General features: G+C 49.6%; 37 protein-coding genes across 37 annotated transcripts; 17 read left to right on the top strand and 20 right to left on the bottom strand.

Annotated features, from left to right (window-relative positions):
• Positions 1-10,384: 10,384 nt before the first annotated feature.
• Positions 10,385-11,120, top strand: CH63R_09698 (putative Class V chitinase; the record flags this gene model as incomplete). The annotated part of the gene is made up of 2 exons (XM_018304672.1): positions 10,385-10,540; positions 10,623-11,120. 2 exons carry the CDS (start codon positions 10,385-10,387, stop codon positions 11,118-11,120), a joined length of 654 nt encoding a protein of 217 aa, XP_018156695.1.
• Positions 11,121-12,378: 1,258 nt separating this feature from the next.
• On the bottom strand, positions 12,379-13,354 carry CH63R_09697 (Class II Aldolase and Adducin domain-containing protein; the record flags this gene model as incomplete). Its single annotated transcript, XM_018304671.1, has 3 exons — positions 12,379-12,459; positions 12,510-13,026; positions 13,074-13,354. 3 exons carry the CDS (start codon positions 13,352-13,354, stop codon positions 12,379-12,381), a joined length of 879 nt encoding a protein of 292 aa, XP_018156694.1.
• Positions 13,355-13,922: 568 nt separating this feature from the next.
• On the top strand, positions 13,923-16,146 carry CH63R_09696 (Component of the argr regulatory complex; the record flags this gene model as incomplete). The annotated part of the gene is made up of 3 exons (XM_018304670.1): positions 13,923-14,196; positions 14,252-15,150; positions 15,214-16,146. The coding sequence occupies 3 exons, from the start codon at positions 13,923-13,925 to the stop codon at positions 16,144-16,146; spliced, it is 2,106 nt and encodes a 701-aa protein (XP_018156693.1).
• A 170-nt stretch (positions 16,147-16,316) lies between these two features.
• On the bottom strand, positions 16,317-18,248 carry CH63R_09695 (Flavin containing amine oxidoreductase; the record flags this gene model as incomplete). Its single annotated transcript, XM_018304669.1, has 2 exons — positions 16,317-17,384; positions 17,457-18,248. 2 exons carry the CDS (start codon positions 18,246-18,248, stop codon positions 16,317-16,319), a joined length of 1,860 nt encoding a protein of 619 aa, XP_018156692.1.
• A 962-nt stretch (positions 18,249-19,210) lies between these two features.
• Positions 19,211-21,234, bottom strand: CH63R_09694 (Amidase; the record flags this gene model as incomplete). The annotated part of the gene is made up of 7 exons (XM_018304668.1): positions 19,211-19,326; positions 19,408-19,810; positions 19,891-20,014; positions 20,124-20,491; positions 20,556-20,705; positions 20,762-20,884; positions 21,019-21,234. The coding sequence occupies 7 exons, from the start codon at positions 21,232-21,234 to the stop codon at positions 19,211-19,213; spliced, it is 1,500 nt and encodes a 499-aa protein (XP_018156691.1).
• Positions 21,235-22,156: 922 nt separating this feature from the next.
• Positions 22,157-24,232, top strand: CH63R_09693 (Major facilitator superfamily transporter; the record flags this gene model as incomplete). Its single annotated transcript, XM_018304667.1, has 7 exons — positions 22,157-22,480; positions 22,551-22,646; positions 22,715-22,834; positions 22,892-23,014; positions 23,081-23,442; positions 23,507-23,647; positions 23,719-24,232. 7 exons carry the CDS (start codon positions 22,157-22,159, stop codon positions 24,230-24,232), a joined length of 1,680 nt encoding a protein of 559 aa, XP_018156690.1.
• A 1,952-nt stretch (positions 24,233-26,184) lies between these two features.
• CH63R_09692 (Extracellular metalloprotease) lies at positions 26,185-27,280 on the top strand (the record flags this gene model as incomplete). Its single annotated transcript, XM_018304666.1, has 3 exons — positions 26,185-26,559; positions 26,617-27,134; positions 27,211-27,280. 3 exons carry the CDS (start codon positions 26,185-26,187, stop codon positions 27,278-27,280), a joined length of 963 nt encoding a protein of 320 aa, XP_018156689.1.
• An 894-nt stretch (positions 27,281-28,174) lies between these two features.
• CH63R_09691 (uncharacterized protein) lies at positions 28,175-29,161 on the bottom strand (the record flags this gene model as incomplete). The annotated part of the gene is made up of 1 exon (XM_018304665.1): positions 28,175-29,161. One exon carries the CDS (start codon positions 29,159-29,161, stop codon positions 28,175-28,177), a length of 987 nt encoding a protein of 328 aa, XP_018156688.1.
• A 205-nt stretch (positions 29,162-29,366) lies between these two features.
• CH63R_09690 (uncharacterized protein) lies at positions 29,367-29,576 on the top strand (the record flags this gene model as incomplete). Its single annotated transcript, XM_018304664.1, has 1 exon — positions 29,367-29,576. One exon carries the CDS (start codon positions 29,367-29,369, stop codon positions 29,574-29,576), a length of 210 nt encoding a protein of 69 aa, XP_018156687.1.
• Positions 29,577-34,006: 4,430 nt separating this feature from the next.
• Positions 34,007-35,065, bottom strand: CH63R_09689 (Aurora kinase 2 splicing; the record flags this gene model as incomplete). Its single annotated transcript, XM_018304663.1, has 1 exon — positions 34,007-35,065. One exon carries the CDS (start codon positions 35,063-35,065, stop codon positions 34,007-34,009), a length of 1,059 nt encoding a protein of 352 aa, XP_018156686.1.
• A 1,832-nt stretch (positions 35,066-36,897) lies between these two features.
• CH63R_09688 (Glycosyl transferase) lies at positions 36,898-39,280 on the bottom strand (the record flags this gene model as incomplete). The annotated part of the gene is made up of 2 exons (XM_018304662.1): positions 36,898-36,906; positions 36,932-39,280. 2 exons carry the CDS (start codon positions 39,278-39,280, stop codon positions 36,898-36,900), a joined length of 2,358 nt encoding a protein of 785 aa, XP_018156685.1.
• A 2,187-nt stretch (positions 39,281-41,467) lies between these two features.
• CH63R_09687 (Polyketide synthase/peptide synthetase) lies at positions 41,468-49,802 on the bottom strand (the record flags this gene model as incomplete). Its single annotated transcript, XM_018304661.1, has 5 exons — positions 41,468-41,811; positions 41,893-42,635; positions 42,752-48,338; positions 48,419-49,157; positions 49,248-49,802. 5 exons carry the CDS (start codon positions 49,800-49,802, stop codon positions 41,468-41,470), a joined length of 7,968 nt encoding a protein of 2,655 aa, XP_018156684.1.
• Positions 49,803-51,175: 1,373 nt separating this feature from the next.
• On the top strand, positions 51,176-53,364 carry CH63R_09686 (Efflux pump; the record flags this gene model as incomplete). Its single annotated transcript, XM_018304660.1, has 8 exons — positions 51,176-51,325; positions 51,405-51,481; positions 51,562-51,613; positions 51,688-51,862; positions 52,022-52,093; positions 52,136-52,666; positions 52,729-52,889; positions 52,951-53,364. The coding sequence occupies 8 exons, from the start codon at positions 51,176-51,178 to the stop codon at positions 53,362-53,364; spliced, it is 1,632 nt and encodes a 543-aa protein (XP_018156683.1).
• A 446-nt stretch (positions 53,365-53,810) lies between these two features.
• Positions 53,811-55,011, bottom strand: CH63R_09685 (Alpha-ketoglutarate-dependent-dichlorophenoxyacetate; the record flags this gene model as incomplete). The annotated part of the gene is made up of 3 exons (XM_018304659.1): positions 53,811-54,527; positions 54,595-54,804; positions 54,883-55,011. The coding sequence occupies 3 exons, from the start codon at positions 55,009-55,011 to the stop codon at positions 53,811-53,813; spliced, it is 1,056 nt and encodes a 351-aa protein (XP_018156682.1).
• A 536-nt stretch (positions 55,012-55,547) lies between these two features.
• Positions 55,548-56,325, top strand: CH63R_09684 (Citrinin biosynthesis oxydoreductase CtnB; the record flags this gene model as incomplete). The annotated part of the gene is made up of 2 exons (XM_018304658.1): positions 55,548-56,022; positions 56,099-56,325. The coding sequence occupies 2 exons, from the start codon at positions 55,548-55,550 to the stop codon at positions 56,323-56,325; spliced, it is 702 nt and encodes a 233-aa protein (XP_018156681.1).
• Positions 56,326-56,517: 192 nt separating this feature from the next.
• On the bottom strand, positions 56,518-57,939 carry CH63R_09683 (Integral membrane protein; the record flags this gene model as incomplete). Its single annotated transcript, XM_018304657.1, has 1 exon — positions 56,518-57,939. One exon carries the CDS (start codon positions 57,937-57,939, stop codon positions 56,518-56,520), a length of 1,422 nt encoding a protein of 473 aa, XP_018156680.1.
• A 352-nt stretch (positions 57,940-58,291) lies between these two features.
• Positions 58,292-58,822, bottom strand: CH63R_09682 (Hemoglobin; the record flags this gene model as incomplete). Its single annotated transcript, XM_018304656.1, has 1 exon — positions 58,292-58,822. The coding sequence occupies one exon, from the start codon at positions 58,820-58,822 to the stop codon at positions 58,292-58,294; it is 531 nt and encodes a 176-aa protein (XP_018156679.1).
• A 581-nt stretch (positions 58,823-59,403) lies between these two features.
• Positions 59,404-60,583, top strand: CH63R_09681 (Zinc-binding dehydrogenase family; the record flags this gene model as incomplete). The annotated part of the gene is made up of 2 exons (XM_018304655.1): positions 59,404-59,975; positions 60,061-60,583. The coding sequence occupies 2 exons, from the start codon at positions 59,404-59,406 to the stop codon at positions 60,581-60,583; spliced, it is 1,095 nt and encodes a 364-aa protein (XP_018156678.1).
• Positions 60,584-64,773: 4,190 nt separating this feature from the next.
• Positions 64,774-65,989, top strand: CH63R_09680 (Pro-kumamolisin; the record flags this gene model as incomplete). Its single annotated transcript, XM_018304654.1, has 3 exons — positions 64,774-65,263; positions 65,365-65,813; positions 65,909-65,989. 3 exons carry the CDS (start codon positions 64,774-64,776, stop codon positions 65,987-65,989), a joined length of 1,020 nt encoding a protein of 339 aa, XP_018156677.1.
• Positions 65,990-67,005: 1,016 nt separating this feature from the next.
• CH63R_09679 (Tat pathway signal sequence) lies at positions 67,006-68,289 on the bottom strand (the record flags this gene model as incomplete). The annotated part of the gene is made up of 6 exons (XM_018304653.1): positions 67,006-67,043; positions 67,117-67,320; positions 67,422-67,506; positions 67,591-67,719; positions 67,817-67,908; positions 67,992-68,289. 6 exons carry the CDS (start codon positions 68,287-68,289, stop codon positions 67,006-67,008), a joined length of 846 nt encoding a protein of 281 aa, XP_018156676.1.
• A 796-nt stretch (positions 68,290-69,085) lies between these two features.
• On the top strand, positions 69,086-70,972 carry CH63R_09678 (Pro-kumamolisin; the record flags this gene model as incomplete). Its single annotated transcript, XM_018304652.1, has 1 exon — positions 69,086-70,972. The coding sequence occupies one exon, from the start codon at positions 69,086-69,088 to the stop codon at positions 70,970-70,972; it is 1,887 nt and encodes a 628-aa protein (XP_018156675.1).
• A 489-nt stretch (positions 70,973-71,461) lies between these two features.
• Positions 71,462-74,422, bottom strand: CH63R_09677 (Oligopeptide transporter; the record flags this gene model as incomplete). Its single annotated transcript, XM_018304651.1, has 8 exons — positions 71,462-72,084; positions 72,180-72,326; positions 72,470-72,826; positions 72,912-73,105; positions 73,226-73,395; positions 73,541-73,746; positions 73,841-74,084; positions 74,171-74,422. The coding sequence occupies 8 exons, from the start codon at positions 74,420-74,422 to the stop codon at positions 71,462-71,464; spliced, it is 2,193 nt and encodes a 730-aa protein (XP_018156674.1).
• Positions 74,423-75,014: 592 nt separating this feature from the next.
• On the top strand, positions 75,015-76,256 carry CH63R_09676 (Tat pathway signal sequence; the record flags this gene model as incomplete). The annotated part of the gene is made up of 4 exons (XM_018304650.1): positions 75,015-75,327; positions 75,398-75,808; positions 75,910-76,113; positions 76,174-76,256. 4 exons carry the CDS (start codon positions 75,015-75,017, stop codon positions 76,254-76,256), a joined length of 1,011 nt encoding a protein of 336 aa, XP_018156673.1.
• A 491-nt stretch (positions 76,257-76,747) lies between these two features.
• On the bottom strand, positions 76,748-77,552 carry CH63R_09675 (Pro-kumamolisin; the record flags this gene model as incomplete). Its single annotated transcript, XM_018304649.1, has 3 exons — positions 76,748-76,762; positions 76,820-76,959; positions 77,129-77,552. The coding sequence occupies 3 exons, from the start codon at positions 77,550-77,552 to the stop codon at positions 76,748-76,750; spliced, it is 579 nt and encodes a 192-aa protein (XP_018156672.1).
• Positions 77,553-79,128: 1,576 nt separating this feature from the next.
• On the bottom strand, positions 79,129-80,937 carry CH63R_09674 (uncharacterized protein; the record flags this gene model as incomplete). Its single annotated transcript, XM_018304648.1, has 4 exons — positions 79,129-79,305; positions 79,443-79,833; positions 80,001-80,314; positions 80,374-80,937. 4 exons carry the CDS (start codon positions 80,935-80,937, stop codon positions 79,129-79,131), a joined length of 1,446 nt encoding a protein of 481 aa, XP_018156671.1.
• A 2,440-nt stretch (positions 80,938-83,377) lies between these two features.
• On the top strand, positions 83,378-85,659 carry CH63R_09673 (HET domain-containing protein; the record flags this gene model as incomplete). The annotated part of the gene is made up of 2 exons (XM_018304647.1): positions 83,378-83,664; positions 83,991-85,659. 2 exons carry the CDS (start codon positions 83,378-83,380, stop codon positions 85,657-85,659), a joined length of 1,956 nt encoding a protein of 651 aa, XP_018156670.1.
• Positions 85,660-86,208: 549 nt separating this feature from the next.
• On the top strand, positions 86,209-86,631 carry CH63R_09672 (uncharacterized protein; the record flags this gene model as incomplete). Its single annotated transcript, XM_018304646.1, has 1 exon — positions 86,209-86,631. The coding sequence occupies one exon, from the start codon at positions 86,209-86,211 to the stop codon at positions 86,629-86,631; it is 423 nt and encodes a 140-aa protein (XP_018156669.1).
• Positions 86,632-86,709: 78 nt separating this feature from the next.
• On the top strand, positions 86,710-87,936 carry CH63R_09671 (uncharacterized protein; the record flags this gene model as incomplete). The annotated part of the gene is made up of 1 exon (XM_018304645.1): positions 86,710-87,936. One exon carries the CDS (start codon positions 86,710-86,712, stop codon positions 87,934-87,936), a length of 1,227 nt encoding a protein of 408 aa, XP_018156668.1.
• Positions 87,937-90,059: 2,123 nt separating this feature from the next.
• On the bottom strand, positions 90,060-93,358 carry CH63R_09670 (Heterokaryon incompatibility protein; the record flags this gene model as incomplete). Its single annotated transcript, XM_018304644.1, has 4 exons — positions 90,060-91,861; positions 92,525-92,633; positions 92,686-92,825; positions 93,145-93,358. The coding sequence occupies 4 exons, from the start codon at positions 93,356-93,358 to the stop codon at positions 90,060-90,062; spliced, it is 2,265 nt and encodes a 754-aa protein (XP_018156667.1).
• A 647-nt stretch (positions 93,359-94,005) lies between these two features.
• On the bottom strand, positions 94,006-95,925 carry CH63R_09669 (Thiamine pyrophosphate enzyme; the record flags this gene model as incomplete). Its single annotated transcript, XM_018304643.1, has 1 exon — positions 94,006-95,925. The coding sequence occupies one exon, from the start codon at positions 95,923-95,925 to the stop codon at positions 94,006-94,008; it is 1,920 nt and encodes a 639-aa protein (XP_018156666.1).
• A 1,847-nt stretch (positions 95,926-97,772) lies between these two features.
• Positions 97,773-100,288, top strand: CH63R_09668 (amine oxidase; the record flags this gene model as incomplete). The annotated part of the gene is made up of 5 exons (XM_018304642.1): positions 97,773-98,236; positions 98,294-98,545; positions 98,632-98,787; positions 98,840-98,959; positions 99,019-100,288. 5 exons carry the CDS (start codon positions 97,773-97,775, stop codon positions 100,286-100,288), a joined length of 2,262 nt encoding a protein of 753 aa, XP_018156665.1.
• Positions 100,289-105,234: 4,946 nt separating this feature from the next.
• On the top strand, positions 105,235-105,884 carry CH63R_09667 (uncharacterized protein; the record flags this gene model as incomplete). The annotated part of the gene is made up of 2 exons (XM_018304641.1): positions 105,235-105,354; positions 105,663-105,884. The coding sequence occupies 2 exons, from the start codon at positions 105,235-105,237 to the stop codon at positions 105,882-105,884; spliced, it is 342 nt and encodes a 113-aa protein (XP_018156664.1).
• Positions 105,885-109,811: 3,927 nt separating this feature from the next.
• Positions 109,812-111,070, top strand: CH63R_09666 (ankyrin repeat domain-containing protein; the record flags this gene model as incomplete). Its single annotated transcript, XM_018304640.1, has 3 exons — positions 109,812-109,992; positions 110,339-110,580; positions 110,660-111,070. The coding sequence occupies 3 exons, from the start codon at positions 109,812-109,814 to the stop codon at positions 111,068-111,070; spliced, it is 834 nt and encodes a 277-aa protein (XP_018156663.1).
• Positions 111,071-112,714: 1,644 nt separating this feature from the next.
• On the bottom strand, positions 112,715-114,118 carry CH63R_09665 (Alternative oxidase; the record flags this gene model as incomplete). The annotated part of the gene is made up of 1 exon (XM_018304639.1): positions 112,715-114,118. The coding sequence occupies one exon, from the start codon at positions 114,116-114,118 to the stop codon at positions 112,715-112,717; it is 1,404 nt and encodes a 467-aa protein (XP_018156662.1).
• A 1,136-nt stretch (positions 114,119-115,254) lies between these two features.
• CH63R_09664 (Thiol-disulfide exchange intermediate) lies at positions 115,255-116,151 on the bottom strand (the record flags this gene model as incomplete). Its single annotated transcript, XM_018304638.1, has 1 exon — positions 115,255-116,151. One exon carries the CDS (start codon positions 116,149-116,151, stop codon positions 115,255-115,257), a length of 897 nt encoding a protein of 298 aa, XP_018156661.1.
• A 383-nt stretch (positions 116,152-116,534) lies between these two features.
• On the bottom strand, positions 116,535-119,371 carry CH63R_09663 (FAD binding domain-containing protein; the record flags this gene model as incomplete). Its single annotated transcript, XM_018304637.1, has 6 exons — positions 116,535-116,762; positions 116,814-116,904; positions 117,128-117,293; positions 117,508-117,584; positions 118,058-118,564; positions 118,620-119,371. 6 exons carry the CDS (start codon positions 119,369-119,371, stop codon positions 116,535-116,537), a joined length of 1,821 nt encoding a protein of 606 aa, XP_018156660.1.
• A 2,617-nt stretch (positions 119,372-121,988) lies between these two features.
• Positions 121,989-122,768, bottom strand: CH63R_09662 (uncharacterized protein; the record flags this gene model as incomplete). The annotated part of the gene is made up of 1 exon (XM_018304636.1): positions 121,989-122,768. The coding sequence occupies one exon, from the start codon at positions 122,766-122,768 to the stop codon at positions 121,989-121,991; it is 780 nt and encodes a 259-aa protein (XP_018156659.1).
• Between the last annotated feature and the right edge of the window lie 14,529 nt (positions 122,769-137,297).

The raw sequence follows: 137,297 nt of genomic DNA, 5'->3' as shown, positions 1-137,297 counted from the left end.
ATTAATAAGACAATACTTAATTAACTTTACCTTCTTAGGAAGACTTTCTAGGCTTACTACATTAATTGCTAATATAATAGAAAAAAGATAAAGAAAAATTAAATACACCCTACAATAGGAACCTACTTACCTATATAGGTCTAAGGGACTAGACCTTTAGAGGAGGGACCTAATATTACAACCTAAAAAGCATTAGTTAATATAACTACCTAGAATAGCCCCTCGCAAGGAAAATAGGGGACAGTATACTTCATATACATACTAATAGTACTTACAGACTAGAATAGAAGAATAATAGAAGGTTACATAATAATAAGGAAAGTAATTAAAAGATAAAGTAATTACTTAAGGTAATTACTAAGTGAGCAGCTCACTTTAAACCTACTACACTTAATTACTCTACTAAGATACTAATAGGACCTTAAGGATACTAATAAGAAGAATAAAATATAAGGACATTTATTCTATATAGAAAGATTACCTTCTATAGCTCTTTAGCAATTAACTTTATAATTATCCTCTTAAATACTCTTAGCACCCTTTACTAGTAACTAATATTACAAGCCCCTTATTAAGTATACAACTAATTACTGTATCCTCTAAAGACCTAATCCTTTCAGTACAACTTATAGTACTATTCCCCAGCTTTATTGCCTCAGCTTCTACTAATAGACACTACTACAGAAAGCCGACTGTAATACTTTAGTCTCTCTAATACTAAATTAAGTAAAATAAAAGCTCCTTACTAAATAATGTAGACTTTATTAATTAGAATACAATATACACTATATAGAGTAAACTATATATAAGGGATAATATTAACCTAAAAGAGGAGGACTATTACTATATTAGAAATTTAATCTTTTAGAAGATATTTAATAGTAATATTACTACTTAACTATATTAGCTTCTTATTAAGTAGAATAATGCAGTAGATATACTAATAAGAGATACTCTACAAAAGGTTAATAGCCTTATTTGCAAACTTATAGAGTAAAATAGTTATTAACTAGCTAACTTTACTAAATTATAGGGTAAAGTTATAGAGAATTCTATTAGTACTAAAATAGTATGCATACAAATGCATATATACACTTAGTAATACAATCTTTAGAAGTAGTAGAATATTATTAAGGAGTTATATTAATAAGGGAGTAAAGATTTTGCAAGCCTAAAGAGCTTTCTAGAAGCCTAAGGAATAAAAATAAAAAAGGGAAAAAGTCTTAATAATTACCTTATAGACTATTTTACTACTAAACTTAGTCTAATAGAGAGTTAAACTTTTAAGAATACTATTTACTAATATACTCCTCTTAGAGTATTAGTAAATACTTTTAGCCTTAGAATTCTTATATTCTTACTTAAGAATTTAAATTCTTAGTATAAGTAGCTTAAGAGTAAATAAGAGACTTTAAAGCTTAAGTCTTCTAAAAGAGATAAGCTAGAGATAATTTGCAATTTACTTATTTATAAAATACTACAATTGTATAGAGTATATCTTATAGTAAAAGATAGTATTATAAATAGAGTATTAAATAGGGAACTACTTAAGTTTATAAAAGTATTAGCCTTAGTATAGGAAGGGAGGAAGAAGGTAGAAATAGTAAAATTATTAATTATAGAGTTTATAGAAGAAGTATAAGAGGCTACTATTAAAGAGGTCTAACTTTAATTTTAAGGCTAAGTAGTCTTAAATTCTAGTAGAGTAGAGAATAATTTAAGTTAGTAGTAGTAATTAAAATAAATTTAGTAGAGTAGAGAATAATTTAAGTTAGTAGTAGTAATTAAAATAAATTTAGTAGAGTAGAGAATAATTTAAATTAGTAGTAGTAATTAAAATAAATTTAGTAGGGTAGAGAATAATTTAAGTTAGTAGTAGTAATTAAAATAAATTTAGAAAAAGAATCTTTTATATTTTTAAGTAAAAATTAGTAATTAGCTTAAATACTTTTAATATTTAAGTATTAAAAAGAAAAATAGAAATAAGTTAAAATTTATTTATTTTTCTTTTATAAGCTTAAAAATTAAAATACCTAAGCTAGTTACTAACTTTTACTTTAAGAGAAGGTTAATAAGAAATTTATTTAAAATATTTATCCTAATCCTAAACCTAACTATCTTAATTAATAAGTCCTATTATAGTCTTCCTTAGTAGCTATAATTAGTTCTAGTTAGTAGTAAGTACTTATTATTAAGAATAAGTACTTACTACTAAGAGGCAGTACTTATGTATAATTTTATCTCTATATAACTTATACTATAGTTCTTCTATTACTAGAGGGGCCGCTCTATTTCCTATATCTAGTTGTATATAACTTATCTATAACTACTAAGTGCCCTATAGAGCGTCCCCTAGTCCTATTATATTTAATAGATTGTAATACCTCCTAAGTAAATTTTATCCCTAGTAGTATATTTTATACAGCTAGTTGCTAATTTTAGATAATTAATTCTTAACTTATTTATATATTATATAAGTACTTAATTAAGTCTATTGCTAGTTTAGCTGCAGTCTAAAGAATAATTAATTTAAAATTTTAAATAAGTGTATTTATAGTTATTAAAATTTATTCTAGAGTAATTATTGTATAAAGAGTAAGTTACTTATCCTAAGTAGTAAACTCCTAAGTAATTGCCTAAATTAAGTCTATAATTTATTATATTAAACTCTGTATAGAATTAAAATAGAATTCTTTTAATTTAAGAATTTATATAAATTCTACTCTAAAGGGTTAACTAATATAGTCCTATTAGGTTAATATCTAATAGTAAAAGTCTTTATATAGAGTTGTCTTTAATAGATCTCTTTTACTATTAATATAAAGAATCTCTATAATAATATATCTAATGTATATTATTAACTCCTCTTAATTTAGTTCCTTATTAATATTAATTAAATTGCCCTAATACTTTAAATTTATTATCTTCCTCTATATAATAAGTAGAATTTAGCTTTTAGTATCTATCTCTTTATATATAAGTAGGTAAGGTTCTTTCTCTTAGAGTTAATTCTATTAGTCTGCCTCTAATTCTTCTAAAGTAGCTATAGTAGTAATTATATTGTATTATACAGTATTAAGTTATTATTATTATCTTTTATACTTTAGTATATACTATATACTCTAAATATTATATAATAGAGGTCTCTATTTAGTTCTTACTAGAAGGCAATAATAGAGATTCTTTTTCTACAATACTATAGTAGTAATTGTCTTATTCTTAGTACTTAATTCTTACTAGAAGGCAATAGTAAGTAGGAATAAGGAATTAGTATAAAATGTCTTACTCTATTTATCTAGTTCTTACTAGAAGGCAATAATAAGTAGAATTTAAGTATATTAATATACAATATTTAGTATATTAATTCTTATCTCTTTACTCTTACTAATCTGTAATTATATAAAGTAATCTTATATAATTACTAAGTAATTACTAATTAGTATTAAATAGGCTTTATACATACATATAGGTACTTAAAAATGTAGGGTAAACTAAAGAATAATATCTATAACTGTCCTTTCTAACTATAAGATAAGTATTATACAAGATAGATATACTATCTTATTTAGGCTTAAGTTATTTAGGCTAAGTAAAGAGGTAATTCCCTTGCGCATAAGTAAATACTGCACTATCCAATCTGTATACCCCCCCTCTAAGTTGTAGGTATTATACAGTTATATAATTGTATTATTCTAATATCTATATTATTATATATTATTATAGGTTATTACGTATAAAAATATACTTATAGTATAGTGTATTTATCTAGTATAAAGGGTTAAAGTCCTTAGTATAAAGGGCTAGTCTAGAATACTTTACTAATCTATATATAGACTAGTATATTTGTAAATCCTTATATACAAGGTATGAAGATAAATAATACGCTAATCTATAGCTAAAATTATAAGGATTCTAAATATAAAAACTATTTACTTATATCTCTTTTAATTATAGAGATATATACAATTAAGTATATATATATTTTTATTAATAAGCTCCTTTATTCTTAGTTATAGTACTATACTAGTTAGCCTAATAAGCTCTTAAGTAGTAATACTACTACTACCTAGTAGGCTAACTTTACTCTAAAGTACACTTATAAGGAGGTAGTAATCTAATACTATAATTAGAATACTACTACTAATAGTAAGTATAGTACTTACTAGTATATTATTAATAACTATTTAATACTACAGTAGAGAGAGGTATACTATAGGGACTATATATATAAATTTATTACTAGCTCTTAAGTTTACTTAATTTACTATTAATAAAATTAGAGTACTACTTTAGACTATACTAAAGTATAAGCTACTAAGGGGGGGAGTAGTAATTTAGAGTAATAGGGGCTAATACTTATATTAGTAGAAGGAGTAAGTATATAACGTAGTTCACAAGTGAATGAATCACACAAGTGAGTGAATCACTTTTCTAGCACCCGTACGACAAAGTGTAAGAGAAATTAACCATAACACCTTAAATTAATTCAAACTATTTAGAATCCTCTTCTTCAGAGGTAGATTCAACTTTCTGACATGTGCGAGCATTATGTCCAGTCTCTCCGCAGATGCCACATCGTCGCGCGCGCGTTTCTGTCCTCCTCGCACGACCACTACTTTGACCTGTTTCTACCTGTAACTGCTCTGTTACATCAATTTGAGACTTTATATCTTTTGCCTGATTGATTGTAAGTGTTCCACCTTTCTGAAGCTGTTTTTTTTTTCGTACGGCGACGGCGGCTCATACGCTCATTTGCCTCTTGATACTCAGTCATTTGTGCCTGCATCAAAACCTGGTTATGGGCTACCACCATAATTCCTTTCTTCAGCTGCTGCATATACCCAATAATTGACGTTGGGGAGCTATTCTGATGTCGTACGATGCGATTCGTAATAAAATCAGAATGTGAATCAAACTCAATTGGGTTGTTTGGCGTCTTTGGGACCCAAGCTGCTGGTAAGCCAGCAGAAGAACCTGGAGGTGATGGCGTACGAAGCTTCACATCTAGCTGTGAAATCACATATTCCGGATCGTACGGGACAAGGCCAGTTGCTCTAAAGCCTGCTTGAATGTTTGATGTTGTCATTGCCTTGTCGTACGCCTTATAAAAGGCTGGGAGGAAGTCTTCCTTTGCAATATGCGTAATGTGCACCCGCATAAGGACCTCGATTTCTTGGCTGTACGCCCGTTTTAAGGGACTAAAGCACCCAACATCAAGAGGCTGGAGCTTGTGCGATGAATGAGGGGGCATACAGAGCGTAATAATGTTCTGCTCCTTGCAGTATAGCTCAAAATCGACAGAATGGTGGCTTTCGTGGCCATCAAGGATGAGGAGGCGGTAAGCACCCTTCGTACGACTCCTTGTATGGAAATCAAAGTGCTGTACCCATTCTAGGCCTTTCTCATTTGTCGTCCAACCATTTTCTGTAAGTGTAATTACCCAGTCGGGTGGGAGGGGGCTGTCGCACGTCCAGGAGTCAAGATGGACCTTGCCTGCAAAGATGATGTACGGCGGGATAGAATAGCCGCACGACCCAATGCCCTGGATTACTGTAACCCATTCCTGATTCCCTTGTTGTGCTCCTCTTGGCTTGCCACGTCGTTCAGAGGCTGTAACAACCATTTCAGAGGACATCTTGCCCATCGCAAACCCAGTCTCATCGAAGTTATAGATATCGGTATCGTCTATCCCGTACTTCGCAATTGTGTTTTGTACGAGGGAAAACCACGCGCGATACGCGTCCGGATCTTCGCAGAGGACTCTCTGATAGTCGATTCTTCGATTAAAACGCGTCTGGAGCTCAGGTCGTCGTCGTACGAAGTTTGAGGCCCAGTTTGTTCCGACGCGTCGCGCGCCGCGGTCGCGAAGCAGTCGATCGGCCATTTCTCGAACAGCACTAAGGCGTGGCGAAAATGCTCGCGAATCCAGGTCAATAATGTATTGCACAATAGTCTCCTCTTCGTACGAGGTTAAATTCTGGCAGGGTGGTCGGATGTCGCGTCTGGCAGGTTGGCCGTGTTTTCGTCGCTGGAGGGTAGAGAATGACACATTATAGTGAGATGCAGCCTTTCGCACGCTTAATTTTGGGTTTGATTTGAGCGCATTAAGCGCTAGGACTAAATCGCTTTCGTTTGAATGTCGTACCATAGTTGTAGGTGGAGAAAATTAAAGGGAAAGGTAGGTCGTACAAAGTCTAGAAAAGTGATTCACTCACTTGTGTGATTCATTCACTTGTGAACTACGTTATACTATAAGTATAGAGTAGTTAACGTGGCTGATAAGCGAGTCGATCAGACAAGCGAGTCGATCACCCAACCGCGATCATACCATCTTCCCGCTTTCAACACACGTCCATCGACCATAAAGAATGTCGTCATCAAACAAAGAAGCGCAATTGATCCTAGCGGTTCAAGCGATTAAAAACACTCCAAATCTTAGTATTCGAGCTGCAGCACGGATCTATTCAGTACCCTTCACAACATTACGCGACCGACTTAATGGAAAACCTTCGCGACGCGACATCATGCCGAAATTACGGAATTTGACGCTGCTTGAAGAAGAGAAGCTAGTTAAGTACATTCTTGACCTAGATGCCCGATCGTTTCCTCCCCGGATCAGTGGTGTTGAAGAAATGGCCAATCACCTGCTTGCCGACCGTGGCGCGCGACCGGTTGGGAAGCGCTGGGCGTCGAACTTCATCAAACGACAACCACAGCTTCGGACGCGTTTTTTTCGCAAGTATGACTACAAGAGAGCCCAATGCGAAGATCCACAGGCTATTTGCAGCTGGTTTGCCCTTGTGAAGAACACAATCGTAAAGTACGGTATCCAAGAGTCTGATATCTACAACTTTGATGAGACTGGTTTCATGATGGGCCAGATCGCAGCTGGCATGGTTGTAACGAGTGCTGAAAGGCGATCAAACACGAAAATGGTGCAGCCTGGTAATCGGGAATGGGTTACAGTTATCCAAGCCATAAGTTCGTCAGGCTACAGCGTCCCGCCATACATCATCGTTGCAGGCCATTATCACCTCTCAACCTGGTACACTGAAACAGATCTCCCACACGACTGGGTTATCGCAACATCTGAAAACGGATGGACAACAAACGAGATAGGCCTAAATTGGGTCAAACACTTCGATTGTCATTCAAAGCCACGTGCAAGAGGTCCTCATCGCCTCCTCATCGTCGATGGGCATGAAAGCCACCACTCCGCAGGTTTTGAGCTATATTGTCAGGAGAGTAACATCGTCACACTCTGTATGCCGGCTCATTCATCTCATCTACTTCAGCCCTTAGATGTAGGATGCTTTGGGCCTCTCAAAACGGCGTACGGTCGACAAATTGAGGATAAGATGCGGCGAGGTGTAACCCATATTACGAAGGAAGACTTCTTTCCAGCGTTTCGTGAGGCCTTTACACAAGCACTTACGGGAAAGAATATCCAGGGAGGTTTCAGAGGCTCCGGGCTTGTCCCTCTGAGTGCAGAAAGTGTATTATCAAAGCTGGACGTCAAGTTACGCACTCCAACGCCTCCAGGATCACTTCCAACAACACCGCTCCCTTGGGTTTCCAGGACACCAAACAACCCAACAGAAGCAACTTCTCAGTCAACACTGATCAAGGATCGAATTGCCCGTCATCAAAATAGCTCCCCAACACCTATCAATAACGACGTTGACTATATTCTTAAAGGAACACTAGGAATAATGCATGAGAATGCATTCCTGAGGGCGGAGAACAAAACTCTTCGAGAGGAAAACAGCACACTAAGCCGACGTCGGAGAGCTAAGAAAATGCGTCTCCAGCAAGGAGGAAGTCTTACTGTAGCTGATGCAGAGGATATACAGTCGCAGAGGGACGCAACAGCACAGGTTTATGAGGAAACGCGTCGGAGGAGTGGTCGTAAGCCAAGGACTGAATCGGGTCAACGACGGTGTGGCGTGTGCGGAAACACAGGACACAATGCGCGAACGTGTCAGTTTGATGTAGAAACGACTGAGGAAGAGAATTCTTAGTAGCGTTAATTGATCTAGTGGTGTTGATATTGATGTCTTCTTGGGTTTGTAATGTAGTCGTGGTTGGGTGATCGACTCGCTTGTCTGATCGACTCGCTTATCAGCCACGTTATTCTCTTTAGAATTTTATATTTTACTTTCTCTCTAAAGAGTACTATAGTAAGTACTAATTAGGTACTATAGGCTGCCTATAATGCAACTAATTAGGGGCTTAAATACTACTTATTATATAATTAACTAAGTACTATATACTACTTATTATATAATTAGCTAAGTACTATATATAGCCTATTATATAATTAGCTAGGAGCTATATACTACTTAGTGTATAACTAATTAGGGGCTTAAGTACTACTTATTATATAACTAGCTACTCTATACTACCTATTATACTACCTATTGTATAATTAGCTACCCTATACTACCTATTGTACTACCTATTGCATAACTAGCTGCCTAAGGGGTGCCTGTGCGCTGCCTATTGTATTACTAGCCTGCAGGGGGCTGAGTGCACTAGGGAAAAAAAAGCCTGCAGGGGTGTAGTATAGGCCTAACCCTGCGCTATACTGAACCCCCCAGGACCCACTGCTGCTAGCGACCTACCGCTGCGCGCATTAGGCTAAAGCCCTAGCCCTAGGGTAGACTTAGTAGTCTTAATGCACATTGCATTAAAGCTACTTGTCTCTAGTTCCTATTCTACTCTCTATTCTTAATTATAATTGCCTAAATTTAATAGGCATGCAGGAAGGTCGCACAAGTTTCTATTCTAGGGATGCTATTTTCAGTAGCTATAGGGTACTAATAAGCCCAACTGGACCTATTACTATACTAAGGCAGCTTTATTCCTACTTAAGTTCAGACTAAATACTGAATCCTAGTTTACACCTACTCACAATAGACATACTGTACTCTAGAGTACCTAAGTAAATAGCCTATACAGTCTAGAGGCTATACAGCCTTATCTTTACTAGGCTCTAATGTACCTCGCACTACTGTCAGTTGCTAAGTCGTCATAATCAACAGAAGTTGTATGTATTATCCAGCTCAGTAATAAGGGGGGCAGTATAGTAAGTAGGTAGTTAACAGTTTAGTATTTATTATAGCTAGCTACTCAACTATAGTCGCCTGCAGCAGGACAGAGTAAAGAAAGAGCCTAGTACGCGCACTAATTTCTTCCCTCTAATTCTACTGCCAGTTGTCTCCTTAATCAGCTAGGGGTAATTATAACGCTCAAGAACATTGGCGTAACCAAACAGCAATCAGTCTAAATGAAAATGTTCGCCGCGTGGCTGCATCCAGTATATCAATGGGCTGCAGTCTGAGTGACGGATAGTCGCTATGGCGTTTGTTAGCTTCCCCAGAAGACATCGAAACGCTCGACGCCTCATAGTTTGACGTATTAATTTGGCACCAGTGTAGGTGATATTGCGATCTAATTGTCCGCCGGCAGAGAATTGAGCAAGCCGCGCGGCTGGATACAGTTGGTATCAGGAACTCAGGAGCCGAGAATAGTCACAGCCCAAACACCCCATATCGGACAGTCGAGCGTGCCGCACCAGTAAAACCCCGCTCTCACGATGGGTTCAGTCTGGGCATGTTGCCCGGACTGTTAGTCGAACCCAGAATTTCTGCAGCCTGGCCCCACCGACGTTGCGGGCTAGACCCCGTAATGGACCGGGCCGTTCGGCCGTGCTGGCCGGCCGGCCACGCTCCAGGGACCAGGCCTCAAGGTCCACACAAATCCTCCGGCAGCGTGCAGGGGGGGATAGCGGCACAGAACGGACGACCTAACTGCATGTAGCACTCCTCCCAACGTTGCTTGCCGACGTTACAATACTGTCCAAAAAAACCACACTAGTCCCTGCGGCCAAGGCACTTGCTAGTCTCTGCAAGGCCGCTGTTCCCAGCCACGTGCATAGCCGACATGAGCGACAAGCCTCAACTCTGGTTGCCTAAACAATGAGCGAGCGTGATTTCGTATCTTCGGTCCATCTTTGGTATGGATCATTCTATTCATCGTCTGGCGGTAGGCGGGTAGATACACACTCATCATAGTAGCCGGGCGATTTGGTGTGGATGTTGGGCTTGATGTTACTTAATATCGTCAACCTGGGTAGGTAGACGCTCAACTTGCCTGGGTCCTGCGGCAAAGTTGACTTCTCTCTGTCACTTCCTTCGCAAATGGCCGAGCCGGAGGTGATGCTCTCACGCGACGGTCTTGCCGAGCCAAGGCCATGTTCTTTTTCCTACCTATATATACTCGACACGTTCGGCTTCTGCTTCGGAATTTCTTCTTTGCTCTCGACACCAGGCACAGCTTCAACCTTGTCAACCATCGCTCTCCCGGGGACCCTGATACCAAGATGCTTCTCTCAACCCTTCTCTTGCCTCTGCTTCTCCAGGCCGTCGCTGCCGCCCCGACGCAGGATGCAACGACAGCCCTCGATGCCTCCTCCTCCGACAGCGACCACGTGAGGACGGAGCAATTTACAACATCCGATGGAGAGACGTACGAGATTGTGAGTTGTTGCAAGCCACCTTTGCCCTTGGTTTCTTGGAAAGCCAGTCAGCTAATTACCACCCCGTTCTGCGTCGTTTCAGTTGATCAACGGAGCCTTGGTGGATGACACTGCCCCCGGCACCACTCCGGCAATGCACGAGAGACAGACCACCGTCATGGAGCCCCTTTGGTTCCCGGACGGCCGCGCCAAGGACGAGTGTGGGTCCAGCAGCTTCATCAAAGACACGGGTCCTAATGCGCCGACCACTGGGCGCTGCAGGGTGTTGATGGAGTGGGCCAAGGCCAACAACGGGTTCTTCAAAACCTACAACCACCATCACGCCAACGGCCGGGCAACTTGGCTCCTCAAGACCCACCCATCCGGCAAGAATGCGTGTGCGTTCTGGATCAAGCACGACGCTACTATCGGCTACATCGGCAACACAGACGTTGCCGATCTCATCCGCGATTCTCTCAAAAGGTTCGAGATGAACTTCAGCGGTGCGTGGAGAGTGCGAGCCCGCGGGGAGACTACATGCAACGGATATGCGCCTGGTCGCCACAAGGCCTCTTTCACGTGGTGGGTCGACAACGAGTAGCGGGCCTCCCCGCAGCCAGCGCTGCCGCCAAAGACAATCTCTTGACTAAACTTCCATGTAAGTAAACCAAACGACTGGGTGGTTTGCCTCGTGGCGCTGCCTGTTTGGTATTGGTTCCGTGCCGTTGCTGGTACAGGTTGCTTGCGGCAAGACATGCGATAGAAAACTGTGGTGAATATATATTGGTTTTCTTCGAATACCTACGGTAACTTTCGTCTTCCCACTCTGGTGCCGAATGCGGAATCGGCAGTTGGTCGGGATTTGCCTCCAAGCAAGATTCCATCTCCCTAAAGATGGATGTTTGCTCTTGTCTTCGACCCCCGGGCATGAAGCTGAGAAGTGCATTGTACTTGTATAATCTAAAGAGTTGAGGTGAGACTCTCTGCTCGTCATCGCCGAATAAGGCGCAGGCAGCCTTTGTCCGTACCAAACCTTTAGGTTAGGGTTAGGTAGGGTTAGATCAACTATCTAGAGCTTATCCGCTAGGCGGTTTCTTCTACCTTAAAAGGTATATCTAGTATACATATTGTACGAAGTGGTTTCTGTTGAATAGTGGAATAGCCTATGGGCTTCAGTATATTGTATGTGTTCTCGCTATTCTCAACTGCTCTGCCGCGCGCGCAGTCCTTTTGGCAAGCTCCGTGAGTCTAGACTTAGATACCACTACCAACTGCATCTCCACTAGAACAGCGAGGGCCCAGTAGCTGGGCTCGCGCGTGTGCTACTGCAGGAGCCTTAGATCTGCATACTGGACGAGGCTTTAGGCACGCTGGGCGTCAGTGCCAATATTTAAGTAATAGGAGGGTGAGGAAGACGCTCTAGGGAAGTACAATAGTAGCAGTAACATACAGAATAGAGGTAGTAACAACGTTCAATCGGGTTGTTGTATTGGATAGGGGAAGAGTTCAGGCATACAGGGACCGTATTGATGTATAGAAGGGGGGCAGGTTTTTCAGGAGCGCATGCAAGAGTTGCAGTATTACCCCAGAAGGATTAAGAAAGGCTTAGATAGATTTGTACAGACAGGTAGAGGAGTAGTTATATTGAAGCCGCGCGGAATCGCCACCAGCGCCAACTTAAACTAGTTGTAGTCAATGCAGTTTCTATTAGGTAGCTCTGCCTCACTTGTTACGATCCTGTATGTTGCCATCAGCCGCAGTAGCGTGAAGTTTTACTTTTGTAGTAGAACTATTAGTTCTGTATTACTAGCTGTACCTTTCTTATTGAAAATCCTTCCAATATAGTAATGGTTTCTTATCTAATCTCCCTTATGCAACTCTCCTCGCGATTTCCAGATCTCATACTCAAAATCGGGTTGAAATTCTGTATATAATGTCTCCTAAGATAGTAATCAGCGCCTGCTGAGCAACCATAGTTATCAAAACATACCGGATCAGCGTTAACCTTAGCAGAAAACTCAGCTTCATTGTCTCCGATGAAGTTCTTAGGTAGTCCTGTGCTTTCCACCATGATCTGAACCTCGCACGACTTCTCCATCAACGTGAACAGATACGCTGCTTCGTCGACTGTACCCCCAGTCGTCAACAATCCATGATTTTGCAGCACAATCACGCGGCCCTTCTCGCCAAGGGTTGCCGCAATCTTTTCGCTCTCGTCCGCCTCCAACACCACACCACCAAACGTTTTGTAAACAGCTTGGATACCCCAGAAGTTGCACGTGTCCTGACTGATAATGTCGAGCGGTCTCCCAAAAGTTGACCAAGCTTTCCCAGCGGGTGAGTGTGTATGGCAAGCTGCGTGAATGTCGGGGCGCGCTTTATGTATCGCACTGTGAATCATAAAGCCCGCTGCATTCACCGCGGCTCTGTTACCACCGATGACTTGACCGTTTTCATCGATGTGAACCATGTCGCTGGCCTTGAGCATACCAAAATGCTTACCAAGCCTGTCTGGCGGTTAGAAGATGAATATTTAGTGGTATGGACGACTCACGGGTTGATCCAAAAAGTGTTAGGATCTACTGGGTCTCGAACGCTGATATGTCCACTGGTACCCTCGGTGAAGCCTTTGCGAGCAAATACTCGAAATGCACCAGCCATGTGCTCAAGCTGCCATTGTCGTTTCTTGTACAGATCAGGTATATCGGGAATGCCGGGAAACTCATAGCCCCCAGTCGAAAGTGCCGTCACCCCTGACTTTTCTGTCATGTCAGGTTTCACCTCTAGAGAGGCATCTGCCGCACTCGGGGCCAGGGTAATGGTGGCAGTTGACATGGCTGTGAGAAAATATGACTCCTTATCGACGAGGCGTTTGTGCTTCGGTAGAGTAACTAGATTGTGTAACGCCTTGTCTCGGGATACAAGAATATGGCGGAACAAGAATGATTAAATAGCGAAATACATGAAAATGTTAGCACTTTGGATGACATCTTGTCCTCGGCCCACTGAGGATTTTGGCTAGATATTGGATCAAGGACCGGTAAACATTAGGGGTAGGTGATCTACTATGGTGCCAGTCCTGGAGTCTCGGCATCCTATCTGCATCTGCGAAATGGTTGGTTTCGCTGTCGCCTTCCTTTCGTGGTATCAATGATAGATACGTTATCATCGAGACCCACCTTGATCCTGTTCGGTTGAACTGGCTTTGCCGCGATAGGCGCATCTCATGTCGGAGTCTCCCCGCACTTATCTCCAAGACCAGGATCGTTTGGAAATGGACCGGCTTGACCAACTCATAGACAGTGTTCTATCAGGCCTCCTCGGTCCCAGCTTCCTGATTTACACGATGTGAGGACAGGGCAAACAAATTATTCGATCCCACAACACTTAACGACACTGTTCAATGGCGTCTCCGGTGCATGCGACCCATCGACGCCGTAAACGCACCAAGACTTTCACTGGTTGTTGGACATGCCGGTCGAGAAAGGTGAAATGCGACGAGAACAAGCCTGGATGTCATCAGTGTAATCTGAGGGGGCTGGAATGTGGAGGTTATGGTATCCGTCTGCAATGGCTTCCACCAGAAACTGCATTCACTCCTGGTTCCACCTTATCAAGCCCTGAACTAGCCAGGGAGGTGCCTACCACTTCATTTTCAAGACGTCAGATCGCATTTCGTAAGTATCAGGACCCTTCAATCGAATGGTGAGATCGTCGCTAACAACTAATTAGCCCCTTTCCAAAAAGTTTTGTCATGGGGGCAAGTCGACGGCATCCTCAGGCTGATCGACTCTTTCAAGCAAGAGTCTGCATCTTCTGGTTGCGATGATGTCGTCATCAACATCGATGCCTTCGGAGTTTTCGGCACAGCTCCGTTGCATGATGCGTTCACGGTAACGCCTTTGCCAGAGGAGGGTTCTGAGTGCCTCGACTCCGAGACACAATCACTTACATGCCTCGATTCGCCAGAGTCTCAGAGCTCTAGGGTACCCGTGGTTTTTCCATCGCCGTCACAATCCGAGACAGCGGCAGCATGGGAGTTGTGCAACCTGCATGAAAATCAAAAATCACGGCCATTTATCTACGAACCAAAGAGAGTTGAGATAGGTGGCAGCGATCTCACCCTTGCAGACCCAAGTCGTTCTGAGGCTGAGGAGTTGTCGGTTGTTGCAACAACTTCGCCGCCGGATGAACACTACATCAGACGCAGACGGCTTCCAGGGCTTTCGCAAACGCCAAAATCTTTGCTCTCGGAACAAGAACGCTTTCTCATGCATCACTATATGTACAAAGTTGTTAACATTTTCTGCGTCATCGACAACATGAAAAGCCCATGGAAGACGATCCACCTTCCCCGGGCCATTCAAGGTGCCGGTGAGCTCAGTATCATAGGTACGACATCAAGGATTCGAAGCGCTCTGCGGAATGCTCTCCTGTCCATCAGTGCATATTACTTCTCCAACACCCAAGCACTAGAATCGCAACATGATGAGTGGGTTGAGGCAGCTGCCCGGTACCGGTACAGAGCGATCGGGTTGCTCAAGGAAGCCGTGGAGCTCGATCTTCATTCGCCGGGGAGACCAAAATATAAAGAGTCTCTAGCGACAATGTTGTCGATGACCACAATCAACGTAAGTCATTGTCTGATCTCGACAATGCAAGTATAGAAAAAAAAAAACTCATACTAGTAACAGGTCATGTCGGGTGACACAAGCACCTGTCGTCTACACCTAGATGGCGCTCACCAACTGATAATTCATATGGGCCGGGGGAAGCCCAAGCTATCGGCCAAGGCTCGTGCCTTGCATCGCATCTACTTCTATCTCAGAGTCATCTATGAAAGCACAGCAGCATCTCAGGGTTCTGCCTCACGCTTTTCGGCTCCCAAAAAAGAACAATGTCTCGCCCCCCAGCCAGAAGGCGTGATGCAGTCTCCTATGAGGTGTCCTGATGAAGACAGTTCATCGGCCTCCACAGAACCAGTGCACGCTGCAAACGAGATGGCTTCTTTCGAATGCATATACGGCATACCACAAAGTTTATTAGTACTTCTTAAACGAGCCATCGACCTTCTGGATCGAATTGAAGGCGTAAGAAACAAAAATGATACGCCATCGGTTTCGACAGAATTAGAAAGAGCTTGCGATACGGTCGAAAGAGACATCTTTGACTGGCCGCTTGAAGAAGAGCTTGCTCGCTACCGGGATGCCAATATTGGTGTTAGCTTTGGCATCATTTACCACCAGACTCACGCGTTCCATAACGCCCTCATTATTTACTTTTCGCAAAATATCAGGCTTCTCAGTCATCGCTATATGCGACAATATGTCCAAGCAGTTCTACACGATATCGAGTCCATCGAAGCCATCAAGAGCGAATCCGGATTGCTGGCCGCGCCTCTCTTCTGGCCATCTTTCATGGCAGCATCGGAGGCATTTGACGAGAGTCTACAAGACCGCTTCAAGATGTGGTACGAGAAAGTGGCAATCTACGGCATCAAAGCGGTGAGGACTGGGACGCAAGTACTAGACGAAGTTTGGAAAAGGGGTCCCTCATCAGAAAGCCGTACCACTAGCCAGTGGCGATCAATCGTTGGACAAAAAGGAACTACGTTGATGCTCACATAAGTTGCTGTGTGTATAGACAGCAGGGTGGTGTGAGATGGGATCGATGGTGGTAGTAAGCATCCTGGCGCAGCTATAACATACTATAGACAGTTCACAACATTATTGACACGCTCTTCACTGTGAAATCAAGATCCTCCGGCCGAGAGTTTCTCGCAATGGCTGTGTGGACTTTACAGGCGGGACACGATGCCGCCTCTAAGACTTTCCACAACCTCGGCCGCTGCCCGCTCTCCGCTTCGTACGGCGCCTTCCATGTAACCCTTCCACTCGCCTGCCGTCTCAGTCCCCGCAAAGTGAATATCACGATACGGCTCCCGGAGTGCGTCTCCTCCCAGTGTGTCGAGGACGCCGGGAGTGAGTGATGTGCAGGGACATCCCCACCCAGAGTACTCATCACTGACCCATTCATACAGGACCATGCGAAGGAAAAGACGGCGGATATCCTTGACCCCGTAGAGATGGCTGAGCTGGTCTAGCAAGCTGTTTTCGCGCTCGGCGGTTGCCATCGCTGCCCATGCTTTTCCAGGTTCACCTGCCATGAAACAGGTCAAGACGAACTTCTTGTCTTCGGGGCTGCTCGTGTCACGCACTACCGCAGCAGGCCCGATGAAAGACTGCGCCAAGCCGCAAAAGCCCTTTTCGACCCAGAATGGCGCGCTGAACTGCATCATTGCTTTTGTATAGTAGCCGTAGGTTTGAGACTCGATCCAGGCCCGCTTCTGATATGGCAGAGGTGGGGTGAAAGAGATGGTCTTGAGAACAGGGCCTGGGACGGTGGTGATGACCTTTTGTGCCGCAAATACCTTTCCGCCAGCTTCGATGTTGACGAAACGGTTCTCTCCTTGAACGACGGCTTGTACGGGGCTGGAGAGGCGGACGATGCCGTCAGGCAACGAAGACGCCATGCCCTTTGAAAACAACTGCGTTCCCTGGCGGACTCGTAAGAATTGGCCTCCGTCTTTTCTATCCGACCTCATCTGCAGCAGACCGCCGCCGGACTTGCAGTAGTTGAGAAAGTAAAGTGCCGAGATATCTCTCGGCTCCTGGCCCAACATTGCTCGAGTCCATACTGTAGCGGTGGCAAGCGCGGCAGCATCGGCATTTCGAGATTTAAGATATGCCTCAAATGTAAGAGAATCGAATGATGTGTTCTTTGGTCTGTAGACGTCAAGGGCCTGGCAATCTGCTTCCACTATATCCCTAATTTGGGCTAGATGACTGCGAGTTGCTTCGTTGAACTAGTTATAGATAAATTCCTGTCAGCTACATGTACTTCAAGTCCACAAACCAAATGGTTGAACTGAACTTACGTTGGGTAGCTCGCCATATGCAAAGGAGCTGCATTTGTCTTCAAAATCTTGAAGAACGCAGTTTCCCGTGGTATTCTGCTCAATCAACTCTGCTCCGTATCTTCTGGCGAGCTCGAACATCCTGCTCTGGTTCGTGTCGTTGATCCAGGCCGCCCCGACATCAAAAACTCCTCGGCCTCCGTTATCCTCCATCGGCTGGCTCCACGTTTTGCCGCCCACACGATCGCGGGCCTCCAGAGCAATGCAACTAAGGCCGGCTTTTCGGACTTGGTGAGCTGCAGAAAGCCCCGCCAGTCCCGCACCAATAATGACGACATCGACAGTTTGCTGCTGCTGCACAGAAGGTAAGATTCGAGGCACAGTTAGCAGATCCGGGCGAGCCACGACTGCATTGATCTCAATAAGCCATCCCGGAACAGCGAGCTGCTGCACGGGAACGAGAGTCATTGCTGGACGGTGCTGTCCCAGGAACCGTTGGACGTGACGGGCATGCTGTTGCTTCGCGGCATCGTAATCGACAATGTAGAGCGTCAAGCTTGCAATGTTTGAGACCGCTGACTCCGAAGCCAGAATGACTTTTCGCAGGTTCAGCAGCGCAAGATGGACTTGTGATTCGTAGTCTGCTGGAACATGGCCATCTTTGGCGTTGCCAGGTAGGCCCGATACATGCACCAGAGCACCACTGCGTGTGATCGTTGCTGGTGCGTAGTATGCCGTAGTTGTGTTTGATAAATCGACAGTCTTTATGAGGCGGGACATGACGGCGTTCTTCGTTGGTAACGGGGGTATCATGTCGCGGACCAAGCCGTGGCCGTGGAGGGATCTGTCCGTGTTTTCCTGGGGGTTGAAGAAGAGAGATGAGAGTGTGCTTAGTGCTGAGCCGAGAAACAAGATGCTCGAAACAAAGGAGCAGAGGTGAGAGCATCAAACCAAGCTCCGAAGATCATCGCGTGATGATCAAGTCGCGATATCGGCTTTGCAAACATTCGGACTAAATGCTGGCTGCACTGAATATGCACCTGCTGCTGGAAGAGGCATCCGACAGCGACGCTTAACCCCGCCCCCAGGCGCGCTGGCTTTGGTCCGAAGCTCTCGCCCCAAACCTACGCGAGATGTGCAAGGATATACCCTATCAACCAACAGGACGGGCGAATCGGAACGTCTTTTCTGAATCCTGGTGACTGGATTAGAAGTCCTTATCGGTTACTCGTATCCGGGTTCATCGACTTGTCCGCGGGCTTTGTTCATTTTATCATTTGCCAAGACAAAGAGTTTCGGTGAAAGGTAGAGACGATAAGCCGCGGAACTCCAGAGTCCCAATCACAAATCGTCATCGCTGCGACCGCACCGCCCTTGCTTTGCTGAACATAGCTTTCGACAGCCAGGGCCAATATGCTCTGTAGTATCTGGCAATGATCGTCTAGACTCGCCAATGACGTCACCTACAATATGGTCACCGCGAGAACCCATATTGGTATATTGATGATGGGCCTAAAGTTTATCTCCCTCGCCGTATGTTGCACAAAACATCAACGTAGTCCACAAGGTTGTGTGGGTCACTTTCCCCAAATCTCAGCGCACATAATCAGTCATGTCAACTCTCGCTGAGTTATTCTACTAAGTAGTAATGATCTAGTAGCTAGCTCAAATTGGCAGAAAATGCCCTTTGTCATGTACTCTAATCCCTTAAGGCTAACCCCCTCTTCATCATTATCTAGGGGAAGAAGCTTAATTTGCCAGCTCAATTTACAAAGTTACCTCTTCAGAACCCGATCAACAAGCTTCGCTGCTTGAAGAACTTCCTCATCCTGGAAGTGTTTACCAACAAGCTGCAAGCAAATAGCCATGCCGTCAAGTAGCTCCGAATCATCTGTTACAATAGATCATTAGTAAACATCAGAGACAGCATAGGAGATTTGACGGGGAAAGTGCGTCGCGGAAGCTGACTTACAAGCTCTCCATTCTCTCTCGTCGTCTGGATTCCGGGGCTTATATCCCTCCTCAAGCCTATCCATAGACTTATCAACCCTGAGTCCGCTGGGCAGGATGGCCGCAGGCTGATCAAGCACATTCCAGATTGCAGTGTAGTTCCAGTACTCTGCGCCACCTTGCAACACCCCGGCCCCGGCATAGGCCGGACAGAGGATAAAGTCAACACCAAGGTGCTTCATCAAAGCGTGATACTCTCGTCTGTATGCCTCTCGTTTATAGTTCAAGTCCCAGTTTTCCGCTACCGAGAGCGGCTCCGCTTTAGAGAAGTTGAAAGCGTGTTGGGTGAGAGCAAGCGTTGGTTCTCCACTCTCTGCGAATGTATCCAGGTATGGCTTCGGCCCTTGAGGGAAATACAAAGCTGACTAGAGTTTTGTCAATAATGTCGCACTTCATATCATTGCCCCGTATGTGCATAGAAGTCTTCAGGATATCATCAACCTACCACTATATCCCAACCACGCGCATGGTCGTGAGCCTTCCAGTCCACGACGTTGATTCCCGCTTCTTTCAACTTGCCCATGGCTGAGCGAAGGGCTCGAAGGACCGGTGGGTGTGGTTTGACGACTCTGGTTTTGTCAGCACTAGTAGTCACATATAGGAAACGGGGAGAGATGTTGAACGTGCCCATCGTCAAGCATGACTCCAATGGTGATGTCCTTCTTGATACTGACAGACCTCCAAGGCACTGGCACCAACATGGTCTCAATGTCCCAGGGCTCCGCTTCAAGCATCGTACTCATGAACAGTTCCAAGTCGTCGACGCTTTGACCCAATGGGCCAACCACACCGCGAATACTTTCCTGTCCAGAAGTAATGCCAAAGTTCCCGAGATTGGGAACCCGAAGGGCAGTAGGTCGAAGGCCGTAACATCCGTTGAATGCTGCCGGAACACGAATGCTGCCGCCAATGTCGGTACCGACGCCAATAACGGAGCATCTGGCGCCAACAGATACGCCCTCGCCGCCAGAAGAACCTCCGGGAGAACACAACAGGTTGTGCGGGTTCAGTGTCATACCGGTGATATTATTGTTGCAATCCAAGTGCTGTTTTGTTGCATTTGGTCAGTCCAAGTTCTCGTGCATATTGTTGAAGAGGGAAGAAAAGTACCATCAGACTCTGGGGCTGATTGGTGCGGACATGAATTACGGCTCCAGCCTTTTTCAAGATTTGGATGGAAAGTGCATCTTCAAGTGGGACGTTTGCAATCTTGGACACGAAGCCGGCGTGGGTAATATGTCCACCCATCCCAATGTGTTCCTGAGAACATCCAGTCAGCCTTGATGAATCTTTAATGCGTGATAGGCCAAATCTACCTTGACAGAAACCGGGATTCCATGGAGCTGGCCGCGCAGCTGGCCTGTCTTTTGATAATATGCATCGAGCTCTTCGGCCGTTTTCAGGGCCTCCTCGGCAAGTATCTCCGTGGCAAAATTAGTCTTGAGTGCACCGTTATGTATTAGCCATGAACCAGGGCGGAGCGACGTTTTATTGAGATATCTCAATTTACCAACTGATGTATGATTGTTGTTCTCTTAAGAAAGGCCGTGATAACCTGTTTCACAGACCATACGCCTGTCTGATACTTCAGACGCAAGCTAGAAGCATCTTGCTCTGTCATGTCCAGTTCTTCAATTGACAGAGTCCCCGCTTCATACGGCACAATTTGAACGTTCCGACGGTCTTTTGAGGGAAGTTGGTCGTCTGGAAGCAGATACGCTTTTGGTATCGACTTTTGCTGGACGTCCACGCAGACTTGTGCGAGCTCTTTCCAACTCGGAGGATTCATGGTGATTGCCATTTCAAGGAGATTCAAGAGCTTTCCAAGATATTGATGAGTTTCTGCTGTGTCAACACGCGATTCATTTCAAGGCAGAGAAGTCTATCAATGATTCGACACACGGGCAGAGAAGCTAGCAATCTTCTTCACCGGGCCCCTGAGGCTCATAGGACCTCTGTTGGCAGCTTTGTATGACCCTGCACCAACTGATTGCATTTTCCTATCAGCGCAACTATCTTTAGATAGCGCTAGATTTGGCATTTCCCTGCCTATCTCGCTGTCAACTGCCAAATTAGTCCCGGTGCGGGTCGGAAAGATGACAAGCAGATGCAATATCTGGCACCCCTGCCTTTGAGGACCCGCTGAATGCGGGCGATCGACGACCCAGAGACGAGTAGGATGTAAGCGCATATCGGTCCGTATCTTAAGGCCGGCACGAAACCAAGGCTAATGTGTTGGTATCTGGATCCGGGTCTATGGGGAAAGGCTTTTGCTCCTACCCATTCAAGAACCTGGACTTGTTATCGGGGTGCGTCGAAAGAACAGCCAGACCCAAAAGATATGTCGTATGCACCGCTTCAGGACGATATTCAAGGTCTCAGACTTTCATGTCTTATCATAATACCCCTCACAGTGGTAGCAGTCTTCCTCACACCGAGATATCGCCGGTGTTCCTTTCCAATGGCTGTTTTTACACTTCAGCAGAGACTAAATTGGGCTTCGAGATCACCTCATTCTACTGCGATAAGTAGTCGATGACGCTCATTCTCACAAAAAGCTCTCCCCTGTGGCTTTTTCCTCTGTGACCTTCGAAGCAAAGCCCTGTCCAACCGCAACTCTGGATTCTAAAAGTAACGTCAAACATCAAGCACACCAGATACCAAGCACTTGAGGTTGATACCAAGCACTTTAGGTTGATACCAACCTCATGATGGCCCCCACAATCGTCGCCCCCGCGGGCGGAGATGGCCTCCCACCCGGCACCACCAAGCTCATCGACCAAGACGGCTCCATCGTCGGCAAACACGCCTCCGGGTCCGATGAATCTGACATTGTGCTTATTCCTCGCGCATCAGACGATCCAGAGGACCCGCTCAACTGGACGAAGAAGCGAAAATGGTTGGCGACATCGTGTGTTCTTGTCTACACCATCATGATCGCGATTCCGAGTAGCGCGGTCTACTCTGTCGTGACGCCTATCAGAACAGCAACTGGCTTGTCCTTGTCGGATATAAATAACGGGACAGGTATCATGGTGAGAACACTCTCTTGCTAAATTTCAAAGACCTGTACACGTACCTAACTGGCTAAACCTTTTCTCGCAGTTTTTGTTCTATGGCTGGGGTTGCTTGATCTGGCAACCGTTCGCGCTGCAATATGGCAAACGGCCGGCATACCTTGCGTCTCTCCTCGCCAATATCGTATGTGTATAATCAGCAACGGCACTACATGAAAGCTGGATGGATCTGACTCATGTTCATTTCCACAGGCTATCCTTGCCACTGCTCCGATGTGCACGAAAAAGCACACGTACCTGGCCAATCGAATCCTGCTTGGGCTTTTCGGAGCGCCGGTTGAGTCGCTATGCGAGATATCGATCACCGATATTGTACGTATTCAATGTGTAGAGCTTTCAATCAAAAGCCATCTGACAATTAGCAAACAGTGGTTCGCGCACCAGCGCCCAAAGTACCTTGCGCTCTACGGATGGGGCCTATCCATGACAGGCAAGCTTGCTCCAATGCTGTCAGGTTTCATCAACGTTGGCATGGGCTGGGAGTGGACTCTAGTGAGGATCCCCGAAGGAGCATGTTCCTGCCTGGCAAAATCACTGACACATCTCAAAACATTCCAGTGGTGGTGTGCCATCTTCAACGGTATTGCATTTGTCTATTGCTTCCTTTTCATGGAGGAGACCAACTACGACAGACCTGCAAGGCCGGTGGGAGACAACACAGCATTGATGTCCGAGAACGGGGCTACTGATCAGCAGCAGGGAGGCGATGATGCAGACGAGAAAATGTCCGATAAAGCCGGCGACAGCAATTCCGCAAATGATGCCAAGGCATTCGATAGCGAGACCGGGCAGGTCTTTTTCCCCCGCAAGACATACATTCAAAAGCTTGGTATCAAGGACAAGCCTAGGCCCAATCGCATGTTGGACATCGCGCTTGGCGGCCTCCGGGGCTTCACATACCCTTCGGTTGTGTACGCTGGGTGAGTGAGATTAGCATCGAAACCGCATGTAACCACGTGTCCACCAAGACTGACAGCAATCTAGTTTGATGTACGGTGCGAACAACTTGGTCTGGTCTGGTGTGCAGAACGCTACTGCTGGTACAGTCTACACCACAATGTACGGCTTCTCGACAGCCGGTGTAGCTGCCGCATACTTAGGTGGTCTGCTTGGCACTATGGTCGGGTAAGATACCCTGGTTCCTCAACTTGAGAGAAACGAACGACTGACTGATAATATTCCTTTTTGTCCCGCAGGGGCTACTACTGTGGCAAAGTCGGTCGACTGCTCACCATCAAACTCGCCCGCCGCAACGGCGGCATATCAGAGTCTGAGCACTCTTTGTGGCTCTTCTCGGCGTCCATGTTCCTGGTTCCGTTCAGCATGCTTCTCTACGGGCTCGGCGTGACGTATCATATTCACTGGATGGGTCTCGTCATTTCCCAATTCACCCTTGCCATCAACAATGCACTCGCCGTATCTGGCTCCCTCGGCTACGCCATTGCCTCGTATCCCCAGCTGAGCGGTGACATGATCACCACCTGCGTCATCATCCGCAACACGATGTCTTTTGCAATAAACTACAGCATCACCCCCTGGCTAAATCAAATGGGTTACAGAGACACCTACATCATTGTTGCAGCCATTGGCTTTGTGTGGAATGCGAGCATATTCGTCGTGACAAAGTACGGTAGAAGCATCAGGGAGAAGAGCGCCGCGCGATATTGGAAACAAGTTGCTCAGGCCCATTCCAAGGGCTTAAGTCATTAATTAATCATTGTTCAACTGTATTTCTTTTGTAAATAAAGTCGAGTACAAACGTTAGATAGCCCTTTGAATGAGTTGTATGTTTTTTTTCGCCACTCAGCGTGTCGTAGCCCAAACAGCCCAAAACGCCGTTTACTTCTCGGCACAGCAAAAGTCGGCAATAGGTCCTTGCAGCCCAATATACCAAAGGTGAAGACGGGTTTGATACTATCTTCAAATTTCTCAAGACTTGGACATTGGCGCGACGGATCGTTCGGTGTTTTCTTGATCGGACGCAGCCGGGTCGACGTTCTTTTTATAGCCGCCATCTTATTTATCGTCGTTATTCGCAATGCTCAATGTTCTCTAACGTGTCTAGGAAACATAGGATGCAACAAAACTATGTACACATAGTACGTATTGTAGAGGCATAATAGGCTAGGCATTTATTGTCGCCTATTACACTAGGACAAAGAAAAAGGTTCAGATAATACCACAGCAGTCTTTCTCCAGCCCCACTAGAAGCTCTGCTAACACTAACAACTCCAAGAGAGTAGCAAGCAGACCTACATGCAATAGAACCGGATCCTCATCAATGTTTTAACTATATTATAAACAGATTGGAGGAAAATAGCAGATTGCACCAGGAATTCGACGGGATAGTCAAAGGAGGGTAATTTATTAATAAACAGGAGCCTAAAGTAGGCAGAAGACTGGTGTTGATTAGCTAGAGAGGGCCTGGCACGTACATCTATCTCTACTCCCTGGCAGCAACTAGACGCAAAAACTGCCAATGTTTCAAGCTCTAAAAAGTACTAAGGGGAAGTTTTGGTCTACGTCTAGGTTGTATCTGCCCCTATTGTCAGCTTAGCATCCATGTTTTTAGGGGTAGCAACAAGACATACTGTAATATAATTCACTGTTTCCTTACCTGTCCTAGTAGGTTTTATATCTATGAAGAGTAACAAGCTCCCTAAAATCGACACAAGAATGTCTACCTCAATACATAATTTACTTACCAGCCTGCCAATATATGGAGGTAGTTGCCGCCTGTAGTGTGTTAAGTTTGGGTACAGCAGCTGGAGTTAGAGCAGATTGACTTTAGCATGCCATACAAACTGTACAAAGTTGTAAGGGGTAAGTAAAAGCTCCCTATTACACCTCACCCTGCATATATCCTTACGACTTATAGAATTACAATATATTTAACAAGGAGAAATGTACTAACAGGCTTGGTAAGCTGCTAGAAGCACTGTAAATATTAGCTGAACCTAAACTTGATGGGGGGTAAGGGAGTGGATAGAAGATACCTGGCGGGGAGCTTTTAGTTTCGCATCGATACCATCGTAAGGAGAACTTTTACAGGGACGCTTGACCTTTATAGGCCCTGCCTAACAGGCTAAGGTATCGGTAAACTTTCAATTTTTTTACAAACTTAACTAGCAGTTACTTTTACAGGGACAGCGCACGAGGATGCAACTCACCTCAAAATTTAACTTTTATGTGTTAGCCAGAAGTCAAACTACGTGGCAGCCCAGATGACGAGGCCTGCGCACTACATTCACCAAGGGGCCTAAAGCATATTGTTCACTAACATTACTTAATCGGTGGATTCTTATTGCAGCCCCTTGCACTGAAGAGGATCAGTAGCTCCTGGTTAAAGTTCTTTTGCGAGCAGTAGATCAGAGTCAATCAGAGCCTGCTGTACGCCGTTTCTAACGTTCCCAAACTGGAGGGACTAGAGACACTACTGGGGTGGAAGTTAGCCACCCACGTGTAGTGTAACCAGAGAACATAAAGTTATTTTAGAAGTTTAGACCTCTTACATACTTGTACAAAGCAGTCATTGATTCCTCATCCACTCACGGTCATGGTACTCTTGGCGCGCCTGAAGGACCTCGCCGCGTATAGAGAGCACGCTATTCTCCATCTAGGGTTGTACTGGGGTTGGAAACTACTGTTGAGCCAGGACACCTATGTGCATAGCCAGCTGCCTGACTTACGCGCCATCAGAGGTAAGGAAAGCTGTGTCTTTTACGTCGCATGACCTTAGGGCTGCCAAGAGAGATGATTTGGTTGACTTCAAACACGCATGCAGTGACACGATGCGACTCCTCCGTGAACTGACGGCCGCTTTGCAAGGCTTCGCCGCCCTAACTGCCGTGGCTCATGGTGATTTTAGTTGCGGAACGCCGAACCCGTCGCACGATCATCTCAAAATCGCACACGGCCTGTGGAGGGATGAGGTCGTCAACGGCACCCTAGTCATACGCTCAAGAGCTAGTATCGTAGTAGACACATATCTCCATGTTCTAGCCTCAAGCCTCTCAGCTACTGGTGGGTATATAGATGTACGTCAGAGTCAATATCCAGTACTTGGGTAACCTAACGATTTACAACCTGATAAGGATGCAGGGCTCCACCGCCAGATGGCCGTTCTTAACGCAAACTTCGGACCTCACGATATCTCGTTCAGGCTACAGGGCGTGACACGCACTGTCAACGCCGGCTGGGCTGGCGGCGGCGACGAGCTACGTATGAAACGCGCCCTCCGCCAAGGGGGATACGCCAGCCTCAACGTCTACTTTCTAGGTCGCTCGTCAGGTATTTTAGGCAAGTGCACGTTCCCACAAGGAGCGTCTATAGGCTCGAATACCTTCACACTAGATGGCTGTACTGTGGCCTCGTCAACGATCCCAGGCGGGAAGGGTCGGAACGTTAACCTAGGGAAAACCCTCACGCACGAGACAGGCCACTGGCTCGGGCTTTACCACACGTTCCGAGGCGGTTGCGATGGCGAAGGGGATCTTATTTCGGATACGCCAGCTCAGGCCAGCCCCACGCGGGGTTGCCCCCCATCCCGTGACTCCTGTCCGCACAAGCCCGGCCTTGACCCAATACACAACTACATGGATTATTCGATTGAGTAGGTTTATGCTGACAAGTATTGGACCTTGGATGGCGACTAATGAAACACGCTCTCTTGATAGTTCTTGTTACAGAGAGTTCACCATAGGTCAGCGTGTTCGTATGCACAGCTTCTGGCGAAAATATCGCCTGAACGCTGCATAAAGGGAATTTGGTGTATAGAAGCTGGCCGTACGTAGCCCCGGTTGTACATTATAGTGGTGGTGCTGTTGACTTGAACCTTACACACCGATGTATCAGTTGCTCCGGTACGTAGCGTATTGGAGGCGGGGCACACGAGCTTGGAAGACGATGTCCTTAGTGACTGCTAGTAGCGGTGTCTATGAGCAGTAGACGTGAAAAGGTGGAGGAACTAGCGAGCAGGTGGGCAGGACCCAAGTGTTAGTACAAGATTGCGGCAGTTGGTGGAGTCCTAGGAGGGAGCAAAGGAAGTACTGGAGCTGTAGTTTCTATTGCTTTAATAGATTCATATCGAAAGAATAATAACTAGAACCTCAGCCTATTATACCTCCTGAACAGCAAAGAAAACTCAAGCAGAAGGACCAGCTTTTTTCGTCTTTACTAGCTTTTATACTCTTTTATGTAGTTAGATCTTATCTGTAGTATCTAGCCTGCATCTTTTATGCCCTTAAAACCTGTTTCCTACGCTATGCGAGGCAGTTGACTGCTGCAGCAGCTCTGCAACCGTCGCTTTCTACAATTGTCTTCGTAGGTGACTTTAGTAACCTTAAGCGACTTAGCTATGTAGATGACTGTCTTTCTGTATCTATTGGGTTAGCTGTAATTAATGTCAGTTTCCTTACTTTACAGCTAGATAAGGACTAGAGAAGGTGGAGTATAACCTCACATATCTGTTGTGTGTAGTGCATTTTGCAGAGAGCCGCAAGGATATTACTTAAACAGCTACTTTGTAACTTTTATTTCCGTACTCCCTTTAGCAATCCACACGGTTTGGACCAAACTATACATCGTGTCTGTTATAGCCGAGCAATAGAATACGTTTCGAGGCCTGTTATCTTTCCTAATCCAGCATACTACTTATGCCCTACCGACCCTAGCGCCGACCCCACCGCAGGAAGTACTCCCGGGACCGCCGCCTCCGGGACCGCCGCCTCCGGGACCGCCGCCTCCGGGACCGCCGCCTCCGGTTCCACCACTACCAACACCACCGCCACCGCCACCAACACCACCGCCACCAACACCACCGCCACCAACACCACCGCCTCCAACACCACCGCCTCCAACACCACCTCCGCCAACACCACCTCCGCCAACACCACCGCCAACACCTCCACCAACACCACCGCCAACACCTCCACCAACACCTCCACCAACACCTCCACCAACACCTCCGCCAACACCACCAACACCACCATCACCACCACCAACACCACCATCACCACCGCCAACACCACCAACACCACCATCACCACCAACACCAACACCGCCACCGCCGCCGGCATCCCCACTACCACCTTCAGTTCCACCACTACCAACACCACCGCCACCGCCACCAATACTACCACCCCCAACACCACCGCCTCCAATACTACCTCCGCCAACACCACCTCCGCCAACACTATTGTTAGTGCAACTACTTATGCTGCTACCCCCACAGGCGCTACTACCGCCAACACCCCCCTTGTTCACCTTCTTCTTCGGCTTCTTCTTCTTCTTCTTTTTCTTTTTCTCCTCCTCCTTCTTCTTCTCCCTCTCCTTCTTCTTCTTCTTCTCCTCTTCTTTCTTCTTCTTCTTCATCTCCTTTCCCCCCTGTTCCTCGTCTAACTCCGTAGTAGACTGCGCCAGTTGCTGAAAGCCTGGAGAATCCCAACCCCTCGCCGATAATATATCGGCAGCAATAGGTGGTTCTAGGCCCCCGGCCCTCATTGAAATGTCCGATTTGGGAGGGGTTACTTGAAACCGATTCGGGTCCTCACTCTGGACACCATCTCCCGAAAGGGAGTTCGAAAGACTGCTTGTGATTAGCTCAAGCTGGCCCCGTACAGGTACGTGGATAGTGTCCATGTACGCAAAGTGTGCTAACGAACCGATTGACGTCCTGGAGGAAGCCAGGCGGAACAAGTACGCGAGCGCATGCTAGCATACAGACTGCCAAGAGCACGACAACGCAGGAGACTCTAATCATTGTTGAGAATGTGCTGTATTTTGTTCCAAGCGGTTGCTACTAAAAAAGTTTATGGTTGCTAATCAGTACGCAAGCAGCCGGTGGATGAAGAAACGCCTGCAAGCTACTTATAGGCATGCAGTGCGCCCTATACCCCAGAGTATTCTGCCCAACAGACCACGTTACAAGGCGACGCTGTATAAATTGGAAATCACCGTAAACATGCCCTCAAATAGCAGTGGGGAGGCTGGCAACGGAAAGCCCAACAAGTCTCCGTCTCTTGCACAGTGCCGATCTCAGACCCATCCTGCATGACCTTTTTAGTCCCCTCACGATATTCTTGACCTCGAAACTAACACCAGGATTGACGGCAGTCCCAAGGGCAGGAGACGCGGTTTCATGCGCCTACGAACGTTTGCAACTGCAGCAGAAGGGCCGAGTCGAGGGGGGAACAAACCTACCAGGATAGAGTTTGAGGATTAACAGCTCTATCTGCCAAAGGCTGCCGGCAACGCAACGGCAGATGCATCTAGAAACCAACACCAGGATTTACAGCAGTCCTAGGGGAGGACACGCGGCTCCATGCGTCTACAAACGTTCGCAGCTGCAGTAGAAGGGCGAAGGGGAGGGGTTTTCTAACTTAATAGGATAGAGTTTGAATGATTAATAACTATAGATGCTTAGGGTTATTGGTAGTGCAACTGCAGATGTATCTAGAAATTTTATATTTGCTGAAACTGGAATTTGGCTCCGTAGTGCCAAGTGCAGAGTTTGTAAAGAAATACCTCTGAGACGCAGGGCTAGTTATGTTCAGGGTTCTTGGGATTACATGCAGTAGTGCGCAATGAGCAAGTGTGTTAATGATGTGGAGTGGAAGTTTAGAATGTGGATGTACAAAGTTTGCGGCTGTCTAATAGAAAAGCAGTAAGTACTTGGGAATTAATTTTTTGAATAATGCAGAATAGCCCTAGGCTCAGCCGGTCTCAGAATCGGAAACCGGCAGAGGGAGCAGGGCCTCTAAGTTTTGCGCCTGAACTTTGCAACTCGGAGCTGCAAACTGGAAAATGAGGTTGTCTTGTCCCCCTAATTAGGCATCCATCCAATTACAAGTACAATTAAACGTTATCAAATGTTCTGAAACGTTGATGATTACGCGGCTGATTGATTTAAAGAGGGAAAACTGTATTAAAGTACCTAAGAAAGTTCTACCTAAAGCTTTGAATTTGTATCCTTGTTGACAGGGGGTTGTAACGCACGAATAGTGCATCTTTCTACCTAACTGCGGGGGAAAACAATAGGTACACGGCAAAAAGCCCTTTTTAATTAGATCTAAAGTAGAAATCTTTGTACTGGAACTAAACTAAGTAAAGCTTAGTAGGTACTATTGAGCTTTCTGTATGTTATTCTTTGCCTGCTGGTAGTATAATTGCTGTAGGAATCCTTACTAGCTTTTCTTTTTAAAGGCTTAAGATAAGAAGGTTTACGCTACTCTAGAAATACTAATGTGTAACTATGTAATTGGTTAAACGCTTTTAGAAACTTTAAGGCAATTGACTTAGGTAAGTTTACTGCTAACGTTAGTGAAAAATAACTCTTGCAGCACTTAAGAGGACAAGAATTAACCTTTAGCTAGAGAGAGGTAGAATGCAACCTAATATGTAGTTATAGGTAGTTCTATTATATAGACAAGTAGGTTAAAAAATTCCTAAACAACTATATATAGTAGCTATCTCCTACAAGGTCCCTTTATGCTAGCCTTTACTATTTCTATATCTAAAATAGTTCATTACTTCTAAACTATGACTCTACTCTTTATTTTTGTAGCCATCTGTGTATTCAGATGTGCAGAGTCTAGTCCTCTCGTGAACTCAGCCTTAGCTGCAGAAGATACGCTATTCAACACTATTGATAACCCTAGAGTCCTACCTGCTCCCTTTTCAGAGGAAGAGTTATTCAAAGAGTTAATTAAAGTCATGACATATAACGGAACTCTTTTACAAGCAAATAGCTCTTCTTCTCCAGGCATCCTACCACGACAGCCATTTAATGAGAATGACGAAGACGTTAAATGCCATGAACACGATCATCTCCACCCGCCGCGGAATATAGAAACAGTCAAATACAACTCCTACGGCTCGACTTGCCAAGGTAACATTCGAGTAATTACCTGTCGTCCTTATAGTCCGGGATGGGCGTTGCTCTTGCCCACAATGCGTTCACAAATCGGCTGCGACAAAAACTACGTCTGTCGTCAAAATGGTGTTCGAAGAACTCGATTTGGTACCGCCCAGATGCCAACAACAACATGCGTCCTCGACGCCGCCCTGAAGATATGGGTAGTTGGTGGAAGAGAGATAGGAGAGAAATGCTGCAGTAAATTTACACTCAAACCGGCAGGGGCTGGGAAGACTGTTAGATTTCACGAGTGGGCATATAACGCTGTGACTGGGATTTATAAACAAGTTAAGTGGATGTATGTGAAAGTGAATGGGGGATACTATAAGTCAGCGCAGATGCTTTCAGACTGGACTGTTGAAGTCCCTGGGATTAAAGGTACAGATATTCTTGAGCTCTGTGCGTTTCCACTTTCTGGGGATGAGTTGAAACTTGCTGCTCAATTTACTGTTCTTTGAAATTGTAAGGATAGGAGTATAAGTAGATTGATATTGTTATTCTTTTGTATGTACGTGCGTATATAAAACAAAACTACCTCTTGCTGCCTGCCTAGTTAGGTAAGGCAGAATAAAGAGTAGCTACAACTAAGTATAGCTTTAGAGGTATTTATAAGCTTTCTGTATAATATTTCTTACTTGCTAGTAGTATAATTGCTGCAGAAATCTCTACTGGCTCTTTTCTGTTAAGGCTTAAAATTAAACTGCAGTCCTAAGGGCAAAATATGCAGTTCTATACTCCTAAAAATATTGTAACTGCAGAACAACAGCTGAGACAATGTAAGGTTAGCTAGACCTTAATCTTACTTACATTAAAACTGTATTGCATCCAATTAAAGAAGCCTTCCCTACTATAAGGAACTCTATTCTAGTAAGATGTAGTCTAAAGTAAAGAGACTACAATACTACTTATAGTTAGCCCTACTAACCTCTAATAGCTGCATTACCTAGATGCCGACAAAGTTACATTTACATACTCTATTACTATTAATAAAAGTAAAACTTGTAAGTTTAAGTAGCAGACGAATTGCTATTAATTCCGTCTTTATTTAGGTTCTATATATTAAAGTTTGCAGTGTAGGACTTAGTTTTTGCAACTATTAGTCCTAGTATAAGATTACAAATTTACATACATTACAGTTAGTATTAATATTAATAAACCTCTAACGTACACGCATAGCGAGTCGGCCAACATAGCGAGCCGGCCACTCCTTATCGCTAGAAAAAGCCCCTTTTCTAACTATTTATTAAAAAGTAGATTCTTAACTAATAAAGACCTAGTTTTTATTATTAGATAACGATAAGAGTTAGATTTTAAGAAATAATATTGTAGAAATTATTGTCTCTTCCTAACCCTAGGTTCTTAGTAATCCTCTTATCTAGAGGCCTAGATAAGAGGTAAGCTTAGTAATATAGGCTAGAAAGAGATAATAATTTTAATACTATTATTTCTTAAAATCTAACTCTTATCGTTATCTAATGCTAAAAACTAGGTCTTTATTAGTTAAGAATCTACTTTTTAATAAATAGTTAGAAAAGGGGCTTTTTCTAGCGATAAGGAGTGGCCGGCTCGCTATGTTGGCCGACTCGCTATGCGTGTACGTTAATATTAGTATTATTAGTTTTAGTACTGCCTAACTTTATCTTATACCTTATTAGGATACTATTAGGTTACCTATTAGATTCTTGCCTTATTTTAGCTGACTCTAAAGCTATCTGCAATTTGTTTTAGTATCTAAAGAATTACCTATTTTAATAACTGTACTTTAGACTGTATAACCCTACTATATTCTTTACTACTACTTTATTAGTAGTAGCCTAAGTTATAAAGTTATTCTATTAAATGTAAATTAGACGCGCAAGCTAAAAGAATAGAATGCTACTAGAGTCCAACTGAAATTACACTGCTAGCGAGGTCGAAATTAATACAGCATTTAAGTATATATATTGTTGGCACAAGGCGGATCGATATATCGATGATTTGGTGATAACCTCACTTTTGGATTGGTGACTGGCTATCAAGGAAGGAGGGATAACCAACAAGGGTGCCCTGCAATGGGCCGGTGAAGTGGGTGGCCCATAGTGGGGCACCCTTCCCTTAACCCCGAAATCCTCCCTTAACGCCGATCTGCCGATTCGGCAGCACCGATTCCTGCAAACCAACACTGGCAACTTTTCTCATGGCGAAAAAGTGCCTTTTTCGTGTTTTTCGCGGGATCGGCCGAATCCTCCAAAAACGCAATAAAATGAAAGGTATTATACTTTTACAGGTCACGTGGCCTCCCCACGTGATGTGATCCTCCTCCCGTTTGTTCCGCGGAGCAACGCAGTCTCACAACGTCACGATCAGGTGCGTTTCTCCTCAGCCGAAGCGTTGGAGGCGTATCCCTTCGTTTGACGGATTACAGCTGTCGATTGCTTCCTCCATCCATTGCCTTGTTCCCGTGTATATCCTCCCTTTTGCCTCGCGGGCGCAGCCTCGGTGGCCCTTCTCACGATCGGGTGAGGATCTCGGTTCTCGCAGCCTCGTGGGCTCTTCTCATCTTCATGGGGGCCTTGCTCGGCTTGTCGATCTCAGGCTCGGGCGACCCATCCCTCCATTCGTATCTGCGCTGATGAAGTTGTGATGAAGTTCTCAAGGGCCTGGTTGGGCGTTGCCTTCGTGAAGGCGTCTGCCAGGTTATCGTCTCCATGGATCCATCGGACTTCGTACAACTCGCGTCTCTCGTACGACTGCCGAAGGGCCATGATGTCGATCATCAGGCGCTTTTCCTGAGTTGTGCCCAGCTTGACCAGGCACTCGTACAGTGAGTAGGAGTCTGTACACGCGATTGTGGGTATAGGAGGGAGGTTGAGTTTCTTCGTGATCATGGCCAGTGTGGATGAGATGGCATAGGCCATGTCTACGCCTGCCACCATGCCATAGATCTCTGAGGCCAGCACGCTTCTGGTGACTCTTTTGGACTTCGTTGAGCTGTAGTGAACGACGTTGCCGGTCAGGGTGAAGGCATCCTCGTGGCCGTTGATCGGCTCTTCGTTTCCGAGGATGATGATGAAGCCGAGCTGTGAGGTCATATCGCGATTGTTAGCGAATGATCCATCCACGAACACAAAGAGCTTTGCGGATGCCAGGTCAAGGGGCACGAAAGTGAGGCCACGATCGAGGGATTTCATCTGCCACTCGATCCTTCGGTTGAGGTTCTTGATATCCTCATCGGTCGGATCCTGCTGCTGGGCCGCTGTCGACAGGTCGAAGCATGCCTCGGGTTGGCAGATGGAGGCAATGTAGGCACCACGTGCCCGCTGCTGGACGTAATCTTGCTTAGCAGTCGGCGACTTCGCGTCGATCAGCTGTAGCTTCGTCCCCTGGCCTTTCTGCCTCTGCGTAATGACAGTGCTGTCGGATGAGGCCATCGCGACGATTCCTCCGTTGAACAGGAGCTTCTCGTCAGCGCTCAAGTACGTCTTGGGCTTCGCCGAGAACGATGCCTTGGCGAGCTCATCGCCCTCTCTGGCATCGAACAAGCTGTCGGAGAGGCCGATGGTATCATCGGTCTGCATACCGACTATGCCGAAGTCTGCGTTGTCATCAGAGGGAAGCAGGAGACAAGGATCATAGGTTGATGAGATCATCTCGAGGTTTTCTTTGTGGTGGCGATTATAAGTCGCCCACCAGTGGGTGCCCGCCTCCGCGATCCCGTATAGGGGTTTCACAACCTCCATGATCGTCCCAGCGGGGTGTTCATCCCGGATCTGCAATGGCAATCGCGCGAGGATCGTTCGGTTGAGCTTCGATTGTGACTGAGTGTAGGCCTGGGTGATGTCTCGAAGCCACAGTCTGAAGCCCTCCAGAAGGAGCAGTGATGGGGCAAGGGCCAAGATGAGTCGTTGACTTGCGCGCTGGATCGTAGGCGACTGGGTGAGAATAGAGGTTTTGCCATCGTCCGCGTAGCCTTGGATCACGAGTCGAGATTTCTCGTATGGGGTGTCTGTTGTCTTGTCCTTCACCTCATTGACGATTCGTGACTTGAAGATCCTCACGCCCTTGTGGCGTACAGGGTCGAAGACGATGAACACGAAGACCCCTCTGTCGATGAGGGCCTTCACCTCCTTCTTCGTGGACTCCTCGAATGGAGCTCCAGGAGTCGTGATGATTCCCTTGTCTCGAAGCTCGATGGCAAGCTCCCGATCGGCTTCTTCCTTCGTGGACATGAAGATCATGACGACGTCGGTCTCTTGGATTAGGACCACCCCGTTGGAAGGCGTCTTGCGCGGTCGGCCCCTCGTTCGTCTGGGTGAAGGCGGCGCAGGCAACGAAGGAGCAGGATTCGCGACAACAATGGTATCTTGCATGGTGTCGTTCCTGTTGGCGACAGGCGCCTCGTTCGTGATCGCATCGCCGCGATCGTCAGGGACCGTGATGGCATCGTCTGGATCGGGGTGGTATGGTTTCACCACCGTCGATCGGAATACTCTCGCGCCGTTGGCATCAACGGTGCAGTTCTCGCCATCGACTGCGAGGAGGCGATAAGGACCGGACCATCCCCCTTTTTCACGCCACACGCGTACGAGGGATCCGATCTCTGCCACCTTCAGCGCCGAGGTGTCTGGTCCGTTGCGAGCGGCCAACGCGTCATTGACCTTCCTGGTCGCGTGAAGCTTCTTGATGGCTTCGCTCGCTTTCCTGACGGCGGCAGCACGTTGGACGATGTCTGGCGATGGGGGCGAGTCATGAGTGAGTCGCGGGTAGGCGCCGAAGACCAGCAGGGTCGGGACCACGCCGTCCGGGCCTGCAGTATCATTGATGGCCTTAAGCGCAGACTGAAGGATTGACTCCTTCGCCATCTCCGGGCAGTCACGTCGAATGACGTTATACGCCCTGCGCAGCATCGCGTGGTATCTCTCCACCTTGCCGATGCTGTGATGTGCCTCGACGGGAATGATCTTCAGGCCGCAGGCCATTGCTTCAGCTTCCTGGCGGAACTCGGTGGCCACGAAGTTACGGCCTGCGTCGGCGACGATCCAATCCGGAGGCCCTTGGTAGGTGTCGATCCATGCCGCTCGAAGAGCTTCCCACGCGGACTTCGCCGTCATGTCAGGTAGGAAGCGTCCGGCATTGAACGCAGTGGCCAGGTCGACGATGTGAAGGACGGGGACATTGCCGTCAAGGTATACGACGTCCACGAAGATCTCGTGGTTGAAGGCACAGTCGTCATGAATGGTGAATCTGAAGCGCTGAGGCGCGCTGCCGTTCATCTGGCATTGATGGCATACCTTCGTGAGGTGCTCGATCGCAGTCATTTCGACCTTGTGACCAGCCTCGTGAAGGACTTTATGGAGTCGTTGGACCGAAGGATGACCGAAGCGACGATGTAGTCGACGAAGCTCAGTGTCCGTCAGGTGACAATTCGCGATAGGATGCTCAGGAGGTCCCAAAAGCATCCATGGATGTCCCCACTTGCGGATCACAGGTACTGAGAGCTTCCCTTGGCGCATGACGTTGGCCAGGTTGTCGAATTGAATGTGAAGGCGATCCATATCGTGAAGGCACAGGAGAAACGGGGTATCCGCGGGTACGACGTGGAAGTCGATCGGGCCGAAGGAGGTACGGACCGTGACTGTCCCGATCGAAAGGACGGGATCACCACTGCCGAATCGGATCTTCGCTTCTCCGACTTGTGACGTATCGATCGTCACGTCACGATGTGTGCGTTGAAGGGCTGTCACTTGGTGTTGACCTGCTGTGGAGAAGTTGGCGGCGCCGGTATCCGGAAGGATGCCCTGGAATACCTCCGATGAGTATCGGTCGAGTGTGAAGGTCGTTGCCTCGCCCTTCGGCTTCTCACGGTATTCGTCGGTCTTCGTCAGTCGATGACGAACGGACCGATCGGCAAGGTATGATGTAAGGGCTCCTCCGTCGAAGCTCTTTTCGCCGAAGAAGGCCGTGCTGACCATGAAGGTATTGTCATAGCCGCCCTCTTCGAGGTCCGACTCGTCGCCGAGGCTGGCAGCAGGGGTAACCTCAAGGTGGTGACGGATATCTTCGTCACTGGAGCTGTTGTAGTCACACCCTTCGTAGCTGGCGAGGAAGGACGTGTATGTCTTTTTCGACGGTTCCTTCACGTGTTTGTTGCTCTTGAACTTCGCGTAGGCTTCACGTCGTTCGTCTGCAGTGTGACGCGTGGAGTAACATCCATGCTGGCGACAGACGTAACACTTCTTGTCGGTCGGAGGACCTCTGTCACGACTGTTGTCCGAAGACGTGTTGCCTTGTGAAGGTGCTCTTCTTCCGAAGCGGTTATCTCTGCCGGAGCCGCGGTATTGTCGATCCGTGACGTATTGGTTGTTCCCTCCAGATGGGTACTGTCGATGAGGGACAACACGCATTGCGGTCGCGATCGATGACCGAAGCTGTGAGCAGACTCCTTCGAGTGTAGGGGCTGGGTTATAAAGACAGAGATTGCACTCCTCGATCCCAGCGCAGGCATTGAGGAGCTGCATCTTCATGGCCTCCTCATTCTGCATGCTGTCGGGGAGTGCCCTCTGGATGACTTCAAGTCGCTCGATGAGGATCTCCAGGACCTCCGTCTTCGACTTGTCTGGGTTCCTCTCGCTGACGTTGACGAAGGTGGTATCTCGCCATTCGGAGATATATGACTGCTTCATCTGGGGTGTCTCGAAGTGGTTACGGACCATGTTCGTCATGACAGTGAAATCCTTGACACCGGGCTTGCAGATGCGTCGATAATAGAAATCGGCAGCCTTGTCGCGAAGCATTAACGAGAAGGCGAGGGCGTAGTGTTGCGGCTTGATATCAACCTTCGAGCAGGCATCAAGAAAGACGGCAACCTTCATGTCAAAGACATCATACATCTCCCCACCGTACTTCATCTTGTCTGTATTCAAGATGCGTGCGAGATCCCCCAACTGTCTCGACTGTATACGGTCCTCTTCGTTGCTGCGGAGATGAGTGAAGCCCGTCGGCGGAGGCAGTGGCGGGCGCGGGGAGTTTCTTCGGTGTTGAGTGTCGCCTCGGGCGAGGGGACCGCCGTGGTCATCTTCGTCGCCGCTGAGGATGTACTCGTCATCATTGGGGTCCATGAATGAGAATCTTGCTGACCGTCGAGGTCGAGTATCTACGTTGGGGTGTTTCGTGAATGAGATTGGAGATGTCTCACGCCCTGATGGGACTGGTGCTGGACGTCGCAGTCGATCGGCGGTGTCGCCAAGCAACTCTTCCATGGCCTTTGCGTTGTCAATGGCCTCCTGCCGGTGTTCTCGGACTCGAGCCATGGTGTCTCGGCGATCCTCTTGTGACTGCGGCACTTTTGCGAAGATAACGTCGGCTCCTGTGATGTCGCGGAAGAAGTCGTCATCTTGGATGGCGATCCTGAACTTCGAGGCGTCTCTGGCCACCTCCTCTACTTCCTCGCGTGACCACTCGTGATAACCTTGGTGTTCGAGACATTCGGAGAGGTTGGTGGCAATGCTCTCTCGGTTCTTGGCCACGTATACCCCTCGCTCGCGGAGGGTATCTCTCAGGATCTCCCTCATGACATTCCCGGCAGCGCTGAACACATCGACGGTCCATCCGTTGAAGTCTCTGACGAAGTGACGCCAGAGGTCTCGGCTGATCAACTTGTCATGATCCCACTGGGCGATAGCGTAGGCGATGTATGAGCCTATTTTCTTCGGCTCTGACTGGCCTGTGAAGACCTCGTCGACGTCGCCCCACGTCGCGTGGTCGATGAAGCGTGTGAAGGCTGAAGGGATTGGAAGGAGATTGGGGGTTGTCGATCCCATCGCAACCAGCGGTTGTTTTTGTGAAGGGTCTGATGGGTTGACCATTGTGATGAAAGATTAGACGGGTGACGAAGGGATGAAGGATAGGGTGAAAGATGTGATGGTGATGATGATCTTCGCGAGAGTCTGGTTACGTTGTTGTTGTTGTTTTTTTTTTTGTTTTTTTTTTTGCGTCTCGAAGACCGTGATCCTCCAGCTCGACCTCGTACTTGCGTTTGAGCGTCTCGTTGTCGGCGTCAAGCCCTGCGAGTCGGGTAAAGAGGAAAAGAGAAAGAGGGTAATGGAGGACGCGAAGGGCGCGTTATATAGGTTTTGTGATGATCGTGACGGTCCGCCGGCCCATACGATAATGGTCGTAATGGTCCGCGTGACGAGTTTTCGGGTGAGATGAAGGGGAAAAATTCGTATTGTGAAATGCCTGTCGAGCGAAGGCCTGAGCTTCGCAAGGTCGACTGGCAGCGTGATCTGACGCACTTGAAGGTATCGCCAACGGTCGACTGAACGGCGGAAGGCGAGTCTCTTCAAGGCAACCTCAACGGTCGACTGAACGACGGATAAGGTTGTTGTAGCAATCTCGGGGGCTCTCGATGGGCCGCCGAAATTCTCTTCTTTCTAGCCTAGCTTCTCTGTGGTTATGATCAACCACTGATCAGTGTTGGCACAAGGCGGATCGATATATCGATGATTTGGTGATAACCTCACTTTTGGATTGGTGACTGGCTATCAAGGAAGGAGGGATAACCAACAAGGGTGCCCTGCAATGGGCCGGTGAAGTGGGTGGCCCATAGTGGGGCACCCTTCCCTTAACCCCGAAATCCTCCCTTAACGCCGATCTGCCGATTCAGCAGCACCGATTCCTGCAAACCAACATATATAATATATTATTCCCTATGACTCTACCTCGTAGTCTCTTTTGTACTTAACCTATCTATTAAACAAATCTATCCACCTTTAAAATAAAGCTCTCTCTTCTTGCTGTGGTCCTTCCTGCTAGTTGTATTGTAACTCCTCTCTTTCAAGTCAATAACTCCACTACGAAGTTCTCGATTGATGTCGCCCCGGTAGAGCTGGATGTCGCCCCGCTTGGGCGTGAATTGCTCAATACACGCCTCGCGAATATCGGTCCCCGAGTTATTGGCCCCCGAGACGCCCGCACAAATCCACCATGCCCAGCTGGGCAGACATTCGATAGCTCCATCTGCTTTACCTACTCAAACATAAGTCGCTTCTGTAATAGTGCTGCAGGTGGTCCAGGGGAAAGAAAGGAAATTTTCTGACGTGCCGACGTAGTCTGTGTGCAGCGCGTACTGTCCAATGGCAGAAATTACGCTGATTGCATTCCACTTGTTTCAGTTATAAAGTGGAGGTCAGGCCCAAGTAGTTCAAAACAAGGCTGCACTGATGCTAGTAGTAAACGAGGGAAAACACACAGCCTTGAAATAGTTGCTTACGACACCAATCCGCACCCTATCCAAGTCGACAAGATCTTGTACTTAGGAGAACCTGGTGATGTAAATAAAGGAATTGGCGGCTCCACCTCTTTTTTTACTAGCGAACCCTGGAATTTTGACAGTGGAAGGCATATGCATGGTAAATACAGAAAATTGGTCTCCTAATCTAGGTTTAATATTGTACTAATAAGAATGTAGCTTGTGTTACTCTGGGGGTGCTACAGACCTGCATCTCTTTACGTGGATTATTTAAAAGTAACGGTTAGGGGCAGCTACTCTATTATTCTATTGCGGGCTGCAATGAGATTTAGGCATCCTTATATAACTATAAGCTAGATTCCTAAATTGATCTACTTTTGTATTCCTGGATACTAAGCGGTGTTATGAGCCACGGATCCGGACTCAGCGTAGTACAGCACAGCGGCGATATTGGCTACCGCAGACGAGATACGTCGTTGGTAAATCCCAGTGATGGTGGCTGATATGCGTTTTACGTCCAGCTTTTCGCCAGGCCTCGCTCGGCTGCATGTGTAGCTTAGCTGTCACCTTGCGTCTGTGATTTGACATCGTCTAGACCGTTGCCACTCAGACAGACCTTTTTAGCACCGATCGCTTCTACCTTTGAGGCAATCTGCATCAGTTTGTGGAGTTTCACTTGATTGCGGGAGAGGACCAGGCCGGAGCGCACGGTCAGAGACCAAAGTCAAGAGTTTTCGTGCAGGGGCTGAGTAAGAACTGTATATTCCTCGGTTCAGTTCATTTTTATCTTCTAGCTACAACGTTACTTGGAATTGCTGGAGACGCTTGTTAGCTCTGAAGCCGGGGAGCGTGTAGAAGAGGATGCGCTGTCGCTGTTAAAGCCTGTGTCTGATGCTGAAATGCTGAGAGTGTCGGCGAGGGCCTCGTCGGTATTGATCCCGAGGTTCTCGACGATGAACTGCGCGATCTCCAACGTCGAGTCTCCGCCCAGGGTTTTCAGCACCGGCACGTCCACTCCAGTCTCTTGGATGGACCAGTTACGCAACAGCACGGCCACCAGCGAGTCCACGCCTAGATCCACCAACGGCATGTTTGGATCAAGCTTGTCGGTGGACAGGGCAAGTCTAAGCTTGGCCAACATGGCGTCTGTGATGGTGTGAAAAGATGCTGTTAGCAGACGCATTCAAGCTGACTGTGGTTTCACACGTCGAGGACGTATCAACAGACCTTTGACAATCTTGAGAGCTTGTTCCAGCCCATTCGCTTGAGCCAGACGAGCCTTGAGGGGGACTCTCGCCTCTTGGTGAGCCGACCCTGCTCCCTGAGCCCCGCTCGCGCTTCTATCACGAACCCAGTGGGAGAACTTGGGGCTCAGCCCCCAGAAGGTATCCGCAGCCTTTTCCGTCGTCAAGTGCTGCAGACCGGTGATGATTTCCGAATCGCCCACCTCGGGGCCTTCACGACAGGCCACGACGGCCTCGGCGAACATCTGATGGAGGTCCGGCTCCGACACGGGCAGCAGCTGCGAACGATTCAGCAGACGGTCGGCGGCGTGCCGGTCGAGGCCGCCGGTGCGACGCTCCCGCTCGACGTAGCCCACGCCGACGACCATGTTGATGTCGATGGCGCTGCCCGGGAGACCGCGGGCGCGGCGGTTTCGCACCAGCGCCGTTTGGAAGCAGTTGGCGGCCGAGTAGGCCATTTGTCCCATGTTTCCGATGATGGAGGCGAACGAGGTGAGGACGATGAACCAGGAAAGGTCGCCCTCCTCGGAAAAGAGCTTGTCGAGATGTTGCGTCCCGTCCACCTTGGGTCGAAGCACCTGCTGCAGAGTATCAAAGTCTGTCTCGACCATGGGCTTGTCTCGCAGGATCATGGCACCGTTGGCCACGCCGGTGATCTTAGGGAAGCCGAGTTCGTTCAGGATTGCATCTTTGGCACGCGCTGTACTTGCGAAGGAGGTGACGTCCCTATGGGTTGGATGGGAAGCCGTTGTTAGTATTCGGACCTCAAAGGTAGAAGAGAGGGCCCCGTTACGCAGGACAAGTGCGGAACAAACATGGGACAAAGGCAACAAAACACTTACATCGAGACTCCGCCCACGCGTGCGCCGTTCTTGGCGCCGTGAGCCTCCACCCAGTCTTGAGGCAACTTGGGGTTCCTGCTCGACAAGACGATGTTCCGGGCGCCGTGGTCGACCATCCAGTCACACAGCGAGCGGCCCATGTCTCCGGCGAGACCGACCAGCCAATACGTCTCGTCACTGCGGAATAGGCCAGGTCGGCGGTCGATGGGTTCCACTTCGACGTTGACCATGGGCGAGGATGGCTCGGCGTGCTCCGCCCAGTCAATGATGCGAAGGTCCCTGGGTCGCGTGAATCTCGCCTGTTCTGTCGAGATCTCGTTGAGATGCACCATTTCCAGCGGCATACCATCCGGGATGTCGTAGAGCAAGTCTGTCGCCAGCTTGTTACCGTCCCGCAGAAGCCGCGCAACGGGCTCGAGATTGCAGCCGGAGGCGGTCGCAGTGGCGGCGAACGTCTGCACCGGCTCCGCCTGCGCGGCCAAGAACAACGACATGTCGTAACGGGCAGTGTGCGAGGGCAAGTTCTCTCGCAGCGTGGCCGACAAGGCGTACTCGGGGCCCCCGCCGTCCAACTTGTAGACATGGCTGTCACCATCCGCGACAAGGCCGTATTCGGACATGTCGACAAAGACGTCCAGCTTCTTGGGGATGGCGGCGGCAATGACCCGACCCGGCGACCGTGGGTGTAGGCAGATCCAGTTTTGCTTGCTTGCTTTGACGGGTTCGGCCGACGTGAAGCGGACGTTGATCTGCCTCTCTCCCGCGAGCTTGGCGAAGATGCCGGCGAAGACGGCGTCGGGGCTGTGGAGAAGCACGCTGCCCCTGGGAGGGATCACCTCGAACAGCCTGTGGCAGAACAGAAACCCCGCCACGTACGACAAGAAGGGCTGGATGATGCTCTCACCGCTTGTGGGGATCGCGCATGCCCTGGGCACTACAACGGTCGAGGCGTGCTTCGGCGCCACGCAGACGTATCGAGTGCCGTCGCCACGAAGAGCAGCATCGTGGCCAACGACGAGATGTAGCCAGCCGGCGGGTGTGCGGACGGATGACAAGAGGGCATAGTCGACGTCCATGACCATCATATCCTCAGTCTGCGCACCGGCGTCGGTGAACACGTCCAAATCCGTCTGGATGCCCTCGCGAGCTTCTTCCCTCAGGTTCCAGCATGTCTCTGCCTCGTTCCACGACGCTCTGACAAGAGGCGCAGCCGCCGTTACGGACAGGTCCCCACCGCGCGGGAGCCCGATGAACTTGGTCACGCGTCGATGGAGCGAGTTGTATCTGTCGTTCCTCGCGGGATCCGGAACCACTCTCAGAACCTTGAGGACGCCGTCCTCGAACGCGTACTCGGGCTCAAGGGTCCATGTCATGTTCTTCTGGACCCTCTTGGCCTTCCACTCGTGCTGTATGGCGAGCTTCAGAACGGTATCCGCGACAACGTTGGCAGGCAGGTCCGAGGCCTTGTCGACGTCCAGCATCTGGAAGCTCTTGACCCCCATCTCGTTGACAAGGGTACGGATGACACCGGCCATCATCGAGGCAAAGGGCACAATGCCGTTCCGCGCGCCCGCAGTCAGCCAGAGGATGCTAGAGCACGGCGTCAGCGCTCCTTTCAGAGCCTCCCATCTGTGGCTGGTCAAGTCCTCGAAGACGGGAGCGTTTAGCTCGACGAGGGAGAGTAATGTGCAGTGTTCCGGCAACTTGAGACCCTCTCTGCCATCTTCATCATGCGGCGCAAGGGCGTCGAGTGACTCGATCTCATGGATCCTCTCCACCGTGACATTGGCGACGGCGGCCGTGTCACGACTCGCTGACGCGAGAATGCTGCGAATACCCTTGGCCAGCGCTTCCGCATCACGTCCTACCCGAGTGCCCAAAAGAACCAGGTCCGGGATGATGTATTGCTTGGACTCTGCTGCCGCCAATGGTGCACGCAGGATACGGAAGTCGTCGTCGATGGCTCTCGCCATCCAAACGGAGGCCTGGTTGTATAAGCCATTGAGGACAGGCGTGGCCGTCTCGATGCCCGCAAATCCGCTTGCCTTCAGCAGAGTATCCCATTCGGCGAGCGAGACGGTCGGTCCCCAGGGGCGGCCCGTCTCGGCACCGATCCACCAGCCTTCCAAGCCGCCCTGGACGAAGCCGGCGCGGATGGCCGTGTCGTCGACACACTCGACCGCCATGAGGAACCCACCGGGTTTCAGCAGGGTGCGGCAGTTCCGCAGCGTCTTGCCCAGATCAGGGGTCGCGTGCAGAACGTTGCCCGCAACGGCAAGATCGTACATGTCCGTGACGAAGCCCTGCGCGGCCGGCTCGTTGTCGATGTCCAGCGCCTTGTACTCGAGACGTTCTCCCCACGCGGCCAGGTTCTCCCGGGCCTTCTCGAAGAAGCTCGGCGAGATGTCGGTGAAGGTGTACGAGGCGAAGGACTCTGACAGGGCGGACACGATGCCCTTGGTTGTCCCGCCGGTGCCGGCGCCGATTTCGACAATGGACATCTGCGGGTGCCGGCGGGAGACCTGCAGCGCGAGGTTTGCGCTCCACTTGTTGAGGTCCGCGAGCCCGAGACCCTGTTCATAGTATCGGTCGAGAAGACCACCGGCCATCATGTGGACCAAGATGTTCTCGTCTTTGCGGATCACGTCGGGCAGGTTCCGGCCGACTGCGAGACCGAGTTGAACGTCCGCGTCGTCGGCGATCGGAGCACTGATGCGGTCGATGGTCGGCTGGTCGTCCTCCAGCCAGCGTGCCGGGATGTACGGATGCTTCCCACTCTCGACGAGCTGATGGACGTGATCCGCCCAACGCAGCAAGCCAAGACGGTGATCTGCGAGTGGAGGATTGCGGTTGTCCTTGGCCTTCTCGACGTGCAATGTTTCTCGGATGGTGCGCAGGTAGAAGAAGGATATCCGCTCGAGGGCCTCGGCCTTTGCCAGGCCGTCGGGAGCCACGGCGAACCCCGTCGTCTCGGCGAGGGCGCGCTCGCCGCTCGGAGCGTCCGCTACCCACGCGTACTGAGCAAACACGTGGCGGTCGTTGGCGGGCGCAAACTTGGAGAGCGGCACAAAGGCCAGACCCTCGATCTCCAACAGCTTCTGCCCATAGCCCGTCGTGTACAGGTCGACATCGCCCACCATGCGGTTCCGTTGCGTCGCGTCCGTCAAGACCGTGTCGAAGGCCAGGAGGTGCTCTTCGTGCGCGGCGCTGGGCTGTGCCGCCGCCGCCGCCGATAGCAGACCAGGGTTGATGCGAATTCGTTTGATCTCGCGGGGCGCGTGCATCGACCAGAGGCGGTTGTCTCCCGGGGCCGAGTAGGCCGCGAAGAGGGCCTGGAGGACGCTGTCTAGCATGCCGGTGTGGATGAGCAACGGCGTCTCGGTGCTATCAGGCTCGACGACGGGTCGGCGGACGGTGCCGCTCGAGACGTCCAGCTTGCGCTGCAGGCTGGTGATGCACTTGAAAGGCCCCTCGTAGTAGTAGCCTAGCTTCGTCATGGCGGCGTAGAAGTCGTCCACTGCCACGTCAGCCATGGCAAGAGGCGCGCCGGCCCGAGGTGCGAGCATGTCCGGGTCGTGTTGCCCGAGGGTGATGAGCACCTCGCAACAGCAGTTGAGCAGCAGCTCGTTGGCCTCCTTGCTTGGGGGCGATGAGCAGGTGAACCGGGCGGCGATGGTGCCTTTGACGGCCTCTGCGGCGGTGTTGTCGCTCTGTTGCATGGCCCAACGGATGCCCGACAGAGCCACCACGGTCTCCGTCCCGGCGTTGGGAATAGCCAAGGCCTTTCTGATGTCGATGTTGTTGAACTCGAGCAGCCGCACCGAGTGTTTGCCAGCCAGCCTCATGCAGGCCTCGACTGCCATGACGAGGTAACCGGCTCCCGGGAACACCTGTTGCCCCTGGAGCGAGTGCCCAGAGAGCCAGGGGATCTCGTCTGGCTTGAGCCAGTTGACCCATTTCCACTCCTCGGCAGAGGCGTCCGAGGTTTTGCTACCGAGCAGGTCGTGGAACACGTCCTCTTGTCGGAGAAAGTTCCGCGTCGACCGAGCCTCCCACCAGAGTGGCCTGTCGTGATCCCACGCGTATGTCGGCAGGTCGGACAGGAGCCGAGCGCGTCCGGCACCAAAGGATTCCTGATAAGCCTGCAGGCGCAGAGGTTCTGGACCGCGGAGTGTCCACAGGCCTCCCAGCAGCTCGGAGAAAGCATCGACGTCGTTCACGCCGCGTTGAAGGGTCCCAAAGTATGGAAGAGGGTTGCCGGCCAGCCCGTTTCCAACTGTCTGGACGATGTCCGTCGCCGGCCCCTTCAAGGCCGGATGCGGCCCGACTTCGATGGCGACGTTGACGCCAGGGTGCGCGGCGAGCGCTGCCTTGAGAGCACTCAAAAACAGGACCGGGCTCGTCATGTTGCGCACCCAATACGTGGCGTCGATACCGGCGTCCGGAGCCATCAGAATACCGCCGCCGCCGTCGACGCTCGAGTACCACCGAACGGCACCCGCGTCTTCATTGGGCGTGGGACACTTGATGCCGCAGGCAATCAGAGACTCCTCATACGCCTTCGCAGAGGCAAGCATGTGATGTGAATGGTACGCCTTGTCTACGCGGAGGAGCCGGCAGAACTTGCCCTCCTCCTCGAAAACGGACTTGGCCTGTAAGACGGCACTTTCGTCCCCGGACAAGGTCACGCTGGAGGGGGAGTTGACGGCGGCCACGGTGATGCGCCCTTCCATATCTTCGGACTCGCAGAGGGCCGCGGCGTCTTCGTGAGATGTTCCCACGGCGAGCATGGCACCCTTTTCACCCCCGCCATGTTGACGCGTCACCCACAAGCCACGGTAGTAGGCGACGCGGATGGCATCCGTGGCGGAGAGTAGGCCGGCCGCGTACGCGGCAGCAATCTCCCCAGAGGAATGGCCGACGACAGCTTCAAACTGGATGCCGGCCAGCCGTAGAAGATGAACAAGGATGATCTGCACGGCGGTGCACAGTGGCTGCGCTACGTCGGCGGCTGCGACTCGGGAGATGTCGTCTGGGGCAGATAGCTGGTCGATGAGTTTCCAACTGGGCCGGTCGTGCTCGACGGGCAATGTATCGAGGGATGCTTGCAGGTCGGCTAGGACGGACGAGGCAACCGGAGAGGCGGCGATCAACTCAACCCCCATCCTCGGCCACTGCGCGCCCTGTCCGGTGAAGATTCCCAGGTACGATGTGGATGGCTCCGCGGATGTTCTCCCCCATGATCCCATCCTATCGTCGCTCTCATCTTCCTTTCCTTTACGGACCACATCACGAATCTTGTCTGCGAGATCGGACGCCGTTGAAGCCGTCAGTGCCACCTTGTAAGGCAGGGCAGATCGTCTGCAGCCGAGCGTGTATCCCAAATTGTCGAGGTTGACGTCCGGGTGATCCTCGAGGTAGGACTCGTACTTGGCGAGCAACCCGCTCAGTGCGTCCTCGGAAGCAGCGGAAAACATAAAAGGCAGCACTACTACCGGAGCACGGCTACTCTCCCCTATCCTCTGCCCGGAGGGCGACCTCTCCTCGTAGCTTTCCAAGATGGCATGGGCATCAGTGCCTCCGAAGCCTAGAGTTGGCAATTGCGCGGTTAGCTCTCTTCAGGCGTTGTGTGGCAGAGTCTTGCGAACACACGATATTCAGACTTACCAAAACTGTTCACACTGGCTCTCCTCGGTTGGTTTCCGGGCACTGCCGGCCACGGCCGCAGCTCCGTCGGGATGCACAAGTGCTTGTAGTACGGCGCTACCCCGGGAGATAGCCGATTGAACAACAGGTTGGGCGGGATCTCGGCATGCTTGAGAGCAAGACAACCCTTTAAAAGACCCGCGAGCCCGGCCGTGCCCTCTGTGTGGCCTACGAGGGTCTTGATAGAGCCCACGAGAAGCCGGTCGTCTTGCTCATAGGCGTTGTCGCCATCCGGGTAAAAGGCCGACGCGAGCGCCGACGCCTCCTGAGGGTCGCCGACGGGGGTTCCCGTTCCGTGCGCCTCGAAGAATTGCGGCCAGTTGGCCCTGTTCGCCAAGTCCAGCCCGGCTTCTTCGTACGTCCGCCTGATCAGGTCCGCCTGCGCCTGACCGCTGGGCATGGTAATCCCTAGCGTTCGCCCATCGTGCGTGAAGCCCGTGTTGCGGATGATGCCTTCGATCGCGTCGCCGTCGGCAATGGCGTCGCTCAGCCGCTTGAGAAGCACCGTCGCTATGCCGTCGCCGCGCGCGTAGCCGTCGGCGTCGGCATCCCACATGCGCGAGCGGCCGGTGGGGGAGAGCATGTTTAGCTTGCTTTCCGTCAGGTAAGGGGAGACATTGATCATCAGATTGGTACCGCACGCCACGGCCACACGGGAGCGTCCTGTTCGCAGTTGGTCTACTGCTTGGTGGACGGCAACCTAAAGAACTCATATAACATCGTCAGCGAACGACCGGCCGGGGAGATAATCTTGTGGGATGTGTTGTTCTTGAGTAAGATGCTTGCTTACCAGACTGGATGAACACGCCGTGTCGATTGTCATTGACGGGCCATGCCAGTTGAAGTAGTAGGAAATGCGGCTGGAGGCGTTGCTAGGCGAGACGCCGGTGGCCGTGTATTGTGGAATGAATGTCGAGTCGAGCCCCAACGTGATGTTGTAGTCGGTGCACATCATGCCGACGTAGACGGCCGTGTCCGAGTTTTGGAGCGAGGAGAGCGTGAACCCCCCGTGTTCCATGGCTTCGTACACGACCTCGAGCAGCATGCGATGCTGGGGGTCCATGGCCTCTGCTTCTGCGGTGCCCACGCCGAAGAACTTTGTGTCAAAATGTCGAATGTCATCTTGCTCGTCCAGGAAGTAGGATTCCGTTACGTTTGTGGTGCCGTGATGGCTGCCTGTCGGGTGGTAGAATTTGTCGAGATTCCATCTCTGCTTCGGAATGCGCTGGGCAAGATCGCGGGGCGACCTCAGAAGCTCCCACAGTTTGGAAGGCGAGTTGGCAGATCCTGGGAAGCGACATCCCATGCCAACGATGGCTATAGGCTCTAGCGCGTGAGCATCCATGGCTGATGTGACGCGGTAGAACTCTGCGCAAGACTCTAATACAGCCAAAGCGGACAAGGGAGAAAGTTGAAGTGAATGGGATGAATAGGCACCAACAAAGCTCGCTTGGAAGTGACGACTCTTACAAGATCGAATGGAACAACATCAGACGTACTCTATCTTATGTACTGTGGATAGTCCGTGTCAGACACCGCTGCTAGAGAACCATTCTGTTTCACCTCATCTGTTAGACATCGTCCATCACGATTCCTTAGCAGTGTGAAACCTCTCTAGAAGAACTGCTGAGCGTTACACTCGAGACTGCGAAATCGACCCGTGTGCACCGCCGCAGAGCTGCTGATTACTAAACGCAGCCCCGGCGTGTTGCTGACCATGATCAAACACAATTTATTTCAGAACTTTGCGCTCTGAGCCAAGAAATCCGCCGGACCGGCTACAACTTACTCGTCAAGTCAGGTGGACTGGTGTATGTCTTGCAGCCGACGGGATACGGGGATGTTTCGAAAGGTCTGGCAGCAACTTGGCGGAGACGGGTTACATGTCAACATGTGTATTATCGTCGGGAGTTCGTGGTTTGTCGTGCAAGTGTTCTAAACGACCTGCACGTCCAACCCGCCATCCCAGCAAAACCTTAGACGGTAAGATTCTCTTGGGTCAAGTCAAGAGGACTTGGCAGTTGCCTCGCCACGGCGGCAGTGGGGTGGAAGGGAGTCAATCTTTATTTTTATTTATTTTTTACTTCATGAAGAACCGAGCATTGAATCCGCCACCATTGGCTGACGGACAAAAATAGTCTGACTACTGCCGGTACCCTTCCTTCATCTTACCTCCGCCGCTGATCGGCCCTTACCCCTCCCCACTACGGCCCCATGGCACCTTGCATAAGCAGGGGGGTAAGTTGAGGTAATGGCCGTACCCCTTACCAGGGTAACCTTGGTTACCTCAATCAAGCTCGTTTGTTAGAGAGTTTCGCTCAAGTGTGATTCACTACAATGGGGCTGGCTGTTGAGGTAGCAAATTGTACAGGGATGCGATCTGGCGGCAATGATTCTAGTCAAGGCGTATGATGATAGCCAGCCCGACGCTCGACCGACTCGGTCTCTAGCGGTTTGAGGTTTGATAGTCGCATCTGTAACGCGTGACACCGCGCTTCCAGAACAGGTAAAAATCAATGGCTGCGCATCCTGGGGGTGATGGACAGCCGGCTGCACCGCCTAGTCAGTCAGTAGGAGATGAGGCCCCACGACCTCGTCTATACGCCGTGGTAGACATCAAACGACACCACTGCTTCTTCAAGTCGACGCGGGCGACCCGGTAGGCTTCTCGATCAGCACAGCACAGCGACGGAAGACAAAGTGACTTACACTTCAATAATGGATTCGCTATCCATTCGATCCGAACCCCTCCAACAAGAGAAGAACGTGCAGCATGAATATCTGCAAGGCAGGGCATTGTGGGCGGCAATGGGAGGAACTTGTCTAGTCGTGTTTGTCCACTTTCTCGACGGCTCAATCCTCGGTCCCGTAAGTTCACCGGCGTGAATATTTTTGAACCCTTGCGCATAATCGGGACGAGACCCGTATTGACCATGCCGACAATCAGGCCATACCGAATATCACGGACGAATTCGAATCTCTTCATGATATCGGCTGGTACGGGAGCGCGTACTTCATCACCAAGTGAGTCAAGTCAAGAAATATGGTTACCTACAGCTTTGAAGCAATTGCAATCTTTTCTGATGACCATGGTGGGTAACTAGCACTGTTTTCCAACCGATTGCCGGCAAGATATTCACTTTCCTCCCTACAAAGGTGCGTCGGCTATCGCCCAGACCATGGGGTTTTACAAGACGGGCTTTCCTGTGGCTAAAGGACGACGCGAGCAGTGGTCTCTCATAGGCTTCATCCTGTTTTTCGAAATCGGGTCCCTTTTATGTGGAATAGCAAGCTCCTCGGCGATGCTCATCTTGGGCAGAGCAGTGGCGGGCATGGGGGGTTCCGGTCTCTTGATAGGAAATCAAACCGTCATTGCGGGCTTGGCGCCTTTGGAAAAACGACCAGGTGAGTTCATGGCCGACCTTGTTTGGTTTTGAGAGAAAAACGTCGAGCTGACCAGACACACACACCAGGGCTCACTGCGGTGGTCATGTCCCGTGAGTCGTCAAACCCTTGTTCCCGAGCCATTCGTTCACTCATTCTAACGGCCAACGAATCTCCTAGTCGCGGCCCCTGGCATGCTTTTGGGTCCGATTGTCGGAGGCATCATTACCGAGTACAGCACCTGGCGTTGGAGTAAGCAAGAACAGAGAAGATTGTCTCTTCCTCACTGAACAGGTTCCAAGATACTCACACTCGTGCCAGTCTTTTACATGAATCTCCCCATCGGCGCCGTGGCAATCCTGCTACTAGTTTTCACGGGTATACCGGAGCAGACCGCAAAGCCCGACTGGCGCATCGTGCTCCGTGGCCTCCACCACTATTTCGACATTCTGGGCTGCAGCCTCTGCACGGCCGCGACCTGCTTGCTGCTTCTAGTCCTCAATATCGGCGGCGACCTGCTCCCCTGGAACAGTCCCATACTCATTGGCATGTTTGTGTTTTCCGTCATCCTGTTTGCGTTTTTCGTCTACTGGAGTGCTCACATGGGCCATCGGGCGTTGATGCCACCGTCCATTGCCAAGCAGCGGGTTGTTTGGTCCGGCGCGGCGACTCTGATGTTCACCATCGGTGCGACGACAGTACAGAGCTACTTTCTGCCGCTCTACTTCCAGTCTGTGCGTGGCGAGTCCGCCCTGACCGGTGCGGTCTACACGATCCCCGGATTGCCGGGCCAGATCTTGTTCTCTCTCGCATCGGGCTTCCTGAGTCAGTTCTAGTCTCTCGCCGTCCATGGAGGAGATGGCAACTTTTACTGACTCGTTATACAGTCGGCAAGATTGGGTACTATCTTCCGTGGGCGTTGGTAGGTACTGCTGTGCACACCGTGGCATGCGGTCTGCTGAGCAGGTTCTCGACCGCCACGCCCACTCCTTATTGGATCCTGTCCCAGTTCCTTGCCGGTTGCGGACGCGGAATGTCGCTGCAGTCAGTGAGTTACCAAGATTACTAGCACAGCAGAGAGCAGTGAGCTAACTAGGTGCGCATCGTAGCCCAGCATTGCTGCCCAAATCGCCTTGCCTCAAGACCAAATCTCCATTGCGTCCTCCATCGTGACGTTTGGCATGTATCTCGGAAGTGCGCTTGCATCGACTGCTGCCAGTGTCGCTTTCGACAACGTGTTGCGGACGGAGGTCGAGCGACGCGTCTCCAACGCAGCCGCGGCAGACATCGTGCTAACCGGAGGAGCAACAGAGTTTCGCCACGTCTTGTCCGGGGACGAGCTCGCAAGTGCCTTGGACGCATTTGCGGGTGGTCTCCGGGGCGTGTTCCTACTTGCTACGGGCCTGTCTGGAGTCTCTTTCCTCTTCGCCTGGGGCATGAGATCATCCAACGCAGGGACTCAAAGGACTGAGGAGGGTAACGTCAAGGAGACTAAGGGCGTGATCGGTGATAATGCGAATTGAGGGCCTTTGCGTCTGACCTTGGTTGCTGTTGTATCTACTATTTTAGATTACCCTTTGCTTTGCGGTAAGGTGGAAAGTTTACTGTCTGCTCTAGATCCCGGCCTCTGATAGCTCTGACTAGCCCTGACCAGGGACATTCCCAGCGTCAAACAAGGCAAGCAAACGATTAAGCTTCAATGTAGTTGATTTATCACTGTACACACCAAGTTCTCTGGGTTCCAATCCACATGCAAAAGGTCAAGATCCCGCCGCATCTGGTGTGAGGAGCCAAGGTTTTGCAGTGCGACAGCCATGCTTCATTCTATCTTGCTCGGCAGTATCTCATGGTCCGATGTGCTGGCATTTTATCCATCTCAATCAACTTCCTTCAGTTTTATTTTGAATTCATTCAAACTAGACCAACTGCTGCTTGAAATTTCGCAACGGCGCTCTCGCTGTTTCTACTACTACACTGTAGGTATGGCCTTCTCCAGGCCGGCGACGTCCTTTCCCGCAAGACCAAGCTGCTTCTTTGCCGCCTCCTGGACTCCAGTGTCATACTGCTGCATGACATGGAAAGCGGCGGACCAAAACTTCATGTAATCATAGTCCTTTGCGTCGAAACTGTACGCCTCCGGGCCCTCGTCGAGAATCGTAGCCCGACGCAAGTCTCGCTTGTAAGGTCCTGCAAGAGGCTGCCCACGGTGCATCACGCAACGGTTATCCCAGACCATCATGTCGCCTTTGTTGAGCCAGGGAAGGGAGAGAATACGCTTTTCCTGTGTGGCGTGGCTCATCAGGAAGTCGAGCTTTTCTTTGGACTCGGCCGCCGACAAGCCCTCGATCTCGAAGCAGTGCGAGGCAAGGTACAGGAGGGCTCGCCCGGTGTCGGGGTGCTCCTGGACCAGGTTTCGGAGAGAGGACGGGTAGTTTGTGGCATCGAGCCGCGCAAAGAAATCGGGCGAGGCGAGCTTGCGGGAGTGCCACATGGAGTGCCTCACTCGATACCCGTTTGCTTGGAGCTCCTGCTTCCACGGCTCCGGTAAGTCGTCCCACGCCTGGCGCACATCGACGAACTCGGTGTTCCCGCCCATCCCTTGGGGAGGGAGGTCGACGGCGCGAAGCATGGAGTATTTCACCCGCTGGGGGTGATAGCTATTGTCTACGTGAAACAGCAAATTGCCCTGTCGAGTTGGCAAAAAGAAAGTGAGTCGAGTGCGAGGTTTCATTTGTGTGTATGCTCTCCCATACCTTGTTGAAGTGTGCCTTTGGAGACTCCTCAGGAAGAACCGTACCGTCCAAGCCCAGATTTCCTTGATCCTGCAACTCATCCGTCTCGAAACGGGCTTTGATGCCGCTGCCAGGCGGAATGTTCAACTTGTCGATAGCACCAAACATTTTGGCAAAATCGACATGCTTCTGGTCGTCAAGTGCCGTGTCCCGAAACACAAGAACCCCATACTGCAGACCATGACAACGTTAGCATGAGTGGTCCATGAGAGCATCCCTTGATGGTTCCACGGAGGATGACTTGTTCACCTGATGCAGGGCTTTCTGAATCTCTAGTTGCACTTCTTCAGAGACCGGCTTGGAGAAATCTACTCCCGACACCGAAGCCCCGAAAACGGGGTGAAGCTGCTCCGTCTGAATGTGGGGTGCCATTGTCATGTGAATTGGTTATCGGCGAATTGTGAACGTGGTTGACACCAACATGATTAGCTACCCTGGCATGGACAGTGCCATATTTAACTTACCTCTGTGTCTCTAAAACCGCGACCGGCCGGAACTGAGAGTCATGAAGGTGCCGAGACCAGAAATGGCTCAACTCCACTCCGCCGGGCCTTATGTTGTCTCTGCCCAGACAGCAAGCCAAGATAGGACTTGCAAAAGTGCCCGCAGGACACATTGCTGCAGACTGGTCATCTGTCAATATGCCATGAAACCAAATCCGCCTTAGCGACCCGTGATGAAACCGGAACAGATCTTGTCAACGTTTACCGGCCGGTCGTTACTCGTCCTTGGCAGCTCCTGCGTGGCTCTTCCTATTCTGGGCCTTTTCTCACTCTGAAGTGATTCACAAACCTTTTTGCGAGTTCCTCCCATTGTTCCGTTGTTGCAAACGTCGAGATATCATCCTGAAAAGCTGCCTGCAGTGCCCACCACCAGTCTGATACGCTCAGGATAGACACCGTGATACAGCATCCATGGTCAAACCCAAGATCCTCTGTCTGCACGGCGCAGGCTCCAACGCCGCCATCTTCAGAGTCCAGCTCCGGCGGTTCACAAAGGCGCTCGACGACCGTTTCGATTTCGTCTTCCCCAACGCGCCATTCGAATGTGGCATCGGACCCGGTATGCATCCGACCTTTGCTGGCTCGGGGCCGTTCTACCGGTGGCAGTGCGAGGAGTCCAACTCGGAGCACCTCGGGTTGACGGCCGAAGACATCAACCGCGAGCGCGAGACGGTGCGAAACCACCTGGGCAACCTGCTTAAGCAAGTGAGCGATGCGCCGTATGTCGGTATAGTTGCTTTCTCGCAAGGGTGCGGCATCGCCACGGGTTTGCTCCTCGACCAGCACGAGCTGGGTCGGTATTGGGGACAGTGTCTGACGTTCCAGTTCGCCTGGCTGGTGTGCTCTACGTATCCGCCGTTGACATTGCTCACTTCCCCAAAAGAACGTACGTAGAAATACGCCCGCCGGCTGACGGGTTACTTGAAACGACAGCCAAACTGACACGCGCACACACGTTGTAGACTCGGCGATTCATGACCAGACTGTAGGGATCCCCTCGCTGCATCTTGTTGGAACAAAAGACCCCTACAATGGGCAGTCAAGGAAGATGTATGAGAACTTCTGGAAGGGGCCGAAGACCAAATACATGGAGTTTGAGGGCAGCCATCACGTTCCTACAACGCAGGCGGATGTAGATAGGGTGCTGGGGTTTTTATCACAGATGACCCAGTCTGTTGTGATTATGTAGAGCGTATTCAAAGTACGAGTGTAGCTGCTTGGCCCATCCAGGCATACACATGTCCAGTAGTTAACAAAAAGAAAGTTGTCATGGTCAGATCACAGCGCTCAACCACTCGACTAGCACGGCGCCGAGTGTCTCCGTCAGCGAGAACGATGAACCATCCAGTGCCAATATGGTCACTTATTCCCGTGCTGGCATTTATGACTGCCGAACTGTGTCCAAGGGAAATCCCTCTGTCGCCCGCTCGATCTGTGTCATGGCATCCAGGCGTTCGTTTTCTGCCTTCAGCTTCAACACTGTCGACTTGTACTCGTCATAGCTCTCGAGGATAGTATCCACTGCCTCTCGTAACTCTTGCACAGAGGGCCGTCGCTTTTTGATCCCCACGGATGTGCCAGTCCACTGCCCGCGCATCACATTCTCTCGCTTTTCCTCTGTCGCCCCCGCGAGGACCGTCGGAACGCCATACATTACGGCCTGCGTCCAACCGCCGTACCCGCCATTCTGTACAGATATATCGCTCAGAGGAAGGATTACCTCATATGGAAAGTACTGGGCCACGTAGGCGTTCGAGGGTACTGGAAAGTCTCGAGGCAGCTCCTTGTCACGCCCTCCCAAGAGCGCGACGACCAAAACATCTCGTCGGCCAGCCAGCGCCTGCATGAGTGGAATCAGGAGGTCGTTGTAGTCCACGGACAGAGTCCCCTGAGTGACCATAACCAGCCGCTTTCTGGTCTGCGACGGCAGCTTGGCGTTCTCTTGGATGGTCGACCACCATGCCGGCGGCTGGAAGGTTGGCCGAAAAGACGTCGTAGAGACGTTGTTTGGTAGGCAGCCGATGAAGCGGATTTTGGGATCGAGATCAGATCGCGGGTACTCCATGCTGGGGCTGCATATCATCAAGACCACGTCCGCCGTGGTGGTCACCACGTCGGGCAGCCAGCCCGTGACCTGGCGAGTGGCACCGAGAACCTTCATCTCTTGGTTGACGCGCCCCAAGATTTGACGATACATTGGCAGGCTGACGATGACGTAGTAAAGGAGCAAGTTCGCTAGGCGTCCCAGCCAGGTCGTCGTCGGGGGGCTGCCAGGTCCGAACGGAGGAGTGTCGATGCTCCACACAAACATCGGATAGATGGGGATGTTGATGACTTTGGGAAGCCTGCTATAGCCCGCGGGCAGCGGTGCGCCGTAAAAGAAGGGGAGCGTCGCAAAGGCCGAGATACACTCGTGCATGATGAGGACCTCCTCTTCCGGGTGCTTCCTGCGCACATGCTCCAGCGTGGAGCGAAGGACTCGGTGTCGCTGCGGCATGCTCCCGACGTAGACGTGCTCGGCCTCAAAGGTGTTGCGTCGGAAAACGTTAACGATCTTGTCCCTTTCGGCTTTGAATTCGTCCGTTATGCCCCACGGCGGATGCTCGATGAATTCCGCGCCAGCGCGGCGTATCTGGGCCTGATGCTCGGTGCCACCGATGAAGAAGACTGAATAGCCACGCGCGACGAGGTGCGAGCAGATCTTGAGGAGGGGCAGGGTGTGACCATAGGTCGGAATAGACATCATTACGATCAGAGGTTTGCGCTGCGGTCCTGTGCAGCCGAGATGTAGAGCAGACGACATTATGAACGTCTTGTTTGGTGTTTCTTGGACAAGATAAACGAAATTGAGGTCTGTTTGGGGATAATTGTTGGAAGAAGTGGTTTTTCACCCAGCGTGTGTACAGGCTATGAAGCTTAATCATCGAATGTATAATTGATGGCGGCACATGTGCAGGCAGGGTTTTAAGACGTGCACGTCTGATCCGGCTCCATGATTCAGTCCAAGGGTAATTACAAAGACGAATAACGCTACTGTCGTGTCTTTTTGGACCACTGACATGAATCATTTAAATATCCTACCAAGCCCTACGGCATGGTTGTAACTGCGTTCGATCCAAAGCCACTATCTTCTTTCACTAAAACACCAAAGTTGCTCAGACGGATACGGTGTCTGTTCTTTGCCGTTGGGAGTATAGCTGTTTCTCTGAAGCTATCAAAACGTTGGAGAGGACCCTGAACGCATCATCCCAAGCTTCCAGCACTTCGGGCGTCGCCTGATCTCCCAAGACCTCTCCAACGGCCTGGATGAACCCCTTGCCAACCAACGCATACAGGTCCGGCGTGATGTCTGCGTCTACGTGTATCTTGGCGATCCTCTCCACCCCCTTCATCAGCTTTGGTGGATCATCCAGCAACTGACAGTAAGCCAGGATTGCCGTCGACAGTTGCCGCGGCTGTTTGGCGAACTTGGCAATCAGCTCCGGGTAGACGTCTTTCATGCTATAGTAAAAGGACATGGTGATGGCCATGGCCTGCTCTTTGAGTTGTGGTGCAGTGGCGTTAACGATGGCCATTTTCTCGGGCGAGACTGCCTCCACGTCGTTGACAGCCCAGTCCGAAGACGGCGGCTGCATGTCGTCTTGGGCAACGGCCATCGAGGTAGCGGTGGTAGCTGGCTCAAACATGGTTTCTTATTACTGGACAGCGATGGGTTCAATTGTGTGGTGAGGTAAACTGAATCCTGTTAAACAGATCCTGATATGATCCGTCTTCTTTGAGCGTCTTCTTTAATCGACTTTCTCTCACCTCAACCAGGCGGCTGATCGACACACGCGGTGCATGCACAGCCTCCCCTCTGCTTGCCTTGATATCATGGAGACCACCACAGACCACTTTTCCGCATAAGGAGGTGAGGCGGTGCCGCCGACCTGGGATGAACCAACAACGTTGACAAATCCTTGCCGACGGCGACTTTTGCTTTTGCCCCAAAAAAAACCCACCCATTGCGCCGAATCAGTCTCAGCTGTTTCGCCGACGGGGGTCGGAGAGAGAGAACAGTCTCGGTTCACTTTGAAAACATGAACTATATTTAGGCAAAACGCTTGGTATCAAGTTGGAGGCTGGGACCGAGACTAGGAGAAGGAAGACACGAATCACTTGGATAACGATTATAAACGCGGCTAATTCAGTGAGACTCGTTGCGCCAATTTCAGACTCAGTGACACTGCAAGACGCAGAGAAAACGTTTGACTCAGAGAATACCCACATGGACAAAACAACAGCCCCCGGCGTGCTCGGCCGTCAAACGGCAATCGTGGGATCATGCAATGGCAACCTAGAGATCACAAACGACGCCCCCGTGCCCCAGCTCGAGGACGACATGGTTCTCGTATCAGTGATGGCCGTGGCCTTGAACCCCGTCGACAACAAGATGCAGGGCCGCCTGATCACACCAGGCGCAATCGCCGGCCACGACTTCTCCGGTACCGTCCTCGCTCTCGGCAGCAAGGCAGCAACCCTGACGCCAGCATCCCTGGCCGTCGGCGACAGAGTATGCAGCGCGGTGCAGGGCATGCACAGCCTCACCCCAGCAGTGGGCGCCTTCGCGAACGTCGTCGGCGCCAGCGCACACGCATGTCTCAAGGTGCCGGAAACCATATCCGACCTCCAGGCGGCATCGTTGGGCACGGCGGTTGCGACGATGGGACTGGCGTTGTTCAAGTCCTTGGGCATCCCTGGACACCCGGAGGCGCCCGTCACAGAGGGCAAGGGTAGGCATATCCTGATTTACGGCGCGAGCTCGAGTGTGGGAACAATGGCGGTACAACTGGCGAAACTGTGGGTAACATTTCTTCTGAGTCTACCGTGCCGTTGGAAAAAAAGACCACACAGACTGACAACGGAGGGTTTTCCCGGCGCGCAGATCTGGCATGATAGTGATCGGGACTTGCTCGCAGAAAAACTTTGACTTGGTCAAGTCTTACGGCGCAGATGTTGTGTTTGACTACAATTCGAAAACCTGCGTCCAAGACATCAAGGACTACACCAAACAGAGCCTGAAGTTCGCCTTGGACTGCATATCCGAGGTCGACACCATGGCATTCTGCTACGCGTGCCTCGGCCGGACTGGTGGCAAGTACACGCGGCTGGAGCCGTTCCCCGACGTCCTCCACACTAGAAAACACACGGTGACGCCGGACTGGGTCCTGGGTCCCTCGATGCACGGCAAGCCAATCAGCTGGCCCCCGCCGTTTGAGCGTGATGCCGACGTCGAGGTGAGAGAGTTTGCCGTCAAGTGGTTCGCAACCGCGCAGCGGCTCCTTGACGAGGGAAAGTTGAGACCGCACCCTGTCAAGGTTATAGAGGGATTTCCTGCCATCCTGGAGGGACTTCAGACACTAAAGAGAAACCCTCCATCAGGAGAGAAGCTTGTTGTTCAGCTTTAACAAAAAACTTGCTGCTACTGCTTATCTTACAGATAGGGTAGACAATACATCTCTAATAGTTTGAAAAGACTAAAAAATAAGTAGAAGGCATCCTAAGTTCGTAGTATATACTAGTTAGCAAGTTAGCACACTAACTGGCTCTTATTAAGGCTGAGAACTGCAGACTTTGTACAGTAAATAAGGTACTAAGAAAGCACTAGAGGGCTAACCCTAAATGCAGGTCACTTATATACTTTAACTAGATAGAGGCTGCACTTAGAATCTAAGAGTATATTATTAAAGGTATTAATATTACTATATGCATAATGCAAATAGCATTTAAAAAGAACTTAGTTATAAAAGGCCTATTAGAAGGTACATTTAGGGAGGGCTTAGTTATAGTCTAAATGTATGTTGTACTAAAGGGTGCTACCTATAATCTATTATGCATCTACTTATAATTCTAGGGCTAACTGCAGAGTAAAATGTAAAATTTACATTCTAGTAGGTTTTATAATAAAAACTTCAGTTAGATGTTAAGAGAGGATAACTAGTTCTACAATGTATCTAGATAGGTAGATAAGTCTACTTAGTTTCCTAAGTAGCCCCAAGTCTATCCAGTCAATTGAAGTCAAGTTTCTCTGTAACTTAGTCAAAAAATGGCTGGCACGGGGGGCTAGCAGTTGCGCATCTCTTGCCAGTTGTTGATGTAGAATCGGCTGTGAACATGAATATTAGGCATTGTGCATTAAAAAAGGCAAGGGATACCAGGGTATTAATAGAAGGCTATTTAAACATACTCTTGCAAATAAGAGGCGTAACGCCGCCTACACACCTTATGCAGTCGTTGTCACCCCTACATTCCCCTTTAGAATTATGCTGTTAGCGTAACTGTATAGAACTAGACAGTAAAAGTATGTTAAGAAACACACCTCCTAGACCGCGTTGCGCAACGGCAACAGAAGCTAGGAATAATGCAAAGCTAAGAAAAAAAGAAGGATGCATAGTTGCTGTAGTTTGAGATATGAACTAGTGAAGTAATGTAATGCAGAAATAGACTAGGACGCTGAATCCTTGTGGGCTACTGCAGAACTTGAATAGTCTGTAGCAGTCTAGAGTACTTATACAACTCCGTTACTTAAGAGTTCTTCGCTGGCTCGCAATACAGAGTACGCCGAACTGTGCTTCGAAGCTGAGACAAGTTAACTCAAGTCACAATGATGTGCTAACAACGATATTAGTCAACGCCAGTGTATTCCTGCAAAGCAGGAAAGGGCGCCGGTATCAGGCGTCGTTTCAGGGACCCGCTTTACAAGACATGCATTACAGCACTTTCTACAACTTTTACAACTCGAGTCAAGTATTCCAGGGGCGCAGGGCTGATGGCTAGCCCGGGTTGTCACCTTGTTCACTTTGACACTTAACAACTTTGACGAGCCAAACTCTTATCTAAAATCGTTCAGCTTAAATAATTAACGCAATGAAAAGGCTAGATGCAATTTCCTCAGCACAGTTGCAAGTTAATTCATTTGCTCCACCATTTACAATACACTTCAATTTCTATTTAACAACTTGCATTATAAGCAACGCCTTTTCTAAGATAGTAGAGTACTAGGAGGGATCAAAAGCAGTAGAATCGACTACTTTTGGAACCTATCCTCTTAGAACCGATTACCTTCGGAACCTATCCTCTTAGAACCGATTACCTTCGGAACTTATCCTACTAGAACCGAATACCTTCGGAACTTATCCTATTAATTGTAGGGTTAGCTACGTCAATTTCCCTGAGGGTAGAGTAAAGCTTACAATGACTCAGGTAAGAAAACTCTAATTAAGAGACTGCTAGATTTTAGACTTTCTTCTGCATTTCAGATTACTTTCATTCTTAATCTTAAAAATTAGGTATTCGGTTAATTAGGGAGTAAAAGTAACACTTTTGAAACTCAGTAAGTTTTATAAACTCTCCACTCCTACTAATACTGCTATTCCTTTTCATGCAAACTTTTGTATTACAGATGTATATTCAGATATATAATGGTGTCTAATTCCCATTATCAGCTTGAACTAATTATTACTTTTACCAGATTCAACTTTACCTACTTATCCATTAACTCAGTTAAAACAAGATTTTAATACACTTTTATATTAACTGCAATCTCTCTAAAAATGAAGTTCTATATTACTGCTATTGCCCTTTCGGTATTTAGCAATTACGCTGTTGCATTTGAGGTAAGTCAACATACCCACATCTGGCCCCCCCCCACATCTGGCCCCCCCAAAAATGCCTCATCACCATCACCAGCCTCCTATTTTCACCAACTTCACCACATCACAACATTTACAGTTTTTAACCAAATGACTTCATTTTTTCTACATAACCTTTTATAGTCCTTATGGGCAAATACACCGAGTATGAGGTCAAACAGGCCTTAGATGCCGTCGCCAATGGCCAGTCTATTCACAAGGCATCATCTGAATGGGGGATCCCAAGGTCAACACTTCGTCATCGACTCCAAGGTGTCCAAGCAAGGACAGCTGCCTTCTGTGACCTCCAGAGGTTATCCCCAGATCAGGAGGCTAAGCTGGCTGAATGGGTGCGAATCCAGCATGCCCTTGGCCTTGCCCCAACTCATCAACAAGTGAGGGTATTCGCAGGAAGGATCCTTCATGCTATAGGGGACACAGAGCCTATAGGAAAGGGATGGATCCAAGCCTTCTTGAAGAGAAATCCATCAGTCAAGGTGCAGAGAAGTCGCCCTATAGATTCAAGACGTATTAATGGGGCATCTACTGAGGTCATCAGGGACTGGTTCAAACTCCTCGCCATACCAGAGATCAAGGGCATTAAACCAGCCAATAGATACAACATGGATGAGACTGGTATCCTTGAGGGCCAAGGATCTAATGGGCTAGTGCTAGGCATGTCTGAGACGAAGTCTGTCCGCAAGAAACAGCCTGGATCAAGGGCATGGGTATCCATCATCGAATGCATCTCTGCCCTGGGCCATGCCCTTGATCCCCTCATCATATATAAGGGCAAGACAGTCCAGCAGCAGTGGTTTCCTCTAGACCTTGGCCCTTATAAAGGATGGCAGTTCACTGCAACAGAGAATGGATGGACTACAGACGACACTGCAGTTGAATGGCTGCAGAAGGTCTTCATCCCTCAGACTGTCTCCCAGGGCAAGGAGGGCAAGGAGGAGGCCAGACTGCTTGTTGTTGATGGCCATGGGAGTCACACAACGACGGAATTTATGTGGCTCTGCTATATTAATAACATCCACCTATTGTTCTTGCCACCACACACCTCCCATGTCCTCCAGCCACTTGACCAGTCAGTCTTCAGCCCTGTAAAGGCAGCCTATAGGAAGGAGCTTGGATACCTCAGTCAGTGGAATGACTCTACTATTGTAGGCAAGAGGAACTTTATAGGCTGTTATCAGAAGGCTCGTCTGGCAGGCCTGACAATGCAGAACATCAAGAGTGGATGGAAATGGACTGGACTATGGCCTGTCTCTATGGCGAAGCCTCTTATGAGCTCATTACTGCTCCCATCAACACCAGGGCCATTAGATCAGGCCTGCAAAGGGCAGTCTGGAGGCAAGGAAGCTGAGGGATGGGCATCTGCGTCATCTGCAGTGGTGTGGTCGACGCCAAGGAAGATGAAGGATCTGGCTGGCCAACTGAAGCTATTCACAGAGCTGGATAATGACGCCAGTACTCAACGCCTCCTTTTCATGAAGGTGAAAAAAGGGTTCAGTGAAAAGGCATATGAGCTGGCAACTGCCCAGCACAAGCTGGAGCTTCTGCAGGCCCAAGTGGCCAATACTGCAGTGAGGAAAAGGAAGGCAGTCCAGCTGGATCCTAACACTAAGTTTGCCACTATCTCAGACGTGCAGAAGGCGCAGGTTGAGGCTGGTGAAAAAGAGGATACTGCAGGTGAATCCAGCGAGTCTGATTTACCTAGTGAAGCTGAAGACTGTATTGTAGTGGCATCTAGAAGAGGGCAGTAATTAAGTGAAAATGGTGGTGATGTTGGAGATGGCTTCATTTTTGGGGGGGCCAGATGTGGGGGGGGGCCAGATGTGGGTATGTTGACTTACCTCGAGCTGTACCGGCCGGACGCGGCGGCAGCGGGCGCGGCGACCTCCTTCGAGACGGTGCTGGTGGCCGGGGCGGTGGACCAGCAGACACCCAACACGCCCGAGCAGATGAGCCGGGCGATGGGTCTCGAAGGCGCGCTGGACGTCGAGACGTTGCTGGGCGTCGCGCACCCCGTGCCCGTGGTCGCGTGGAACGTGGGCGGGCGGCCGCCGTTCCAACCCAGCTCGAACAAGGACCAGAACTCCAACGAGCCGTACCTCGAGTGGCTGCACCACCTGGCGGCGCTCGACGATGCGGCACTCCCGCGCGTCGTGTCCGTGTCGTACGCCGACGAGGAGCAGACGGTGCCGCCGCGCTATGCCGCCCGCGTCTGCGAGGCCTTCGCCCAGCTCGGCGCACGCGGCGTCAGCGTCATCGTCGCCTCGGGCGACGAGGGCGTCGGCAAGGAAGGCAAGTGTGTCTCCAACGACGGCGCCGACACCCCGAGGTTCATGCCGGCCTTCCCCGCCTCTTGCCCCTACGTCACGGCCGTCGGGGGCACGCGGCACTTTGACCCCGTCATGGCCGGGTTCGACGCGCGGGGCGGATTCAGCACCGGTGAGTTGCCAAAGCCCCTTGAGCCCCCTTGAGGGGGTTTAGGGTTACCCTAACCCTAACCCTAAGCACGATGCCTCCAGGTCTTCGTCGTCCCCCATCAGAACACGCTGACAACAAGGCATATGGTTCGATCAACGTATTAGGCGGCGGCTTTAGTAACTACTTCCCCCGGCCCCGCTACCAGGAGCCGGCCGTTGCGGCCTACGTCGCCGGCCTGAACACCACACACGGCGGCCTATACAACCCCCAGGGTCGGGGAATCCCCGACGTCGCCGCCATGGCCTACCACTTCCCCGTTGTGTGGAACGGCACTTCACACCTGCTCGATGGCACGAGCGCGTCGGCGCCGACCTTCGCCGCCATCATTGCCCTCATCAACGACGCGCTGCTGGCCGAGGGACGGCCGTCCTTGGGCTTCCTGAACCCCTGGCTCTACAGCTCAGCCCTCCCTGGCCTGCGCGATGTCACCATCGGCTCGAACCGCGGCTGCGGTACCATGGGATTCCCGGCCGTGGAGGGCTGGGATGCTGCCACTGGGCTCGGCACGCCGGTAGGTTCTTCCTTGTTGTATGCCCGAGGCTGCTTTTTTTTTCTTTTCCTCCTGTGGACTTCGTCTGGCGCCTGGAACTAACACACTGGCCGCAGTGGTTTCCGGTGCTCAAGCACTTGGCGCTCCGGGATGCTTTTCGATGGGACCATCCTTGGTATGTAGCGGATTTGGCATGACGGGCAAAAACACTAATCAGACGGCTCTTCCTCATCGGATTGCCCCCCCTGAAATGTGACCAAGACCATGTGTATCCATCTTGTATCAATACAACAAGACAGACCAAAAGAATGAATGCGGGGAGAACTAGAAAAACCTAACCTTTTGTCTTGGCAACTTCAACCCACCCGCTAACCACTGCTGGTTGGCCGTTCAGGCTGGCTACGGGACTTTTGATTTGATCCGTCACCAAAGCCGAGACTCTTCGCTGCCAAGCTGAAAGCATCATCATGTCCTATCGTGGTCCAGTGGCTGCGGGGAGCCGAGAGGTAATTCGCCTAGCGATATAGGCACACAGTGGTAGCCAGTCAAGGCGCATCAAGAGCTGGCCAACCCTACGCAAACATGTTGCTCTTTTATTACTTGTCTCTTCTTCAATTCCTGTTTCCCAGCAGTTGCACCTCCTCTTGGGTCTCGCGTAATGGCTCTGGAAGGTGTCTGTTCGACCTAATGCTGTCACGTGGCCAGCTTGTTTTGAACTGGCCGGAGACGATCTTGAAAGCAGGTTAAGTCGGCTAGCCACTTTCTCTCTCTCTCAATGATGGGGGACTCTCCGGTGTACTTGGCCAAACATGGCCAAGCCCTGGGGGCTCTGCTGAGCGAGGACCGACAGGAAACCTTGCAGAAAGCCTCCGATATTGGGCGTATACTCTACGAGGATGATTCTTTTAAAACATTTGCTATCCTATCCAGGTACCATCACGCACAATAGGAAATCTTCCAGGGAAACTTGATTCACTTGTACCCTTCTTTGCAGATCCAAATCAAGACCAGTAGAGTATGAATCGGCCTGTTGAACAGCTTCTAGGGTCGAATGTTTGGCATCTTTGGCGTATTAACCGCGTTTAATCTGCCAATTACTTTCGAGAACGACCAACCTACTCTCTCCCCTTGGCTACTCATATCCTATTTCACACGAAAAATACCCGTCCGTGCTGGAAACAATCAAGAAACTTCCAATGGCGGCGGCATTGCTTCAATGGTGATAATCCTTCCCGTTTGGATAAGCCGGGCCTGTAGTTGGACTGTTAGCTGAATGCGTGGAAAAACGAATGCGACGGCGGCGTCGGATATATCGCAACTTCACCTTTGGAAGGGTGGACCAGCCAGCCCGGTTTCATCATGTCAACGGTCCGCGCCTTGGTCCACTGCGCGAGCTTGTCCCAGTTGGCGCACTGGTGGTGCGTCGCGTTGGCCACAGGCAGCAGGCTGTTGGGCGACCACTGGAACGTAATAACGCCGACATCGGCGTGGCACATGGCCGACTGACGCAGGAAGTCCAAGCAGTGATCTGTTATTACATCCATGGCGTGTCAGGTAAGCGGCTTTCTACATAGCTATAGTGGAGGGAGATGAACGGCGGAAGTGTGTCTGTGTCATCACGGCTCATACCTTTGTGCTGGCGACTGCTTGCTTGTTCCGCAGGCGTGTCGCCCTGCGGGTAGACCTCTGGATAGGTGTATTGATATAGGCGCTTCTGTAGGCGTGAAAGCGCGTGTCAGATGGCTCGCCTACGGGAACAGGCAGAGGGGGATCGATCGAGCCGCCCCTAGTTACATACAATGCAATGGAGCTCGTGGTACACGTTCAAGGTGCCGATGAACCCCGAACCGTCAGGGACAGCAACACCGAACCGGTCCCGGCCGAGCTTTTTCATATAGTCCGGCTCCAAAACAATGTTCTCGTCTAGCTGCCCCGGTCAGCAATGGAAAGTTCGAGGCAAGCAAGGTTAAGCGGGCGGACGGGCGGAACTCGCCATTGATGATATTGTGCCAGTTCCGATTCACCTCCTCTCTCGGAGGTCCGGAGAACGGGCCATGTTCATTGTTGTTGTTGATGAAGGTCTGGAGTTCCCACTCTACACCATCGTTCGCGGGGGCTCGAGAGCGAGCATGTTAGCCATTCATCCCAGTATGCCCCGTTCGCCTGGGCCGAGTCAAGCTTGGCTCGCACTAAACTTACAGTTGACCAGCTGCGGACCATACTTTCGCAGCTTGCTCACTTGGGCGCGCAGAGACAGCAGGCTCCCAATGTATACAGAAAGCAGAACGGCATGTACGAGGCCAAAGGAGACCCACCACCACCACCGACGGCGGCGCGAGTCATGGTTCGAGCGAATCTCCCGTATCTCTCTCTCGCTGAGAAAAGAAGAGGACTCGCTGTCAGGGGCAGACGATGACCGGTGCATCGAGCTCTTCTCGAGCTCCTCCTCGGGGCTGAAAGGTCGGTCCAAGTCGCAGCTGTCTTGTTGAGACTGCATTATGGATTGCGGGTGAAGGGGGTCTTGAAGATGGGAGCACGAAAGCGACGGCAACCTAACCTGCACAGTTTCGTGGCGGCCAGTATGTCTGGACAACGAAGAACCAGTTCAAGCATGAAACAGGGAGAGAGAGACAGACCACAGGTGCAACGACGACATGGACATTGGAAGTGTCCTGCCAAAGAGTCGCGGCATGTGTTTTCCAAGCGGGCCGCACCGTCGCAGGGCTCTGCAGGGCTCCGGACATGCAGCAGTCTTGCTCGAGGCAACCCTGCGCTGCAATGTTGCATTGCTGCAAGCTGACTGCGTTCTAGATACACGTGACCTCTGTTCGAAGATGATACATACCAAGTGACAATCCTTTTAGGTGTGTTGTGACACTGTAATGTGGCGGTAAGAGGTTTGAGTTGTTTTACTACCAAGCTGACCGTTGTGGTGTCATAACCCTGCATTATGTATGACCCTGCATTGGGTGTGACCCTACGTGTAAGTGCCAAGCCACCCACACACACCCTCTCAAGCGTCTATCCCGCATTTCGACTCAGAAACATCCCCAGCGGGGTGTGTTCACATAGTTTGTTTCGTTACAGCATGTGGACCTTTGTCGTGCTAAGCAACAAGACTCGATAGTCCAGTCGTGGTTGGCATTTTGATCGTGCTTAGCAGTGTGTTGTGAGCTGCTCGTCCGAGTCCGTGTGCTTCCCTCCATGATATGTTTGCCACATGCAATGCTTAACCGTCTGGACTGATCAGCTTTGGCCCCATTCTCGGGTTGCATGCTGCCGTATACTCGAACATGATGCTGCTGCTGTCCATCGCCAGTCGTCTTATCGTAACAGTCCTCTGGTGTTATCTCCATTCACCATTCATCCCGACCGTCTCAGCGAGGTCCACTCAGAATCCCATCAAAGAGCGTCATGAGGTACCTCGCGGATGGCATCGTGTTGCAAGAGCGCCCAAAGATGGCCGCATATCGCTCCATATTGGCCTGCAACCGGAGAGTTCCGGGCAGCTCGAGCGCCACTTGGACGAGATTTCAGACCCGTTCCATCAAAGGTTTCGACACTATCTGTCTGCCGACCAGGTCAAGGAATTGATGCGACCCTCGGAGGAAACCATCGACGCCGTACATGACTGGCTCGTGGAGTGCGGAATAGATGCACACAGCTTCAAGTTCAGCACGGGGAAGGACTGGGTCATCGTCCCGGACTTGACCATTGCTGCGGCTGAGAGGCTCCTTCAGACATCGTACCACGTATACAGAAATGCCGATCAAGAGCTCGTCCGCGCTACGGAATGGTCGCTCCCGCTCCATCTGCATGACAGAATCGACATGGTCCACCCGACAACTTCATTCTTCGCCACCAAGAAGAGCTCACGCCAGGGGCGCAGGAGTGATGACAAGGTCAACAACGCATCGACGACACCCTCCTCACTGAACGATGCCGCAGAGGCCGTCGACGACGGGGTCGCTGCGGCAGAGGGAGTAGTAGACCTCAGCAACCCCCCTATCGATTTGACGCCGGAGCAGGCCTGCAATACAAGCGCTGTGGCTCCCATCTGTCTCCGTGCCTTGTACGGAACGCTGGGCTACACAGCCCAGGCCCCGGAGACAAACAGCATGGGCCTTTCCAACTACTGGGGCGAGTTCAACAACCGGTCCGACATACGCCTGTACCTGGAGAACCATCGACCAGAGGCTGCGGATGCCGCGGACGAGTTTGCGACTGTGAACTTCGACGGTGCCGTCAACCAACAGGAGCCCGCCACTCAGTCCCAGCTAGACAGTCGTCAGGGCCGCGAGGGCAACCTAGACGCCCAGGTCATGCTCGGCATCGGATATCCCACACGCCTGGTGACGTACAGCACGGGCGGGCCCCTACCTCCGTACAACCCCGAGCCCTCGTTCCCAGAAAACACCAACGAGCCTTTCCTGGCCTGGCTGCAGCATGTCCTCGCCCAGCCCGAGCTCCCCGCCGTGATCAGCACGTCGTACGCCGACACCGAGTACACCGTTCCCCCCTCCTACGCCAGGCGGGTCTGCAACGGCTTCGCGCAGCTGGGCGCGCGCGGCGTGACCGTTGTGTTCGGATCGGGCGACTGGGGCGTCGGAGCCCCGGGAACATGCCACGCGCCCAACGGGACGGCGCCGCGCTTCGTGGCACGCTTCCCCGAGAGCTGCCCCTACGGCACGTCGGTTGCGGCGACGCGGGGGATCAACCCGCAGAGGGTCGCCTACAACGAACGGAACGGGTTCGTGAGCGGCGGGGGCTTCAGCGAGTATTTTCCCCGGCCAAGCTACCAGGACCACGCCGTCAGCTCGTACATGACCCGGCTCGGTGGGAAGCATGACGGGCTCTACAACCCGCACGGCCGGGCCTACCCCGACGTTGCTGCCATGGGCTACCGGATCATGACGGTATGGAACGGGACGACCAGGGTCGTGGATGGGACCAGTGCCTCGGCGCCCATTTTTGCCGCCGTCGTGGCTCTGGTCAACGATGCGCTCGTCGCCGAGGGCAAACCCACTCTGGGCTTCTTGAACCCTTGGCTGTATGCGGGCGGCGGCGCAAAAGCGTTCAGGGATATCACGGTTGGCTCTGCCACGGGTTGTGATACGGATGGGTTTCCTGCCGTAGAAGGGTGGGACGCGGCAAGTGGCTTTGGCACTCCGGTGAGCTGAGCTCTTCTTCTTCTTTCAACAACTTCTCTCCCCTTCCTATATCAGTGTCAGTAAGTCGTCTAATCAACCAACAGTGGTTCCCTGATTTCAAACAGCATGCTCTACAGTGGGGGTTTCGATCCATCAGGCCGTGGTACATCATGGACAGGTAAACTCTGCCTCGACTTTAAAAACAGTATACAAGAATGTTCAACTACTTGGTATCGCAAGAGTCCTACGGTGAATGATCAAATTATGGAACCCCTGTCTATCTCCGGCGGTGTATGTAGCCAGAGCCAAGGAGATAATTATAAGGTCGCGAAGACTATATATAAGCCAAAAGCCCGAACGCATGTGTTGGCTCCTCAAGTATTTCTTTCAGTGACGTACGCTTAGACTCGAACCTAACTTGAAGTCTTTTCATTTAGTGATATTCCTGGCTATGAGTTTGCTATGCTGAGCGCCGACATCATTTCTCAAGATCTGAACGTACGAACAAGACAGGCCTCTCTAACATCGGCCCGCGGGACACCCAAGACCGAGTGACCATCGCTGGCCCCCGACGCCCAGAATCGACAAGACGCAATTGACCGTTCCCCCAATGCCTTCACCGGCCACCAACCCGGCCGCAACAGCGAACAAATTCCTCTCGAAACCTACGGGGCCCTTCCACCGCCACACCTTGGCAGCAACGGCACCCAGCATCATGGACACGCTCGTCTGCGGGGACGGCAGCGTAAACGCCAGGGCGAAGATCATCATGTTGGGTATGAAGCGCTGGCCGCCCCGCCACGCGCCGACGACGACGAGGCGCCTCACCACGACCAGGAGAACCGATACCACGGCGAGGCCGGCCGAGAAACGGGCGCTTGAGGGAGGCACCGGCGTCGTCGGCGCGCTGGCGGCGACGGCGACGGCTCGCCAAGCCGCGATCGCGGGCCCCGGGAACTCGCACGCTCGTGCGCCCGTCTCGCCCTCTGACGACGACGGGCTGGCGATGATGCACGGGTACGCTGTGGCGAAGAGGACGAAGACGGACGGCGCCACAAGCGTCGCGACCAGTGTCCCAATGAGTTGGGCGGCGTACTGCAGGCGTGGCGGCGTGCGCAGGAGAAAGCCGACCCGAAAGTCGCCTATGAGGTCTTTGATGCCATGGCACCTGGTGTTAGTTGATGGGCCCCCTCTCTCCATGTCATGCAAATAGGGGATGAGGGGACACGAGTCGTACCGACGCCCTGGTTGGCCCCTATGTTCGTGAGGCTGGCGCCGAGCAGGTTCAGGCGCTGGGCATCGATTATGCTTCCGCCCGTCGCTTGTGTAACGCCGCTCAGGACGGCTTGTGAAACCTTGGAGATGGAGTTGATTGGGGTCGTATCTAGCATGGCATGGCGTTGAGTCAGCGAGGTGATTCGCCACGACTGCTGGGCACCATGTGCTGCATATGCTGGAGGCAGTAGACAGTATGCTGGAGCAGTCGACAGACATAGTATGGGTTGCGAGAAATGTGGTGATACTAACCCGTTGCACCCGTCGCTTGAATGGCAACGAGCGACATGCCAAACGACAAGACGAGGGCGAGTACAGACTCAAGGAGCGGCATGTCAAACTGCCAATATGTGAGCAGGACGGCTAGGATGACGAGTACGCAGGCACCGGGCGCCCACATCCACGTGGCAATGTCTTCCTCTTCCAGTCCCCTTTCCGCTGCTTCTTTGTCATTTTCGACCGTGGCTTGCATGTCTTGGTCTGCAAGAATGTCGTACTGGCCCGACGACCTCGGCCTGTATCTCATCAGCAGTCCCACGAGCCTCGCGCTGGCTGCTTTGGAAGAGATCAGTGCGAGATTCCAAAACAGACGCCATTGACAACATGGCTCTGGTTCCAATGTCCTTGGTCAGCATGAAGCCAAGACGGGCAAGAATTCCTCTTTCTAAAGGAGGGGGGTTTGTTTGTCACGTACCGGCCAAGGCAACCGCAAGTGTGCAAATCACGCCGGGCCATAGCAACCAGTACCTGGGACTTGGGTGGCTCACACTTGCAAAGTCGTCTGCCATGGATTTGTACGATGTTAGGCCTGCCCATCCCTCCTCACTGGTAGAGACCGGCTGCCCAAAGGCAATGCCATGTGCCACAAGATACGGTCCTAGGAGCCCCCTTTATTCGCACCAGCGACAGCGTTAGAGGTCTTACGCTTACTGATACACAGAGGGTGTGTGTGGACTGCGGGGGGGGAAAGTACTCGGAGCTATGAGAAAGCAGATCGGAGACACTTACCATGCCAGAACAGACCCGGCAAAGAACGAGCAGGCTACTTTGAAGTCAACCAACATGCCTGAGCCCATCATCGCTGGAGACAGCTCTATAAGCCATCCCCAGCTCTCTGCAGCAATGGCCAGACTGCGGAAAATGTTTGCGTTCGCGAGCCAGGTAAACACATGCCACTCCTATATTTACTTTTAGTGACTGGGAGATCGTGAAGGTGACAATCTAGGAAAACGGGCCTCTAGCCGCACGTCGGCAGGAGGCGGCAGAGTGGAAGGACTGGGCGGGCGCTTGGAGTCATGGTGTGTGACGTTACTATGTACATACCCAGAGAAGACCCGGCGCGTACTGGGAGATGACCCTGAGCACCATGGCCGCCCCAAAAGCATAGATGGTTGCTTTCAACTTGGGACGGGCTGCCTCTTCTCCATCAGCGGCCGAGTGCATGCTATGAATGCTCATAGCCGTGGCCATGGAGGAGGGGAAAACGAGATCAAGGTCTCGGGCCGCATCCTCGATAAAGAGCTTGCGCACTGGGTTACCGGGCCACAGTTAGCAAAAAGGATGGCGAAATGTTTTGGGGTTCTCGCCTGGAGGCGTCCTCTGAGGATGGATGGAAATGCTCACGCGGGGCTACAGAGAGGAGACCAAAGTATCCGCCGACGGCGACGAGCGACACGATGCGGAAGAAATCCTGCACCGGCGTACGCAGCAGCCCGAGCTGGTACAGGGCCGGAATGCCGGAAATGAAGACATTCGACATGCCCCCGGAGGCCGTGGCAACGGTCTGCACTATGTTGTTTTCATGAGGGCCAAAGGGCTGTGTCGACCCGGCTGCGTATCTCTTCAGGACCGCAAAGCCGACCATGGCCTACCTGGGCAGCTGTGATCAGTCACGATGCAACGCGTGTAGTCCGCAGTTCAGTTCAGGTCAGGTCAATGGATAACAACACATACACCAATCATATTCGCCGACGACGTCCATCCTGCCCTGAGGCCAAGGTAGATGTTGGAAGCGTTGACTAATGCGCCACAGAGACTGCCCAGCAGGATAGCCCGAAGCGTAACCACCTTTACAGCGCCATTGTGAGCAGGTGCCTTCTCCAGCGGCACAAATGCATCAAACGGAGCGGCTGTCGTATCGTTGTCTGAGTCCGAGTCGGCATCGCTGCCTTGGGCAAGCTCAATGTGTTGTTGCGAGCGATGCATCACAACACGGGAACACTGAAAGACGAATGAACAGTGGCGGCAGCACGTAGGATGGCTGGCTGGTGGCACTCCCGACAGACACTATTCACGACAAAACCAGAGCGCGCGCGGGGACACTCATGGGGATACCAAAGTCGGGGTTGGGCAGGACACCACATCATCGAAGCAGCCGTGGGTCACGCGTACGAGGTTGTGTATGAATGTATGTGTGTATGTGTGTATTGTCATGGTAAGTAAGCAGCATCTATCTTTACCTGCAGGTCATGTCATGCATGTCATGCATGTCACGGTGCGGCTAGAGGAGTCGACCCCTTGCCACCACGCCAACCAAGCCTTGCTTGTCATCGAGCGCTAGCGCTGACCAGCAAGTAAGTACAGATACAGGCCGTACGATTGTAAGAAGATGGTCACGTGGAATCCAAGAGCAAAATGGCGCTTAAGGGGGGAAATGGGGCCAACAAGCCCGCCTACCGGGATGGAGATGAACTGTGCTCTGAGCTGGTCTTGTAACCCGGATTCTATCATCAGCTGCTCGTTGATTTGCTCCTCAGAAAACTGTCTGTCTAGGCCAAACTATAGGACTTTAGACATCATGGCCGTTGCATTTTTCCAAACGCTAGGCCAGCGAGCATGGCTAACGAAGCCCAGAGCGGGAGGAGACTATTCTTCCATCTTGGGCGGAATCACAGCTGCCGGACATCGCATCTCTGAGGACCACAACTCGGACGACGGCTTGCTCGAAAAGGGCCGCCACACGGCACACAGAGAGGCAGCTTCACCGCACCAGCCCCTCTGGAGAAACGGTCGCTTTCTGGCCTTCCACGTTATCTTGTTCGCCATTTATCTCTTTGTCCTGTCCTTGGTTGCCAATGCCAGTCCCCCTCGATATCCTGGACTCCCCTTTTGTAAGTACATCTTTATGCTCCTCCGGCTAGTCACACCTCCAAAGGCTAATGGTGGCAATGCCTTGTTTAGCCCCGGCCAGAAGTGTTGTGGAGTATGCAGAGAAAGGCTTCGACCTCGAGGACCGCATTCAAGACGGGAGCCTCTACACCGGCAAGCCGAGCGCGCAGCTCGACAAGGCGTGGCATGACCTTCTCAATGGTACGGGCACTTTTTCCGTCTCATCTCTTCGCGTTCGTTCGTTCGCTCGCTCACTCACGTGTGCTGTGCCAGACGAGAACATTCTGCTCGAACCCGAGTACATCCAGCATTATGGGCGGCAGGACACGGCCGTCGAGGTACCCGAGGGCGGCCGCTACATCGGCACTCTGAACGTATATCACGAGCTGCACTGCCTGAAGCGCATCCACCACTTCATGTACTCGGACCACTACTTTCCAGGGCTCTCTACTCACCAGAAGGAGCTCAACCGGCTGCATAACGGTATGGCCGAGAACCCCCTTTTGTCCCAGCGCCACGACCATCGGCTCGACCCGTGGCAAAACATAGCTTTATGAACTGACAGACATTTCACCCTCTTACAGAGCACTGCATTGATTTTCTCCGGCAATCGGCCATGTGCCACGCTGACATCGGGCTCATCACCTATAGCTGGCACGCCGACCAACGAATGCCCATTGCCAATGCAACATCGCACCAGTGTGTCAGGTGGGACCGACTGGCCGCGTGGACGCATGAGCGTGCAGTCGACATGATGAAGCCAGACTGGCTGATGCATCCCACAATGGGTAAGGACTTGGCTACCCGTCTTCCAACTTGAGATCCGGGCATTAACATTGTGCTTCTAGGGCCTGCGTACCCTGATGGGCAGGGCGACAGCCTCGGTGCCGCCGAGTCGCCGCACCTTGGCCATGAGCACAGTGGACATTAGAGAGACCCCCCCATGGGTGTATTGGGGGAGATTGGAGGATGTAGAACGATTGAGAACAATCAGCCTGATCCATCGGAATGCAAGCCTCTGTTTGGCGAAAGTGTTGGTTTTGATGTACTACCTTTCCCAACAAGTGGACCAGATATATTCGAGAGTGTAGTTCAAAACGCGGTTCACTCTGAGGAATCCGTATAAGAGATTGACCGTGCTTAGGTGACAGTGCAATGCAATTGATATCAAGAATGAAATAATGGTTTTGTTCTCGTTGAGCTCATAATCCCGAGAATCAATGACGTTGCTTTACGCTACGCAGTATCTACCTAACTGGTTCACAATGATTGGACAATGGGCTGCACAGAAAGAGTTGTTATTGATCCTAGTTGTGTGCTAAAAAGGCCAAAAAATTTCTTACCACTGGCCATTCTTCCGAGTATCCGTCTAGAAATCTGTTGTACCCCGTTCAAGTGCCCGTGAGAAGCTTCCGAAGCTTATTAAAGTTGGGAGAGCTTTTACAATAAAGCATTAGTGAGTTTACCAGGGTGGAAAGACCTGTGTGGACTTACCCAAGTCCCGCAACGGGATCTCAGCCCTTGGCCGCCGTGAAGCCGGTCGAGTTGCATCCAGGGTTGCTCCCTTCGATGATAACGTTGGAAACCTCTGGGTGGGCGTACTTGAGCAAGGTCACTCATATGCGAGAGTCGAACTAGATTAGGGGAGGAAACAGGTGTGGGTGAGAGTGCAGTGAAAGTTAAACTAGGATGAGGTGCACAAAACCAAGGGTGGGCTGGCCGGCAGCGATGCGCTCCTCATAGATGAAGGTTAGGACAGAGGCCCAGACAGGAGCCGACATGGAAGTGCCTCCTACGACATACCACTTTCCGCCCGATACCAGGATGGCCCTATCCCCCACAGCAGCGACGTCGGGGAACCCGCGGCCGACGCGGCTGTACACGCCACTGCGGACGGACGTCGGTGAAGTCGCCGTCCTTTACCGGCTGCCCGTACCCCGTAAACGGTAGGTCGGGGGCCGCAGTGTCCAGGTACTGCCGCACTGCCTTCTTCTGGTAGTCGGGAGTAGGAAACACGTTGCTGAAGCCGCCGCCGCTGGAGATGCGGACGGACGGACGCAACCTCGTGCAGCGGCCGTTCGTGAGCAGAGGGCGTCGAGTTGCTCGAGCCACGGTTCAGCTCAGTGGCGCCGACGGACAGCACGTAGGGGCAGTTGCCGGCGAAGGTCGGCATGAAGACGGTGTCGCCGGCGCCGCCCCGGAGGCACTCGCACTCCTCGGTGGCCATGTCTTGAGAGCCGTCTTGGTTCTCCCAGATGTAGAAGTCCGAGTAAAGGAGCGACTGCAACTGGCTGGTATTGGCGTCAAATTGGATCCACTACTTACACATGTAAAGTATCAACCGAGTGTATGCTCCATGGATGATGTGACGGCGGCGATATTCCGGCATGATGCACCTACCTGTCTACTGGCCGATTGCCTAATCCGGCTGCGAGAGATGCTGCAGTCGACCAGCCAGTTGACAACGATGTCTACACTAGTGTGTGCAGAGGTAAAAAAGTTAACATCTTCTTAGGGGCTTATATACTTCCTATTCTTAGTAGAAAATAGATTAGTACTTTATGCAATACTAGATTTATTAAATTAGAGAATATAATATGAATAAAGAGTACTATAGAGAGTATTAAAAATAGGAGATATTAGTTAGTATACTAGCTACTTAGTAGTAATAAAGGGCCTACTGTAGGCTTTATTCTAAGTAGTAGGCTTTATAGTAGCCTTAAGTACTTAAGAAAGGGGCTACTAAAAGCCTAATTAAGTAGTAGAGTACAGCTGTAGTATATAAGAATAGTTATATATATATTGCACTTACTATACGTACAATCAACCTATTATAGTTGCCTTTACTAATCTAATATAATGCCTTACTGACTGCTTCGGATAGAGAAGAACAACAGTATATTATTTGCCTGGAAACGGGAGTTGTAAATAGAGCAGACACTAACACCAGGGCATAGGCTGAAAATCGGTCAGTCTTGGCTCGGCAGTAGCAAGTAGAAGACGTGCTTAACACGTTTGGTGCCGGCGAGAAGCACAGAAACCAGCCTGGACTGGTCGAGAATCAGGCTTTACTATCGATGTGTCAATCCGTCAAATGCGACCTAGCAGACGTCCCGTGCGCTGCCTAGGCTGAGGACATGGCCGCGATAATTCCAGCAAAACAAAATCAGACATTTCAAGTACTATCGGGTGGTTCACAACTTTCTATCCTATCATCGTCGACTTGAAACGACTAGAACACACGTTTACCGTAGCACTTTACTGGTGTTGTGGGGGTATCCTAAGGGGAAGCTATATCCGAAAATCGCACTCTCGGGGCCGTGAACTGGCTCGGAACAGCCTCTTTCACGACTCCTCAGCCGAGAAGGCGTTTCGAGTCTCTACTACGCCTGCATTGCGCCTGCTCGCGGCTACGAACACGCATCACGTCTCGTCGCGAGCTTCGTCAGCATCGATACGTCCTCGACACGCAGAACCGCCGGGAGGCTGCGCCGAGGGTTGTGATTAAACGGCAGTGACGAGAAGAGCCATGTCCGGGATTGGTGGCGTTGCGATAGCGGCGGAGCCGGGGCTGAATCCAGCTGTGGCGCAGGCATTTGGGGAGGCTTAGCCCACCACCTACAGGGCCTCAGTCGTGGTCCCCATCTATCTCATGTTAAAGGGATGACATTTGGTGGCTTGGTCGACACATGTGTCTCCATGAGACCGTCGGGTTATCTTATCGAGGCACGACGGGCTGCTGGCTGAGGGCAGCACGCGTTGGGAAGCCAGTCTGTCGTTTGTGGTGCTCGGTCGCCTGCTTCTCAGCTGCCGTGGCCGTCCTCTTGCGTTGCCTGCGCCGGAAGCTGGAGGACTGCTCCTTTATACCAGGGCCAGTACGTCTCCTCAACCCACCGCGCGAGGTATTGCAGAGCGCATGCAATCTGGTAAATGCCTATGACATGGTCGGTGGAACCGATGGTTTGGCCCGTCCAGAGTGTCTGCCATACAGAATCAGTACTAGTGCGAGTGCGGGTGCCCGAATGCAAACTGAAGCCCGCGATGTAGACGAACAGGGTGCGGGGACACAAGAATGGAAGGGGAGGGGGTGGGGGGGGGGGGCGGATGAGCGACTCACCACGTCAGCGTCCTGCTTTGTGCTGGCGACAAAGTGCCAAGCGTGGCCAATGACGACAATGCCCGGGAGGAAATCCGGCAGCGGCATCTTGGGCTCGTTGCGCCCGACGAGACGTTCCAGGAGCCGCCACTGGGCGGCCTGCCACACGGCCAGCTGGCCCTGGGCGTCGGCCTCGTCGCCGCTCTGGGGTTTCGTCTCGATGCTGACAGCGATGGGCATGTCCTGGAGGGCGTTGAACTCGGTGTGGTTGATGGAGAGGTTCGTCCACACATCCTGGTCGCGGATCGCGCGGATGGCTGCGGCCGAGAGCGGGTCCGGCTGGATGCACATGCAGTAGTCGACCTTGCGGCCACGGGGCTCGGCGTAGACGGGCATGATGGATGCTGTTGTGCTGGGAGGCGCAGGTGCGTTAGCTGGCATGATGGAGAAGGAGTAGAACAAGAAGGAGAGGCAGGTTGCTTCAAACGCGTGCGGGGCCGGAAAGGGGAACCCTCGAGGGGATGGACACAACAGAAGAGAGGTGAGAAGGCATGGGATAGGGCTTGTGAGGCGACATACCACGGAACGTGGGCGACGACATCGCCAGGCCGTAAGCGCCAGATGGGCTTGGTGGCCATGGAGAGGACAGGGCTGTGTACAGCCTGGTTCCACGACGGCTCGTCCAACGCCTTGTTGTAGCACATGCTCGCGTCCTCGAAAATGCGCAGCACGTCGTCGACGGTCGGGGTAGGGCCGAGCTTGGTTCGTGGCCCGGCGTCTCTGCCAGTCGTCGTGGGAATCGGCGGGGTCGGCGGGGCCGGCTCGAAGACGAAGTCGTGGATGATTTCCTGTTGGAATCTCGGCTGGCTCTCCATTGCGTCCTCAACGGCCGCCTTGAGACGCGCGGATGTCAGTGAGCTGCCTAGCTTTCTCCAACAGGGCCAAAACTCACCTTGGCCTCGAAGCCAACGACGCCGATGCCCTTGCCGTAGCCACTCATGTCCCTCCATATCTTCTTCAGAGCAGCGGGGATGTTCTGTGTCACGTCGTACTGCCGACATTGGATGCTCGTCGTCGTAGTGTTCCGCGCCTGCTTCTTAGGGGACACGGAACCGCTGCGGCGGGACGACGGGGGCGGCGGCGCGCCGAAGGGGCCCAGGACGGGTGCGGTCTTTATGCGCTTGGGCGTCTGGTCGTTGTCCTGCGCCGACGAGGTCGCGTTGCTCAACGAAGAAGCAGCCCGGCTCAGCGAGTGCTTGGCCGACGGGGTGCTCATGCCGGCGGTCCGGGGCGGGGTGAGGAGGCGGCGTCGTTTGACGGGGCGGCGGGTCTGGGTTCCGGGGTGGGTGGATACGTGAGAGGGTCCGTCTCGTTCGGATTTGCAGCTGGTGTCGTCTCGAGGGGGGTTGTCCAATGTGGGCGAGGCGGAGGATGAAGACGGCGGGGGTAAGTTGGCCAGCCAGTGCCGTACCTTCAGTTGCAGATGGGAGACGTCGGCCATGTGTTTGCTGGCCATGCAACTCTCTGATGGCGTTTTGGAGATGCGAGTCGAAAGGGAGAGATGCGCATGTCGCGGCGCGTCTGACCAAGTTTGGCTGGCTGGTCTGCGTGACGAGACGCGACGAGACGAGATGCTCGAGATGCGCGGGGAAAATCAATCCGTTGGTTGCTACGGAGCAACGCCCCACAAATGCCGTAAGCGACCAACCGCGTCGGTGCACGGTGTTTTGATTTTCCGTCCATGGCCTTAGTAAGCATTTCGGCCTAGGGATCTCTGACATTTACTGCGCCTATAAGGCTGAAAGTCCGAAGCCTTTGACGACTGTCTACGTTCATACGCTACTCTATATCTACATCGCGGTCGGTGGTCCTGAACTCAATCACCTATCCGTCAAGCGTGACAGCCTCACCTGATAGCTAGTATGGACGGCAGGCGCTGAGGAAAGAGTAGACGAGATCTTTCTGAACGAATGTGATGGAGGCCTTAAATAAACCGACCTCGGCAAGTTTGGGGAGGAGCATAACGTCCCGTATAACCTTGAGTCTGCCATCATAGGGAACACCCCATCGTTAGCTAAGAGGAATTTCGCAGCCTGTCTCGAGACTGCGTCCGGCTGGAATGCTGGATCCCTGCGTCGACGTCCTGCGTGCCGAAATGTTAAAACCGAGCAAAGATGCCCTACTATAGAATACGGCAATGATTACTAAATCAGCTCTGGATTAAACCTTATCAGCTTTGCTATCCATCCCTGGCATGTAAAGATCAGACGGGTGATAAAGATATCGCATAGCGGCGAGGATGGTCTGCTTGTAGGCCTTATCGAAACGGGCTCGCCCAGGCACTAAGCGAGCACACCTTCACTGATTTCAACCAGATTTTGTCGCGGGGGCGACCAGTATTGTAGCAGCATACATCGGAATGTCTGCTGGTCATTTATATGTTTCTTCCAGGATCTTGTCTGTGCTGTATCGGGGAACATGAGGTTATCCACGACTGTTGCGCCGTTAGATATGTACTCTATGTTCTCTTGATAGGATTTTAAACTTAGAACAAGACCTCTGAAACCTATTACGCTTCTAGGCATATGCGCATGAAACTGAGGGTTTAAGACTCTTAAAAAAGATTACATTGCTGTCGAACGCTTCTTCCACTATAGCTGTCAGTCAATGTCGCTAGTGGCACAGGCGCGCGTCCCTCAAGCAATTAGATAGTGCCGATGTCAACGACGTCGGGGGTGGAGCTTCACGTCGAGTCCAGCCAGACATTACGGATGTAATGCAAGCAGTTAATAACCTCTTCGTCGCAGTGTACGGCCAAATATTTGTAGAACGTAACCAGGGTATAGATTACTGAGTAGACCGGTAAAGTGAATTAAACCATCCAGGCCGCTAAAGATCTTGTGATTGGTCTTTAGGATATTGAGATTGATCTTTTCCTGAACTCCCAGTTCCGCTTTACATTCCCTAGAGCCGCTTTCTTTCCAGAGTTAATAGACCCAACGAAAACTTCAGTCGACTGGATACTGTGCTTAGTATGAAAGCTTGTGAAGCTTCTGGCACTTTGAAAGGTTCTAGACGACGGCAGACATAGCCTTGTGCTTAGTCTCAATTAAAGTCTTACTGTACACATAGCATTGCTTCTAAAAACTATCTTAGCAGCTTCCACCCAGTGTTAGCCATTAATGTATAATATTAGACGTTGAAGAATTGGCTGCTAGCCATTGTATATAGTTCAATGGAGTACATCAACTGAAATGTCAAGTTTTCGTACGTTTGTATCTATCTCAGTATGCTTAATATAACTGTCGATAGCATTGTAGTCTGAGTTGTAGTTAAGATGTTTTCTAAGAACAGCTACTAGATTCAAGAGGATAGTTAGGTTCAGCTCTTGTGCGAAATCTCAACGAAACTTCAGGAAACGAAAAGGAACGTAGACATTCCAGAGGTAGTAGTCACTATAATTAAAACAACATGCAAACCAAGAGCAGCTGGTATAAAAAGTACGCAGTTGGCTATATGCAATAATATGTAAATTATAGTCAGGATAGATAAGTATCCATTCAATATACCTTCGCCAAGCTTTCACTTATAGTGTTCAGCCGCTACAATTATATACATTTAACTGATATCAAGCAGCTAAACATTGAGAGTTGGGAAAGAAACACTTGCGATTCCGATGTAGACTGAAAAAAATTGAGAAATGCCTGTGTAGAGATCAATTTAAACAAGAAATCATACCTTTATTCCATAACTACTTTAAACCGACACTGAACATAGATAAGACGCAAACCAACCAAACCCAATCCAAGTACCGGTCCTGCCTAGGGATTTAAGCACCTAAGTCTTGCCCTGTCGACCACTGAGTTCATTGAGCCAGTTACTCATATTCTATCATGCGGACTCCTGCGAAAATGTTCATCCCAATGTGATGTATCCCTTCCGTCTCTTCGGAAATCATGCAGTCTGCAGCCAAGCGGCGGAAATTGCTGGAAATACCGGAAAGAATGGAAGATGTGCGACACCAAGGATTAGAGCCTAGCCAGGTGGGACTGGTCGCCACAAAACTTGAACGTGCCGAGCAACGATTGCAAGAGATCGAGATAGATGTCGTAGTGAAGCGTGAAGAGCTCGAGAAGACAGTCATTGAGGCCAGACATCAGAAGGATCAGCACCGGAAAGCCGAGTACTTTGAGGAAATGCAGCGAGCTACAGACAAGAAAACCCTAGTATTTAAGACGACTACGTAAGGAATATACTGTCCCGCCTGAGCGGCGGCTTAGGTGACTTCTAACGAGTCTTCAGACAGTTTGCCTTGTGATTAGGGTTTATGCAACCAAGAGCGATGGCACTAGACTACATTTTCACTACCCAGGCAGCAACTAAGCCATTTGTGTGCTCTGATAGGCTCGCCTATAGAAAAACAGACCAAGTATGCATGCTTACTCAGTCTGTTTCTCAGGGACTAATTCAAACAAGAGGCGGACATCCACTCCACCCTTAAAAACAGCGACTATCTTACTGTTTGTGTTGATGACACGTGTTCTGGATTGACAACTTCCGCCATTACAGCGTTATGAAGCTCCTCAACTGTTCTACCCTCAAGATCGAGGAGTTTTTCGGCTCCTCAATACCAAAGTCTTATGTCGTCCTATCCCATCGATGGGAAGCTGACGAAGTCACCTACCAAGATGTAATCAATAATGCCAAGACGTTGGCCCAGAAGCGCGGATGGGCCAAGATACGCGAGACTTGTCGCATTGCGCTTGAGCGCGGGCACAACTACGCCTGGGTCGACACCTGCTGCATCGACAAGACGTCAAGCGCAGAACTCTCCGAGGCCATCAACTCCATGTTCAAGTGGTATGCCAACGCGGCAGTTTGCTACGTCTTCCTCTCAGATGTGGGAACCAACCAGGCCTTTGCGGAGTCTCTGTGGTTTACTCGCGGCTGGACATTGCAAGAGCTCGTTGCTCCGAGGGAGCTTCTCTTTTTCGACAGAGATTGGGACCTTATTGGTACTGGAGCCCAACTTTGCGATGTCATCCATCGCCGAACCGGCATCAGCGAGAAGATTCTGCTCCATGGCTCTGCTCCGGGACCAAGCATCGGGGCACTCCTTTCGAGTATACCGGTGGCAGTCCGTATGTCTTGGGCAGCTACACGGGTCACGACTCGAGAGGAAGACAGCGCGTACAGTCTGCTTGGCATTTTCGGCGTCAACATGCCCATGTTGTATGGCGAGGGACGCGGTGCCTTTATGCGTCTGCAGGAGGAAATCATCAAGGAGACGAATGATCTTACTCTTTTTGCGTGGATTGCCTCTCCCGGAGATTCAGGGGCGCAAGATCCGCCAGAGTATCGTGGTATCCTGGCCAGTTCCCCTCGAGAGTTTAGAAATGCGGGCAAATTGGAGTTGAGTCGGGATGCAAAGTACAATCCCGAAGTAGGCACACCTTGGTTCATGAGCTTCTCTGTCATGGGGGAGGTTGGCAGTGGTGTTGGTCAAAAAAAGAAAAAGCTGACAGACTCTTCCGAACAGTACACCATGACCAACAAAGGTTTGCGCATAGTCGCCGAAACCACAATGGCAGAAAACAACACGCAACTTCTCGGCCTCGGAAGCCATGACTCCAGCGACGGCTCACGGAAGGAAATTGGACTCTATCTCGAAGACCAAGGAGGCGGCGTCTTCCTCCGCGCCAAGCCGCACAAACTCGTCAAGCTTGCGAAGAACGCCCCACAAACTTCGCACACAATCTATCTTAAGAAACACATCGAGACAGAAGCAGTCACCCAAATAGCCACGCGGATGAAGTTCGTCTCCCACGGTGCCATCCGGTTCCACGTCTTGTCCTCATCCATCGAGATCATATCCGCCTATCCCGCCCGGATGTGGAACCCGCAGAGGCTTATGTTCATCACGGATGGGGAAAGTAGCTTCGCCGGGTACATCTATCTTCGGTTGACGGCGAACGTAAGCCTGGATGGCGTAGTGGCCTGTGGGTTTGATCCAGAGGTAAAGATGTGGTTTTGTCCAGGTTGGAACGGGCGGGATGCGATATATGAGGCTGCGATGAGTGGCGACATGAGAAGGATGCGAGAAATCGGTGTTCGGGATGGTCGGCGCTGGGTTACTGGAGAAAGATCGAAGAAGATCATCGGGCTTGAGGTTTCTGCGGGGCCAGGGCAGCAAGGCTTTGATGTTTCTCTTAGACAGTCGAACTGTACGGTTATGTAGTAATTCACGGGGAATGGCGAACGTGGCCTCGGCAGCATGTTCGTGTATCCTGTTATAGATGTATGGCGGCCGCAGACTTGAGAGGTCGTCTGTCTCGACATCTGCGAGGGGCTCACGTTGCCGCCAGCGGTTGGTTGATACGCTGCTACCTGTGGTACGAGCAGATGCGTTGAGTTTGTTTAGAGCTTCTATGAGGCTCCCGATATCCGACTTGAACCTGTCTTGAGGTTGGTACGTGGTTTGTGTTAGGCTCGTGGCGGTGACTCCATCTCGAATCCGACGAAAGACGTCCCTCCTCGCACTATCAAGTGCAGAGCCTGGTGAGGGCAGCAGTGAACGATTGATTGCCCAATATTAATGTCTTGCCCAGCTGGCACGCTGATGCATATGAGAGATGTCCATTAGGCCCAGGTCGGGATCGAGGATCTGAAGGTCCAGTTCCCTCTGGACAAGATACAAACTTGGAGATGCTACTTTACGCAGCGGATGGGAAGAGACCCTTGCGAAGAAGAGATCCGCCAAGAAGTCTGTCGTATGACCGTGGACATTATGCAAAGGATCAGCAACTTGCCGCCCAACGGTCACAACGGCCAGGTGATAGAACGTGCTGGCGTTGGCAACATTGGTGCCAAGGATATTCTCATACAGCCAATCGAGGGCATGAACCCAGAAACCTCGTTCCAAGATCTCTACGCCGTCAACATCACCTCGGCCCCGTACAATACGCAGAAGGGCGGCTGGGACCATGACGGCCGCGTCCAAATGATCGGTCGCAACTTTTTGAACTTTGACCCGCACGGCTCGCACATGATCTCAGAGGACGTTGCGAGAACGACGCTCGCTGCCTTTAACGCTGCCTTTTACACGCCCCATGGCAAAGCACGAGCGTGGAAACGCGAGGAACTGGAGCCGCCGTCCTTGGAAAACGACCAGCCGCGATTTTTCGACCTGTTCATGGGAAACCCAAAGTAGCTCACTAACGACTGGGGCCACACCAAGTCGATGGATTCATTGTATGACCATCACCAGCGGAAAGGGTCGTGGTTTGGGATGGAAGATGTATCTAACTCAAATGACGAGTCCTCGGATGAAGACAATGAGTACTGGGTCCCAATCGCCAGTTCTGGCCAGCCAAAGACTGCCACAAGGACAGCTCCCAGGCCGAGAGAACCCCTCTCAAAAGAACCAGTCATCTTGAGGCGTCTCATCTCGCCAAACGTTGCGCAGCCCCCAGTCTACATTGCGTCAGAGAGCATCGTTGGATCCTCAAAGTTCCCCCCGGAAGCAAAAGTCGTACCCCTTGACAAAGAGAACTGGCTATTTGGCTTAATCGACACGCTGCACCTTCGAGTGTTCAGTTTCGCCGAGGAGCCTACCGTCGAGAAGCCAGTCCCCTTTACTCCTGACAATGAGTGGTTTCAATGGTTCAGCCAGTTCTTCACCTGGAATAGCAGGAGGAGCTCTGACCCCCTGCTGGGATTCGCCATGTCCATGACAGCCAACGAGTGGGAGATGCAAACGATGACAAGACTAACCTTTTTCATCACCGTGCCATTTATCGATAAGCGAACTTTGGTCATTGACACGGACAAGGGTGCCGAGCACACATTCTCCCGGATCAGTGACACGGGCAGTCTAGTGTCGTTGGCCTCCCTGGCCAACATGCTCATCAGTCGGCGCACCATTGTCTTTGGATTCAACAAGCTTGCCGATGCCTTCAGCGCCACATTACAAGACATGAACAAGTTCGTCGGCATCGACTTGAACAAGTTCATCGTACTCAAGCTCATTACAATCAACGGCAACCTGCCTCTTGTATTGGACACAGATAAAGACTTTCGCAACGCACTGTGGTACAGGCCCGGCATGGAGTACGCCGCCGATCTCCGCCTGCAGTTTCACCTCGAGACCACGGGATTGCAGAGTTGGCTTTCCGTCATCTTGGACAAGATTAGGGTCGACAAGATGCTTTTGATCCCGCGGAAAAAGGCCAAGTACGGATATAGTGCTAAAGCGGACGTCATCCAGTCGACTGAAAGCGTTACTTGTCTCTGCAGTATTTCGATTCCTACTAGTAACCTTCAATTCGAAACATGCATCAGCCTCACAGAGGAAAACCTTGCCGTGATCATGAACGTCAGGAGGCCGGAAACGCCAACGGAGCTGGGAGCCATAAGTGGAAGCGGCGGGCTCCTTAAGAGCATTGGGAAGTGGCTAGCAGGTGTGCTGAAACTCGATTCTCTCGGCTTGAACGACAACTTGGACAGAGCAACCTAAAAGGACAGTGCACTCAGGAATCGTATCTATAAGTGCCTCTAGTCTCTAGGACTAACTATGCATAGGGAAAGGGTCTGCTGGGATCTATAAACCTAGGTGATTAAAGGTATCGTGACTAGTTCTGAAAAACTAGTGTGACCGGAATACCCCGATGAAATCCGAGATGACCCAGACAGGCCGAACGGGCCCGGACGGGGGCATTACGACAGAAGTCCTTGATAGGGAATGCCCGCAGAGTAGGATTAGCAGCAATACAAGTGCTTGTCTGCTACAGAAGGCTGGCAACAGGCTACTACCATTTCTATATAGTAGTATTTGTATAGGCACGTCTTAGATTCATGACGAGTATTGTTGTAATCGCTTCACGCTAGTTGGACTATTCACCCGGGCCGGAATAATAGATTTTCGGATCCACACCAAATGCCCCTCCCCGGTCCGGACCAAGCGGGTCCCGCACGGCGACCCCGTGGTAGGGCATGTCTAGGACGTCGCAAAGGCTAGAAGGTCGGTCCTGAACCGCAGGCTCGCTTCTAGAGAACCTTTCCTAGCTAGCAACTGCATCCAACCTGTTTCCTGCGCTGGGTTCTGTAGGTCAAGCCGCTCATATATTCTGCCAAGAGGCAAGTCGGATTTCCTACTAATTACTAGTGCCGCTTCACAGTCACTACCACTAAACCCCTTATACTGCTACCACTACTAACCCTTAAAAAGACTAATAGCATTATACATACATAGCTTGATTACCTTCTATAGTCTATTAATATAGCCGTTTATTGAAATAGAATAAAGAGGACGAAGTGTTGCTTGTAGCCTTTCGTCTAGAAACCAGGCTACCGTTTACCTAGCAAGATAAGTAACAACTTCTTTTTGGTTGCTTGTAAACTAAAACAACTAGCCTAAGAAACGCATCACTATGGCTGTATAAATGGACAGCGATGACGATAATTCTCAGACGCCACTTCCCTCAACTAGCGCAAATGGAAGTTTGGTCACCATTTGCATGCTGCTGGAGAACGGGCCAGATACGGAAAGCAGGGATAAGAGGGATCTAACTGAACTCTCGTAGGCTGCTGCCAAAGTTCACAAGAGAGCTGCCAAACACTCTAAAAGCTTAATTATATAGCCGTGTGCTCGTCGCGAAGCCTAAAGCGACATAGGAACTATACCAACCCTATAGCCTTAGGAGAAACTATAGCTAACTTACTATCAAGAGCACACCACTAAACTGAAAAGACACCTTTAGACAGCAGTTAAGTCTATTAACACTGCAAACGCAAACTATCCTTAACCTGCAGGCTGTAATAGCTACGCTAATTACTGCTATCTCCCTACTTGTCAAAATGCAGAACCTATCTAAGCTCAGTTATATCTACTAAGTCATTGCTACATTATTATACATAGCTTAGCATGAAAAATCTGCTAGCCTGTTGTAAGAATATGTATGTGTTAGCGGTGTGATATTATGTTGCTGTCGTCTATGTTGATCTGTATATTCAGTCGTCCTGTTACTGTAGCACACTCGGTTAATTCTGCCTTACGTTCTAATGTATTATTTTTCGCATGTGCATTGCATAATGTACTTTTTCTCTTTTTCTAGGCTTTCCACATCTGTTCCTATTCATGTACTGCGCTCTATAGACGTATAGTAGAAAGACAGGAATTGGCCTTAACGACGTTGAACATGCGGAGGTGCTGTTCCTGACAGAAATTATCCCCCCTTTCCTATCCATTCTGGAGATGTATGTCTCGAAGAGATACACCGTGCCATGGGCGAGAACACAACCATATAGACGTTCCCCAGGACGATCTCTCGCCCGACTACTGCGAGGCGACCTTTAATAGACCGCCTAGTGGCGATCAGCTGAAGAAGTTGATAGATTTGGCAGAATAAGAGAACTTACGGCTGAGCAGTGATGAACGGATCGCAGCAAATATACCTCGGTAGATATTGTTGAGTAGCAAAGGGGTGGTCATCTTGCCACTTAAGAGAGGGATCCTTGCCTTGAACGAAAGCAAGCTATTCTTTGAGGCAACTCTTCGCGGAAGGTTATCAACCAACCGAATCTTGAACCTATTCGCATACCTACTCTGTGACAAAATGTATGTGGGTAAAGGAATCAGGATTATTGGAGAATGATGAACTCCGAAACGACGCCAGATATCCCCACCGCCTCCCCACTCATGAGTCCTAGGATGATGCATTCACCAAGAAGGAGATATCGGCCGTCTGACGCTGGACGGATGGCGTACGGGAGCTCCATACCGTCAAAGACGCAGATAAAGTCTCCCTCCTCGGCGATTGGTGGTAGCCAGCCTATCCTTCCGTTCTCAGTCCTGCCAAACCGCCGGTGCAGCTTTTCCAGTATCATGCTTTCCAGGACATGGCTTGATTCGAGGCTCATGCTTGCAATTATGGCGGACAACCAGCTGATAAAGTCGTTTTCGTAGGCCATGACTTTGTAGAGATGTATCTGAGTAGAAAACTCGCTCTTGACCACTGCCAAACTCTGGGGTACCTCTTTGTTGATGAGGGAGTCGCCTAGCAACGCATTTTGGAAAGCTTCCTCGGCATTGGTCGTGCTCGAGGTCTTCGCAATTGCCAGACATTCTTCTAGCCATTGCCACCTCCGCCTCAGCATCGTTTGGATATTGTTCTGAATGAGTTGGAGATTCCCGTTAAACATGTTTTCGACGATGCGAGCGTCGCCAAGACTTCTGTTGTCCGACCCGAGATGTCGAACCTTGTCAACGAGGCGGCCCCGTATCCTCAGCGTATCCCCGCCATCGTCCAAATGCGCTTGCAGCACTGTGTCTCCAGATGCGTTATAATCTTTGTACTGCTGTACAGAGAACTGGGAAGCCAAGATGCTTCCGTCCCTGTCCTCCAGCACTCTTTCGATGTTTGGCAACCAAGAGCGTACTCGACTCTTTAACGGCGCAAGGTAGACAAGAGACCACAGCAACTTGAGGCTCATGCTGTCGGAGACACAAGAATACGCGAGCTGTCGGCAAACCTTCTCCATTGGGCTTCCATAGTCGATCAGATCGAAGCGGTCGGCATCGGATGCGATTCCTACCATTGCAAATATGTGATCACGGGGGTCGGCGCATCTAAACTCTAGCGTCCTCACGATGAGAAACAACAGGAGTTTCTTCTCTGGGACCGCACAGCGCATGAGAAGCGAAGCCCGGAGTAGAGTTAAGCCCAACACCTTCGCACCCGCCTCGAGAGGTGTCGGGCAGAACCGCATGAAAAGCTCCTTTACGTTTGGGCACCACTCGACGAAGTTGAGCCAGTCAGCCAACATCGCCCACGGGAGAGCCACTCTGCCGACCACCAAAATTGGCCTTTGCGACTTGACCAGCTCTTGGATGACCCACTTCCGTGCAAACCACGGACGGTTGAGGAGAGCCCAAATATGTTGGAAGGCAGCTTCTGATTTCTTGCCGAATGCTTCCTGCAAGATTCCCTCGGCCTGGTTTCTGGTGATAAAGCCTGGGTCGGACTCCAACGAGTCCCAAGCTACGGCGAACCTGCGTAACCAGCCAACGGCCATCTTAACTTCGCACGACTCCTCGCCAAGCCAGATAGCTGTAGAGGACGCCGCGGCGTAAATGTCGCCCATCATCCTGACCTGCTGGTTGCGCTCCAGGATATCCTCCTGATTGATGCAGAGCGCGTCCGCCCAGAGGTAGGTCTCACAGGCGGGCTGCCGGAGATGTAGTAAGGCGCTGTGCAGGCTGGGGCCGATCTCCATCTTAAGACCCGAGCAGAATATTCCTTTTCGGGGCTGCGGATTGCCCCATACGTAGGAAACCGCGGTGAAGGATGGCGTTCCGTCGAGGGGGGTGTGCACCAGCTCACCAGACAACTCCTCCGCCTCCGCTCCAGCATTGAGCTTCAGGAGGCGGATTTGGCGATTTACTGTGAGCGGGGAGTACTGGTACTTTTTCATGCTGGTTGATTACTGAAGGGAAGCTTTTCTTTGACTATATGTGGAGAGAGAAGAAGGTAGGAGAGTCAGTTCTAGGAGGGTGTTAATCGCCGGTTGGCACAAGGCTCGAGGGCAACGGCTTGGCACCTACGAGTTCATATTATTGGTAGGCATGAAATGCTTAGTTATAAAGAAAGCATCTATAGGTACTATAGTGGAGGAAGCGTTAACTAAGGTCAGTACAAACTGCTCTGGCCCTATTCTTGAATTAGTTGATGCTTCCTTACTACATGCCGGTATTTTGCTGTCTGGAGTTTCAATCCAAAATGCTGATTGGTAGCGCTGAGGGTGCTCTCGGTCACAAAGTGCCACGAAGGGATTTGGGTCGTGTAGCCTGTTAGGTGAGTTGCGGCGGTGCGATTCCTAAGTGACTGGGCTGACAATGTCTTAGTTCTGCTTTAGCAGCAGGCTCTAAGCAAAGGCTGCAAGCAAAAAAGTAGACTAGCATATGTAGCCAAGAAACAACTCCAGCCTTGAAGCGCCAACTCTGCAGCAATCTGGGAGAAGGTTAAGGACAGCTTGTTGCACTCTGAGGTAGACATACTAGACGCTTCTCTTGCAGCTGTCGTCTCTGACACCTGCCCGTGACTTACTTTGACGTGGATGCCTGGCGAACAGGTGTTGAACAACAGGCATCGTGTGGCCGTAAACGACCATGTTCCCTAGGCCGGATGAAACCTGCCGTACACACGCAGCCCATGCCTATCCGCAGTGTATTGGAGGCGCATCGAGAAAGGATGGGTCGAGGTCTCACCTGGCTGAGCTGCAGCACGGCGGGTCGCTCGGCGAGGGAGCACGCGCCGGCAGTCGAGGGTTGGGTGATGCGCTCCTGGGCTGCGGTGGACGCGAGCGTCGCTGGCTGGCGTTGCTCTGGGTATCGTTCGGAGGTTCTCCCTACCCTATGGCCAGCCTACGCTTACACTGCCTACCAGATCGCACCTGAGGGCATAGCTTTGGTCCCCAAGACAGTGAACATCCTTGACTGAAGGATGCTGACAGGAACCTTTCGTTACCGCTTTCTGCGGGCAAAGTGTGATGATTATGGGACACGGGGACTTCTTGGCAAATAGTTCGCCTTAGCGGCAGTCAAATATGGACCAGAGCTGCATTCACCGGCTGCAAGCCCGCTGCATGCAAGTCATGCGAGGCAGCAAGGATGATTTAGCTTGTAATTGTGCCGCCTTCCAGTCGTTTATGCATAGCGGCTTCACACCGGCGGGCGCACTATTCGCGACAATGCCTAAGTATGCCTTGTCACTTGCATTGTTAGCCACCTCTTCATCTGTAGCCATGCCCAGCCCAGCGTCTTGCCCTTTGGGGCGACGACACCAGGCACGCCATCTGAGGTGCAGAGGTCGACCCTGATCAGGCTGCACTCTCTCGAGCACTGTGACTTGGCCGCAACAAGGGGACAAGGTGACGCCCATGATGAACCGGTGCCTAACCAATCAGTACCTAATCAATTTGTTCCTCATTGGCAGAGGGGCCTGAACACTTTGCCAAAACTAGGCAACCGCATGATTTCAAATCCAAGCTGCGCCCTCCCAAATCTTGAACCCTTGCACTTGAATGGCGGCTTATAGGGTACTTTCTGGAGACTTTGGAGCGCGAGAGATTAGCCCTAATGTTCGAGAGGGTAGGCGTAGATGATGGTATTGCGAGGTATGTTACTACTGGGGTAGGGTGGGATCGTTGCATTTTGTAGCCCAACAGCTCAAGTTTCACTAGGTGTACAGTTTGCACAGAACGTACAACCTTTTCAATAAGTACTTCATGCGACGTATATGTTCATCTGCTTGGAACTGACAGCCACAACCCCCTAAAACTAGAGTAAATGAGCCCGGGTCGGGCAGCACGGCGCGCCAGAGAGGGGCTACTGCCTACATACATGAATGGATACACATATTCTTAGTAAGACGAACAAATGCCTTCATATATATATATAATAATAATGATGCACTAGACTCTTCTGTTTGCGTCAATGTACTAGCGGTGCGGGTTTCTCATAAGAGTCCTGTATCGCAAGGACTCTATACGTGGCCTACGCCTCCGGCTCCGGCCCGCTTGGTCATCACTAGCAGATCAGCGCCGTATCGCCCGGCTCGCGGGCGGAGTTCGGGCCGGAATGGACCATGTCCAAATGCGGCTGCTTCCTGAGTGACGGGGTGACGGCGCCGGCATCGTTAGTGTTGGGCGGGGCCTGCTGGCTGCTCAGCCCCACCGTCTTGATTTCCAGCACAAAGGATTTGCCGGTCTCCAGTACGTAGCGGATGGCATCGGACACGGCCGGTTCGACCTCGGCCGGGTGATCGACATGCTTGCCCTCGATGCCGGCCAAGGCTTTGGCGATGCCGACGAAATCGGGCTGGGGGTCACGGATGGTGAGATAGCCGGGGTCCATAGTGCGCGGCGTCCAGTCGTAGCCCAGCGCCTCGCCATAGACCTGGACGATACTCCCGAGTCCCACCTGCAGGGTGTGGTATTCGGTGTTGTTGGTGATGATGTAGAGGATACCCAGATTGCGGTGCGCCGCCGTCCACCAGGCCTGCGGATAGAACAGCGAGGAGCCGTCGCCGGTGACGGCCACGACTAGTTTGGTGCCGATCCCCTGCACCCCTCGCTTTTCCTCCTTGATGCCGAGGGTGGCGCCGAACGACCAGCCGAGCGAGCCGCCACCGACGCAATAGTAGCTGGTCGGTTCGGCGTAGGGCAGCAGATACTGGAAGGGGGAGGGATCAGAAATGGCCTCGTGGATATAAACGAAATCGCGCTGAAGCTGATGCTGCTCGATCTGCCGGCGCAGTGCGTCTGCGATCACCACCGCCCACACATTGTCCTGGGTCATCGCCAGGTCCAGATAACGCCCCCACTGCTTCTTCCGATCGTCCGCCAGCGTGGCCAATGTGTCGTTGCGCTGTTTGGCGACCAATGGGGCGATCACCTCCTTCACCAGGGCGGTGATCTGCGGCAGGGCGACCTTGACGTCGGCGAACAGGGCGGCGTCGCCGTAATAGTTCTTGCCGATGTCCCAGATGCAGTTGCTAAGATAGAGCTTGCTGACCGAGTCGGGGATCAGCGGGCCGTCGGACGGTTTGTAGACCAGCACCTGCGCCTGGTTGGAGAAGCCGCACAGGAAGGCGACATCGTGCCCTTCGAATGCCGACTGCATGCCGGCCTGGTTGTTGGGCAGCTCGCCCTGCCAATGGGAATCGTCATTGGGATAATTGGCGACGGCGCTCAAGGTCTGCTGCAGGACCGGCGCGCCGATGGCGTCAGCGAGATCGCGAAGTTCCGCCCAGGCACCGGCCAACCCGACGGCGTCGCCGGCGACGATGATGGGATTCTTCGCCGCCGCCAACCGGCCGGCGAGGTCGCGCACGCTTTCCGGATCGGGTCCGAAATGGGGTGAAATCCGGGTGATGCCCTTGAGGTAATCGCCCTCGGGAATCCGGCGCATGGTGAACTCCCACGGCATGGAGAGGAACACGGCCCCGTTTGGCGGCGCCATCGCCTCCTTGAAGGCGCGCTGCAGCACCAGCTTCATATCGTCCTCGGACTTCATCTCGTGCGCCCATTTGCAGTAGTTGCGGGCGAGAGTGACGGTGTCGGACGACAGCAAAGGCTCCTGCACCACCAGCGCGTTCTGCTGCTGCGCACAGAGGATGACCAGCGGGAACTGCGAGCGCGACGCGTTGAACAGGTTGGTGATGGCGTGGGCGATGCCAGGGGTGACGTGGACGATCAGGACGGCCGGCTTGCCGGTCATGCGGGCCGAGCCCATGGCCGCGCCCATGGCGATGTTTTCGTGAAGGCATTGGACATATTCGACGCCGTTCTCGGGATAGGAGGTTCCATCAATCCAGGGGATTTCATTGACCCCGGGAACGCCGAAGATTCGCGTGATTCCCAGATCGCGGCAGACATCGAAAAGATAGTCGCGCGCCCAACGGTGGGGCGGACCGGGCGGCAGCGTCTCGGCCACGATTCTCTCCATCGCAAGGGACAAAACCTCACGCGGTTAAGATCTCTCAAGGAGAGCCTTTCAAGATAGATACTCGTTCAAAGTTGTTTTTCCCGCTCACTGGTCGCAAAGCAGGGAAACAAAGGTTTAACGATAAAATAGTCAGATGATGGCGTACTTTTCTGGCTTTTCCTGTTATTTTAAATACTGCCTCATGGTAAAGCCCACTACACCCGATGAATATGGGTAGTAGGCCTCCCCCGCTCCTTGATTTTCCCACAGGACTAATGCATTGTATCTCATACCCTATTCTCTCCAACGGATTGCGGTGCAACTGACTACGTGTGGCATAGGATAAGGATGATTGGTTCAATCTCCTATCACGGAGTGAAACACGGAGTGAGACATGACATTGGTAAATAGAACGTAGCAGTAAGGGTAGGAAGATACGCACTTGGCGTGCCAGCGACTCTTGCTATTAGGCGCTCCCGCAGTCTTCCCCATCTCAGCCAGCCACAGCTTGGTCTAGCCCATGTAGCGCGGATTTACAGTATGCATCTCAGCCAGCCACAGCTTGGTCTAGCCTACACACGTAGCGCGGATTTACAGAATGCATCTCAGCCAGCCACAGCTTGGTCTAGCCTACACACATGGCGCGGACTTATAGTATACATCTCAACTAGGCAGAGATATGGAGCGGTGTAGCCCCTCCACAACAGCCAGCCACGTTTCTTCTACCCCAGTTATGAGGAGAACGACAGCCTTACAGGCACCAGGTTGTACCACTCACCGCTTATAGGGCTGTCATAACATACCATGGTCGTTTGCCGAAGCGGGACTAGCAGTCAATAGGGTTGCTTCCGGCACTCACGGACCGTTCCGCGTTGGCCGAAGCTTCGGTCTGGACCGCGCGGGGTCGTGCATGAATTTGGGACTAGAACATGCTGTTCCGAATCAAATAGGCGGGCTGAACTGAGCTATCGCATAGTCCAGAATTCCATGGAATAATATGATTTGTTGACAACAATTGCAGACAACATCGAAGGTGCCAATCAGGGATGGTACCTGAGGCAAACCGCAACATTGACACCAGGCCAATTTGAGGGAGATACAGCACAATATGCTCCGCATCCATCACGCATTACTCGCCAATGAAGCTTTTCAGCTTTCAACACTTGAAGCTGGCGAACTTCAATAACCCAGGGTGGCCGAGCTTTTCGGATCGGAGCTGACCTGTGTCGCAGCTCTTGTCCCGGTGATGGGCATGAACCCCCCACGCCTGAAATTGTAAGATTACGCGCTGATATGTATGAGAAATTGCATAAGGAAATGTAGAGCTTGGCCTTGAGGCTGAGAAAGTGGTCCGATGGCGCAGAGGAGAGAGACAGTCGCAAGTCAGCTGATGGCAGGTCAAGCAAGCTGGAGGGGAAGAAGTCGCCTTAAGGTAGAGCTTGCGGGAGAGCTTATTGGAAGCAGAGGTTGTGTCGTCTCCATGTTAGCGCGGTTTCCGGTATGACACCCCATTTGGAGTCTAGATTGGTCAATGGCGTCTGTCGTGTGATATGGAAGAAGCCTATCCCCCCGTATTGGGCACTGCTACTTTCCACCAGCAGGCGCCTGGAATGGAGCTGGCGGAGGAGGGGGAGGCGGCAGAGAAGCATGTGTGAGAGATGGACGGACATCAAACAACCCAGCCATCAGAGAAGGCGTCGACCTTTATTTAATACGCGTCTCCGCCAGGGAAATGGATCTGAGCATCTTCACTATCCTCTACCTCGATTTTCTCGCCTCCGCCCTGTGGCTACCATCGAACCGTAGGAATCTCTAGCTCTTTTTAAGGCACATTATCCCCCCCTCCTAGGTCGCCCGAAAAAGCCACGATGGGGCCTCCTCTCCTGGACATCAGCTCACCTGTCTCCATTCGCGCGCAGTGGGCGCGGCAGCACGCCATCTACGGCATCAAGGAGGAATGGAACAAGCTCGTCCGACTTGCGCACGGCCGTAGGCCTGATGACGAGAGTTTGGATCTCCCCGAGCTGATCACAGGCGACACCCTGGATGAGGCGCCCCTCAAGACGATCCCGAAGGACGGCACGGCAGGAGGCGATCCGCTTGCCATAAACGTGGGCATCGTCGGCGCGGGCGCTGCCGGCCTCTTCTCTGCCCTGGTGTTGGAGTACCTTAATACGGCGCAAACCAGCGTCAAGTTCACGTATGATATTCTCGAGGCCGACACGACCAACCGCTCGGGCGGGCGGCTGTACACGCACAACTTCAGCCAGCAGCCGCACGACTACTACGATGTCGGGGCCATGCGTTTCCCCAAACACGCCGTCATGGATCGGTATGGGATATGCCCCCTTCTCCTCTCCTCCGCTCTAACATAACGGTCGATCTACAGCACCTTTTCTCTCTTTGCGGACCTTGGCATGGACTTTGGGTCACTCGACCCCAACGGCAACTGGGCGAATGACCCTCCGCTAGGGACCCTGATCCCGTACTACCTGACGAATATCGATCCGACGAGCGGCGTTCCGCAGGAGCCGTGGCGCTTCAACAACGTTAACAATTGGGGATCGTACAGCAGCATCGCCACCGAAGACAAGGATCCGTGGAAGTTTACCGCTGATAAGACCCTCCAAATTGACACGCGGTGAGTCCCCTACGTGTCGCCCACAAGAGTGGCACGGCTTTTCTCTCGCCTACACAGCTCGCAGCTGACCATTCATCTTCGTTCAGCTTGCTTGCGCTGAAGATGTCTCCCGGCGACATCATGACCGCCCTCCTGGAGCCGCTTCGCCAGCAGCTCCGGGACGATATCAAGAACCAGACCAACACGGGATGGCAGACGCTGATGAGCTTCGATAACATGACCATGACCCAATTTCTCTCCAGGTGCGGGCCTCGCCACACACTTTAGCACCGTGACATTGTGTTTTCCTGACAGCGTTCGCAGTCCCTGGCCCGCCAGCCTCCCCCAGCCCACTCTCCCGCCGCCGATGACAGGGGATGTTCCGCTGCCGCCGTACAACTACGACACCATCCAGTGGTTTGAGACGTTCAACGGGTAAGTCCCGCTCCCTGGACGAGCATCAGTCTTTTGCAACCTACATAACATGCCCGGAGAGGGAACCAAGGTCAACTAACCTGTTGCGACCGCAGGGGCACAAACTGGTACGACCAAGCCTTTAGCGAGATCGTCCTCGAGTCCCTGGACTTCGATTTCCCCAAGCCCGGCGACCCTGACACCAAATGGTATTGCATTCTCGGCGGAGCGCAGCAGCTCGCCACCAAGATGGAAGCCAAGATCAACGCGCTCAGCGGCAACCCGAGCAAGGTCGAGTACTCGTCTCAGGTCACGGCACTCGCCCAGGTCGACGCCATGAAGGTCAACGTCGACATCAACGGCGGAGAAAGCAAAAGCGCCGACGGCGGGGAGACGAGGTCCTATAGCTGCGTCTTCAACACGACGGCGCTCGGCTGCCTCGAGCACATGGACACCACAGCGGTCTTGTTCAACTCCGCGACCCGCCAGGCGGTGCGGTCGCTCGGCTACGGCCCGAGCTGCAAGGTGGCGATCAAGTTCACACGCCCGTGGTGGATCCACGACCTCCCGACCGGCACCGCCGTCAAGCGCGGCGGCCTCGGCCACTCGGACCTCAACATCCGCACGTGTGTTTACCCAAGCTACAACATATACGATCCCGATTCGGTGACCGCGGTGCTCCTGTGCACGTACACGTGGCAGCAGGACGCCGAGCGTCTCGGCTCCCTCATGGGCGACGACGAGACCCAGCTCCGGACCCTCCTCATCGCTGACCTGGTGCGCCTGCACGCCCCCTCGAACGCGACGCCCAAGCAGCTGGAGGACCTCCACATCCTCATCCACGGGTCGTACGACTCGCACTTTGCGTGGGACTGGTACAAGGAGCCCAATGCCGCCGGCGCCTTTGCCTTCTTCCGCCCCTTCCAGTTCAGCGAGATGTGGGGCAAGATGATCATCCCAGCCGGCGATGTGGTCGTCATGGGCGAGCACGCGTCGCCGCACCACGCGTGGGTCGTCGGCGCTCTCGAGAGCGCCGTGCACGGCATCGCCGCGTGGTGCAGCATGACGGCGACCCACAACACCGTCCACGCGGCTGCGATGAAGGACGTCCTGGACGTTCTCACGAGCACCGACCCGAACAACCCGTACGTCGGGCTGCCGCCGTATATGGACTTGAACATGGAGCTGTGGCACGGCTGCCTCGGCGCGGCCGTACGCCAGGGCATGCTGGAGGACCGCCAAGAGCCGCTGGGCCGCCTGACGCTGAATGACAGGGCCGGGACGGAAAAGCAGAGGGCTGCGGCCTTACTGACCAAGCTGGGCATCAAGGGGGATTTTGCCAAGGCATAGGGGCATACTAGGATGATCCGGTACACATAATGAACTGCCCCCTAAAAATTGTAGACCTTTGAATAGCTGCATGGTTTAGCTTTATTTTTAAACAGTTTTCTGCGCGCACGTACCACCTCGAATCGACTCTTTTCCCAAATCTTGAAGGGTTGATTTGAACCTGATAGATAGGTCGCCGTCAAGTCCACCTAGAAACCCAACTCGACGAAGAGCGGCTAAAGTTCTAACATTAGCTTTTTCTCCCTCAAACGCTTAACTGGCTCCGCGTAGAACAACTGGGAGATGGCTTTGTTGATAAGTCGACTCAGTCGAGCTTGTCGCGTTGCCGCCTGGCTGGCTTGAGTTGTTGTACTAGTGACGGTGGCTCCAAGTCTCTAGGAGTCCGGAGCAACCAGCTGGCAGCGGCTTAGAGCAACAAGTCGGTAGCGATTCAGTTTAATGAGCCGAGAGTAGTTTACTTAAGTAGATCCGGGCTTTAAGGCTTTTTAACCTACTCCTCTAAAGACAATATCTACCTCAGGCTATAATTAGTATTCCTAGTAAAACTTTAGTAATAGCTGTACTCTAGTAGGAGAATATTATTAGATTAGTAAGGGTAACTATAATAGGTTAATTGTGCGTATATTGAGTGTAATCTGGATATAACTATTCTTGTATACTGCAGCTGTACTCTACTGCCTAACTAGGCCTTTAGTAGCCCCTTTCCTAGGCGCCTAAGGCTACTATAAAGCCTACTACTTAGGACGAAGCCTGCAGTAGGCCCTTTGTTGCTGCCGAGCGGCCAGTTATGCTGGCCGATAAGTCCTATCTCCGACGCCCTCCGTGGCGCCCTTTGTGTGCGTTACCCTCCAATTCAACATAATCTACTGCTGTACTTTCTTGCACAATAGGTTACAATGCCTAATTTTCCAAAGCGATGTGGGTAAGAAATCTATTGATAGGCTCCTCGTACAGCTATCCAGGAAGGATACGGGAGGGCAAGGATTTGATTTACGAGACAATTTCCTGTAAACGAAACTCTCGTTTCGGGACCGAGGGGTAAACGAGGAGCTCGGCTTACCAGGCTTGTTTAATATACACTAACGTCGGGCACCCACTTTTCGCCCACCCCCCCATTTCGCCCACCCATAAATGAGGCTATCCCCATCATAACCACCAAGTTCAATTAACTATTGACTTCGTCTAGATGCCACCACAATACAGCTTTCAGCTTCACTAGGTAAATCAGACTCGCTGGATTCATCCGTGATACCCTCTTTTTCGCCAGCCTCAATTTGAGCCTTCTGGATGTCCTTGATATTGGCGAACTTGGTGTTTGGGTCGATCTGGACTGTCCTTCTTTTCCTTGCTGCATTATTGGTGACTTGGGCCTGCAGGAGCTCAAGATTATGCTGGGCAGTTGCCAGCTTATAGGACTGCTCGCTGAAGCCTTTTTTCACCTTTATGAAAAGGAGGCGTTGAGTACTAGCATCATTATCCAGCTCTGTGAATAGCTTCAACTGGCCAGCCAGATCCTTCATCTTCCTTGGCGTCGACCATGCCACTGCAGACGATACAGAAGCCCATCCTTCAGCTCCCCTGCCTTCCTTGACTTCCTCCTTGCCTCCAGACTGCCCTTTGCAGGTCTGATGAGATGATGCTGATGGTGTTGGTGTTGATGGGAGCAGCAGACGACTCATAAGGGGCTTTGCCATAGAAACAGGCCATAGTCCAGTCCATTTCCACCCACTTTTAATGTTCTGGATCGTCATCCCTGCCAGGGCAGCCTTATAATAACAGCCTAGGAAGTTCCTCTTGCCTACAACAGTAGAGTCATTCCAATGACTAAGGTATCCAAGCTCCTTCCTATAGGCTGCCTTTAATGGGCCAAAGACTGACTGATCAAGTGGCTGGAGGACATGGGAGGTATGTGGTGGTAAGAACAATAGATGGATGTTGTTTATATAGCAGAGCCACATAAAGTCCGTCGTTGTATGGCTCCCATGCCCATCCAAGACCAGCAGTCTAACCTCCTCCTTGCCCTGAGGGACAGTCTGAGGGATGAAGACCTTCTGCAGCCATTCAACTGCAGTGGCATCTGTTGTCCATCCATTCTCTGTTGCTGTAAACTGCCAGCCTTCATAAGGGCCAAGATCCAAAGGAAACCACTGCTGCTGGACTGTTATACCCTTATATATAATGAGGGGATGCAGTCTGTGGCCCAGGGCAGAGATGCATTCAATAATAGATACCCATGCCCTTGATCCAGGCTGTTTCTTGCGAACAGACTTCGTCTCAGACATGCCCAGCACCAGCCCATTAGATCCTTGCCCCTCAAGGATACCAGTCTCATCCATGTTGTATCTGTTGGCTGGTTTAATGCTGATGATCTCTGGCATGGCGAGATGCTTGAACCAGTCCCTGATGACCTCAGTAGATGCCCCATTAACACGTCTAGAATCGATAGGGCGACTTCTCTGGACCTTGACTGAAGGATTCCTATTCAGAAAGGCTGTTATCCAACCTTTCCCTATAGGCTCTGTATCCCCCATAGCATGGAGGATCCTCTCTGCGAATAGCTTCACTTGCAGATGGGTTGGAGCAACACCAAGGGCATGCTGAATGCGAATCCATTCAGCCAACTTAGCCTCCTGACCTATAGAGAGTCTCTGATGGTCAGCAAAGGCAAGTTGCCTTGGTTGGCAGCCCTTGATGCGACTGCGAAGTGTTGAACGTGGCACACCCCATTCGATTGATGCTTTCCGGAGGGACTGCCCATTGGCGACTGCTTCCAAGGCCTGATTGACCTCATACTCGGTATATGCGCTCATAAGGGCAAGAAAAAGGTATGCTGAAAAAATGAAGCCATTCGGATAAAAACTGTAAATGTTGTGATGGTTAGAAAAAGGAGGAGGTTGGAGGTTAGGTGTGCTGATGAGGGATTTATGGGTGGGCGAAATGGGGGGGTGGGCGAAAAGTGGGTGCCCGACGTTATTACCGGAGTCGAATTAAGTTCCTGGGAGGTATCTGCAATATATGCGTGTTTATAAACTAACTAGTAGTGGAAAGCATTACAAATACTACGTTATTCCAACGGGCGTACATTCGGACAAAGAATACGTGAAGGTGCTTCGATATTTATTTTGAGTCTGTTAGTTCTTCCTGCTGCATGTTTATCACTTTATTACTTGAGTGCTTCCTTGTACAAATGAGTATATCCCCATGCTTTATGCTCGCGACCGCATGTTCTCACCGATTTGACTAACGTCGTCTTACTTTGCGATCGTTACTATGCAACCCTCGCGCCGGCGAGATGGAGTCATGTCATTCAGACATCCGATATCCCACCACAATAGTGGGCCCATGGTTGCTGCTCCAACCCAGGGTTTTGCATCAAGATTTCCTGGAAAGTCTGTCACAACCGAGCAGTTTGAAGGGTTCCGTGCGAAGCGGCGGGGTGCCAATGAACGGTGACGAACAGAAGCATGTTGGCGGACTGACAGGTTGGCAGGCTCTTGATTTGGAGATGGCCTGACGATTGCTTCATTGACAGCCGAAAAGATGCTCTCAGGTGACGACGCTCAATGCCGTCGGGAAAAACTTGCATGTGATCGGAACGAGACGCTAGTCTAATCTAGGGAACATAGGAAACTGTCACAAGTAAGCTATCCATGTAGATGGGTTGTCGCCCTAAGGTCTCCGAGGAAGTCGAACTGAACCCCTCCATCAGTATCAGATATTGTAGTTGATATAACCTTACTAAGAAGTACTTTCGCCCACAATTTCGCCCCTTCCTTCCGAACCGACAAATTTTAGATAGTTCGGACTTCTTAGCAGCTAAGCAATCTTATAGCAAACGAGGTTCTCTTCTATTTAGTGGCTTAGTTGCTACCTTGCCTACTTGCAGACAATCTTTGCCCCTAATGACAATCTCTTGCGTTCTTCTACACTTCTACAACTTTTTCTAAATGCAGGACACCCCTTAAACCGCCTCAATAGGTTGGAATCAACGTACTGCTAGTTCTTTAAACCTCAGTCGCGCATTGAGGCCCTTAACCCCACCTCCAACGCTGCTATCAACCCTAAATGTGTCACGAGGCGGACGTTTCCTGTGTAGAAATTGAATCAACTTCATTCAACTCAGTGCAGTCATTATCAGTTGGAGTCTCTATTCCAGAGGTTTTATTAGTAAAACTAAATACAAACAAACCCTACTTCTAGATGCTTTTTAAAGCTCTACGTGACCCTAGCCAACGTCTGCCACTGTGCTCTGTTAAGTCTGTCTTTTAGAAACTAGCAGAAGGCCATAAAACATCAGTGGCAAGCACATGCAAAAACCTAGTGTGTTAGAATTTAGGTGTCTCTTCAGACCCAGCTGGAGATTGCAAGTTGTGGCTGTTGTACAAACTAAAAACTTACTTTAGAAGACACTTTGTAGGGATGCAAAGGAACAGAAGAGCACTAGGTGGATGCTGACAGCCTTTGTACTCATCATTATTAAGAGAGGGGTATCATTCAAGAAAGTATTCTGCTAAACTGAGAGATAGAGTCACCTACAACAACCACGTCACCCCATGGCAGAAATCTTGAACATGAGGCGGTAACGCTTAGAATACTAATCAATATTTAACAGTCTAATGATATCTTGGACAGACTTACTGCATTCCTTCCCTCCTGTGTTGCTGAAGTATTGTCCTCTTGAAATACATTCAACTGCGAACCTCGTCTCAGTGGTTTCCGCGACAATTCTCCCAGTCATTCCTGCAACGCGCAGTCTATGGGAGCATACCAAGAATAGAATTCTAGCTTCATCTACAGAGCGAAGATTTCTTTGCTAACCATTGCAAACACGCCTTCATTTCAAGGCAACTTCTTCCGCCCGTCTTCACCACAAGCAAGGTGCTCAATGCTCCATATCCAGTAATCGAACAGAAGATCACGTCACCTCGTCTCTTCATCACTTTGTCATGGACGAGCCTCAGAAGGAAATGACAGAGAAGAAGGTTGCGCCGCCCACTAACCAACGCCAGAACGACGGCACTGTCCTCCCCGATATACCTGTCGATGCCCTCAAAGAACCATTCCCGGTGAGGGTGCCACTGTCCTTGAGGTAGTAGCCTGGCTCCGACGCCTCTTCTTATACCGTGGCCTCGCCATCAACGAGTCGGCCCCCTTCTACTGTCCCTGGGATGGCACCGAGCTCCGCCACGTCGTCACCTAGAAGCCAGAAGACGTCAGGAAGTTCCTCCTGTACCACAGACTGGACACCTTCACCGTTGAAGGAATTCTCCGCCCAATGGACATTTGCGTCAAGGTACGCGCGGGTCTGGTATCCACGTTGTCTGTTGTTCTGCGCGCTCCTGGTTGCTAACTCTGCGGCTTCTGCTGCTGCTAGGACTACGTCGCCCGCAAACGGTGTGCCCTCGAGAACGGCCACCCATGGCCCCTGCCGGATCCGACCCGATTACTTTCCCCAGCCACTGCGCCCGAGTCGAGCAAGCCTTCTTCCGCGGCTTGGAGTATCGTTGGCCTCTGCATCGTCTGCGTCATCGTCGCCAACGCGGTTTTCTGTCTGGTCCACACGAGTGGTCGCGGATCCTGGTGCTTGCCGACCTAGGCAGTCGAGTGAGGGCTGGCTTGGCATGTGGCTACATAATTACAGCATGAATTGCTCGGAGGAGTCTCTTCAAAATGGCCTTAGGGGCAGACGCCATAGGAGCATAGACCTGGACGGAATGTTTCTTGCAGTCATCCATGAGGAGTGGAGAGTAGTTTCTACCCAAGGGCCAGAAACCAGAAGTACACAATCAAGACAAGCAAATTGGAATTCGCCGCAGTGCAGCATGGTGTGGTTCTTCTTGTAAAATGTTCGCACAAGGGCATGTTTATCTAAGGCCTTAGACATACAAGTAACATTCCAGCCACCGTTGTGATTTCAAGTACGGCTCCCTCATCCTTGTAGTCAGCCTCGACGTGATAGAATATTGTAACTTGAGTACATTTAATACCAATATTGGTAACATCTGCAGCGCCTCTAAGCCATTCCTCCTTTGTATTGCCATGACAATGAAACAGAACGGGAAAACTGAATGACCAGCCAGCACAAAAGCCGTCTGTTATTACATTGCCACAAAAGATGTTGATAGCGTCCTCCACTTGGTCTGATGGCCTCAACGGCACCTTTCAAGAAGGAGAAGAACCGTCAAGGTTAAAACGCGGGGTAGACACGTCAAGTGGCAAAAACCTTACTCCTACAACCTTTTGCTATGTAGTAAGGTCCACAGACAACCTTGCCCATGGCTAGAAGAGCAATGCGCCGCCGGGCAAAGATGAGGGTCGCCATTATCAGCCAAATCTGCAGACATAATAGCCACTATGCCGTTTCGAGGTGCTAATAATGTGCCAGGATCCGCAGCACCCGCCTTGTCCTTCAGGACTACTGCAGCTTGTGCTTCCCTGAGCAAATGTTGCATGGCGGCCCTGGCAGGAATTCGCGTCGGGTCTACTCTCGATCGACCTTGACCTAGATCTCGACCTCGGCGGAAATGACGGCATGCCCACCGCACCGAATGCCTGTCTCTATCGCCCCTGGTCACGGCCAGCATGGCGGCAGCACGATACTCGCGGCAGTCGGCTGGGCAGTTGGTCTACAGCAGTGCTGTTAATCTGACTGTGGTAGTATCCTATCGAACACAGACTTGCCCCATTCTCGCCAAGAGCGGGATAACAATAATGGACTTTATTGCCTTGACAACGTACAAAAAATCGACAATCAACGATTCAGAAACCGCTCGTTCTTGAGTTCAAATAAGAGCAATGAGGAGGAGGAGGATGATGATGTGGTTTTACGCCGGGGCATCCTTTTTTCGACAAAGGGCACCTGCCCCAATTCGTCTGGTTTAACCTGATTCTGCATACGAAGTGGTCTGGTTGGTGGAAATAGAGCTGCAGGGTACAGAGAACCTTGTTTATTAGACTAGAGGGGGGATGTTGTACTTGTTAGTTGTCATTGCGATACCTCTGGTCAGTCGGAGCCTCCGAGGGATAGAGTTAGTAGGGGCTCTTAAGGGTATTACTAGTGAAAGGTTTTTACTAAGGTTGCTACTATGATAAAAGCAACCTTGATTGAAGGTTAATTAGGTCAGGTAGGGCTAGAAGCTTTAGATAGCAGAGGGGGTGAGGTAGGTTGACGACGCGCGGCCCAAGGCTTTATGCCGATACCTACCTGGGCAAGCCCTGTTGGAGCTCAGCTGCAGCACTAGGTCCGTATGTTAAGACTAAGGTCACGACTCCCCAGAGGGGGTGCTTGCTGTTGGATTCAAAAACCAGCTCTTTAAAAAAAAGAGGATAATACTAGAGGTACACCCTTACGTCATCCGGGCCTGCTGTCGATACTCGATGGAATCCATACCGAGGGCAAGGCATGGCCAGTGTATAAGGTCTCAACTCGGCATGATGGAAACAGATTGAATTTTATCCCACACAAGGGTGTTTCAATGCTTCTCGTCGCCAAGCCTTGTTTAGGCCTTTTTTGTGTGCATGCAAGAAGTATAAAACAAAAAGTCTTGCGTAGGTTTTTTCCTGCTCGTTGGGGAGACTGGGGAAGTGCAGCTACAGACTGCACTCAACTGAGCACCAGTAATATGTCTCACTACCAACTCACGCGAGTACTCCGCTTGCTTTAGAGACGCATCGCTAGTCTAATCTGACAAGGGTGGGGCCAGTCAGCCCAGCCTTGAGCGATTACCTGACCTGTGCATGCATACAAAACTTATCATATCCTAGAATACTTTCGTCGATGTTTCGGAAATGCACTTAACATCTCTAATCTTGCAGCCCCTCACTCGCTGCTTTGTACCAGTGTAGCAGTCTTGTAGATGGTCTATTGCTATTACTTTGGACAGGAATATGTATATAATAGCCTAATGGGTCCTAAGAATAACAGCGTCAGTTTTGTTTTTTAACAGACTCTCGCTACCTATTTTCACTTACATCCTACCTAAGTGTTCGATTTCAATACTACACATTACCCCTCTAGCCATATAGCTTTTCAACTCCTTTTATCCTTAGGACGCTGCGCTGTCCCTCCTACGCAGGAATGCATATCTCATCATTCAATATGCTTTACCTTTCAGCTGTCATTCTAATTACCTGGTGTCCTTATCTAGCAGTTGCATGTAGAACTAATAGGGTAAGTAGTATTTCCTCTATATGTTACGTATCTCTAATTCTTAACTTACCTTTAGGAATGTGAATTAACTTCGCGTCCCTTTATATACTGCGTGCTTTGCCCTGGCAGTACTAGCTTTTGTGGGGATTCAGCAGAATGTAAACATACACCTGGCTGTTGGTGCGACTAGTAAAGAGTATTAGTCTAGGCTTAGGCTACTAGAACTAACGCAAAGCCAGCGCTTTGCCATTGATGCCCTGAACCAATCCTCTCATATTTTCATCGTTGCAATGCTGGGGTTAGGGACACCCCCTGGCCCTGAATCGCGCAGCCGTTGACATGCAGGATGTAGAGGCACCCGGCCCGATTGTGTCGTGCTGGACCCGGCCTACCGGGGCAGATGCTTCTACGTCGGCGTCATTACCTACACCGGCGCCATCCGGCGCAACGGCTTCATCGGATGCAACCAGACAAAATCGACGTCCAGCTCATTTGGCTCATTTGGCTCATTTGGCTCATCCGACGACAGGTCCGCCGCCTCAAGCCTTGCGAGCTCAGGCTCGCTCGGCGCCGTCGTGTATATCCTATCAATGCTGGGTTTGGCGGCTTGATGGCGAACAGGTAGTGAAGGTGCAGTTGATAAAGATATTTTTGATCGAAGGGCAGTCGCCGAGTCTAGCCCACCCACTTTCGGCATGGTTTCGATCTCTGGCGAGTTGCTTAATGAGAGTCAAACAATAAACAATATCAGACTTACGCCCCATTATGTCGTACGGACGCTCTCTATGGACATAATAATGTGGTTGTTAGGGAGAAGGGCTATTCTAGCATCCCATGCAGTCTTCCCGTCCCAGCCAAGTCGTGTGCCCCTCGAGCTGTTTTCTCGACCCAGCCCCAATGTGACTGGAATAGCCACTCTATGATCCGGGGAGTGTAAATCTCGGAACTGAAGTCAAGTCGGTCAGCTCGCTCGCTGCCTATGGCAAAAGATCTGAAAACAGAGGCCATCGCCAAACCAGGATCAAATTGTCAACCATACAAGGATGCAACTGCCCCATCATCAAGCCCATCCAGTTAACGCTCTTTGCAGCTCTACTGTCTCCCCCTATATGTATCTCGATATCACATCTGCCTTCCGTCTCACACCTCGGCCCAATATCTCACCTACTTCAGCTAACCTCCGCGATCATATCCCTAAGGCTGGCTTTCAAATGTGAGTAACTGTTGCTGACTTCAGTGGGGTTCGAAAACCTGCTATGCTACCCCCGACGCCATGATTTGCGACTTTTGCTGAGGTAGTGTCCTCAGGCCTGGAATAACCTGGGACTACTACCACCAAGATCCGACCAAGTTTGAGGTGTTGGTGGAGTTGAAATGTGTCTTTTGCGTGAGGCTCGCCGAGAAACTTGGTACGATACAGGCGTAGTTCGACCACAAAAGGGAGACCAAGTCGTGGTACCACTGGAACATGCGCCAGGCTCCCCAGATCAGAGAGACGAAGAGCATGTAGACCTGAGCGCCGTCCTTGGCAAAGACGAGATCGGCGCAGGGACAAGTGAGGGGCCATTGTAGGCGAAGATGAGACACTGGATGGACGACTGCGTTAACAACCACCTGAAATGCGTCAGAGGCCACGGGAGCCGGGACTTTGTACCAACCCGCATCCTCGACGTCGGGTCCGGGGACGGCTCATGGCCGCCGGCGTACATCCGGATCGTCGAAACTAAGAAAGAACCCATCCTTGCAATCTACCTTAGTCTGAGCCACTGCTGGGGCAGCAACTCCTTTGTGTAGCTTACCGAGACGAATGTAGCCTGATGACACGGGCTGCGACATCCCCTGGCAGGCCATCTGCACCAACGCCAACTTTACACAGACCATCCACACCTTTCAGCGTCTAGGTGTGCGGTTCATCTGGATCGATTCAACGTGCATTATTCAGGGCTGGGGGGAAATCGGAACGCCCGAACTCGACTGGAATAAGCAGGCTCTGCCTATGCACAACTTGAATCGCAACTTCCACTGCAACATCGCGGCGGCCGAACTGAAGGGCTATACTGGTGTTCTCTTCTGTGAGCAAACTTCTAGTGTACTGCCTATTCAGTATGCTGCACGCCGGCCATCGACGACCTTTGCCGTCAAAGTGTGGCGATGCTGGCATAGAAGCGAAAATTCAAAAGAGGGCCAACGGCATCTTTCTATGGGTCGTTCTTGTGGTATAGCTGCTCAACAAGGCTTACAACGAAGGCCGGGCCGAAGCAATGCGGATGACTTTGGAGGAAGTCCCGGCCGATCTTGACGAAATTTTCTCTACGATTCTAAGCAAGGATATCTCAGATGCAGCTGAGACAGTTTGCATGTTGCAATGGGTGCTTCTCAGCCTGCGTCCACTTACGTCTCAAGAGTTCTTTACAGCTGTAGTAGGTACAGCTGCTCCTACAAGCAATCTAATAATCCAGCGCCGGATTACCACCTCATCAAAGGGCCTCATTGAGATACGGAAAGGAGAGTCCGATTCTGTCCAGTTTATCCATCTGTCGGTTAGGGACTTCCTGTTTCGATATAAGAGGCTACAAATATTGGACGCGACGCTAGGACCCGAGCCTCTTGCAACTATCCACGGCCGACTCTAGGCTCGATGTTGGTCCAGTATCGAGGAGGCAGCCACAAGTCAGCAGAACATGCTAGAGTCTCGCAACGAGGACCCGTCTTTACTTTATGCAGCAAGACACATTCTTCACCATGCAGAAAGTGCATTTCCAAATGACGCAACGATAAGAAGGGGGAACAACTGGCGGGAGCGCGACGAAATCCCTTCTGACGCTTCCTGGAAAACGCGCATCCAACATTGGCTACGAGAGATGGATCGCTGGTTTCCGTCGTGGAAACTCTGTCACAGGAATACCCTCGTATATCAGAGCTCCGTAAATCAGTCCCCTTACGTGCCATTTCACGTGGTCAAACGTATATAACTAGACTACATTTCATTCTCTTCACATTATCACATTATATAGAACAAGCATCTTTATCCCCCATTCTCCTATGCCTTACTGTGTGCTCTGACTCGTGACGAACTCTTTGTGGGTACTTGTATTTATTTCGACGATGAATTACGGCAAATATGCAAGACGGAAGCAGGACTTTGCTACATGTTGGCAGAACTTAAGCTGCTGAACCTGTTGAGGGCTCTTCTAGAGGATGGCACCGACATTAATGCATAAGGTGGCAACTATGGAAACGCTCTTCAGGCTGCATTATCAAGAGGCTACAACGAGATTGTCTAGATGCTCCTTAAAAAGGGTGCAGATGTTAATACACAAGGCAGTGTCTATAGAAACGCTCTTTAGGATGCATCATCTCAAGGCCACAATAAGATCGCCTAGATGCTTCTTGACAAGGGTGCAGATATCAACACATGAGGCGGATTATCTAGAGGCCACAACAAAGATCTTTAACGAAATCGCTAAACCTCTGGAGCTAAACATTTTGTATCGTTCCGACCAAAAGACAAACACCTTTAGAGAGCAGGAACCCCAAGTTATGCAGAAGAAGGTATATTGGTCCAACGGCCCAAATGAACGCAAACGGATCGTCAAGGATCCATCAATGACAAACCAAGTCAGGTCTGTTGGATCCTGCACAAGATGTCGGATCCGAAAGATCACATGCACCGCTGATGGTCCATGCGACAAGTGCATCAAAGCCTATCCTAGGAACCCAGAGAGAACACGCATTCGTAGCAATTTTGCTAGCATCGCCTCCGATTTGTCCTCGGCGCGCTGTAAGTTCCCTTGCAACTTGATTAAATATAGGCCTCGAATAGTCCGAGAACAGCGAGCTGACACACGCCAGTCGATGGCCTAGACCAGGAGGATAAGAAGGGAGCAGAAGAGTCACTTCGTTATGCGCAGCCACAGTTCTATAGGAGCACTCACAAGGGCCATGTGATTTTAAAAATAAATAACCTATTTGTATGTAGTTTATAACATAAATTTATATCCTTTAGGCAAAATTGTAAATAAAGAGACTTACTTTCCCTTCTAACTTAGAAGATCTCTCTTAATGCCAAGTAATATCCAACCTTTTTGCGTATCCTATTATCTACCTTATCTTATCGACCTACTCGATTCCTAGTTTTAAAAATGTATTACTTCTGTTTTTATTTCAAGTTACATTATAAGCTAGGTTATTCTTTTTATATTGCTTCAAAAGTAATACTGCTTCCTTGGTGCATCACTTTAGGATACCATTTGCTCTACAGTTCGACCTGCAAACGTCTAAGGCCACAAACAGAAAGCATACTCGGGGTACTTCCTTGGTTCGCCATACACCTGGCTAAACTCATCGCTCAACATCTGAGGCCCATCGAGGTAGCTCTTCTTCGGGTCTTTTACAAAAAGATGCCTCTTCAAGGCGACGTTCCACGCAAAGCTCGAGTGAGCTACCCCGCCGAACTGCGAGGCCCTGAGCATCACTAAATAGTCCACTAGGGCCTGCTGGTCCCAAGCCAGCTTGTCCAGCTTTTCCAAGTCCTTGCCGAGGATATCCTGCTTCTTGATGACGGTGATCCCTTTGGTCGCAGCCTCCGTTTTGAATGTCTCGATATGAGCTGTTTCGCCGGACGCCACGTAGATTAGGGAGAGATTCGCGTTAATGGCTTGCTCCATGTACGCCGTCGTCTGCTTGCCGTAGTCGGACCACGCCCACATTTCCATGGTCGGGCTCCAATTAATCAGGGCATCTCTCTCTACACGAAGATGGGCTCCGAAGTAGGCATTCTCGAGAATGGGACTCTTAGGGGGGCTGGTGTTTTTGGCGGCTGAGACAGCTTCCAGGAGCGTCGACTCAAAGTTGAACTGTTCAGCCATGCGACGCAGGGTTTTCGTCGCAAGCTGTCGGGTATCGGTTCTGAACTTCAATATATCTCCAAAGGACGTAGCAAAGCTGTCGCCGTCGCTGTAAATCGGGAACGACAAATAAGAACGTCCAAGCTCTACGGTAAAGGGGCCTTGTGTTGGCTGTCCGGTAGGTCCCATTTGGGTGTCGACTTGCCCAAGCCACTCGTAGAGCTTTCCTTTCCACTGTTCTGGGTGCGAGATACCGGTATTGGGTACTCCGTTTTCGTCAACCAACGATTCAGGAAATAGCCCCATTGTGAACGTTCTCGGTTGACCGAGGACCTTGAAGGCGGCGTCAGTATTGTTGTATAGGCGCAGTTGCGGACATGAGAGACGTAGTGACTCGACAAAGTGCTCCACGTCAAACATGTAGCCCAGTTCTCGTCTTTCGCCTGTTCGTATGACGTTGATGTCCGAGTCGTCGCGCGCGACGATTCTGGGCATGACTAGTGAACCCCCGGCCAACATTGCGTACCGCACGCAATTGAGCACCGAGTTGCGAATGTTTCCTACGCCGCCAACGGAGTTCTCGCATGTGAAGACCACCTTCATCGCCGTCCTCGTGTCCCACTCCGTGGCCGCGCACACCGACTTTATGGCTTCGGACTCGATCGGGGGAAAGTCAAAGATGTCGTTCGCTGCCGAGGTTGCTTGGATCGACAGGCCATAATCAACCTGCTGGACCCGAGTCTGGATGCCCAAGATCAGGAAGATGACGACTGCCACCGTCACCGCAATGTACCGGGCGAAGCGCCGTGAAGTGTAGAGCACAGAGAACCCCATCTTCGTCGCCGACGAGGGGTAACAAGGGGGAAGAAAGGTTTTATTTAGGCCTCCACGTCTGTCGCCTCCCTTTAAATATATATACATATATACGTGGCATCTAGGAAAGTTTAATCTTAATTTTCGAATGTCGGTGGGATAGGAAGCGAAGGCCCGACTGGGCCAATCAGATCACACAGATATCCACCACCGTCGGAGTAAAGTTCCGTCTAGCCACAGCCATACCACGGCCTTCGTGCTGTGATTCCAGGAAGTCCTGGGTTCTTGCCCTTGCCGCTGCTGCCAACTGCGTGTACAGCACCTGAACTCCATCAAAAGCGAGAGATCCAGGTGCTGCTGCAGAGATGCTGTTCAGCCATGTCATTGTACCCCGTAAGCCGTCGCGGGGGCAGGAGAGAGACGTCAGACGAAGCTTAGCCTAGGATTCCGGTCATAAGGAAGCTAGAACAAACAAGCGCTTTCGCATCTGCAGCTGTAACGCCATCTCAAGGAACGTTTAAAACGGCAGGGGCTTTTTCTAATAGGCATACAAAGTTACTTTTAACTTCTGCATCCAAATCGATAGGGTTCCTTGAATATCCCTCAAGGCCGTTGAAAAGAACAAAGCCTTCTCCCATTTCATGTCCGCGTCCTGGCACCACCGATTTTGTTAACCTCGAGTAAGTTCAACTTTCCGAGCAAGAGAAGGAATATACGGGCATTCTTGGAAAGGGTTGTCGAAGCGCATCATTGCCGCTTGGGAGTACACGGAGAAGAACAGAGGCGATTGAGGCAAAAATCCTTAAAGTGATTTTGAATTGGAGCAGCAAAACTCTTTGGGAAGATACTAGAAAAGAAACCCTAAGCTAGCAGAGGGAGATCAGAGTAGATAAACAAATCTATAGGGAGACGTAATATCAATGAAACCTGCTACTATGACTGTGTATATCAATAGACACTACAAATAGATACACTTCCTAGTAAAGTTGAAAATGGCTCTCCTAGTAGTTCGAAATTGCACGCTACTAACGCCATAGTAAATCACAACTAACATCAAGCGTTTTTATCCATTTAACATGAATAAATGCAGTGCTTATAGTCTGTTTTTCCAAAAGGCATTACAACATTTACAAGCAGAATCAAACTTATCCCGACTCTTAGGATGTGCCAATAATATCCAGCTCGTGAATCTCAGTGACTGACGTCTTTTCGCCGCTCATGTTGGCATCAATCCTGATTGTCAAGCTTTTGATGCCCGTAAACTTTGACGCCTTGAGCTTCAACTCTGCAACACCATTTACGTACTCGTCAGAGAAGACGTTGAAAGACTGCGAGTTCTCCGCCTTGGTGATTGAAGCCATGGTCAAGTCGTTCGACTCGACGCCGTCCTTGTTCTTGGTAAAGATGACTGGAACATTGGTGCCGACCTGAATCCTGCTTGGTGCCTTTGAAATCGCATCCTTGGCAATTGTGATCCTCAGCCTGCTAGGGCTGACGCTCTTTGTAAAAACCAAATGTATCAAGAGCTGCGACTGCAACGCCGCAGAAGCCGCCGTGTAGCCAGCGGGCGGAGGACTGACAATGTTGCGCACTGAACTCAGGTTCGATCCCAACACTCTCGACGGCCCCAGGTCAATCAGCGACCGCAGCGACCCCGACTCGCCGCTCTTTGGAGCAGCCGCCGCTTTCTCGCCACTGTTGCTCCCTCCCGCCGCAGCAGCCTCTTTCAGCGTCAGCGATGTGTAGTATCCGATCTTGGTGGAGAGCTGCTGCACGTCGGCGCCCTTGACCTCGTCGATCTTTTTGCCTGAGCGGAAGAACTGGAAGGTGGGCATCGCGGTGATGCCGCATGCCTGCGCAACATCTTTCGCCTTGTCGACGTCGACTTGCGCGAAGACGATGGTCGTCGAGGAGGCTTCATGCTGCTTTGCGAGCTTGGAGAAAATAGGCGAGATTGCCTTGCAGGGACCGCACCATGTTGCGTAGAAGTCGATTATGAGGAGGTCGTTCAGCTTAAGGGTGTTGAACTGCGAGATGGACTTGATTTCCTTCATCGTGAGAGTGCTGGAGAGAGAGATTCTGGCGGATGTGTTGTTGCGAAATTAAATGGCGGGGTCACAATTCGTGGTGGCGTAATCGGCAACTTCAGTTGGCAATAGCATGTGTAATACATAGTACTTCCTCTGCTTAGTAATTCTGGCATGTTTTGACAGCTGAGGGTTTACCGAAGTTCTGCCGGCTAGCAGGCTCAAGTCCCCACTACCATCGCTGCACTGTCATGCACGGTTCTTCAATTAATGCATATAAAGTGTATGCAAAAATGTGCATACACTATCGTACCTTACCCTATGAGATATGAGAATACCCTTGAGTGGAAACGTTATTACATTACGGCTTGAACAAGGCGAGGCTGCCAGAAGCTCCTTGCATCCCCCTATCATATCAAATCACCAAGCCCATCTTTCACCTGAGAGAAGTACTGCGTCGTCTCGGTCGTGTTGGTGCCCTTGACGGAGAAGGCGACGGGGGGTTGGCCGTAACCGGGGTAGGTGAACTTGAACTGGCCCTCGAATCCCTGCTTCAGGGTCGCCTTAAAGATGTTGAGCTGCTTCGACACGCGGGACTGGATCATCTCGCTTCTGATGTTCTGAGTGGTGCCAGCCATCTTCTAGTGCCAGCCGTTCTGGTCGGGGTCGGGCTTGGAGACGACCTTGACCTCTTCGTCTGCTGCCTGGGGATCGAAGTGGATTGTACCGTCCTTGGTTTGGGCCTTGATCTCCATCTCCCAGCTCACACTCCAGTATATGCTGTACCTTCATGTTAGTCTTACGCTGCATCTTTTTCCATCTCTAATTTCTATCCAGTCTCTCTGCTTCCCGTTTTGTCTCTCGCGAATCATTCTACCTTTGTCCTTGGAAGTCCTCAAAACTGTGTCGGAAACCATGTGTCAAAGATTCACGCGCCGGCAAAGAAATCATTTTGATGTCATCATATTGGAAGCAACGTACTTAGGGGAACCTAGACGTCTACGGACCATTCGTTGATCGGGGTCTTCCTCTGTCCGCATCCTCGGTGGTGATGACCAATGATCCCTCGTCAAAAATGGTCCGCCACGTGACTATGTCTCGGTTGACGGTGTCGACAAGGATCTGGGGCGCCTCCAATGTGGCCGAGATAATAAGACTAGATCTATTAACTATAGATAGAGGGATAATGAGTTGGCGTATGGCGAACTGCTAGTCAAGTTAGTATTTCGGCAATAGACACTGTCCTACTATGGAGGAAACAAAAGCTGTGATACTGCCTACGGAGTTTGTCCCTCGGGCCTTTAGATGTGGTAGTAATTCGGCGCAGTATCATGATATAAAGCTTCTGGTTGTTCTGAAACGATGGCACTATATTAAACTTACCATTGGCCTCTGCTACTGCGGCGAAGTGGTGCATGGCCTTGCGCACCTGCGTCATGCCCTGGCGGTGTTGGGGTGAGCTGCCTGTCTGTTAGTTGCCTTGTACTTTGAAGGTGCGATTGGGCAGCGGCCCTTGTAAAGGGAACAAGTCTTCTGCAACTGTGATCCAGGAAATGGGAGTTACGGGGGTGATCCTCGTGGTTTCCACCGCGGTCTCCATCGCGGACTACTACTCCGTGCCACGGTCCCACTCTTCGGATTCGGGCAACCCGGATGACCTGAAATCGAACCCGAATAGATGGGGCCGTGGCACGGGGTAGATGCGCAGCCCCGTGGCAAGGCTACGCCGGCATGAAGACCTCGCAATTTGCACTTGGTTTTACTATTAGGATTTAATAACAAGTGCTTAGTACTGTACTATTACTAAGTAAACTGCTTTACATCATAATAGCCCCTTGTTCTTATAGACATAGGTTCTACCAGCGCTCTGCCAGACTTAAACACATCGTCTAGCAGGCCTTTCACGTTGCATTGCTCACCTTTCCATGTTTACTCGACGACGATGGGGTTGTAGTAGCGAAAGCGGGTTTTCGGGTCGTAGCGCGCTTTGAGGTCCCTCAGCTTCTCTAGGCGCCAGCGATCATGGCCGTACCGTTCTTCGAGAGTCTCCATGCCGGTGGCATAGTTGACATAGGCGTGTACAGCCCGGTTCGGCTGGCCCTCGTTCCACTTGTCGCGCACCTCGGCGGCCCAGGCCCAGGCCGCTTCTTGACGGGCCGGTTGTCCATGCGGCACGGCGGCGTCGAAAAGCATCAGGTGGTAATCGGCGCGGAACGGATATGCCGAGCTGTCGGGGTCGACGGCGTCAACTCCCTCGGTCGAGTAGCCTTCGTGAATGATCACCGTCCCGGCCGCAAGGTCCGCATCTTGGGCTACGCGCCGCTTGAATCCGTCGCAAATAAGACGCTCTGCCGTCAGGTTGTACACCTGCAGGCCTGCGGTCGACGTGCTGTGCACGCTGCCATGCTGGCAGGCAGATTGGGTCGGAATAGCCGGCGCCCTGCGCGCTGGGTATTTTGGAGTAGGGCACATCTCCGCTCACCTCAAAGACTGACTCTATGGCATTGAAAGGGGCGAGGTGTCTCTCAGCTTCCTCAGCAGGTCCGCGGTAGGCGAATGACCACATGATGATGGGCTCTTCGTTGGTTATGGTGGTGTTCATAGCAAAGCTCCCAGAGTTGAAGGCCATGTTGACGGGCGTCGAACCGTTGTTGTGAAACTTGTTGAGAGCATCAAATACGAGCTCCAGGTGCTCGCCACGCCAAACGTAGTTGTGGTAGTGCCAGGTCTTGGGGCTCGAGGGCCAGATGTTCATTTCGTAGCTCGTGACGATGCCGAAGTTGTGTCCAGCACCTCTCATGGCCCAAAAAAGGTCGCTGTGGCTCGTCGCGTTGACGCGAATGGCCGAACCGTTTGCCAAGACAACGTTGAGCTGCAGCATGTTGTCGCTGATCATGCCGTACAAGCCTTCATAACGGCCGTGGCCACCCCCAAGACTGGCGCCGAGCATGCCGACACAGTCACACCCGCCGGTAGTGGTGACGAAACCCTTATCCCAGAGAGTTTGTATTACTTGGCCCACGATGGTACCGCCGCCGAACCAGGCCGACTTGTTACTGGGTTGGATGTCAATGTTGTCGAGCTGCCGCATGCTGATCTGGATGCCGTTGAATGTGCCAAGCGATGCGGACAGGCCGTGCCCGCCATTGATAGCCAGGAAGTCGATGCTGTTTGCGTTACAGTACTCGACCTGCGAAGTTAGAGTCAGCAGGTAGGATCGACCTGTTTGTACTCGGACAAGGGTCATGAGGTCTTCCGATTGCCTGGACGTCAGATTCGGTACCTGGCTCGATCACAACTTGGACGTTGGGCTTAGAAAAGTCAGTCCATCTCGAGGTCACGTCATTAAAACGGTCATCGTCCGGTCCGAAGATGGACGTGGTGTTTGATACCCAGCCACCGAGCTCTTGTTGAACTTGGGTGCTGGTCAAGCTGCGGCGGGTGTTTGGTTGTTCCTCAAAGTACCTGGGGATGGAGGCACCAGCCGCGAGGGTCCAGATGAACCCAGAGCAGAAGTACAGTACGGCCGCTCTCGTTGTAAAGACTTATTGGTAAAAGAACCTTTGAAAGGGTGGCAGGGGATAAGTTGGTACGAGTTGTTTGGCCAATTGCTTCACTGAGCACGGAGGAGCCCCCATACCCTTATAAGCATGGACAGCAGGCTGAAAATGGCTGCTCGACTGCTAGTCCCGCACAATCGTGTGTCATGTCACTCCGAAGGATGAGAATGGGATGAGAATGCAAGCTAGAAACTACTCTAAAGGGATCAAGACGCCGAAGGGAAAAGGATCCGCTACGATATCCATGATTGTTTTGCGATAGGCTGAGAATAGGCACCGATGAAATCTGCGTTAGCCTTGGAGGTTACTACAACAGGGATTTGAGAGGCCTAGCGAGTAAACTTCCTGCAGACGATCCCCACCAGTAACGGCGAGGTAATTATATCGGGTGATAAGGGTATGCTTTCCATTCAAACTGGGTCATATGAATAATAATCAACCAGCATCGTGGGCTAAATTGTCATTTTAAGGTTCAACCTTATGGCGACATACTAAAAGCACGAGCTATATAAAACAGAAATTGACGGAAACTTCGGCATAGTACCTTGAGAATATAGCTAGTTACACTTTTTCAGAGCAGACCGAGTCGAAAGCACCAAAGATTGACAGCTAAACCTAACAGGCAGGGCTGCATGTCGGCTCACACTTGGCAAAACAGCCACCTCCTTGATGCGACAACACCGGGTTTTCCCAGCAGATTTTAATCGCAGGGGTAATTCTAGATTTAGGAAACTTGAAAGGAGAAACAGGTAATACAGAGGGAGCAAGCAAAGTACATCCCTCGGTTAGGTGCCGTTGTGTAAGAGTTTGTATTCTACAACAATTTTTATTGAACGTTATCACGCAGAGTGTTGAGTTGCTGAGCTACGAAAAGCATATTCTGTTTCATAGAGATAGCTGTTTGAATGATTTACTTGCCTTGACTGCAGCAAAGGACTTATAATAGGCAGGTCCTTAATACCCCGTTGTTAGAGAGGTACTTGAGGAAAGAAAATGCGTTTTCCAATTTTGGAATGTGATGGACGCGAGATTATGAGAATCTACCAAATAGTAACATGCATCCCAGCTGGAAGTAGGAGCCTCTGTCACCTGCAGGGTGTCAAGTGAGTTTGACAACGCCCACGAGTTCCAACCAGAGAGGTGGATCGACGGTTCAGGAGCCGACAAGACATCCAACTTCTGGGGCTTTGGTGGCGGACGTCGGATCTGCGTCGGGTGGAAAGTTGCGGAGCAGGCGCTGTTCATCGCATTCGCCCGTTTGCTGTTCTGTTTCGAAATTACCCCGGTTCGTTTGATTTCCTTGCCCCCCTCCAATACCTTATCCCGGTTACAGGTAACTAGTCATTAACATCCAAGGCGTCTAGAACGGGCCCATTGACGACGAAAGACTTAATCATCAAAGTCTCAGTGAGCCATTTCCTATCAAGGCCACTGTTCGCAGTGCTAAGCACGCGTCCCTTATTGAGCATGAGGCATCGAAGTATGAAGCTTCATTCTCTACATTTGGGGCTAGGTAAGTCCTGTCAAGTAGTAGACAGCATCTCATTTGAGAGAGCCTTTGCAAATAGAAAAGAGTCAACTACCTAGTGAAGAGATTCAGTACTAGAGTGTAATTAAGGGAGCCATATTTCTTATACTACTAATTGAATCCACTGCCTTCAGAATTCTAGCTGCTACAAAACAGCTTTATTAATATTTAGTAGTGCTAAAAAGACAGTACTATAAATATCAGCACAGAGGGAAATACTACAGGTTAATTAAGAAAACAAACATAATATAATTCCTCTTAGTAATAAATATATATATGTATAGTAAGCAGCCTACATTCATCACCAATGTCGAGATTCTGTTTAGAATAATTAGCAACAGTAATCTACTAGGAGCTGAGACCCGCAGTAACTCAAAGACACAGCATGCGAGCCTCGCACATTTGCATTCAGCTTTTCGAATCCCACGCGCCCGTCGACGACAACCAACGCCGCTATGTTAGTCGCGCGTGCCGCGTTTTTTCCTTGCCGCCACCTTTCTTCGATCGACAACGCTGCATACTGCCTTGGAGCGTCTATCTTCTTCGACGATGCGACCATTCCACCCATCAGGGACCTTTTCTCAGTTAAGCCTTGTCCAACGGGCAGGATAGCCATCTTTGTCGTGCCCGCCAGTGCTCAAAAATTGGGCATTTACCGTCTGAACAACTCCGCTTCACTCCACATTGTTACGGACTCCGTCTTTACCTGGATCTTACAGTCATCATCATCATTTAAGATTCACTTTCATTTCCAAAAAGATTACATCCGTTACTATCTAAACCTCATCCTTACACCATAGGTTCCTGTCAATTTCCACTACCACAACCGACGAGCTCGCAAGAAACTCCTTCACCGCTGGGTTCTTCCTCAGATCATTATCCTTATTACAGGTCCAGATAGCGGGCTTCCCCCACTCCACCACTTTCTCTGCTCTATACTTACCCGTTGCGTCAACCCTCATCTGCCCTCCCATAAACTCTTTCCACGGCTTGAAATGCTTCACCACAAAATCGTTTACAACAAGGTGCGTACAATCCTCTGTCAAGGCATCAAAACAAAACCTGTTTGACATCTCCGCCGGTCTACCGAACGACAGCGCCCACTGAGTTTTACCGCACCTCGGAGGGCCTATGAGAATGAGACTGATAGGCTTACCAACACGCCCGATGTCGAAGTTCTCCTTCCGCCACTGCAGCAACTCCGGAGGTACGACCCAGCCCTTGACGGGGAAGTCAGGGACATGCTCCACTGCTACCTTGCGCTTCTTACTCCGAATAAACTTCTCCATGGTGCCGTAACGCTGGATGTACTCCCGCGGGAAATGCGTCCTAAGCAGCTTCCTGGTACCATCCTCGTCCTCCATTTCCATTGCCTGAGACCATATCTCACCATCTCGCTTCCGCTTCGACGACACCGTATCCTCTCCACGGATGCGCTCACCGAACAGCCTGTCATTCCCATCTTTGCACATATACGCTTGCGTGCACACAGGAGAACTTGCTGGCTTCTCACCAGGCTTCATGGGCACAATGCGAATAGATGTGTTGTCATCCATGCCGAATAGTATGCAAACAGATACAGCTGTGGTTGAAGCAGCGACAAGAAAAGCGCCTCTACAAATGGCAGGCACTCGCCCTTTAAATATTCTTCTCTGCTCTCGTTGGTGCGGTACCCAATGCTGAGCTAATGCCCCTACTTCGTTTGGCCCGCACTCATGTGCGGGACCCCTGGTCCTCCGCCCGCCTCCACCTGCTGACGGCCTAGTGTCTCCCTGCGTAGGCCTCATTCGTTCACCTATTTACGCTTTAGCTCCACAAGCCCCTTGGCATGGCGGTGCACATCTGTAACATAATCACTCAGTTGCACTCTACCATGTGTCAGCCAGTCCGTCGCTGCAATCCCCGGTCGCTCCCGGCCTAATGATCCTCCATATTACAGTGATGAGAGGACACAGGTAAGCTGACTATTAGGGGGGGGGGGGGGGGGGTAACATAACCTAACTAGGTTAAGTAACTAGAAAAGTAGGGCACTATAAAGGTTACCTAACTATAGTTAGGTAACCTCCCTAGTTAATTAAATTTCCCCCTTATATATTTCTTTTTATTAGTTATTAATTAATCCTACTTTATTTTAAATTAATTAGGAATTAATTTAGAATAAATACTAGACTAAAAGAGGGTACCTTTCCTCTACTTAATAAGATTGCACTTATTTTTTATCCCTATACTTAAGATATAGTAGAGAGGGACAACTTTGCAGCCTATAAGTGTATTAAGTACTCTAATAGAGTATTAAGAAGCTAAGAAGTAAGTAATCTTAAGTAACTTCTTCTAGTATTAATTCTTAATAAATTTAGGACTTATTTTAAACTAATTCTAAAGACCTCTTACTAATACTTATATTATTAAATTCTACTTAAGTTAAGTATACTAACCTTTATAATATTTATATACTTATATAAAGAATAATATTTATACTTAGTTTTATTAAGTACTTAGAGATAAGTAGTTAGAGTATTCTTTATACTATTAATAACGTACACGCATAGCGAGTCGGCCAACATAGCGAGCCGGCCACTCCTTATCGCTAGAAAAAGCCCCTTTTCTAACTATTTATTAAAAAGTAGATTCTTAACTAATAAAGACCTAGTTTTTAGCATTAGATAACGATAAGAGTTAGATTTTAAGAAATAATAGTATTAAAATTATTATCTCTTTCTAGCCTATATTACTAAGCTTACCTCTTATCTAGGCCTCTAGATAAGAGGATTACTAAGAACCTAGGGTTAGGAAGAGACAATAATTTCTACAATATTATTTCTTAAAATCTAACTCTTATCGTTATCTAATACTAAAAACTAGGTCTTTATTAGTTAAGAATCTACTTTTTAATAAATAGTTAGAAAAGGGGCTTTTTCTAGCGATAAGGAGTGGCCGGCTCGCTATGTTGGCCGACTCGCTATGCGTGTACGTTATTTAAATTCTTAATTTAGAGGATATTTAAATACCTTAGAATACAGTAAGTATAGAATTAATTTAGAATTAACTTTAAATTAATTTAGAGTAAATTTAGTATAATTATACTTGCATCTTTCTACTTAAGTAAACTACTTTAGCTTTCCTATAAAATGCAGTATATTTTTATTTAATATATAAATGTACAAGTAGGATAGCTTACTCCTACTTTAACTAATTTCTACTCTATTAGAGCTACAATAAAGTTACCTCTAAAATTATTAAGAAAATTAAACTACTTTAAAGAAAAGTACTTAAGTTAAGCTTAGAGAAAAAGGTAGTTATATAAGTAGTTTAGAATTAATTTAGAATTAATTCTAGAGTAATTCTAATTCTTTTACTTAAATAGACTAGAGTATAATTTTATTACTTTAAATAGGGGACATCCTATTTGCCCTTTTAAGAGAATTATAGAATTTAAATTGTATAGTCTAACTATAGTATAAGTACTATTAGTAATTACTTTAGAATTAATTTAAATTTAATTCTAAAATAGTATATATTTAGTATTAGCTAAATTACTACTACCTATAAGTATTAGAATTAACTAAGTACTAAAAGTAAAACTTATTATATAGAATTTCCTCCTATTAAGTACTAGTCTTATTTTTAACTTATTTAATTAGTACTTTAAGGAGAAGAAATTTAAAATTAGACTATAGAATAGTATTACTTATTTGTAAGTAATAAGTAAAAATTAAAATACTATAGTAAGAACTACTTCTAAACTAATTGCAAATTAATTCTAAACTAATTTATAAATAAATGCAAATTACATTATCCCTAAAATAATTACTAAGATTTCTTATACTATTAAGTATAACTTCTAAATTCTAATTAACTTTTAAATAATACTTATTATTCTCCTTACTTCCTATAGTATATATATACATTTACTACTCCTACTTATTAAGCCTCTAATAAGTATTATCTTTAGGCTTAAATATATTATTTAGAAGATTAATTAGCTAAGGATAGGTCTTAGTAAGGAATCCTTTTAGAATTAATTTAGAATTAATTCCTAATTACTCTTAAATGCATTCCTTTAGTTATATAAGCTTTAAGACTTCTATAGTAAATATAGTAGAAAGAGTATTATAGAAGTTTATTCTAGTTTAGCTAATTGTTACGACCCGTCAAAACATAACAGGACCAGGGGACGCCCCCACAGGGCGTCTGGCGGTTACGGACAAGTTATAAGCAAGCAGACACGGGAAACAAGGGTGACTCCTCCGGCGCGGAAGAACTATGGTGCAAGATCACGTGGAGATAAGGGAGTGAGCAACTGATTATGCGTGAGCACGATTGATCACGACGTGAGCGCTCACGCGCCCCACTTCAAGTGATCACTCCATACAGCATCTAGATTACTGGTAATCAGGTATAAGCCAAACCTCATCAACAGACATACGGGACTTGTATATAGGATGGACTTGGACGAACTCAAGGACAGACTTCCATAGCTCTTCAGCAATCAACTTTGTGATTATCCCCTCGGATACTCTCGGCACCCTTCACTAGTGACCAACGTTACAAGCCCCTTGTTGAGCATACGACTGATCACCGTATCCTCTGAAGACCTGATCCTTTCAGCACGACTTACAGCACTGTTCGATAGCATCGTTGCCTCAGCTTCTGCTAATAGACACTACCACGGAAAGCCGACCGTAACACTTTGATTGCTCCTGTTCAGTAAGTTGACCCTACGAAGCTAACGAACAGTACAATACGATGGCTTCCAAAGCAACCCCCGCGACTCCTGCTCCCGCCTCCAAAGGAAAGGCCCCTATGCCTCCCAAGACCTTGGACGAGGAAATGAAGGATGTCGAGTCCTCTGACAGCGACGACGACGCCACAGAGCTAGCCAAGCAACTCAAGAAAACCCATCGAGACATGGCTCGTATGCAGGACGCATTCAACAGCAACGCTGCTGAAGTCACCAGGCTCCAGCAAATGATCCAGCAGAATCCCGAGCGTGCCCAGCTCATGGCACTCCAGCAGGAAGTTAACACTCTCCGTGCGGCAGCCAACATCATCACCACCCCGCACCATGACGGACGAGAGAAACTCCGACTTAACTCTCCCCAAGCTTTCGACGGAACCCCAGGACAACTCAAGGGATTCCTCACTCAAGTTCGAGCTTACCAACGATTCCATGGAATGAGTTTCAAAGACGAAGCTGAGAAGGTCATCCACGCAGCCTCCTTCTTGAAAGGACGAGCCCTCGCTTGGTTCGAGCCTCACCTCACCGACTTCATGACCAACGAGTGGGACGGACTCAAGTCCGAGACTCAACTCATCTTCCAAGGATACCACGGATTCGAAAAGGCACTCCTGTCCCTCTTTCAGGAACCTGACGAACAACGACAATATGAACGCGACCTTGCCAATCTCAAACAGAAAAGTGCAGCCACTCATTACGCTGCAGAGTTCCGACGCATCTGTGCCAGACTCGACTACACCGATGCCACCAAGATCTTCTTGTTCTACGAAGGACTCAAAGAAGATGTCAAAGACGAACTCTCTAAGCAAGACCGACCAGACGACTTCCTACAGTACGCGGAACTCGCTATCAAAATCGACAACCGCCTCTACGAACGACGCAAAGAGAAAGGTGAGAAGCGAGCACCAGCCAACTCCGCCAGGAAGTACCAATGGCAACCCCAACAGCGTTTCCAGCAGAACCACCCTCAGCGCAACGGACAAGCCGAGCGCCCCAGAGGAAACAACTGGCAAAACAACCAGAGTCGCAACAGCACTGCCTACGGACACCACAGTGGCCCCATGGACCTCAGTATAGCCCAGAGAGACAACAAGACACGAGACTTCAAGTGCTACAACTGCGACAGACCAGGACACATGGCCAGAGAATGCCGACAACCCAAGAAGCAGCGATTTCAACCGGTACCTGAGAAGAGCCGACAAATCAACATCGCCAGCAAAGACATCCCCCACGCTTCACTCTCATGGACCGCATGCTATGATGACAATTGCCTCACCCACCAAGATGGCAAGGAACAGTCGGGATGGTATCCCAAACCCCCCAGAACACTAGCCATGGCCCGGTCAGGATACGAAAAAACAGGGATATGCAAAACCCCTGACGAACACCAACGACAATGCGTCGATGTCCTCCGACAAGCCTGCGGAATCGCCAGTTTCCAAAAGATTCCCGACGCAAGAAAAGGACTCATGAAGGACGACCCAACCAAGAAGAAAGAAACCCCTCGAGAACAACCAAGGACTCTCGCAATGATGCGACGAGGCCCCAATCAGAAGCTCACACGCAAAATCAACGAGCAACTCGATGAGATGCTCCAAGAAGGACAACTTGAAGAAGTCAAAAGACCTATGCTTCAAGGCCTGATAGCACCAAACGGACAAATCGACATAACTGCACTCGACCAAACTGCAACTGCCGACCCCAGAGACCCACGAACATGGACCCCCAAGCAGAGGAGAGCGTACGAACGCACTGCAAGCGACCACCCGCAAGGGCCAGACGGCTTGGATTACGATTCAGAAGAAGCCCCCAGCTATGGAATCATGCCTAGCCAATACTACGAAACCCATATTGCATCTAGCTCTGACGAAGAGAGCCCGGAACCCACGAAGCGACCAGAATATCAGATCATCCACCCAGCGAACGACAATCAGTCAGTCAAGTTCCACGGAACCGCATACAAGAAGAACCACCCACCTACGCCACTTGTACCAGGCGACCACCCCCTACTCGATCCCAGCAACCAAAACCACCAAGACTTGTTTTGGGCCGAATGCCTGGACGACAACTGCAAAGACCACAAGAAAGGCAAGAAGAAGTTCTACTTCTACCCGCGACGCTACACCGAAGAACCCATTCAGGATGTCTACCTACACAGACAACTCCCATTCTGGACAATGCGACTCTACGAGGAAGGAAACATTGCGACCTTCGCTCCCGACCCCGAGTACCCTATGTCGTGCTACAACAACGACCAAGGATGGCAACAATGCAAACATGACGAATGCCTCATCCACTCCAAGGCCAAGGCAAGAGCCTGGAGAAAGGCACAAGAGAAGAAACAACCAAAAAACTAAAGACGCCTACGACAGAAGGGCAACGTACGGCGACAACCTATAAGACCCTATGTGCAACCTACGACGCAGCACATTTCGAACTGGACATCGAGATCCAAGGACGACGAACGCGCGCAGTCATCGACAGCGGCGCCCAAGGAGACTTCATATCACCCAGACTGGTGAATGAAAGAAAGATACCATGGCAGAAGAAAAAACGCCCGTACGCGCTACGGACGGTTGAAGGAGAACAAGTCGAGTACGGCGGCGGACTCATTGTTTTGGAGACAGTGCACCTCCCTTTGCAAGTTCATGGCCAGAAAGAAGAACTCCAACTCGACATCACAGAGATAGGAGACGCCGATGTCATCCTAGGAATCACATGGTTACGAAAGCACAACCCACGAATAGATTGGAGAACCGGCCAACTCCAATGGTCAGATTCAGTCACTGAGCAGCACTGCAAGAGCCAGGCCTCAAACGAATCTTCTAGAGCACCTCTTGACGACACAACGCAACGAACACGATACATTGCCTATCTCCGGGAGATACGGCCTTCCAAGACGGTAGCCCCGGCAGCATCAGATCAGGGATCAGATCCACTCCTAGCTATTCCAGAGGAGTACCGGAAGTACGACAAGCTGTTTGCCCCAGAATTGGAAACAGGCTTACCAGAACATGGACCCTACGATCACGAGATCCCTCTCATCGAAGGCTCCCACCCGAAGTTCCATCCGATATATGGACTCAACGAAACAGAACGCAAGGCACTCGACAAGTACCTCGACGAAAATCTCAAGAAAGGATACATCAGACCCTCAGAATCGTCAGCAGGATACCCCATCCTATTTGTGCCAAAGAAGAATGGCAAACTACGACTATGCGTTGACTACCGACAGCTCAACAGCATTACGAAAAAGAATTGTTACCCGCTACCACTCATCTCAGAACTCCGAGATTTGCTACACGGAGCAAACTGGTTCACGGCCCTCGACCTCAAAGGAGCCTACAACTTGATCAGAATGAAGGAAGGCGAAGAATGGAAAACAGCGTTCCGAACACGCAAAGGACTCTTCGAGTACCTTGTCATGCCCTTCGGACTCACCAACGCACCCGCCACCTTCCAGACAATGATCAACCACGTCCTCAGCGAATTCATCGACATATTCGTTGTTGTCTACCTCGACGACATCCTCATCTTCTCACCTACCCTTGAGCTACACAAGGAACACGTACACAAAGTCCTTCAGAAGCTCCAAGACGCCAAGTTACTAGTAGAAGCGGAAAAATGCGAATTCCACAGCAAGAAAGTCAATTTCCTAGGATACACCATCACACCAGGACAAATTGAGATGGAAGCAAAGAAAGTACAGGCAGTCAGGGACTGGCCTACACCCCAGAACGTCAAGGACGTTCAGTCGTTCCTAGGATTCGTCAATTTCTATCGACGATTCCTCAAAGGTTACGCAGGAAATGTCAAGTGCATCCAAGACCTCACACGAAAAGACACCCCGTTTGAATGGACCAAAGAACGCAACAACGCATTCGAGAAAGTCAAACAACAGGTCAGCTCAGAACCTGTCACTCGAATCCCCGACCCAGACAAACCTTTCGAAGTAGAGACCGACGCCTCGGACTTCGCTATGGGCGGACAACTCGGTCAACGCGACGAAGAAGGAAGACTACACCCTTGCGCCTTCTTCTCGAAAGCATTCCACGGACCAGAGTTGAACTACCAGATCCACGACAAAGAACTCATGGCAATCATCGAAGCATTTCATGAATGGAGACCACAACTATCTGGTACGAAACACGAAGTTCTCGTATACACGGATCACAAGAACCTCGCACATTTCACAACTTCCAAGAACCTGAACAAACGACAAGTCAGATGGTCAGAATTCCTTTCGGAATACAACTTCCGGATCATCTACAGAAAAGGAACCGACAACGGCAGAGCCGACGCTCTCAGCAGAAGGACGGATCACGAAGTCCCCGTCCCAGAGGAAACACAAGTCATCCTCAAAAAAGACAAGAATGGAGACCTTGTTCCGGCACAGAAGCTCCTTATGATCGCCAGACGAGTCATGATTGGCACGACCAACAAAATGACGCATGAGATGATCAGAGAAATTCATAGTGCCCGGACACATGGTCACCAAGGAGTTACCAAGACCTGGAAACGGATTCGACAACACCACGACCAGCGAGTAACAAGACAAGACGTTGCAGACGCAATCCGGGACTGCGAACCCTGCAAGAAAAGCAAGAACAGTCCACACAAGCCCTACGGACAGATTCAGCCACTGCCAGTACCACCAGCAGCATGGCATTCGATCTCTTTAGACTTCATTGTCAAACTACCAAAGTCAAGAGAACCACTTACGAAGGTCTATTACGACAGCGTTTTGGTCATAGTGGACCGACTCACCAAATACGCCTACTTCATCCCATACCTGGAAGCAAGTACAGCAGAAGACCTTGCGTACACGTTTTTGAAATACATCATCAGCAACCACGGACTACCCAAAGAAATTGTGTCAGACAGAGACAAGCTGTTCACTTCGAAGTTTTGGAAATCACTGATTTCGCAACTTGGTGCAGACCACAAACTGTCTACCTCTTTTCACCCGCAGACCGATGGTCAGACCGAACGAATCAACCAAATACTCGAGCAGTATCTACGATGCTATGTCAACTACGACCAAGACAACTGGGTAGCACTGTTACCTACAGCCCAGTTCGCCTACAACAGCGCAGTTGGAGAAAGCACTCTCCACTCCCCATTCTACCTGAATTACGGATTCGAACCCACCGCACACGGAGAACCACGCGAAGGACCACGGGCCCTGAAGGCCGTGGCCGATATCAACAAGATGCGTGAAATCCAGACAAACGTCTCTCAAGACTTGGAACTCGTCAGAGAACGAATGAAAAAATACGCCAACACTTCAAGGATTGGAGGACCATCCTTCGAAGAGGGAGATAGCGCCTACCTCATACGACGGAACATCAAAACCAAACGACCAAGCGACAAGTTGGACTACAAAAAGCTAGGACCTTTCGAAATCCTCAAAAAGGTCTCGCCAGTCAACTACAAGCTAAAACTACCCGACACGATGAAAATCCACCCAGTCTTTCACATCGCACTCCTTGAACCAGCACCACGCGGATCACACACCGAAGACTGCATCATCGTTGAACCCAACGAACCAGAGTACGAAGTCGAACGAATCATCGACCACAGGAACGAAGATGGTCATGACGAATATCTCATTAAATGGAAAGGCTACGGACACGAAGACAACTCATGGGAACCAGTCAAGAACCTCCAACACTCTCAGGCACTGCTAAGGGAGTACCAAAATCAAAATCAGCCAACTCCGGATCCTCAAACACCGCCCCCCAGTCAACGACCCCGAAGGCGCCGCCAGCCTGCGCCTCCTTGACGATCGCCGACTCAGAAGAAGACACAACGGAATCCTCGGGACCACCATCCGGGATCTCCCGACCCTTCTTGAACACCATGCGCTTCGCCTTACGAATACGGTCCAGTTTCGCAAGCGACTCATCCATCTCAGCCTGAGCTCGTCTCAGCGCTTCCGCTCTTTGTCGAAGAATCAATTCTTCCGACTCCTCCTCACGTTCGAGACGATCGGACTCATTCAAAAGACGATCCACTATCGCAAACGGATCAGCACCATGAGAACAAAAAACAGGACCAACACTTACATTCACAAATCGCATTCGCCGACGCATCGCAAGAACGACCGCGACGAACGCATTCAGAACATTTCGATTTGCCAGCCAGCATCTTGCAGCGACGACCAGCCGACCGACAGTACGAACAAGGCATGACGTCGAAACCAAATTCCCTGATTTCAAGCGCAAGCTTCAGGCGACGTTGTGTGGAAGAAGCCTTGGTACAAGATTCGCTGAGCGACATTTTGTCAGTACGAAGGGAAAAACATTTGACACCATCCCAACCTGGATGGCAGGGGACCCGACCTACTTATGTGGTTTGGGGACCAAACCTTTGGAGAGGAGACCTGATGTTACGACCCGTCAAAACATAACAGGACCAGGGGACGCCCCCACAGGGCGTCTGGCGGTTACGGACAAGTTATAAGCAAGCAGACACGGGAAACAAGGGTGACTCCTCCGGCGCGGAAGAACTATGGTGCAAGATCACGTGGAGATAAGGGAGTGAGCAACTGATTATGCGTGAGCACGATTGATCACGACGTGAGCGCTCACGCGCCCCACTTCAAGTGATCACTCCATACAGCATCTAGATTACTGGTAATCAGGTATAAGCCAAACCTCATCAACAGACATACGGGACTTGTATATAGGATGGACTTGGACGAACTCAAGGACAGACTTCCATAGCTCTTCAGCAATCAACTTTGTGATTATCCCCTCGGATACTCTCGGCACCCTTCACTAGTGACCAACGTTACAAGCCCCTTGTTGAGCATACGACTGATCACCGTATCCTCTGAAGACCTGATCCTTTCAGCACGACTTACAGCACTGTTCGATAGCATCGTTGCCTCAGCTTCTGCTAATAGACACTACCACGGAAAGCCGACCGTAACACTAATATAGACTTTCTAAAGGTAATTATTAGAAAGTAAGAGGTAATTAGCTTTCTAGCTAGGTATAATTACCTAGCTATTTAGTATAAGTATTAATATATATAGGTAAGGCGCTAGATTTAAGTAAGAACTACTTCTAAATTAATTTAGCAATAATTCTAAATTTATTCTAGTACATTTAGTACTTCTAAGATAATAAAGGGAACTACCTTTATATTACCTTCTATAAGGAATAAGCTAAACTGTAGAAAAAGGAGGCCTTTACTACCTTCTAGCTTAATACTAACTATAAGTATCTTACTAGTAAATGTAAAATTAAAGTTATTTAAAATTAGTATAGTAATATATTAAGAAAAAGTTAGTATAAGCTCTAAATTAATTCTAAATTAATTCTAAGATAGTTCTATAGTAATTCTACTTATCTAAGTATATACAAATTATAAGACTATAGAAATATATTAATAAATATATATAATTATTTCTAGAATTCTAAAAGAGTACTATAACTAACTATATAGTCTATTAGAAATACTTTAATAGCTTTAGCCTTCTAAGTATTATAATTAACTAAGACTATAAAAATCTAATTAGTATATTAGAATTAGTTTAGAATTAATTCTAAATTACTTAAGGACTAATTCTTAATTACTTTTTTTTAAGCTTTAGCTAGTATTTCTCCTCTAAATGCAATTTAGAATACTAACTTTAGAATTAGTAAGTTAAGTACTATATATACTTCTACTTAGTATACTTTTACTATAGTATTAAGGTGTACTATAAAGAGGACTGCAACTTAGACTCTCTTTAGAATTAAATGTAAAGTCTAGTACTTTATACTTTAATTAAGGACTATATAGTATTATATAGTTTACTTAAAGGTAAGTAGTCTAGAATAAATTTAGAATAAATTTACAACTTATTTAGAATTAATTAGGGGAACTATATATTGCAGTATAGGCTTAGTATAAAGCTTACAAAACTATTGCAGCTAGTATTAACTAAAAGTACTCCTAAATACTAAAATATATTTAGAATTACTTAATACTCTATATAAATACTATTAAGGTCATCTATAAAGTATCTTATATATAGAGTAGTAAATATATTTTATTACTTGTATGCATTTAAAAGTAAATTAGAATTAGTTCTAAATTAAGTTTAAATTAATTTAGGACTAATATACCCCCCTAAATTAGCTAAATATAACTAATATCTTATAGAGTAGAATAATATATTTACTACCCTTAGAATTCTACTTTTATAGAAAGATATATTACTTATTAGGCAGTATAATACAGCTACTAAATAATTAAGTAAGTATTCTAAAAGTAATTCTAAATTAATTTAGAAGTAATTAGGGACTAATTTATACAACTAGAGGTAAAGTATTAATACTGTAGGTAATAATAAGAGTAGTAGGATAATAAGTATATTAAAAGGCTTCTTACTAAAAGGCTAAAGTCTATAAATTCTAGGGCTAGTAAGTAAGAATTTACTTAGAATACTATTAAGGTAGATAATTAGGTCCCTATTCCCTCTAAGTTAGACTAGAATTAGTTTTTAAGTTCTTTAGAATTAATTTAGAATTAATTTATAAGTTGCACTCTAAGTTGCACTCTAAATTGCACTCTAGCCCTAAAGCTAAACTAAGCCTTATTATTAGGGGTTATTAAGTAGAAGTCTAATATTAATTTATAAAGGGCTTTAACCTCCAATTTGCAAAATAAGGTAAATAGAGGTTAAGAGGAGGAGCTTTTATAGAGGAGAAGAGTACTTAAATTAGAGGAAATACAGCTAGAGTTAGAGAGTAAGAGGCTAGATCTTAAGGAAAGGTAGCTACAGCTTGTAGAGTAAAAGTGTAATATTAAATTAGAGTAGCCTAAATTAATTCTAAACTATTTCTAAACTACTTTAATACTACTTAAATACTAATTTTAAATTATTTTAATAAAGTTATATAATATAATTTAGAATTAATTAATAATCTTAGTTATTATACTATTTAATAAATTAAAAAGTAGTTTATTAGCTTAAAAAGTATTAAGTATTATAATTATTATAATTATATTATTAAAAGTAGTTTTAAAATATTAATAGTATTATATAAAATTTTTATATTTAACTAAATTTCAATATAATAAAAGTAGAGTAGAAGAAATATAAAAAATAATATATTATATAAGGATAAAATAAAATAAATAAAGTAAATAAAGTATAAATAGAAAACTTATATATTACTTAAATATATAATATTTAAAGTCTAAAGTAAAATAGAAGAGGAAGTTCTCTTTACTTATTATTAAAAATATAAATATTAACTATCTATTATTTTTAATATAAAGTTATTATTAAACCTTATATAAAGTATTATAAAGTATTTAACTACTTTAATACTTACTTCTAGTTTCTAGTATTCTAATAGACTAGAAATTTAATACTAAAAGGAAAAAGAAAGAGGAAGAAAAGTCCCTTACTATAGATTTCTAATTTAATTTACTTTATTAACTATTAAAGGGATATCTTTAACTATAAGTTAATTTATAAGTTAATATATAAGCTAATTATATAATCCTTAAGATTGTATTATTAATAGGAATTCTAGAGGATTCTAAAGGATTTATTAAGGGTAAAAAAGGTTTATATAAAGACTTAAACTATCTCTTATATTTAAAAAATATTTCTTTCCTTCTATAAGTAACTTCTACTTTAGTAGATAAATATATTTACTATATTCTCTGCCTTATAAGCTTAAAGAATAACTATATTACTACCCCTATATTATTATATTCTTACTTCTATAATAATATTCTTATAAAGAATATATATACTTATTCTTTATTATCTCTATAAGCTATTATTACTTACATTTATACTTCTACTTAATAAATAGAATTCTAAAATATTAATTTATATTTTTAACTATTATTATAAATTATTATATATAAAATTATACTTATAGTATAGTATTTTTATTTAGTATAAAGAGTTAAAGTCCTTAGTATAAAGAGCTAACTTAGAATACTATTACTAATTTATATATAAACTAGTATATTTATAAATTCTTATATATAAAGTATATAAATAAATTATATACTAACTTATAGCTGAATTTGTAAGAATTCTAAATATAAAAACTATTTACTTATATCTCTTTTAATTATAGAGATATATATAATTAAGTATATAAGTACTTTTATTAATAAGCTTTTTTATTTTTAGTAATATTACTTTAATATAATTGAAAGTAATATTAAAATTAACTTTATATAATTAAGTAAATATCTCTTTATATTAATAAATATATATTAGTAGTAAAAGAATATATAAGTAAATAATATATTTAAATATTAATTATACTAACGTACACGCATAGCGAGTCGGCCAACATAGCGAGCCGGCCACTCCTTATCGCTAGAAAAAGCCCCTTTTCTAACTATTTATTAAAAAGTAGATTCTTAACTAATAAAGACCTAGTTTTTAGTATTAGATAACGATAAGAGTTAGATTTTAAGAAATAATATTGTAGAAATTATTGTCTCTTCCTAACCCTAGGTTCTTAGTAATCCTCTTATCTAGAGGCCTAGATAAGAGGTAAGCTTAGTAATATAGGCTAGAAAGAGATAATAATTTTAATACTATTATTTCTTAAAATCTAACTCTTATCGTTATCTAATGCTAAAAACTAGGTCTTTATTAGTTAAGAATCTACTTTTTAATAAATAGTTAGAAAAGGGGCTTTTTCTAGCGATAAGGAGTGGCCGGCTCGCTATGTTGGCCGACTCGCTATGCGTGTACGTTATAGTATATATTTTATATACTATATTATTTATAAAATTAAACTTTTATATTTTATAATATTTATTATAATATCTACTTTAAGCTTATTACTATTTTAAGTAACTTATACTAGTAGTAATATAAAGACTTCTATAATATTTAATTACTATATATAGTAATAGTTATTTATAGTATTAAAACTATTAATTTATATACTTATATATAGTTATTTTAAATATAATATTATAAATACTTATAAGTTAATTAGTTTTTATTTTAATTTAAAATTATAATTAACTTTATATTATACTATATTGAAAAGTATTTACTTAATTTAATACTTAGTTTTAAATTTTAGTATTCTAATACTTTAAAATTATAGTACTAAAATAATAAAGAAGAAGAAGAAATCCTCTTTATTATAAATTCTTATTTTAATTTACTTTATTAATTATTGAAATGTATTTTTAACTATAAGTTAAATATATAAATTTATTAAGTATATTTTAAAAATCTATTTAAAAAAGTAAAAAAGCTTTTATAAAAATAGTAATTATATTTTAACGTACACGCATAGCGAGTCGGCCAACATAGCGAGCCGGCCACTCCTTATCGCTAGAAAAAGCCCCTTTT

Source organism: Colletotrichum higginsianum, chromosome 6, assembly GCF_001672515.1.
Source record: "Colletotrichum higginsianum IMI 349063 chromosome 6, whole genome shotgun sequence".
Lineage (NCBI taxonomy): Eukaryota > Fungi > Ascomycota > Sordariomycetes > Glomerellales > Glomerellaceae > Colletotrichum > Colletotrichum higginsianum.
This window is presented reverse-complemented; position numbering and strand designations above follow the sequence as displayed.